Genomic DNA, 137,611 nt, shown 5'->3' with positions numbered 1-137,611 from the left:
TGAGGCAGGCCACCAAGCAGGCTAAGATCAAGGCATCCCATCCCAGATTTCTGCTCCTCCACAGTGAACTTCAGTGATCTCTGTTGAATGAGAAGCTTGAATTCTACTGGAAACAGGTGCCCTGACTGGCCTCTGCTGGAACTGTAGGGAAATTGTTCTGAGACAGGCTGGGACCTGGGACCCTTTGCTGCAGTGCTGCAGTGCTTGGACCTGGACACACCTCTCCTTGAGCAACAAAATACAAAGAAACTGTATGGGACTAAAAGTAACTGCATGCATGCCAAATTCTGGACCCAAAATATGCAAAGAGACCAAAAAACCCAACTGCTGCTTTTGAAGAGCCTGGAGCAAAAACAGGGTGTTGGGAGCAAAAGTAAGGTACTGTGCATGCCCCCTGCACACAACACCACCTAAGGGGTGGGCAAAACACCTAAGCCACCCCTCTGGCCTGACCCCTGGACACACCCCTACCCTCACCCCATATAAGAAACAAGCTTGCCTCACCCCTCCCCCAGGGAGCGGGCAAGCAAGGGAACCTGTTGTTTGTTCTCGCTCCCCCCTGCTGCAGCAGGGGCCCCACTAAAGCCTCGCCTGAATGTCTTGTCTGGCTTCTTATCAATTTCTATTGATTGGGGAAGGCCAAGAACCCTGGTTGGTAACAGTTCCATAGGTAACTCAAATTGTTTGGAAAAGAATGAGCTCTATTCGTTTTTTCTGGGGCCACTTGTCACATCCATATTGTGAGTTAAGAGGCTTCCAAGTGTTATTTGGGTATTTTATTTAAGCACGTCAATTTGGTGTTACTTATAAACCAACATAAAATTATATTGATAGTTTTCCTGCGTGGTGGAGGTCTCTCAAATGCAAAGAAACATGGACTGGCTGGCAAAGAAAGTGACAACTGAGCTATTTGGCCATTGTGTCTGTCCATAACTATGAGTAAGGAAGACAGAGAAAGGAAAGATGGAGTCCAGAGGGCTAAGGGGGAATAATCAGGCCCAGCTTCTGGAATCTGAACACTGCTGAAAATTTCCCTCTAATCTTACTGTGGAAACCAGAAGGGCATCAATTTAAGATACATGTCGATCACAGAGTTTGGTACCTGCTGAAGTTGCTTTACACAATCTGTACTTTCTATTGAGGGGCAGCTGTGTGCTGCAGAGGATGTAAAGGTGAATCTGATAGGATCTGGTCCTTAGGAAACATGTAGCTCAGTAGCAGAGAGAAGCCATCCGTGTAAATAACTATAACAAAAGTGATTAGGAGAGGGACTTCAGAGCAGAGATAGAAGCACACTTCTGAGCTAGATTAGAAGAGGATGTTAAGACCCCAAGCTCTTCCACCTCCACCTCCCTGATTCATTTGGGAAAAGAGGAAAGCATGGAGAGTCTGTGAGTGCTGTGTGCCACTTGCTTGCTGAATCCCCAACCATGGCTTTGATGGCTCACATGAACAAACAATTCAGAAGATGCCTTCAGGCATGGCTAGATCCAGGACTCAAATTTTCTCCCCAGGATACTGTCTCCTTTTATCTTAATTCTGCTTCCCCCTGAATTGCTTCCATTCTCAGTCAGGCTCATCCTCACAGCTAAGAAAAAGAATTCCTCTTTCACACTTTTTCATGGTGGCTAGAAGGATGAGCAATTGACTAGGCCTTGGATACAAGACAACCCCTAAAGCTACAATGGTTTGGGTCATAACCCCCCTCCCTGGACTAACTGAGAAAGATAATTAAGGTGTTGTTACTTTAAAAAAAAAAAAAAGAGGCTGACTCTGGGCTGGTCAGAGATGTCTTCCACTAAGAGGACTGACTAAGTTCCTCTAAGAATTGCAGTGGTCAGCCCACAGCAAACATTACTGCAACATGCATCAGACAGGAGTGGCTCATGGAGTGAGAGCAGAAGGCTTCAACTGGCATCCCAGCCCAGTCTGGGCTCAACTATCTGGGCTCTGTGTCTTGATAATTTGTCTAGGCCAGGACTTTTCAATGGAGGATGGTTCTCATCCCCATGCCACCTGGGACATTTGCCACTGTCTGGAGACATTTTTAGTTGTCATAGGTTGGGGGGAGGGGATGTCCTACTGGCATCTAGTCGGTAGAGGCCACAGATGCTGCTAAACATTCTAGAGTGCACAGGACAGTTCCTACCACAAAAAATTATCTGGCCCCCCAAATGTTAATAGTGCCACACTTTAAAAACCCTGGTCTGGGCAATCAGAAAAGAGTGTATTTCTTCTGTTTCGCCAAAAAAGGAAAAACTATAAACCTGAATTACCGAATTATTTATTTATTTATTTTTGCTCATTACTGGATGCAAATTGAGTTGGTAAATTACCCCATAGTATGTTGAGGGCAAATAAGAGGCTTAATTCTTGCTGGAAAGACCCCTCTACTTTTCCCTTTTCTTTAAAAATTTCTTGCTTTGTATGTAAATCCTTTTAATGGTTAGATAAGCCTCTTCTTGGTCTCACAACTCGGGAGTATTTCCCAAGAACCTGGGAGCCATAGCTAAGAAAGTTGCATCAAGGAAGACATCACCCCATCTCCCACTTTCCCAGGAGGAGATGGGCCTAACGTCAACTGTCCCCGACTGCAAATTGCAAACCCAACCTAACGCCATGGGCTGCATCCTCTCTGCTGTGAGTGTGAGGTAACTTTCGGTCTCCACCATCTCTTAGCAGATGGCCCAACATGTGAATCGCATTCCTGTTGATACTTATTCAATAATAACAATTGTTTTCTTTCTTTTCTTTGTAGATGGATTTTCTGGGCTGTGAAGCGATTTTGTTTTTAATTATATTTTCCCAATAAATGCCAATTGATTAGTGAGATTAAAGGGCAAACTCTTTAGAACTCAGACATGTGGATGTACACATTTCTCCGTGGTTTTCTAATAAGGATATTTCACACCAATTCATTGTGATTTTCTTTTCATGTTGATTCAATTCAAGATTAAGTTCTCTGTTGTTTAAATGTTCTTATAAGCTGTCCTTAACCGAATTATAATGTTAATATTGTTTTCAAATAACTTATATGTGGTCTTACAATCACCTTTGTTTCAAAAGGAAGTTTTACTGTTTCATATTCCTTTCCAAGAAATCATTCTATTCATTTCTTTTAAAATTTTCTCCTTTCTTTTATTAATAGGAACTATACTTAATAAAAATAATTCCCATAGCTGAGCTCTAGAAAGAAGTAGTGATTAGCTGGCGTATTTTTTTGCAAAATAAATAAATAAATAAATAAAGTTAAATGACCTCTAGTTTCAGATTTGGGAGGCAAGTGTTGAACCTCTGCATAGACTGCAAAATCCCAGAGGAAATGACTTTACCTTCTACTACTAATGTAACCATCCAAAGAGTGAGGAGTGCTGAATATGCAGTAAATGCTTAAAAAAAACAATGTCAAGTCTGGGTAGAAGGTAAAACAAAACCAAAACAAAACAACAACAAAAAACCAGCAAACAAAAGTGATCTAGAGGACATTGCCTATCTTACATGGTTGATCATTTATTTTTGTTTTTATTTATTTATTTATTTTTTAAATTTTGCTATTATTATTATTATTTTTTTGGCTGCATCACAAAGCATGTGGGATCTTAGTTCCCTGACCAGGGATCGAACCCATGCCCCCTACAGTGGAATCACAGAGTCTTAACCACTGGCCCACCAGGGAAGTCCCAATCACTTAGTTTTGTTTTTTAAATAATATTTATTGTGGAGAAAATAGCTTTTTAAAATTATAATACTAGTATTCATTGCTGAAATTTTAGAAAATAAAGCCCAAAAAAGGAAATTTAAAAATGGTCTCATCCAGAAATAACTCATGCTGGTATGTATTCTTTTCTTTTTCCCTTGCAAGCATCTACATTTTAACACTGTTAATGAATGTGCTGCCTATTAGTCCTGTGTAAGGGAGAGAGGTGTCACTGTGGACATCTGTGGTTCAGACATGGTCCAGCCCATCATCAAAAAATCTACAAACAATAAATGCTGGAGAGGGTGTGGAGAAAAGGGAACCCTCTTGCACTGTTGGTGGGAATGTAAATTGATACAGCCACTATGGAGAACAGTATGGAGTTTCCTTAAAAAACTAAAACTAGAACTACGATACGACCCAGCAATCCCACTACTGGGCATATACCCTGAGAAAACCATAATTCAAAAAGAGTCATGTACCACAATGTTCATTGCAGCTCTATTTACAATAGCCAGGACATGGAAGCAACCTAAGTGTCCATCTACAGATGAATGGATAAAGAAGATATGGCACGTATATACAATGGAATATTATTCAGCCATAAAAAGAAACAAAATTGAGTTATCTGTAGTGAGGTGGATGGACCTAGAGTCTGTCATACAGAGTGAAGTAAGTCAGAAAGAGAAAAGCAAATACCGTATGCTAACACATATATGGAATCTAAAAGAAAAAGAAAAAAAATGTTTCTGAAGAACCTAGGGGCAGGACAGGAATAAAGACGCAGACGTAGAGAATGGACTTGAGGACATGGGGAGGGGGAAGGGTAAGCTGGGACGAAGTGAGAGAGTGGCATGGACTTATGTATACTACCAAATGTAAAATAGATAGCTAGTGGGAAGCAGCCGCATAGCACAGGGAGGTCAGCTCAGTAGAGGGGTGGGATAGGGAGGGTGGGAGGGAGACGCAAGAGGGAGGAGATATGGGGATATACGTATATGTATAGCTGACTCACTTTGTTATAAAGTAGAAACTAATGCACCATTGTAAAGCAATTATACTCCAATAAAGATGTTAAAAAAAACAGACATGATCTAGCAGTTGCTAGAAGCTGATGAGAGTAATAATGATCACACTTATTTTGGCGGAATCATCCATCCTTGTTAAGATAATATGCTGGGATGTTTGCATTTATACATATTCAAGCCACACAGTCACAAATGAAAAAATAGCTCTTTTCCAAAGCCTTTATAGGGAAGGAAAAAGTTTTTTTCACTACCTTCTTATGTTTAGTGCCTGGGGCTTGTGAATTAAACTGACAAACGATTAACAGGAGAAAAAAGGTTTATTGGTATACACACAGAAGCCAATAAAAGAAGCAGCTGGCTAGTTAAGTGGTTAAAGTTAGAGGCTTGTATATCTAACATCTTCTATGGAAAGAACAAATATATTTCTTTAGGACAGACAAGTGGACTTTTAGGAGAAAAATGAGAGATAAGAAAGTTTGTGCTAATGTTTGTTTATGCAGCCAAAGAGAGATTTTAGGGCAGCCTCATTTCTCAGAAGTTTCTACTTTTAGTCAGATAAGGGGAAGCTTGGAGAAGGCTTCTTTCTACATCTGTTGAATCTCAAATGTCTTCAGCCTAAAATAATCTTTAGAACAATTCTGAGCATTCTGAGTGGGTCCCCACACCTTCAGAAATGGAAAAGCAGCTAAAGGATGTACGCCAACACTTTCTGAATCATGGCACTGGGCTGGCTTCTTTACTCACAGACGTTCTACCGGGTTGGATTTGATTAATCCCATTTTACATAATAGCAAACTAGAGGCTAAGAGAAGTTAAGTAATGGGCCCAATGATCTGAGCCAAACTGTAATATTTGAGGGTCTTAGAAACATTCTTCTTCTATTCAACAAACATTTGGTGAGTGAATCCTATGTGGCAGGTTTCATACTGGCGCTGAGGATGCAAATAATAAATTCTTCCTGCGTTCAAGGCATTGCAGTGTAAGAGGAAATCAAAGCAGAGTGAAGATTAGTGTACAGTGTACCAGGTGCTGTGCTAGAGACGGGCACCCTGCACACACAGGCAGGTGCTGTAGTAACACGGAGAAGGAACACCTGTACCTGTCAGCTGGCTGACAGCCTTCTGGCTGAATGTGGCCCTCATGTGCATCTTATTTGACCTATACAGTTGTTATGGGTTGAATTGTGTCCTCCAAAAAGATATGCTAAAGTCCTAACCGCAGTACCTCAGAATGTGACCTCATCTGGAAATAGGTTATTGCAGAAGTAACTAGTTAAGACGAGGTCATAGTGGAGAAGGCTGGGCCCTAAGTCCAGTATCACTGATGTCCTCATAAGAAGACGATGTGAAGACACAGGGGGAGAACTCTGTGACGGAGGCAGAGATTGGAGTGATGCATCTGAAATCCAAGGATTGCCCTGCTACACCTTGAGTTCTGACTTCTAGCCTCCAGAATTGTGAGAGAATACATTTCTGTTGGTTTAAGCCATGAAGTCTGGGGTATTTAGTTACAGCAGCCCTAGGAAACGAATACAACAGTGTAACATTTAAAAAAATAATAGTTTGGGGATTCCCTGGGGGTCCAGCAGTTAGGGCTCGGTGCTTTCAATGCCACACTGGGGTTCAATCCCTGATCAGGGAATTAAAATCCCGCAAACCGCCTGGCGAGGCCAATAATAATAATAATAATAATAATAAATAACAGTTTGATGACGTTGGTGTTGGTGCTTCTTCCTCACACCTGGCCTCCTCTTCCCGTGGAAGGAGGGAGCACTGAATTCTAACACTCCTGAATACTCCTGCCCTCTCCACCCCTCACTCACTCTTTCCCCTGCTGAGTTTGGCATAAGGAACAGGGCTGGGCTCCCACGTCTGTCTTCTCTTCGCTTCCTCTTTGGCATGATCCTGCCCTCAGGGAGCCCCCATCCTGTTCAGCTCTTGCAGGCTGTGAATGGTATCGGGCTGACCTCCCTTTGGAGGTGGGTCTTTTGTTGGGTTCTCCAGAAGCAGAACCTCAGTTGCGAATTCACGTTCAATTGCTTTATGGGGGAGCGCTCTCAGGAGAAGCAGAGTGAGGGGAGCCGGGCAGGAGAGGGGAATAAAGCGAGGCAAGCATGTGGTCTCCACTGGAGCCTAGCTCAGTCTAATCCCACAGAGCAGCTCGGGAGCACAGATGGCAACACAGAATTCGTCGTTTTGAGGCCGTTTGTACCCTCCTTCATCAGCCAGTCACTGGATAGCTCAGGGGCCGGTGAGAGGGTAGCAGAGCTCCTGGGAAGGCTGAGGCAGCCCTATGTGGCCGAGGGCAATGCTCTGGCGAAGGCAGCAAGTGTGGGGTGTTATCGGCCGCCACTGCCAGCCAGCGGGGGTCGGGCGCACCTGATGGCAAAGCGGATCTGGGTCCGGCAGCCATCTCCACCACAGGGAGCCTTTTGCAGTCCGGGCAGCTTCTGTCTGAGTGAGCAAATGTGTGTAACTGGGGGAAATAAAATGGAAGAACCAGAACCAGGAGCAGCCCCTTCCTCCTGCGCGTCCTTCCCGTGCCTTCTCTTGACAAAGCCTAACAATGCGCACTCTGCAAACGAGAAGTGATGCAAGGGTCTAGCCCATTATCACAGAGCAGATAACTGTAGCTTTCGAGCTGATGGGCAGTAAATTGATAACTCACACACACACTAAGATCACATTTGGACACTAAACCTTCCTTGGCTTTTCTTCTTTTTCTCCATCCCTTTTCTTTTCAAATTTATTTATTTATTTATTTATTTATTTTTGACTGCATTGCGTCTTTGTTGCTGCACGCAGGCTTTCTTTAGTTGCGGCGAGCAGGGGATACTCTTCGTTGTGTTGCACGGGCTCTAGAGCACAGGCTCAGTAGTTGTGGCGCACGGGCTTAGTTGCTCTGCGGCATGTGGGATCTTCCCGGACCAGGGCTCGAACCCTTGTCCCCTGCATTGGCAGGCGGATTCTTAACCACTGCACCACCAGGGAAGTCCTCTCTGTTCTTTCTGAGTGTTTATAATATTTACCCTCAAATTCACAAAAGAGCCTGCGTTACCTCGCCCTTTTGCTCAGGCCTGCAGTGCTGGCAGGATGGGCCAGTGTTGCCGTCTTCCCACTGCCAGGAAGCTCTGAGCCACCCACAGGAGCAGAAGTGGCACGGTAAACAGTACAAGAAAACCATCTGGCACAGCCCTGAAAGCCAGACCCTTTGGAGGTGCTGGGAAAAGTAGGGTTGAAGCCAAACAGCCAAATTCTACCAGACCTAACAGTGATGGCTGCTTGAACTGTATTGAGGAAAACGAAGAAGTTAGGTTGCTGTGTTTGGTCTCAGAGGTCGCCATGTTGATGGCTTTCCTGGAGTCTGTTTTAAGGCTGTCAATGTAGCCAATGTCTCTTTTGGCCTTAAACAAAGCCCAAAGATAGTAAATTTTGATGATGCAAACATGGGAGTAATACATTCTTGTAAAAATATATTTATATTTTATATTAAAATAGGTTTGAAAATAGATTTTCAAAAACTAGCAAAAGAAAATAGAATAACACTATATTCTCCAAATAATGTCTTTTTCATAGTGATAAAGAGAAACCAGTGTCATTATTATCCCCAGAAGATATAGAGGAGACAATGCGAAGCACCAGAGAAGGTTTTTTTTAACATCCTCTTGCTTGTCTGTGTTGATTGACCTCCAAAGTCAATTGCAAATACTGTGCTCAGTCTTTAACTTATGACTTTAGAGCTGAGTGAACCTGTCAGGCTCGGCACTCATTTGTATTCCTGAACCTTGCAAAAAAAATCCAAACTGCTCACTGGTATTACATACTTCCTATTTCTAGATATTAAGAGATAGATTTACATTACCTGTATAGCTGGCTTTTTAAAATGTTTTCATTGTGCACTTACATGTATCAGAAAAGCTATTCATTTTTTTCCAGGGACCAGTAGAAACATGTACTGAAAATCAGCAAATGGAGTGATTTTAGAAATTATTATTATTATATTCTTCCATTTCTGGGAACATTACTATTTAGGAGATTAATGGTAATTAGTGAAAACCATAATACAGTATATTTAATGAAAGATGTCGCTGATGTTATTCTATTATTTCTGTCTACTTTTGTGAATGAAACAAATGCTTTAAAATGTCCATTTAAAAAGAATATGTAAATATACATGTATAACTGAACCACTTTGCTGTACACTGGAAACATTGTAAACCACCTGTACTTCAATTTAAAAAACGTTTGTTGATCTGATGATATAGATAAGTCTGGTGAGTAAACTAGGGAACATTGAGGAGTCTTTGGACACCAGTGACGTCTCTGCAGCTGCGTTCAATGGCCTGTTCTCAGTCCTCATTCTGTTTGACCTCTTTGAAATGCCTGATTCTGTCAAGCAGTCCCATGGTCTTATTTATTTATTCTCAGGCTTTGTAAAGACGCCGATTCTTTTCTCTGCGCACTACTCCATACCTTCTGTTTGTGCCTCTTTACCCTCTGAGCTGGTGCACACCAGATAGACCTCACTCTCCCCCTCTTCACTATAATTGTAGGATTACAATGCCTCTTGCTGGTCCTAAGTTCCAAATTCCTACCCCCAAATTACCTTTGCCCAAAGGTCTCCAATGAAACTCTCCTATCTATCTACAAGCCTGCAGCCAGGGCTCTTAGACAGCTGGGCCACGAATCAGAAAACCTGGACTCAAACCTCAGATTCACTCACTCCTTGTGTGAGTTCGAGGGTGTCACCTTGCCCCTCTGAAACTCAGTTTCCAAATCTGTGAAATGGGGATTTCTACCCTGCCTTGTATGAAGGTCATGTGAGATTGCATACATAAAAGCACTTTGTGAAAAAACAACTGTTCTTCATCAAGCCCTTACCAAAATGTAGGTATTTTTGAGGCTATTTTACACTTATTGTTTCATTTGATCTAACAACAACTCTGTAAGATACATATTCTTATTTTACAAAATGAGAGAAATTGGGGCTTAGAATGCTTAAGTGTCTTGCTCAAGGCTGCAAAGCTAGTACCAGGGCTGAGATGAAAACTTGTGCTTTGTTCCAAAGCCCACCCCCAAGAAACAGTCAGGGTTCTTGGTTGCAGGTGACAGAAACTGACACTGACTATTATAACAGAAGGATAGTGGGGGGTTACGATGTTGGCTTGAGGCCTGAGGACCAGACTTGGAAAATTAGCTGGAACCAAGGCAGCTCTGGGGAACACAAAAGGAAGTATATAAAGTCATCTTTTAGCCACGACAGTTGGGAGAGACACTGTGACACCAGACACTGCTGCCACCTCAGCAGAACATCACTGCAGTTGCAAACAACAGCTGCGTGTTCCAGATTCAAAGTCCCAGGTCAGCATCAGATGGAGGGAGCCTGGAACATATGACCTGGCCCTGGTTGCAAAGGGGTGGGAGAGAGGTATCCTCCCATTTCCGCTGCCCCTGTCTGAAGGAGGGCACTGTGACATGTCAGGCAGGGACTCCCTCAGTTTCTGCACATGCCTCCTGCCCAACACACACACACACGTACACGCATGTACACGCACACTCCCTTTCCTCTCCTCCCTCCTCAAAGAGGGTGAAGTATTTTCTCTCTTGTCCACTGTCTCCATCTCTCCTCTGATTTCAACCTCTCCACTCCGCTTGTTTTCAATCCCCACACAAAAGAATTCAAAGCTCTGCAGTCCCCACTGAAGAGATGCACACGATGGAGTTGCTGGTTTCCACTGTAAATTCATGATCACCAACCTCAAATGGGCTCAGCCCTGCCCAGAAATCACACTGCATTTCTCTGATCAACTCCCTCTTGCACTCAACAGAACGGCTATTTCAAGCCTCCGTACCCATCAGATCTCTGAAGGTTGTAAGGATGCATCGCCCTCCAGGACAAAGGGAAAAAAATCAATCCTACCTGTCTCAGATGCCAAGAGCAAATGGTTCCACCAACCCCAGCAGCTAGCAGTGAAGCGAGGTGGAGTCTGGACCCCGGGGGGCAGCAGAGGAGACCAGAGCAAGGAAGGAAGTAGGGCCACTTGCAAATGACCATCCTCAGCTGCCTCCAGACAGACCGAGGGACGTGCCGACTGAAAACATAAAGAAGTATTCTGCCATTCGTTCTGGTGAAGGTTTGAACCTATATACAGGTCTTGGGTGCAAAACAACAGAGTTACATAAAAATACAACTTTATTTATTATTTATTTTACTATTCATTTGTTATTATTATTTATTTAGTTATTATTACTCAAATGAGTAAAGGAAGGCGTATTCAGAAGGTGATGGTGGAATAATTAGTTCAATATTTAGAGGAATAACAACTAAGTTCTCACTTGAATAAGCTCAAGATACTTTAAAGTTATATAAATAAACGGAACAAAAATAAGAAACTGTAATTGAAGAATTGGAGGAAAGATGGGCATATTTGACTACATAAAATTTTTTATCCCTTACATGGAAGAATAAAATTAGATTTGGAAAAAAATGTATTTGGTATGAAAAATGCTGAGAGCAAAATAGTTTAGTTGGCAAAGGATTTGTTACGGACTGAATTGTGTCCCGCTGAACTCAGATGTTGAAGCCCTAACTCCTCCTCAGAATATGACTGTATTTGGAGATAGAGTCTTTAAGGAGTTAATTAAGGTAAAATGAGGCCATTAGGATGGCCCTTGATCCAATATGAATGGTGTTTTTATAAGAAGAGGAGATTAGGACACAGACATGCAAAGGGAAGACCACCTGAAGGCACAGGGAGAAGACAGCCAGCGGTCTACAAGCCAAGGAGAGAGGCCTCAATAGAAACCACCACTGTCAATACCTTGATCTTGGGCTTCTAGCCTCCAGCATAGTGAGAAAATATATGTCTGTTGTTTAAACCACCCAGTCTGTTGTACTTTGTTACAACAGCCCTAGCAAACTAACGCATACATGTACAGATATTTTACAGAAAAGAATACAATTAATAAAAGTACGCAAAGCCAGAATGGAAATCCTCACAAAAGAGATGACTTTTGACTTTGGTTCTCAAAAATAAAGGGGAATTGTTGACACCCAATGAGCTTGTCATCATTATTCAGAGTTGGTCTGCTTGTTTTTAAAGAAAAACACTTCATATTTTGCCAAAAAAATGAGTAAATCTGAAACACCAAACTTAAGGCTGTAATTTTGTATCAATGAAATAAACACAAGCAACACACTAATTTAAGCCTTATTCAAACAGGAATGCACGTCAGATACAATCTAGAAGCTGTCTGTATTGCTCTGCTAGGGTTTTGTGGTGAGCTAATCTTAGGGTAACAGATGACAAAGAGATTAGGTGCATTGAATCTATTTGCACTGAATTACTGTTGCTGCAGCATTTTTACCATGTTCAGCCCTGGGTCTGCAGCTGCCTCACAGGGATGGATGTCGTGGACATCCACGCAGCATAGCCTGACTCCCTTGTAGTGTGATCGTGAAAGCTCCAGAGGTAGGAAAACAAAAACCACGCTTTGCTTCCCAGACTTCTTTGCAACTAGGGTCCTAGACATGAAAGAGGTTACACCATAAAATGCATGCCCACCTCTCCTGCTACTACTACCTGCGTGACCTGGAGATGCTTACTCTCTCTGCCTCAGCTTCCTTGTCTGTAAAATAGAAATAACAGCATCTACCTCTAGGTTCGTTATGAGAACTAGTGAATTAAATCCTATAAACTGCTTAGTCTGGCACATAGTATCAATAAATGTTAGCTCTATTATCATCTTTGTTGTGGTGGTTATTTTGAAGGTGGAAGTGCAGTGCAGGCCACCTTCCTGCTATGTAGCTGACCTTCTCTGCCAAGTACTGCCCTGGGGTTTTCTACAGCCTGGGTCTGGTGTCCATCATTAGCTTCCTAGGTGTCCTGAGGCAGTTGGTCATGGATCAAGGCAGGGGAACTGTGTCCTTGAAGTCAATGGGTCCTGCTTCAGCCTCTGATTCCCTGGTGGGCCAATTCTGAAACATGGTTTTGAGACTCATTGCAGAGGCCCAGCCTAGAGTCCTCTCTTATAGCCCCTGCAGCAATTTTGTAAATGCTTAATTCCCTTTTTAGAAATCCCTTTCTGCGTAGTATACATGGAGTGGTGTCTGTTTCCCACAACTGAATCTTGAGTGACCTACCCATGTGAGCACCTTTCTCAGTCTCCCTTTGTCCATGTACAGTTGTGAAAATGAACAGGAAAACTGGCTTAGGAGAAGGTGTCACAGAACTGTGTTAGTTTTGGTAAAGCCCAGCCTGAAACCCGGTGTCCTGCTCAATGCTTTTCTGCTAGATCAGACTCCAGGGATGGTTGACGCTGATCCAAGGTGGGTTGCTGATCACGCCCCACCTCCCCGTGGAGCCGACAGCAGAGAAGGGGAAGGAAGGGAACTTATGTTTATTGCCAGTCCCTCTGTGTCGGACACACCTCTAGAAGCAAAAGATCATTCTTATTCATCTTGTATCCCCAATATTGGCACAATCTATTATATGCTCATCAAATGTCTGTTAAAGATCTGAACTGAGCTGTTGAACAGGGTGTATTACAGAATTCACACATCTCCTCTGAAAAGTAAAAGTTTCTGAGAAAATCAAGGGAAAATGACAATGTGCTTATTTCCATGCATGTTTTAGGTTGGCATTTTAGGTTGAACTTACTGTGCACTTTATTTGCTTTAAGCTGAGAATGGAAATCCTAACACAGTAGAACCTAATTAAACTGTTGAAACCGTGACACCTCTTTCATTTAAGATTGCATTAACCAAATAAGTTAATTTTACAATGATATTCAGATTCTGTGACTACTCTTTAGTAAGTAACTTTTCTTTCTTTCTTTCTTTCTTTCTTTCTTTCTTTCTTTCTTTCTTTATTTTTGGCTGCGTTGGGTCTTGGTTGCGGTGAGCAGGGGCTACTCTTCATTGTGGTGCACGGGTTTCTCATTGCAGTGGCTTCTCGTGTTGCGGAGCATGGGCTCTAGAGCACAGGCTCAGTAGCTGTGGTGCACGGGCTTAGTTGCTCCGCGGCATGTGGGATCTTCTGGCACCAGGGCTCGAACCCGTGTTGCCTGCATTGGCAGACGGACTCTTAACCACTGTGCCACCAGGGAAGTCCCAGTAAGTGGCCTTTATTTCTTAGTCAAAGTTCTTTGGGTTACAAGTAAGAGAAACCCAAGCAGAGTAAGGTAGTGTGAATGGGGGGGGGGATTTATTATAAAATGCAGGGTGAATTTACAGACTCCAAGGACAGGATGTGCCCTCACGTTCATAAGGGACGGAACCAGGAGCTAGAAAGCTATCAGACAGCTGCTCTGTGTCTCTCCCATGCTGCCTAGTGCATATCTATCTTTGCTTTGCTCAGCACTTCTGCATCTCTCTCTCACTCTCTCTCTCTTACTCTGCAGACAGTCCTTGGTCTCTACAGATGTGTGGTGCAGGATGGTTGCCGCACAGCCATAGCTTCAGAACCTCGTTCATGGGACCTCTCGTCTGCAGACCAGTAGACACTTTCCTGGCTCTCTAAGTCTTAATTTCCCAAAATGACCACGTTTAGTTTGCATTCCCATCCTTGGTCAGTCAACTGTGGCGGGAAACAGTGGCCATCACACAGGACAAATTTACTGCACAGAATCAACGCTGTGGATGGGTGGGAGGAGCAGCTCTTGGAGGATGGAGAGCAGGTAAACACACTGTCGTTTGTATGTGACAATGTCCCGGGGAACAAGGACTTTGTAGCTTTAATGTGGAATTGATGTAACTCTTAAACTGCCCGCATATAGGAATATCATGCTTCACATTTAAAAAATGATACTCTTTGCATATGAATGTGTATTCACATACGGCAACTTAAAATAACCCACATTAGCTCTGTTGCTTTAATATTTCTCTTATCCAAGCAGTGTGGTATGGCTACTCTGAGAATAGTTATCAAGGTAACTAGAAAGTTAACTAATGAGATAAATAGAAACAGAATCCTAGATGTTGCTGGGTGGCTAAATCATGCTCAGGATGCAAATTAAGCCATGTGGAAGGGGCCTCCATTTATTCAGGCCACCAGGGCACCATTTGAGGAATTATTATTCTGAGAAGTGAGGGTAAATAGGACCTTAGTGACTGAAAAATTTGAGGCTGCTTCCAAAAGCTCTAATTTGCACTGAGGGAGTACAAAGAAAAATCTGGGTGGAATAAATAGCTAGATAAATAATGCAAAAGCAGAGAGTCTGGGCCAAGGTGGAAGTCATATTTGAGAGTTCGGGTACTGATAGAAAGATTTAAAGTGTGTTTTGTGGGAGGGTGACCATAACAAATTGATTGATACGAGGCTTTGATATTGGGGTGTCATCTAGCACATATACCTTCATAGATACATGTTTGAGCTTAGGGCTAAGCCCCCAGAATGGCAAGTCTGAGATCTGGGTAGAAGGAGCAGGCTCTTATTCTCACCGTGTTCCTGGCATCCCCGCTTTATACAGCCTGTTCTCCTCACCACTCACCTAAAGCAAGTTTCCTCCACTGCGGCAATATATATTGTCAACACATTTTTTTTTAAATGTCCTCATGGGTAGTTTCTGTGCACAGAAAGGTATTTTCATTTCAAAAATTAGAATCTCATTTATTTAAAACCTGATTATTTCCTAAGCTTTTAAGAAGTCACAGTTCGTTTTTAGAATTTTATTTTTTTATACAGCAGGTTCTTATTAGTTATCCACTTTATACATATTAGCTTATATGTCAATCCCAATCTCCCGATTCACCACACAAGAAGTCATAGTTTTTTTAAAACATATAATTCTCTTTATATTTCTAGACAGTTTTAACACTCACCTTAAAGATGGATTTTTAAAGGGAGTAGATTCCCTTAAATATTTCCAACTATATTTATACTTTTAACATATTTGATTTACATTTCACGTACTCTTTAAACAAACAAAACCTTCCTATGTTCTTAGGTGAGTTAAAATCTATAAATTAAATTTATATGACACCTCAACTTAAAATCAGGAGCTAAATCAGTTGCTCAGTTATACATTTAACTGGGAGTTACAAAGCTAAAATATTAAGAAAAGAGGCCAAATTCCCTTAAACACTTAAGTATCAAATATGTACAATTTCTTTAACTCAAAGATATTCATGTATAGGTGTGATTTTCCTAAACTCCTATACTTAATGCTTTCTGAGCCTGAGAGATGCTTACCCACCAAGGAAAAGATGATGTCATTCCACACTCTTAGGGAATTATCTTCTCAGACACTTGAGAGGGTGCAGAACAACCAGAAGTTGCAACCTGACCAGCTTTTCTTATAATCCCAGCCTAGGCTGAGTTCCCATCTGTAATCACTGTGGTGTTTTATGCCATAATTTGAGGAAGGGGCGATGAACAACAGGGCTGACTTATCCATTAAGCTGAGTGGCACAGTGTCCAGGACCTACAATACTTTTAGGTGCCCACAAATATATTCTAATTTTAATATCTTTTAAAATCAGAAGAAAAATATTAGTATAACAGTAATGAATATATAATATCAAGTTAAGCGTGGATTGTATTCATCTTTATTCAAATGCAGTAGTAAAATACAAATTTTAATATCTTTTTTCCATAAAGGCAGAAGTGCCCAGAGTCTATGAAGTCATAATGGCACTCTAGTCACTTAGCCCACTTCCCTGGGTGTGAGGTCTATCAGGACCTAATTCTTAAATCAATCTACAGAACTCTGACATCCCACCTAGATGGGCCCCTCATGCCAAATGCATTTTGCATTTCCTTGGCTCTTCAGATATATGTGTCTGAATTCTCAGAATTCTGTGTTCTTTTCAAACTTTTACTACCTTGAAGGGCATACAACCCTTACATATATTAAAATGCTATACAGTTAACAAACTTTTGGGCAATCATTTCATAAAGGAAGCTATTCAAATGGCAAATAAGCACATAAATAACATCATTAGTCATCAGAGAAATGAAAATTGAAACCACAGTGAGATAGGATTATATGCCCTATACGGGCATATAATGAGTACAGTTTTTTATATGCCCTGTATGGGCATATAATGGGTACAGTTTTTTAAAGTGATAACACTAAATGTTGGTGAGTCTTTGTGCTGGGTCTTAGTTGTGGCATGCATGCGGGATCTAGATCCCTGACCCCGGGCCCCCTGCATTGGGAGTACAGAGTCTTACCCACTGAACCACCAGGGAAGTCCCATCACTCTTGTTTCATCCATACCCAAACCCACTTCCCTCCTCCTGCTGAGTTTATTTTGAAGCAAATCCCAAACATCTTATCACTGTACCCATAAACACCTTCAGTGTATATCTCTAAAACATAAAGATTCTTGAAAAACAGCCACAATGCCATTATCCCACCTTAAAAAAAAATTAGCAATAACTTGTCTTGTAACATTAAATATCCAGTCTGTGTTCCCCTAATTGCCTCATAAATTTTTTAAAACAAAGTTTATTTGTTTGAGTTGGAATCGGAATAAGGTTATTTCTAGGATTTTTTGAATAGAGTCTTTAATATAAATTTTTCCTTCAGAATTGAATGCACACTTGGCCTGAGTATGTCTGAAGAGCTTCAGATTGAGGATAAAAATTTGTTTCTAGGTGCAGCCCCTGTGGAACACAGTGTGGGGATTCCTCAGAAAACTAGAAATAGAATTACAATATGATCCAGCAATTCCACTCCTGGGCGTATATCCAGACAAAACTATAATTCAAAAAGATACATGCACCCCTATGTTCATAGCAGCATTATTCACAATAGCCAAGACATGGAAACAACTTAAATGTCCATCAACAGATGCATGGATAAAGAAGATGTGGTACATATACACAATGGAACACTGCTCAGCCATAAAAAAGAGCCATGGCCACTGAGCCTGCGCGTCTGGAGCCTGCGCTCCGCAGCGGGAGAGGCCACAACAGTGAGAGGCCCACGTACCGCAAAAAAACAAAAACAAAAACAAAAAAAACCAAAATAATACCATTTGTAGCAACATGGATGCAACTAGAGATTATCATGCTAAGTGAAGTAAGTCAGAAAGAGAAAGACAAATACCATATAATATCACTCATATGTGGAATCTAAAATATGACAGAAATGAACATTTATATGAAACAGAAACAGAATTGCGGACATAGGGAACAGACTGGTGGTTGCCAAAGGGGAGGGGGTTGGGGGAGGGATGGAGTAGGAGGGTGGGGTTAGCAGATGTAAGCTTTTATATACAGAATGGATAAATAACAAGGTCCTACTGTATAGCACAGAGAACTATATCCAATATCCTATGATAAACCATAATGGAAAAGAATATATTAAAAAAAAGAAAGTATATAAATATATATGCATTACTGAATCATTTTGTTGTACATCAGTAATTAACACAACATTGTAAATCAACTATACTTCAATTTAAAAAATGCAAAAAAAAAAAAAAAGATTTGTCTCTATCAGCACACCTAACGATTTCCCACCTGGTTTGCAAATGAAGTAAGTTAATGAGATGCATGCTTCTCAGCAATAGTATTTTCCATTTTCTATTCTTTTTGTGAAATAATGACAAAATCTAATGCAATATTCCAATAATTGCACAATCATGCCCAAACCAACTATTCAATGGAAGTTGTAGAAACCATTGCCCGCCCAGCTCATGGAGCATTCCAACATGCACTTTGGCCACAATCTGGACGCAAACAGTAGCCATTACAATGCCTAAGTCACCAGCACTAAATCAGTTCCATCACAAGGACAGTTTCCTACACAGGCCACCTTACTTATTAACTGTTTATCTGGAGTCAACAAAGCAGGAAATACTTTCACCCCACTTCATAGCACTTATTTCTTGAGAGGGCCCCAAACTACCTGATGCCTGGATCCAAGTCAAGAACATAGTAGAGAGTCTATCCTACATAGAGTATGGGGATAGGACACCTCCTCCCTATCTCCCAACCACTTATTTATTTCCAATGCATTTGCTGGAAATTCCCTTCTTTGACCATGTTGGTATTGTTTATACTGTTTATAGGACCCGGAGATAATAATAAATAATGTCCACTTAACTCACTTTATTGTGCTTTTTTTGGCATAAGTATAATTAACAGGGTCTTCCAGGGCCTTCACCATCCCAGAGACAGGTGACCAAAATTGGGCTGTCAGCTTTCCTCTGGGGATCTTTGAATAATCCTTCAGCCTACACCGCAGTAACCTACCTGGTTACTGTGTGTGACCACTGGGACTTATAAGTCCTTATTCTAGGGACACTTCCTGCTTTCTCTGACACCCCCAGGCTCACTTCCTGGCCCCAAGTACCTACTTTCCTACAGACACAGAGTGAAATACGTATTTATAAGGTATACATAGACATAAACTTAATAGAAAAAAACTGGGAACCCAGTCTAGAGCTATAGAGAAATGCACATCCATGTTCTATGAACAGACATCCACACAAGAGAGGAAACAGAACATCTATAGTTTACTTTTTAAAATATAAATCTGGGACTTCCCTGGTGGTGCAGTGGTTGGGAATTCACCTGCCAGTGCAGGGGACATGGGTTCAAGCCCTGGTCCGGGAAGATCCCACATGCTACGGAGCAACTAAGCCTGTGCACCACAACTACTGAACCCGCGCGCCTAGAGGCCATGCTCCGCAACAAGAGAAGCCACTGCGATGAAAAGCCCGCGCACCGCAACGAAGAGTGACCCCCACTCACCGCAACTAGAGAAAGCCCGCACGTAGCAACGAAGACCCAACGTGGCCAAAAAAATTTTTTTAATAAAAAAATAAAATGAAATATAAATCTGATCATATCACATCCCCTCTCTGCCTGCTGAAAGCTTGAAGCCCTTCCAGTGCTTCAACCCCATTGCTGCAAGGATACTGCAAGACCCTGCAATGCCAGTCCCCTCGTTCTCTCTGTCCAGCTCCCCTAGACTTCTCTTAGCCTCTTCCTTCCTGGCTCCCTCACCCTGGCACATGCCATCCCCTTGGCCTTGAATGCTTCCCAGCCCCCAACTTTGCCAAGTTGTTTACTCATCTTTCAGCTCTCGACTTGTTTTATTTCCATTGGAACTCTCCCACCCACACAAATTCAAATCTTCCAACATACGCATGTAAACCACCATGATCATCTTTGAAACATCTGTCACACTTGCAATTTCACTTCTGTGTGATTTTTATGTTTTAATACCATCTGCCTCCCCAGGGAGACTGAGAGCTGCTGAGTGCAGGGACCCCTCCTGCTTGCTACTTCCTGCTGCCCAGCCCACTCCTTGACACATGATAGGCACCCAATACATTTTTGAATGATCAGATGAATAAACAAATATGTGAAAGCACCTTGAAGAGTAACATATGCTTAGTGCATGTTAACTTCCTTCTTTCCAGTCTCTAGCATATATTTGCTTTTAGTTTCCCCTTGTTTTAGAGTACAGTTTGATCGTCGAAAAATTAAAACTTTAGTAAGTCTTAACCCAATAACTGAAAACAACATATTATCTGTGTACTATTTACACAGTCTGGAGGGAGCCACAAATGCCTGAGAGATTGCCATCACTAAGGGACTTCTACATTAGGAAAATCTTAATTTTCTCAACAGACAAGTGAAAAGATTATTTTCTGAAGACGCCCTGCAGTCAGCCGTTGTCTTACAAGTGTTGGTAGTCGTTGACCTGGTAAACTTTCTGTGAGTCACTTTTAGGCTTTTAGCCCAATGTCACTACTGAAAGTCAATCCAAGGCCACATGGAAATGATGTTACATCATAATTATTAAATGATTCACATGCAGTGGTCATAGTTCATTTAAAGGTTTTTATTTCTAAATCATCTTCGTCACATAATTTGTGAGTCACTAAATCTGGGAGATAATAGTGGAAAACCTCTGGACCTAGAATCAGAAAGCTGGGTCCAAATCTACTTTACAAGATTATTGTGAAGATTAAATGAATAATAATAATAACTCATCTGTTGAACATGTACTTCATACTGCATATGGAGCTAGATGTGTTACATATATTAGGTTAAATGAGTCTTAAAGGAAGCACTGTGAAATATGTATTATTACACCCAGTTTCCAAATGAGGAAGCTGAGGCTCTGGGAAATTGAAAAACTGGCCCAAGCTTCCACACCCTTCCAAGCTGCAGGCCTAAGATGCATGTAAAAGGGCTCTAGCTAGGATGTGTGTAAGCTGGACTTGCCATAAAAATATAAGGTATCTAATTATAAAGTCTCTCTGAAATGACAAGTTCTTTTAATATTACCACAGAGCCCCCCTTCTACGTGCCTGTATATTCTTATCTGGTACAGTGAATCAAAGCAGCTTAGATCCAGGAACTGGGAACTCATCTGATCTCAGCCATCATTTATGCAAATCGCTTTTCTTCACTTCCTCATTTATGTTTTCCCAGTTTCCATATTAGTAACTCACATGTGGACCGCACTGACCCACATCTCACCACGTCACAGGATTTACTATTTAGAAAACTTGCCATGATCAGTTTTTGAAATCGCCCAAATATTCCAAAGAAATTGGTGTGATTTGCCCCATGACAACAGGGGTATGGGTGGAGTGGGGTAGGTTGTATGAACAAAAGCAGAAAAGGAGCCCAGGCATCTACTTTTGCATCTTCATGTCTGTGGCCATATGATCCCCTGGTAGCTTGGTGTTTATATATGAATTTTTTTCTTATGTATAATTGTAGGATAGAAACCTGATTCAGATTGCACAATTGCTAAGTAATGGATACATACACACAAAATCTCCAAACTGTAACCTTCCTCAATTAGCTATACATTTAACTTTTAATGGGAATTCTCTGGAGGTCCAGTGGTTAGGACTCAGCACTTTTACTGCCGGGACCAGGGTTCGATCTCTAGTCAGGGACTTTGGGGGACCTAAGATCCCACAAGCCATGCAGCACGAGGGAAAATCTTTTAAATTGCTTAAGAATAGACAGATCTATGAAAATTAGACATAAATTTCAAAACAATCCATTTTTATTTATTACTTTATTGGTGGTACAATCTAAGCAGAAAAATCTAAGGGTTTTGGTGTCATTTGCTTACTCAACATTGATTGGATGCCTACTAAGTGCCAAGCACGGCACTGTGAGCTTCGATGAATGCAGTAGACAAGACAAACCCCATCTTTGCTTTCATGGAGTTTATAATCCAGCAGGTGAGGCCAATGTGGAGCAGTACAATACTAACAAATGTGGTAAGTTCTAGCAAGTTCAGGATGCTGTAAGAGTGTGTCATGGGGGGAATTCAGCTGCCTGGAGATTCAGGCGAAGTGTCTTTGAGGAAGTTACGTTTCAGCTGAGACAGACTGCCATCTGCTCCGGGTTGTGTAAGTGCATTCCCATCCCGATTCTGACCCTTGGACATGTTAATGTCTCAGAGCTTGGGTCCTCACCTGTAAAATGAAGATAATGCCCACTTGTCAGTGCTGTGGGAGTGAAAGAGAATACAAGGTAAAGCACCTCCTGCTGTACCAGGCATGTAGTAAGCCCGAAGTGCATGGCGCTTGGTGTAATTACATACCAATGTAGGCATCAAAGGGAAACTGAAGAAAAGTTTGGCCAACAGCTAAAGGTAAATGTATGGAGGGGAAACTTGGCAAAGTCTCCAAATTCAAGGGACAGTCATTACCCCACACTTGTATGGAGGCTGTATGTCCCGAGTTTCAGATATTGGAACACCTAATACTTTAAGGCTCTGCTAAATACTGTTTTCATGAGAAATTGATAAGAAATATTTGGAGTTAACCTCTTTCTAGGTGTAGGTTAGCCAATGCTCAGATTTTTTTCCTGGCAAAAGTAAGATGCCTGGGAAACAGCGCTTCCACCAGAGGACACGTAGTTAATAAGATTTTGGCAAACTCAAGGGACAGGCAAGTGTTCAGAAGCCAGATGAGGAGGGAAGCGATAAATGCTCTCTGGAGGCTTTAGTTGAGGTCAGAAGGCCAGGCGCCACAGGCGAGGACCTGGAAGAGGGCACCACTGGCGTTCTCACCAGCGCTCACCGGACATTATGCTTCAGGAAGCCGGTCCGGGATGCCCAGCGCTCCTCCCCGGGAGCTCCCTCCCCAGGCCTCCCGGGCGTTGGATCCTAGCCACGTCCTCACCCTTCAAATGGGTGTGGGTGGTTTCTTAAGTGGACGTGACCACCGCCGAGGGGAAAGCGTGCAAGGAGGTGGGAGCGAGCGGGGAGGCGGGGCGGGTGGAGACGGAGCAGTGGGAGGGGTGAGGAGTGAGAGGGCGGCGGAAAGGAGAGAAGGACGCTGTGGCCGGGCAGGAGGAAGTGCGCCGGGTCTCGACGGTCGCTGCGCACCCCTGACGGGTGGGGCCGCCAGGTGAGCCCGAGATGCTGCTGCGCTGGAAGCCCGGGCTGCCGCTGCGGCTGCTGCTGCTCCTGGGGCCGCTGTGTCCCTGCTCCCCCGGCGCCCTGGCGGAACCCGCGCCAGCTGAGGCTGAGGACGTCGTGGTGCTGGTTTTCTCCACCGAGCGGCCAGTGCATCTGGTGAGTCCCGCGTTCCTGTCCTTCACCATCGACGCCAATCTGGCCACGGACCCGCGGTTCCTCACCTTCCTGGGGTAAGTGCGGGCCTGCGGGTCCTTGTCCTCTCTCCTGCCCTGCTGACATCACGCCCGCCCTACCGGCCGCTGTCTGCCCTATACTCCGGAACCTTCTCACCTCTCTCTCTCTGTTTCTCTCTCTGTCTCTCTCTCTCTCTCTTTTTCTCCCCAGCCCACCCACTGCAGGTCCCCCAAACCCTTCTTTCCCGCCTTCATTCACTCAGCAAGTGTTGCCTGAGCGCCAACTAAAGGCCAGGTATTAGGGGAAATTGCGGAAAGAAACTTCCCATCCGCCCCAGAAACTCGTCGGAAGGAGGGGGCCCGGCAAGTGCACCTGGAGGGCTTTGAGCATTTGAATTTGCTGCACCTTGTAGGACAAGTAACACTGTGCGCCAGGCTTCAGTCTCTTAAACTCTGTTAGTAAGGTTAAAGGAAAAAAACAACTTTTTCCTTGGGCGGGGGGTTAAGGAAAAGGCCACAAAGGAGAATAAGCTTACTTACTCTATAATAAGACTTTTAAAGAGCAGTTTTACGTTCACAGCAAAATTGAGCACATGGTACACAGATTTCCCATACTACACTCTTTAAAAAATTTTTTTAATATCACATCAGTGAGACCTGGAAGACTATTTCAGTGACTTACAGAACCTTAATAAAAAGCTCTCTCTCCAAGCTGAGACTGCAAAATGTGGCACTGCTTTACTAGCTGTAATTTTTTTTCTCACTTGAGAAAGACTGAGCCTAGTGCAGGTTCCCTGGTCCCTGCCCGTGAGTGCAGGCTGATTCCAAGATAGGGCGCTGCAGGGACAGACCCAGGTCATCTAGGCCACTCATCTAGGTCATGAGAGCCTCCAGAGATGACCACACCTCAACCAGCGCAAACAACTCGAATCCTGCCTTGCCAAACACCTACAGGCTGGCCCTTCTGTGCCCACACCTGCAGCTGCTACTGCTAATTTCAGTCACTTACTTTGCAAATAAAAGCAGGTAGCCTAAGGCTGCGAGATTGGCAGTGAGACCAGCCTGGATTCCCAGCTCTGCCCAAACCGGTGGCTTGGTTTTTACAGGTTGCTTGGCAACTCCAAGCCTTGATTTCTTCAACTGTAGAATGGAACTTCTAAAACCTTCCTGTAGGATTGCTATGAGCATTGGATGAGATAATAAATAAGCACTTAGTGTTTGACAGTGCTCAAAATTTGTTAATTGCTTCTTCCTGGGAATTGGTGAGTATTTGCTAACCATTCATCAGTTCTCTGTGCATTTCTTTCAGTGGTAGTTAACCTCTATCTTTCCCCATGTGGCAAGAAAGGAAGAATTTCCTGGTGGAAAGGAGTTCCCACTTTTTCCCCTTTCCCTTATGGAAAGTTAGCTCATATCAGGCAGCAGCTGGCTGGGAGACAGAAAGATTATTCTGGTGAAACACTGAACTAGAGGGCTCCATATCTGAGGACCCCAGGCCTAGCTTGGGATGGGGGGGGGTGGTGATAGGGGAAGAGAGAGTGTGAGGTGCCTTACTGCAAACAGAAAGATTAAGCAAATGACCATTTATTGAAATGTGAGAACGTAAGCCCTTTTCTGCTGCTGCAGCCAGCATATACCCTACCCCTCCCCAAGGAGGAGCATTTGGGTATCCCTTCCTGGAGACACAAGTCCAAAAGAAAAAACCTACAGTACGACTTTTGGGGTCCAGTCAATCTAACCAACTTGCTAGCAATGCTCCCCACCCCCAAACACACACAGAACTTCCATTCGTCTTAAACACATCTCTTAATTTCCCATAGCACTCTTTCTTCCCCCCGGTCTCCATCGTTTTGTTAAAGGCTGGAGGATAACGAAACCAAAAAAGCATAGCATGCAATCAATAAGACTGTTTGTTTACAAAGCACAATGTATTCCTGTTCATATGGGCTTCTCTCCAGGGCTGGCTCCTGACCCCTCCAGGTCCCTTCCCTGAGCAGAAGCTGTTTTCCATGCCTACTCCCCAGAGGCATCCACACAATTCTCATCTGAGCCTTAAAGACTGCAGCTCAAAGAGGAATGAGCTCCCTCCCCTTCTCACCTAAGACGGAGCTTCTGAATTAGGGTCTGAGGGTCCATCTCCCCAGGATGGCTGACACAGTGCCCAGAGTGACCTGGCCATCTCAGAAGACAGAATATTTAGCTTCCATCTCAAAAGACAACATAGGGCTTATCATCTATCACAGGAGCGGCGAGTCAGATGGGCATTGTTGTATTTCAGTTCCTCAAGAGTGAAGCTGCTTGGGTGAAGAGGCAAGAGCTGAGCAGATGAAAGCTGAAGTACTAAGAAGGGGAGGATTATAAAAATAGCTGGCACTAATTGAACCGTCGTCATAGGCCAGGCCCTGTTCTAAGCACCTCCGAGGCATTAATTCGTTTAGTCCTTGCTACAAAACTGTGAGGTTAGTACTATTATCATCCCCATTTTTAAAATGAAGGGATTGAGGCCTAGGGAGATTCAACAACTTGCCCATGGTCAGCCAACTATGACATGAAGGAACAGAATTTGAAGCCAGATGCTAATTGTAGACACACGAGTACACAAAAAGAAAATAAAGCAGTTCATATTTTTTAAAGGCAGCAGAGGAGGGATGGTAGAAAAAGATTGTCTGGAAATAAATTGAGAACACTGATGTAATGAAAAGAAGCACTGTCTTGAGAACAGGAGAATCATGGCCCATATCGCTACGGTACTTCAAAAGAGGCCTAAGCAAATTCGTCTGATGGCACGGTTCTGGTTTCCCACGGTGGCAAACAGATGTGTTTTGGGTTGGTTTTATTTTTCCCCACATTTGCAGTTAAAGAACATGGAGTACACAGAACTTAAATGCCAATGGTAGAACAATCTAGAATCAGAAAGGAGCATCTTTTCAGTTTGCCCTCTTCCTGGAGGTAACTCATCAACAACCCAGTCAAAAACTTCCTAAGCCCAACTACGTGCAAAGCTCCCAAGAGGCCCTGGCCCTCAAAGATTGGAGGACAGAGACCGGTAGGGCTAAACAGAAATAGAACGTGGGCCTCATGAGTAAGCCACATAATGTAATTTAAAGTTTTCTAGTAGCCATATTCAAAAAGGGAAAAAAGAAACAGGTAAAATTAATTTCAATAATATATTTTACTGAAGTTTTCTAGTAGCCATATTCAAAAAGGGAAAAAAGAAACTGGTAAAATTAATTTTAATAATATATTTTACTAAACACAAAATATCCAAATTATTATCATTCAACATGTAATCAATACAAAATATTAATCAGATATTTTACATTCTTTTTCAAACCAAGTCTTCAAAGTCTGGTGTATGTTTTATACTCCCAGCACATCTCAGTTCAGACTAGCCACATTTCAAGCTGCATGTGGTTACTGCCTTGGCAGTGCAGCCACATTTCAATACAAGCACAGTTCACTAATTCAAGGTAAAAATTAGAGCACTGAGTCAGTGGTAGAAATCACAGAGCAAAAACGTGGTGCTACACAGCGATTGCAGTGAAAATGCAGCTGTGCTTACATTTCATAAGGATTTGCTTATTTTATTTCAGCAAAGTTCATCCCTTTTTGCCAATTTGATAAATATTTATTATTAATAACTTCCAATAATCAGATTCCTGCATCTTCATGGACAAAGTTGCTTTCCATATTAGAAAAGCACTTATTAGTAATGTCAAATGCATGTTTTGATAACCAATGTTGGAAATAACCTCAGGCCCTCTTTGTGCCTGTTGCTGAGAGAAAGAACCACAGCCAGAGAAACAGAAAACTGAGAACAATCAACAAGCCATAGGCTCATAGTTTCTGACCCCTGAGACTCTGCACTTCCCCCTGGTTGAGCAGCGCTCACTGTTCCCTTCCTCCACAAAGTCTTTCACTGTGCAGCCTAGAGCCCTTTGCATGGTAACCCTACTCCGTTTTCCCTGGAGAATATTCCGGCCTCCTCTTTGCCGTAGCTAAACCTTGGCTCTTCTTTTGAAGACCCAAGTGGAGAAGTAGACGCAGCTACTTCTCTGAAGTAGCCCTTTGGAGTAGAAGCTGTGCATTCTCCCACACTGCAGCCCTCCCCCATTCCCCAGTGTAGCTTCTAGATAATTGCCCCCTGGTTTGAACTCCAGACTGCTGTGGTTCAAATCCCCATTGGCTTGTTACCTCGGGCAAATTACCTAGCCTGATTTTGTTCAGGTTCCTTGTCTGTAAAATGAGGGTAATAATGACACCTACCTCTTTGGGTTGTTTGGCCATTAAGTGAAATAATCTATGCAAAGTGTGTAAAACACTCAGTTTGGATAACTTGATGCCTGCTAGAGATGACTGTCCCGATCCAGTGTGAGGTTTGCTCTCTCCGCGGCTGGCTCTCCTCCTGTGCTCCTTGCGACCCAACTCTGCTCCCCTCTGACTCACTCCTCATTATTGACTGAAGATCCACATCGATCTCACAGTTTCCTCTGCACTCCCACGTCCCACCATCATCCTAGATGACTTCAAGTCCACTTGAATACTGTCTCTCAGTTTCTTCACACCCACATTTTCTAATAATCTTCACTCAGTGTTTTACTGGAGCCAGTTTCCACCAGCTGGTGAAATGTGTGCATTGCTTCCCAACTCCACATTCAGTGACATCAACACCATTATCTTGAAATCAGCCTTGATGGGAATACTTACACCATGGAAATTGGCAAATGCAAAAAACAGGGCACTTTTCTGGGGGCAGGGGGCAGCTTCCTAGAACACACCATTTCACTCCATTTCAACCACCTGATGCCATGGCTATGCCTTGGCTCTTCCCATCACTAAGAACCTTTCAACATCTGAAATCTTAAATTAAAATCTCCCATTCTTGGACAGTACTCCTTACCCTCTTAGCGTTTTTTTACTTTGTGGATCCCACCACAACTATTTTTTAAGTACCTCCACTGAATAGCCTCTTCCTTTTACTTCTTCCATATCTGATTTGGGCTTCTTGATTTATCACATGAATCATTTTTATGATAATGGTTCCCAAACTCCTGCCCCATTTTTCTTCTTGCTAAAACCCAAACCTAGCTTAGTCTAACTATATTTTCCCTCTTTGGAATCTATAAGGTGGCCATAAAGTCTGGAAATGGAAAATATTATCTAATCATGTACTGTCATGCATATTAATAAACCACTTATAGGTATTTGCCTCTGCTTCCAGTCTTAGTGGCCACCCTGCATAGCAGGGCTATTACACTCTTGGGGGCAGAGGGGACTCTCTCAGTGACATGGATTGATGTTGTGCTGTAAATTCCTGGCCTCCAGACTTACTTGGCCTTTAATGCTACTCCTTAACACTCCTTTTCTGGGCTCTCTCATTCTCCACTTCCTTCAAAACTCTGATCCCACTTCCACTTCATCACTCTTAGTCTATGACCGCATTTCTCTTCCTCAAAGAAAATGAAGTCGCTAGATAGGAACTTCCTTTTCTTCCTGCAGTCGAACCTGCAGTCAGCATGGCTACCTCTAGCTTTCTTCCTTTCTCTCTTCTCAGCCCAGTTCTTCTAGCTCTGCTGTGGATCCTGCCCCCTCCCCAAGGACTTTGCTCTAGCAATCATCTCTTCTCTCTCCTGTATCTTTAACCTCTCCCTTTTTGTTGAATCCTTCTTCTCAGCGTAGAAACATGCTCAAGTCTTTCCCATCTCAAACACCTCCCAGCACGTGTGTCTCTGCATTCACCACCCTCTTTCTCCTCCCCTTTGCAGACTTTCTTACTAACCATGCCTTCCTTGGTCCACCCTCATGATGTCCCCATCATCGTGTCATAAAATCAATCTCTCCCACATCATCAGTGACCTTTTATTGCGAAATCCAATGACTACCTTTCAATCCTTATCTTATTTGTCTCTATTATGGGTTGAATGTCTGGGTGTCCCCTCCAAATTCATATGCTGAAGTCCTAACCCCTGGTACCTCAGTCTGTGACCTTATTTGGAAATAGTGTCATTGCAGACATAACTAGTTAAGAATTGGTCAGAATGGAATGGAGTGGACCCCAATCCAATATGACTGATGAGCTTATAAAAAGGGGAAATTTGGAGACAGACATACACAAACAGAGAACCCCCTGTGCAGATTGGAGTTATACTGCTACAAGGAGCTACCCGATGTTGGGAAAAAGGCCTGGAGCAGATCTTCCCCCAGCACCTGCAGAGGGAGTATGGCCTTGCCAACACCTTGATTTCAGACTTCTAGCCTCCAGAACTATAAGACAATAAATTTCCACTGTTTAAGCCACTCAGTTGGTGGTACTTTGTTACTACAGCCCTAGCAAACCAATACAGTCTCCCAGAAGCATTTGACAAGGTTGACAATGGAAACACTCATCCCTGTGTCACTTCCATTTCTGGCGATTTCCCCCATCTCTCTAACAGTTCTTCTCCACCTCTTCTTCTAGCTTATCTTCAGTGTTGATGTTCCTCAGACTTCTGACCTAGGCCTTCTTTTTTACTTCACATAATCTCCTGAGTGGTTTCACCCACTTCCATGGCTTGAATTACTGTTCATGCAGTGGTATGCCAGAAAATGTTTCACAACTGGCTCTCTGGGAGGAGAGGAGACTGATTTAAGTTTTTTTCCGAGTTCTGTAGTATAAATATCCCCACCATGGCTGACTTCAAACTGCCAACAGTTTAACAGCTGGTTCTCAGAACAAAACAGTTGGCTCTCACAAGCTGGTACAAGTCAGTGCAGGGTGGCTCCTACTCATCTCTGCTTTTGTGTCAGAGATAAGCAACTTATTTTTACACATAAGGTAAAATAAAAATACCTGCAGACGTTTCTTTCCCCTAACAAACTGTTCCAGAAATGGAATATCTGCAGCTGCTTTTATGTGTTCTTTTGTTATTTCCATGTCGTTGTGGTGGTAGTGCTGATGCCGGTGGATTTTTCCCCCCTTTCTTTTTACTGTATATGATAGAAATACTGTACCTTTGATCAATTTTGTTTTTATGACAAGTTTGCAGCTGTTTTAAATCTGTTTTTTGTCAGAGGGCATCAAAATTGTATCTCAAAACAAGAAAATATTCCATTACAAAGGAGACGAACAAAAAGGTCCTTCATACCAATACTTCGAAACATGTGATTTCCTTTACTTGGCAGGAGCCGTAGCACTGGGTTTTAATTTTGTTCAGAAGACAGTCTTTGTCTGGACCCATTTGCCCTTCCATCAGGCTGGACTTAACTGTTCATTCACTTGACGAATATTTATTAAGCACCAGCTGTGGGCCAGGTACTTATCTAGGTGCTGAGGAGATTCTGATGAGCCATACAGAGTCCCTGCTTTCACAGAGCTTAGCTCAGGGGCGGGGATAGATAGTAAACCAAATCAACAAAAAAGGAAGCTAATTTCAGAGAGTGGTGAACGCTGTGAAGAACATAAAGGCAGGGTAATGTGGTCGAGAGTGACCCGAGGTGGTACAGTCACGTCTTCTGGGAATCAGGCTCTGATCCTCAGGCATCTGAGCAAGGCCGTGCACAGACGCACATCTTGTGATACCACAGCTCCTTCCTGCTGCTCACTTACCCTTCCTTTCCCAGACAGCACCAGTCTCTCCTGTCTCAATTACTTACAGATACCAGTTACACAAATCTAAATGAGCTTCCTCTATCATCAAACACAATCAAAATCAAAATCGAGGACCAGAATTGGTGCCTGGACAAAAGCAGTGGAACAGGGCCAGCCCAGAGTGGCTCTGAGAAAAGTTCCTTGTATCAGTTTTAGGGCCACATCTCTGCACTTGTGGGCTAGGGATTCACTAGTCACTGACTTCTAGACTGAGGACTCTCCGTTCTACACCTCGCCTTTACGTGTCTTCTGAGCTCCAGGCACACATGGCCAAGGGCCTAATGGCAATGTTTCTTGGTTTTCACTGGCATCTCAAATTCTACAGCACTGTGCCCTGCCCCCACCTTCGTCCCCATCTCCAGTCTATCACCTACTCTTCATCTCAGCAAATGATATTACCATCTTCCAGATGCTTCCCAGGGGTGATCTTGGACTCTTCTCCAATATCCAGTTAAACACCAAATCTAGTACTTCTGTCTCCATATGTATCTTGAATTTATCCCTCTCTTCATCCCCACTGTTTTTACCTTACCTCAGCCCATCACTTTCTGTCTACATTAATGTGACCACAGTCTTAGTCCTTCTATTCAGTTATTTACACTGCAGCCTGAGATTCTTTTCTAAAATAAAAGTCTAGTGTGGACACCCCACTGCTTTAAATCCTTCCATGGCTCCCCACTGCCTTGATATAAAATTGGAACTCCTGGACATGGTGGCTTACAAACCCTCCATGATATACGGTCCTGCTTGCCTCTCCAGTCTATCTTCTCCCAGCACCTCGCTGTCCCCAATCTCTAGGCTCTCGCCACACCTATCAGCTCTTTGGTGGTGCCATATTCCCTTCTTCTACCTCTGGTGTTTGTACAGACTTTTCCCTACACCTGGAACACTTTCTTCAATCCCACCTCACTATCTTGGATATGGATAAGATTTTTTCCTTTTGAACATCTAACAGTGAAGACACTTGCCCCTGGAAAACCTCTAACCACCTCCTGCCTCTAGGGCAAAGTCTGGGTTAAGATCCCCTTTGTATGTTCTGATAGCATTGTTTTGGAATTGCCTATTTACTTGTCTCTCTCTCTATATATATCACTGTACTATAAATTATATGAGAACAGCAGCTACCTCTGGCTTGTTTGCCATTGTAGCCCCAGCAACTAACATAATGCCTGACACAGAGTGTGCCTACAATGAATATTTATTGAATAAATTAATGGATGACTATGTCTCCTTTAAGTAACTCTTGTTTTTTTCACCTATTCTTAAAAAGACAGAAACACACACACACACACACGGAGTCACCTTGTATGAATTAAAATATTATGTGCTTATTGGGCTTCCCTGGTGGCACAGTGGTTGAGAGTCCACCTGCCAATGCAGGGGACACGAGTTTGTGCCCCGGTCCGGGAGGATCCCCCTGCCGTGGAGCAGCTGGGACCGTGGGCCATGGCCACTGAGCCTGTGCGTCCGGAGTCTGCAACGGGAGAGGCCACAACAGTGAGAGGCCCGTGTACCGCAAAAAAAAAAAAAAAAAAAAAATATATATATATATATATATATATATATATATTATGTGCTTATTATAGAAAATGTGAAAAATACATAAAAGCAATAGGAAAGAGTCTACCGTCCATTTACCACATAATTATGACTCCTGTTATCTCCTTCTATATATATATATTATTTTCATTGTTGAAATCACACTATGTCTACAGGTTGTTCCTTTAATAGTAAAAGTTGTGGTTATTTAAAGTGCAGAGCTCCCTGGCATTAAGTGTATTCACATTGTTGTGCAGCCATCTTGGAACTTTTTCATCTTCCCAAACTGAAACTCTGTACCCATTAAACAATAATGTACTATTCCCCCTTCCTACAGCTTATTTTTTTTTATTTTTTGGCCATGCCTCGAGGCATATGGGATATTAGTTCCCCGACCAGGGATTGAACCCATGCCCCCTGCATTGGAATCTTAACCACTGAATCACCAGGGAAGTCCCAAGAGTTTAGTTTTATTTGGGTTCATAGCATAGTGGAAATGGCTTTCTTCTGAATCCTTACTCAGTTCAAGTGAACATTCCCATATATCTTCAAGCGGTTCTGAGGATTTCCTGGCAGATGCCATCCTTCCCAGAGTTCTTTGGTGCTGTCAGGTATTTCAGTCAATTCCATGTTGATAACATCCCTGAAGTCTCACTTTGTGCTACATCTCCTCATGCCAGGACCCACAATAGGTTCAGGGGCCTTCGAAAATATTTCAAGTTCTTTTAAGATCCAAAGAAAATGAACTTTTAGGTCAAAGAAAATGTTTTAATATATAATGTTAACATATTTGTCTTTACATGAATATCATCACAAAATACAATTTAAAAAAATGTTTTATGGTGGAAGAGGTGCATGAAGGCAAAAGTGCCTAGGTAGTACTGTAAATGCTTTCATGTTACAAACAAAAAAAAAATGGTGAGGAGGAATCGCTGAAGTTTTTAACGCAAGACACTTATCCTTTGGTCAATTTCCACCTTTTAATTTCTCTTTCCTAAGCAAAAATAAAGAAATCTTAACAGAAATTTTACATAGCACTATATATAGTTAAAGCAGGAGCATGCATTGAAATTTTAAATTTTAGGTCCTGTCTTCAGTTCCTAGGATGTCAAGAAATACTGGCAATTAGATAGTCCGCCTGGCATGATTTTCCAATTTGAAATAAACCCAAATGTAAACTAATTAACTGGGCCATTTTGAGAACACACAGCATTGGTTCCATGTGTTTTAAGAGCTTTCCAGAGAGCACTGAAGCCAGGATCACATATGTGAGGCTTCAGAAATACATGGCAAGTGTCCCTGTTACCTGGGTCTTCTGTTTTTTTTTAGTTTTGTTCACTTAAATATTCATGACATCTTCATCTCTCTGAGAGAAGGAATTATAAGTCATTCTAATTCCATTCTATAGCATTCTGTACCATTCTGAGTGCATAATAGGCACCTATCAGGAGTGTTTTGGGCTTGATGACATGTGCATTTAGAATTGCTTGGATTGGAAGTGTCCTAGGTGGGTAGGAATTAGAATCTTACATCGTTCTAAGTCATTTGACTTAAATTTAAAAGGAAGGTTTTCCTTGGGGTGGAGGTGGGGCTTGGTTAGGGAGATGAGGAGGACTCCCAATCATTTATGAACTTCTCTGGGAACATAAATTTTTGAAGACAATCTATTTTTCAAAGAAACAGAGTCATCTTTCCACTCTCTCACCTCTTTTCCTCCATGAATCACAAAAGGTTATGAATTTTTTGAAAGTACTAAACATTATCCTGCTTGTCAAGTTGAAATATAAGCTCTTGCCCGAGTCAGAGCTCCAAGTTTTCTCAGGTGCCTAGAAGAGCAGCCTTGCAATTAGGAAGATTCCGATTGAGACGATGTCCCTGTTAGAGGGATATTTCTCCCTCCAGGGCCTGTACAGGTATTAGGAAATGGGTTCACCAAGAGAGAAGGGCGTAAATGTGTTTGCACTGTCTTGGAAAAAATAATTTTAATTTCTTGCTTGTCTTCATAACAGTTCTTCAAAGCTTCGTACTTTGGCCAGAGGTTTGTCTCCCGCATACCTGAGATTTGGTGGCACGAAGACGGACTTTCTCATTTTTGATCCCAAGAAGGAACCAACCTTTGAAGAGAGAAGTTACTGGCAATCTCAAGTCAACCAGGGTGAAACTTTAAAGATTAACCATATATCTAAGTTAACTTGATAACTTGAGTCAGTCATGGGCATTCTCAGAGGAGAGCTATTGCTCACATCTAACAATTAATAAGAGATGAAGGGCTCCCAGCAGACCCGTGGAGGCACCTATACAAAAGGAGGAAGCAGTGGGCAGGTTTCCTCCTCCTGATGTTCTCATGAATGTGAGACATTGGGGCAGGGGGTTTGGTGTGCTGGACACAAAACATTGGGGCAGGGGAGAGTTAATTGTGGTGTAAACAGAACAATGATTGTAGCTAAAAGGACAGAGCTGCCTAGAGGGGCCTGTGGGTAGAAATGCACCAAAACAAAAAGAGTATTTCCTGCTCAAGACACAGCACTGATCGAAACCCATTTATTCCAAAAAATGTGGATGAAAGGTATAATAAGGGGACATGGAGATATGCTCTGCTTCTAAGAATGGATTTCAAGCCTTGATTTGTTGGGCAGTGGTTCTCAAACTTTATTGACTAGACATAATCACCTGGGGTGAGTTTGAATATTTGGATTCTTGGGCTCCAACCTTAGGTTACAAGTTTAGCATGCTCCTCAGGTGATTCTGATATTGGGAGTCTGTGGGCTTCATCTGAGAAACACCCTGAGGTGCCACGAGGATTTGCCCTGTGTCTTTCGTAAGTGCTATACAGACATCAAATGGAAGCCAAATCATTATCTTAACAGTTATTAAAAAACCATATACATCATTGAATTACAATAATGAATTATGATATATATAAATGAACAATATTTTATTACTTTATATATTACATATTTCCTTCTGTTTATTTTCTGCAGTTAGGAAGTGTTTAGAACCGTTAATAACTGTGCCAATTGATAGAATAGTAATTAGAAAAAATGAAAAAAGCAGGAGAGTTTTCTTAGTATAACACATTGGAATATGTTTAGACCTGGCCCTTTCTCACCAGTCATATGCGTTCAAAAGGTCTCATAAATTTAGATAGGAAACTGTCCTTTGCTCATCAATTTTCTTCATCCTATGGGGAGGGGGGATCACTGGGGTTATCCAAGTGCTTCAGAAACATCCTTTGTGAGCACAGGGGTGGATGAGGCACCCGCTGTCAGAGAGCCAGAATGTGCAGCTTCCCAGAAAGGAAGTCACTGGGGGGTCAGCCAGTCCTGACAGCCGCCCCCGGCAGCCCTGCTGCCTTGTGATGAGGAAGCACAGTCTGCCTGATAGGATAGTGGTGGATTTTCCAAGTACACATGTTGTGGTCTCAGGAGCTTTGATGATACCAAATTTGAAGGAATAAAAGTCAACATTCCCTATCCTACCATTTGGCAAGAGGAAATCACCACAAAGCAGATATAGTCCATGTAAAACAAATTTCTATGTATGTTGAAAGTGAACCTTAAGAGAACTGAACTATGTCTTTTTCCGGTGGGTTCTCTAGTAATTTCAGGTTTCTGAGGAGCCTTCTGAATTGTTAAATAACTTGAAGTTATGTCCAATGTATCTATGTCCAGTATATGTCCAGTGTTTCTTCAGAAACCTGCCCTTTGGCTGTTTTTTTGTGGTAATTGATTAGCCAGCAAATTTGACATGTATAGCGGAATATATCCTTCTCTGATGTTACACTTGACAATCAGAAACTCAATTATCCTGCTTTAGTCTCATAAATAGCTAACTAAGTAAGTGTATAGGATTTCAACCGTATCATGTGAAAATAGATTCTCTAAATTTTTTACTCCATTTGCAGATATTTGCGAATCTGGATCCGTCCCTTCTGATGTGGAGAGGAGATTGAAGTTGGAGTGGCCCTTCCAGGAGCAATTGCTACTCAGAGAACAGTATCAGAAAAAGTTCAAGAACAGTACCTACTCAAGTAAGAAATGAAAGGTACCCTTCAAGTGTCCCAGCCCCCAAAATATTTGGATGGCTTGAACTTGGGCTTAAATCTAATAAGCCCTATAGCAGTTGTGTAAAGCTGCATAATCCTCAAATGTTAGCAAGAGTTAATGGGCAATCTTCAACCCCAAACTTCTGTTTTTTACTTTTCTTCTCCTGACTTTGCCTACTAGCCACGGAGTGAAATATAGAATCATTCATTCACAAGCTAATAATGACCTTTACTGCTCTGAAGAACTAGGAAGTCAAGGAAGACATGGATATATTCCTTGTGTAAAAGTAAAATACAAAAGTGTGAAGAGTAAAATGTGAAACCATTCACACCTCACTGTCCATTCTGTTTCCCCTCCAAGAAGCAGCCACTGCCCTGCCACTGATGTGTTGTGTATCACTGGCAGGGCAGCTTTCTCATTTTCTTTCCTCTGTGGGTTTGAAAACACAGGACTAGCTCAACTAACCAGGAATTTATTTCCATTCATGGAAACACTTTTCCAGTGTTTAAATGGGATGATGTCATGCAGGGCTTTACCACAAACAACTGAAACAAGCGATCCTTATCTAACTATGAAATATATTTTTATCTGAATGTTGATGTTTTATACCCAACTAAGGGATGATGTTGCCCCAGATCTCAGTTAAGAAAATAACCTGCTTAGATACGCTACCACTGTCTTCTTTTGACTTTCGAAAAATAAATGATCTTGAAGTTAGTTTGGGTTAGTCAACATTTCTAAGAGTACATATTGACAATAAATTATTTCTTTGTAAGATTTTACTATACACTACCTAGATTCCAGTGTGTACAATGGATTTTTTATTTTTATATTTTTTATTTATAAGGTAAGGGAAAAAGTAACACATAAGAAATCAGAAAATAGGTTATATGCTAATAGAAAATGTGGTCCTCTAAATTATTTTTTGCATTTTAAAGCAGAGGGCAGGTGAGGTGGGGAGCTATGCTAACGGTTTAATAACATGATCTATGGTTGAACAGAATTTGGCAGGACAGGGCCTTCTCAGATCCCGTTAAAGGGATGACAGAAGTCCAAGAGACCCACAGCAGGAAGGCCTTATTTGTAATTAATCATCTGATACAGGCCTGCTAGGAGAAGACCCTATGGTATTAGGTAATCTATAGCTTTATACGTTTTTTCTTGGTCATCTTAAACATATGCCAATTTACCTTAATTTTTTTTTTTCTTTTTTTTTGGCTGTGTTGGATCTTTGTTGCTGCACGTGGGCTTTCTCCAGTTGCAGCGAGCCAGGCTACTCTTCGTTGCAGTGGCAGTCTTCTCTTTGTGGTGGCTTCTCTTGTCGCGGAGCACGGGCTCTAGGCACGTGGGCTTCAGTAGTTGTGGCGCACGGGCTTAGTTGCTCCGTGGCATGTGGGATCTTCCCAGACCAGGGTTTGAACCCATGTCTCCCACATTGGCAGGCGGATTCTTAACCACTGCACCACCAGGGAAGTCCTAAATTTTTCTTTAAAAATGTTTGCTACCTCACATGATCTTTTTGGAACCAAGATGGTAGGTTTTCAACATCTTTTTCCTGCCTTTGGGACTGGGGCCTTCATAGTTTCTGCACCAGGGGAAAGCCCTTCTTTTACTAACTATGTAGCTGGGTCAGTATAATTCCAGCCACCCTATTGGCAATGCTAAAATGTATAACAAATACAGATAGTTTATTTGTATTTGGAAATATTTGACTTCTGATTTGAAATTTTCTATTTTAATCTGCATGTATTAAAACATATAGATAGAAATCTATGGGACTTCCCTGGCGGTCCAGTGGTTAAGACTTCACCTTCCAGTGCAGTGGGTATGGGTTTGACCCCTGGTTGGGGAGCTAAGATCCCACATGCCTCATGGCCAAAAAACCAAAACGTAAAACAGAAGCAATATTGTAACAAATTCAATAAAGACTTTAAAAGTGGTCCACATCAAAAAAATCTTAAAAAAACGAAATCTACTGCGTTTGGTCTGGGCACCAGCTCATTATAGGGTTAGGTATCTGAGAAGCCAATAGGTGTCTCTACACATGGCTCTGCATCCGTGGCTAAGGTTGGTAATGTCTGAGTAACATCGTATGATGCGGCATCATACGATGGAAGAAATAGAAAAAGTCTATTGTGTTAATTGCTTGGTGGCCTGCACCTTTAAAACAGGTGTCCTAGAAGATATAGGTGAGTTTTCTAATTACAGGACCCATTGGATGGTGTGTTTCACTTAAGTAGAAAATGACAAAAACATTTGTCATGAGAATATAGATTCACACTGTAAACCTGTCGGGGCAGGAAAAGGAAGCAATGTTACAGGTATAATGTTGAGTGCAACTACAGAAAGGAGGACTCCCTTATTAAAATAATAATATTTAATGAGCTAATTCTTTTTTCTCCTTCTTCTCCACCTTTCTTCCTCATCATCCCACTCCCACACTGGATGCTGGACACATTTATGTAAACAAAAATGGTATAATAGTCAGTGCCAGTGTATAATGTGTCATTTAGATTGTCTTCATTCCAGGGATCTTTCCACCCTTTCATACAGTAAGAGATAAGAGATTGGATAATGACTGGGAATTGGATAATTATCTGTGAGTTTTCTTATTTTGAGGAGGGAATAGGCTGGGTGGGTTTTATTTTTAAGAGTGGGTTTTAACTCAGTAATATACAGCCCTTATTCTAGGAGATGTTACTGTTACAGAGGGCATATAATAGAATTTCAAGCTACTTAAATTCAAAGTGTTTTTGGAAAAATGAGGAAATAGAGGAAGAGTAAGGAATGAGCTGAATAAATACTAAAAAATGCAAACATTCTATGTTTTTTGAAAATGCCATAATCCTTGTAGAAGGTCTAGGCAACAATAGTGCTTTATATCTGTAAGAGTTTTTTATGGCTTACAAAGGGTTTTCACATGTGCTATTTCAATTTGGTTTTGTGAGATAGATGGATGATGGTACTAGTTCCAGGATTGTAGATCTGTAGCCAGGGCTCATGCAGGTAAAGGGGTCACTCCTGATCATTCAGTCTATAAGTGGGATAGTGGGGCTGGGAGCTCAGATCTATGATTCCTGATTTAGGACACTTTCTACAACATGATTAGCAGTATATGTCTAAAAGATAACTGTGACTAAGACAGTCACAGGGCCTTTATTACAGGCTCTGTTACTGTGGCACTGTCACCAAATAGCTATGTGATATTGGGCAAAGCACTTTATTTCTTTGGGTGTCAGTTTCCTCATAGAAAAATGAGGGTGGAGGTTTGGGGAGGACTCCATAATCCCAAAGTCCCACGCTGTCCCCCACTGTGGCCCTAAGATCCCAGAAATGGGCTAGGACTCAGAGAGCTTTTCAGACCCCAATGTCTGTAACATCTTAATGACAGGCAGCAGTTTTGTGGAAGTGGGTGACACAGCAAATATCAAAAACACCTAAAATAGCTTGCTAGTGTTGTTACCGCCCCTCAGCCGTTATGGGCAGTATTAAACCTAGGGTTTCACTGCTCTGGTAATCCAAGTAGTTCAGGCTGAAGACTTAGAAACAGAGCCACTTTGAAGGAGAAAGGGTGTAAGTTTGCCAGATAGATAGAGATTTTTTTTTTTAAACTAGAGAAGTGAATTTCTGTTTAATAGATAACTCTAAATATACATTAAGATCACCAGATCTATGCAGATAATAACTGATTTAAACACTCAAAAATATATTGCTGCCACTCTCAAGAAGAGATTATAGGCTAGCTAATGGTTAAAAAGCTGAGTTCAAAAGTTCCAAAGCTTTAATAACTCCTTAGTGACTCAATTTTTTTCACAGCACATCTAGCCCAAAAGAAATACCTGAGAGTTTCAATTAAGCTGTTAGGTCTGAACAACCTAATAGTAACAGTTCTCATCATGTCCAACAGATGTTGATGCATTCCCTTGCAAATTTAAAAGATCCTGCAGTGCCCCTGTGAGTAAGGTTACCTGGTCAAATTTTAATTTCAAATAAACAATCATTTATTTGCCCTATTTCTCAAATAATGCACATGACATACACTAAAAATTATTACTTATCTGCAGTTCAAATTTAGCTAGATGTCTTGTATTTTTATTTGCTAAACCGTACCAGTGAATTCACTCCCCAGAGTGCCTTGGCGCAGCGTTTGGAAACCACAGCCCTAGGGCCCTAGGCCAGTTTTTTAATGTAAAATTCCATTTATTTTGAATTAATAAATTATAAGCATGAATTTTTCAAAAACTTAAAAAAATGTAATCAAAGTTACCAAGTTATTTTGTGACTGAGTTTTTGAGTGGAGATATTTAGATTATGAAGAGTGGGGTTTGTGTTGACTAATGAAAATCTGGCCTGCACATGTTGAGCCCTGAGCCATACACTGCAGTTTCCCCAGTTCACCTGAAGTCACTTGAACAAAACCCAAGTGCCAGACCAAAGTCTCTGGTACCTTCCATAGGACTTGATTCAACAGCTGAAGCAAATAAAGTAATATATATATATTTTTTAATTTGCCAGTCCAATTTTGTTGATGCATTCATAATTATAAGCACTCATTGGAATTCCTTCCACTTAACAACAGAAATAGCAATTCATTATGAGGAGCAAATCTGGAGGCCTTCATCACTTCGGCACTCTGGTGCTGACCTAACCACGAAATGGCAACATTTTTCTTTTAGGAAGCTCAGTGGATATGCTGTATACTTTTGCCAGTTGCTCAGGACTGGACCTGATCTTTGGTCTAAATGCATTACTACGAACTGCAGATTTGCACTGGAACAGTTCCAACGCTCAGTTACTCCTGGACTACTGCTCTTCCAAGAGTTATAACATTTCTTGGGAACTAGGCAATGGTAAGTGCTCCCCTGCCCCTGCCCGGGGGACATTTCAATAATAAGGAGATTCCCCTTTGGCATTATTTGTTCCTATCTATGGCCTTCTTTTTTTTTTTTTTTTTTTGCTTTATAACAAATTTAATCAGTTATACATATACATATGTTCCCATATCCCCTCCCTTTTGCGTCTCCCTCCCACCCTCCCTATCCCACCCCTCCAGGCGGTCACAAAGCACCGAGTTGATCTCCCTGTGCTATGCGGCTGCTTCCCACTAGCTATCTACCTTACTTTTGGTAGTGTATATATGTCCATGTATGGCCTTCTTTTTAATAATACCAAACATGCTTTTTGCCTTGGAATATTTGTGTAAGTGCTCAGTGGTGTGAGTTTGGAATTACTTGTGGCAGAAAACTCCTTATGTATCCCAGCACCTATCGTAAATCCCAATTTACGTTACATTTGAGCACTTCCACAGCTCCCTGGTTCCCTTGAGACCTTCAGGGTCACTTAGACCTCTTATGCTTGGCAGGTTGGACTCAAGCAGTTTGCTTTTACCTTTCCATTCCTTCCTCTGTTCTCAAGTTGTCAATCTCAGCAACCCCATCCCAACACTCATAATGGGTTCAAGCTAGAAGTTCCGGAACAGAGTCTTTCCTGGGTCAAGCTCTTGATTTTCTCTTTTGTCACTCTCTTATTGTAAGGAACTTATAAATTGTAACTAAAGTGCTAGTGATTAGCCACATTCATTCAAACATATTTACAATATGTTCAATATATTTACAATATGTTTACAATATGTGTTTGTTCACACATCAGCTAATGGAACTAAAGATAAAATGGGAAGTGAGATGTAGTAATATAATGAGCACATACTATATTCCAGGCACTGTTCTGAGCATTTCATAAGTATTAGCTTAGTTTATCTTTATAATTGCCCCGAGGTGAACACAATTATGACATTCATTGCATAGAGGACAAAAGAGGCACAAAAAGGTTAGCTAAATAGCTGTGTGATGCTGGGCAATTATCAGTGAGAGGAATCTTAGAGGAGTTAGGATTTGAACCCGGGCAGTCTGGCTCTAGTAGGAGGTCCCTGCTCTCTTGAGACTTCTGTTCTAGAGGTAGGGAGGCAGACCAACCAGAGAGCAAGCAAAGAAGTGATACATGTCTATAGTGGCAGGTATTATGATAAAGTCCAACAGCAGATTTTGGGATTGGGTTGCTGAGGCTTACTGGCAAGTTGAAGCACTGAAAACAGAATAAAAGGAAGGGTCAAGGTAACCATATCTTAGTAAGATGCTGAACAACTTTACTGCAGCAACTATGTGAATAATAGGTCATCTGAGCCCATCCTTACCCATCTCTGTACATCTCACCTTCCCTACTTTTCTACCCTACCCATCCCCAGCTCTTGCTCTTCAGAGTAAGATAAAAGAGTGTCATCATGTGCCCTTCTTCCCCAGGCCCCATTTTGCAAAGGGAAGGTCTGGTTTCTGGGTTGAAGGAGAAGAGTAAGATAATTTGGGAAGTAGATTGGACACTTTCCATGCCTCCCTCCCCTCCCTTCAGCTTTGCTACTTCCAGACTCACATGCACATATAATTTGCACTTATAATTCTCAGTAAGACTTTTTTTTAAAATAAATTTATTTATTTTATTTATTTACTTTTGGCTGTGTTAGGTCTTCATTGCTCTGCACGGGCTTTCTCTAGTTGCGGCGAGCAGGGGTTACTCTTCTTTGCGGTGTGCGGGCTTCTCATTGTGGTGGTTTCTTTTGTTGCAGAGTACAGGCTCTAGGCGTGCAGGCTTCAGTAGTTGTGGCTCAGGGGCTCTAGAGCGCAGGCTCAGTAGTTGTGGCGCATGGGCTTAGTTGCTCCACGGCATGTAGGATCTTCCTGGACCAGGGCTCGAACCCTTGTCCCTGCATTGGCAGGTGTATTGTTTTTTTTTGTTTTTTTTTTGGCGGTACGCAGGCCTCTCACTGTTGTGGCCTCTCCCGTTGCGGAGCACAGGCTCCGGACGTGCAGGCTCGGCAGCCATGGCTCATGGGCCCAGCCGCTGCACGGCATGTGGGATCTTCCTGGACCAGGGCACGAACCCGTGCCCCCTGCATCGGCAGGCAGACTCTCAACCACTGCACCACCAGAGAAGCCCGGTAGGTGTATTCTTAACCACTGCGCCACTAGGGAAGCCCCTCAGGAAGACTTTTAATTACATTGTAGAAATAGGTTTTTAAATGTCTTCTCGCACACAATTTTTAAAAAAGTAAATTAGGTTATTAAATACTGAATACAGACTATTTCCTGAATATCCACTAGTTTAATATCCCAATTATTAATTTCCAAGTGTTTTATTACCCCCAATATTTCAGTTATATAACTTATATTTTTATTTTCCTGGAATATCTTCTTTATAACTGGAGATTTTACTTTCCTTGACTTTGGCTTCTAAGTTTTTGTAATATGAAAAATACTCTGTTGCTTTCATATGCTGCTTTTATGTTTGCTTTTAATTAAAAAATTTTCTAGGTAAGCAATTATTTTGCGAATTGCTGTCTTTCAGAACCTAACAGTTTCCGGAAGAAGGCTGGTATTTTTATTGATGGATTGCAGTTAGGAGAAGATTTTATCGAGTTGCATAAACTTCTAAGAAAATCTGCTTTCAAAAATGCAAAACTCTATGGTCCTGATGTTGGCCAGCCTCGAGGAAAGACTGTTAAGATGCTGAAGAGGTAAGAGCTAGAGGAAGCAGAACCACTTTTCTTAAATATAATATTTTTCTTTGGTGGAGAATCCTCAATAAGCCACCTGTTATTAAACAATTTGTTGCCTGACTAGAAGGTTTACCAAAAGAGGAAACATTGACTGGCTCAGAATACCAAAGATTTGGGGGCAGATGGCACCTGTGATAAAATTTGTATCAGAATTAGGAAGTTTGTGTTGCTTTATCCTAAAGTAGTAACCAGCCTATTTCTAGGGAAGACAACTCTTGTGCATTTATTGTTCATATAAGGATTAAGTGATAACATAATAGATTTTTTTTTCTAGTTTCCTGAAGGCTGGGGGAGAAGTGATTAATTCAGTTACATGGCATCAGTAAGTATGTCTCCTACTGTTAATACTGAGAAAGTAAAGCTAGCTTTACTTACTATCTAGTTTTCAAAAAATTGTTTTCATTTAATTGCTAATTGACTTTATAGTTCCCGATAAGAAACTGTCTCAGGATCTTAATATTAATAAAACAAAAATCTAAACTTGTTTTAAGTAACATGGTAGTTTCTACAAGATCAAGGCCCACTATCGTTTAAGTCATGGAATAGATGTAGCTAATAGTAGCTAAAACTAATATGCTTGCCAAAGAATGGGTAACCCACAAATACCTGCATGTGTGACTATGTTTTCTCAAGACAGAATAAGTGGTCCCCTTCCATCTTGTTCTCTCCTTAGTAGAACTTCTGCTTTTTTTTTTTTTTTTTTAATAGCACAGGGGTGGGAAGAAGTAGAAAGGAGGGCAAGGGCAGCCAGTTACCTTAAAAGCAGAAAGTAAAGTTTGTTACATTTTCCTGAATATTTTCTGAATCATTTAGCTACTACTTGAATGGGCGAATTGCTACCAAAGAAGATTTTCTAAACCCTGATGTACTGGACACTTTTATTTCATCTGTGCAAAAAATTTTCCAGGTAATAGTCTTTTTATTCTTTTTAATGTAAAACCAGAGTCCTTATTTTGTAGTCTAGCTAGTCCTAAATTCTACAGGTATATAAATTTACATGTTTTTCCAATTTTAGAGAGCAGGCTCTAGGTCTTATTCACCTTCAGTTCCCCTTAGTATCGGGTCTTACCCATGTATGTTGATTGGAAATTAAAAATACTTCCAATGGCCTTTTGGTAGAGTGAACTCTCAGAGTCCATAAGAAAAGAATGGGATTATTTACATTCCTTCCACACCTAGTATTCCAATAAAAGTTAATTGCCCAAGACCTAAATGACCACAAAAATATTTTGTAACTGTATTGAACGGATGGATCTGGGAATGCAAGGTTTTGAATATTGAATAATCTTCAGCACCATATTTGGTCAGCTTGTTTGCAATTACCGTGGAGACTTTCCTGTTCCATACATAGGCTGTTGAGGAGACCAGACCCCACAAGAAGGTTTGGTTAGGAGAGACCAGCTCTGCGTATGGGGGTGGAGCGCCCTTGCTGTCCAACACCTTTGCTGCTGGCTTTATGTGAGTGAACTTGCACTTGTCTCAGGGACCAGATAGCATTCTCCTGTTCTTCTATTCAGTTGAAATAACTCGTCAGACAAAAATCTGGTCAAAGACAGTTTCTGTGGCTGAGCTCCAAAGTTTGTGCCAGATTTTGCAAGAAAATGATTTACTAAAGTTGGTTGGACATCTTTAACATGTGCCCAAATTAATCATTGTATGAATGAACTGCTTTAGAAGTTTTGTTCCTTAATTATGGCCCATAAATATGTCAAGCATTCCTTTCTCTAAAGAAATACATTGTAAAAGAGTGCATCAAGAGCCTTGACTCTGAGAAGGATTCTGAGTACATGTAGCTCTATTCATAGGTTCCCAAGAAGTTTAGAGCCTGGAAATACGAGGTCACACCCGAGGGGCTACCAATGAATTTAAAGATTTACTAAATCACCCCCTTATCCAAGCACCACAAACTTGATTGCTTTAAAACCAACTGGTTTACTTACATTTCATAACTCAGTTAACACTCTTAGTCTATAGTTCTACATGCTCATATTCAGCTTTATTCTCTTTCCTCTCCTACCCTCATTCTTATAAACCCCAAGTAGAGCACACATCCCTTATGCTTGTGGAGGCATGAGGAGGAGAGGAAAGAAAGGAGATGTGTGTTTTGCCACTGACTGAACATGGGGGGAGGAAGTGTCCATAAAAGCTTAGGGGTGATTCTACTTATTTCACATTTTAGTGCTGCTGGCCACCAGCAATCCTTTCTTCAGACCTCACATGGTAATGCGCGTGGAGAGGCGGCGGGTGGAGGTGGGAAGGGCGGGTGTGGATCCCACAGGATGGAGAATAATTGTCTATAAGGGTGGGCCTTTGTCTACTCCGCTTTGCAGATGTTGTCCTACCCTGATAGGGACTCCTATAGCATATTAATAGTCTTCTAGGATTTGTTATCATGCAGAAGTGTGGGAACATGTGAAGTGAAGGATAGTCTCTATTTCATCTGAATGCCTTATTGATAATTAATACTACTTCTCTGCCTTCCTGTCAATTCCTCCCACACGGAGGAATAAATCAGAATAGTGTATAGTTAAAACTGAGTTATTTTATTTTCCAAATCTGAAGAAAGCTTGGCATCACTGTGTTCCAGGTGGCTGGATAAATTGGGCCTGTCGGCCAGAATGGGCATAGAAGTGGTGATGAGGCAAGTGTTCTTCGGAGCTGGAAACTACCACTTAGTGGATGAAAATTTTGAACCTTTACCTGTAAGTGACCATTATTTTCCTATTATCATGAGTAGGTTAGAGTATACTAAGGGCCCCCTATATTAACCTTTTATAAATAGTCAATTCTCTCAATAAATTCAATGCTCTCAATAAGTAGCCAAACCATGGAAAGATGAATTAGAAGAAACCTTAGAGATCACTCATTCTAACTTTTTTGTGTCTCAAGAAATTGAGACCCAGAAATAATGTTTTTAATGTGGGTTATTTGGGACATGGTGTGGGTTTTTTTAAAAAAGGAGTAATTTGAAATTTTATGACTTCAATTTTATAAGATAAACTTGAATCAAATGTTTTGCCAAGTAAATCAAAGTTAAAATTGCCTGTAGTATGCAAAGTTTCAAAATTTTTTGTCATGAAATCATAATTTATTTAACTTTAAGATAAGCTAGTACCATGTATTTGTTCAAAAATATCACCATACGATTGGCTATTTTGTTAATAATCTTCAAGATATTTATGAGTAAAGTCTCATTTCCACCCTACCTCCAACTACATCTGGTACTAAATCAGGAAATATAGGCTTCTATCTAAAAAGCCACCTGGAAGATATATATATCTAAAAATTGGTATAGCATAGGTATAGCCTGAGAAGTATGACCTTGATTTTTATAGTCTAAAATAGCATTTGAGAATATCTATTTTCTAAGAATAATTCCTAAGGGAATTGCTTGAATATTGTAGGAAAGCTAAGAAGGTCTGCAAAAAGCACATGCCAAAATATAAGCTAGGCTTTTGTGGTTTGTAGATAGATTTCCCCCCAAAATTGCTTTTAGTCTATAGTGGTCCAAGTTCATGGAGTACACTGTTCATAACTTAAAAAAAATTTTTAGCAAAATGTCTTTGCACATAATGGAATCTGTCTCCCCCAAGTATATTATGAGTCATTTATAAAATGACTTAAACCAAATGTGATCATTTCATTAGACAAATATCCAAAATCTACTACTGGCCCCTTCTTAAGTGGACCTTGAACAAGGAAGAGAAATAAACAGTTTCTTCACAAGTTGCTTTGAGTCCGATGCCTAGAAATTAGACAGCTTATCCTGTCACTCTTTGTAAATAGTACCAGCTATTTGTGATGTTATCTAAAGCTTCTCAGCCAAACATAAACTTTTGGCTTAAGAATTCTTTGTATATGTGCTAAATATACTTCCTCCTCAAGGTTCACAAGTCAGCTAGGAAAACTTGCAAGAGTAAATGGTATCTTTGACATCTGCAGAATCCCAGGGAATTCGCAAAACAGTCCTGGAAGGTGGCAAGGAAGGTATCTTAGATCCATTTTTCAAATGAGGAAGTTCAAATTGAGATGAGCTTGTGTGATTTGCTGGAGGTCACACAGCTGTCTCATTGTTACTCTAAAGAATCCTGTACAAATCCTGGCTCTGAGCCTGCTTGCTTTCTACCCCCAAGTCACGGAACCATGCTACGTCTCCTTTGAAAACATTTAATTGATTCTCTTCTTGTCTCCAGTAAAAATTTTGAAGTTAAGCAGAGAAACAAAAGCTGTTTGCCTGTTGAGTCTACCTTACCCAAGCTCAAGAAGGAAGGGTTGGGGTATATATATATTGAGTGCATTAAAAAAAAAAAAACTTTTTATTATGAAAAATTTCAAAGTAGAGAGAAAAGTATATGAAGCCCTAATGTTGTTTAATCCATAATTGTACCCACTCTTTCCCTCCCACCTACTGGATTACTTCTAAGCAAATCTCAGGTATACCACTTTATCCATAAGTACTTCAGTATGTATCTCCTTTGTAAAAACATAAAAAAATATAATTATCAGACTTTAAAATATGAACAATAATTTCTCAGTATCATTAAATATTTAGTCAGTGTTTCACATTTTCCTTATTGTCACAAATGTTTTTTTTGTTTTTTTTGCTTATTAGTCATCCATTTTATACACGTCAGTATATACATGTCAATCCCAATCTCCCAATTCATCACACCACCACCCCACCTCCCAGTCACAAAAGTTTTTAATTGTTGGTTTATTCACATCAGAATCCAAACAAGGTCCATATATTGTATTTATTATATCTCTTAAGTCTGTTAATCTTTAAGTTCTCTCTCCCTCTCTTTTTTTTGTCCCTTGGAATTTATTAAAGAAACCAGGTAATGTTATATAGTGTTTCCCACATTCTGGATTTTGCTAAATTTATTTCTGTGGTATCATTTAGCATGTTACTCTGTCCCCTGTATTTCCTGTAAACTGATAGTTAGACCCAGAGGCTTGATTTTTGTGGGGTTTTTTGTTTTGCAAGAATTCTTCATAGGTGATATTGTGTGCTTCCATCAAGAGACACATAATGTCTGATTGTCTCTTTTCTTGACCTTGATAGCTAGTGATGGTCACTGCCTAATGCACTGCTTTATTGGGCAGGGGTTGAGGGTTTATAAGGTTTCAGAGGAAATTGTTTTAGTCTCTTAAACAGAAGTTTTATTTTTAAAACTTGGCTTTGTGTGTGTGGGGTGTGTGTGTGTATATGAGTGTGTGTATGTGTCTATATCTAAAAGTTTTGCTTTGAGCTTTGAATTCTTGGATGATAGACAACAAAGAATATTTAAACTGTCTCTGAGCAATGAGTTGCATCCTTGAGATTTATTTCCTAGCACGTATAGCCCTCTGAATTGTGGAAGTGTAGTCCTCCAGTGATAAAAAGCAGCAAACAAGATATTGCCCTCAGATTCGTGGTGGTAATGCAGACCAAAAGATGAATCCTTTTAAAATAGCTCTAGGATAACAGTCACACTCTTTGTAGGATAACTACTTGCTTGACACTGTTTTTGTTAAAGAGTAAGTAAAGATCTATTTTTGTCCCTCCCCTCCCCAATCACTACAACTAGGATTATTGGCTGTCTCTTCTGTTCAAGAAACTGGTGGGCACCAACGTGTTAAAGGCAAGTGTGAAAGGTCCAGACAGAAACAAACTTCGAGTATATCTTCATTGCACAAACATCAACCAGTAAGTGTGTAAGACGCCCTTTACCAATCAGCAAGTTTTAATTAGTAAGCACACAGCTTCCTACTCTAACACCCTGTTGTCTTCTATCTATACAGTGGGTCTAAGGTGTGTCATTGTTCTTTATTTCTTTTCATTCTCATAATGATATAGTGCCAGAGTCTAGCTAAAAAAAAAAAAAAAAAAAAAAAAGGTTAAACATAGGCATTTGCAGTCCAGCAAAGATTTGTACAATGATTTAATTATCACAATCCATAATGAAAATATATCCTGAATTTAAATAAATAATGATACAAATGAAGCACATAAAACCAATTTTGTATGAATGATTAATCAATTGAATGACTATGAATGAATAAATATGAATATGAACTCATATGAATGCATAATTACATGAATTTACTTATCCCTTTGCATCATATCTGATTAATAAAGAAGCAGAATTAAAATGAGACCAATAACAACAATAACACTCATGTTTTCAAAAGTTTCAACCCAGTTTCTGGAGTTGAGAGGCCATAGAGATTTTTGTAGTCCAGTACTCTGGCCTTAGGTAGGAAAAATGTTCCTAAGTCTGAGATTTTTCTCTTTTTAGTTTCAGTCTGTCTTTCCTAATAGAATAATATTAAAATGCTAATTCTAGCTACAAAAGCTACACACTGTTTCCAGTTTCAGTGAGTGGGAACTCTGTTTCTGGTGAGTGGGCCCCATTAGGAATAAGAGTGGGGGAATGGTTTAGGTGGAAAAATTCTGGAAGTGTCAGTAGATTTAATTTTCTTATTTGTTTCAGTCTTTTCATAAGGTTAGGAAAAGCCTGGGTTTATATGGTTTATATCAGGAATTCACATGAACCCTGAAAATTTCCATTTTACCATTTAACTTCCCTACGTTTGAACGTATATGGGCTGACTGGCTTCCTCACAATGCAGCCTAGCAAAGCAGCAAAGATCTCAAAGTGCTAAAGCCCAGAAAATGGAAGTGTGAAGAGCAATATTTTTATCATGTTTTCAAAATAAGACCACATCAGTAGCCTAATATTATCATAAATGGAAGGATACAAAGAGGGCCCATCATCACTATAGATACTAATACTTAGTATTATCCATGACTATATTTTTAATCAACTATTCAATTGCTTAAATTAGATAAATATTTTTATTGAGTTAATCCATTTGCTTTCAGCCCAAGGTATAAAGAAGGAGATTTAACTCTGTATGCCTTAAACCTCCATAATGTCACCAAGCGCTTGTGGTTACCACATCACTTATTTGACAAGCAAGTGGACAGATACCTCATAAAACCTTCAGGACCCAATGGCTTATTTTCCAAGTGAGTAATTTTCTTGGTTCATTTCTAACTTTCACCAAAAGTGAATTTTATTGGTGTTTGTCAGAATACCATGTGTTGACAGGGAGCAAAAAAAAAAAAAAAAAAAAAGTCAACTATTTCAAGTCCTAACAATTCTTAATATTCAGGAAGTTATATATGAATACATACTAATACAAGTGTGATTCATTCAGAGAGTCCAAAGTGGAAGGATGGGACCACAAACTAGCAGTTATCTTAGGGAAATGTTTTCATTTCAGAGCAACTTGATATATCAAGATCCACTCAATGCATTTAGATTATTTGCTCCAAAAAGACATAATTCTTGGTAACACAGTCACTAAAACAAAAATACCTATATGTAATTGCTATATAAAGGCATAGGAGTTGTTGTAAAATATTATATGGTGCGAGCTGGGTGTGAGTCTCTTATGGTATCAGAGTAGTTTTTTTATTGGTTAGAGTCAGAAAAAAGTGGTCAGAAATGTGCCTTTTAGGTGAATTATTTAAAGTTGGTTCTAATGCATTTTAGTTATAAAAGCGTGTCATTGAATATGTCTTACAAAAGCCTGTAATCCAACAGAATACCCAAGAATGACCGTAAGCCTTGAAGAGTTAGGCACACAAACATTGTAAGACTTCTGTCTAATATGTATTGGAAGGAGACTTCTCCAGTGGTCCAGTGGTTAAGACTCTGTGCTCCCAAATCAGGGAGTATGGGTTCAATCCCTACTCAGGGAACTAAAAATCCCACAAGCTGTGTGATGCAGCCAAACAAATTAATTAATTAAAATCAAAAGTCATTGTGTGTTGGAAGGGGCTCTTTCCATCATGGCTATTCTCACATTAAAGCATAAAAAATTGAGATTACAAAATTCTTACTACCTCCTCCCATCTTTGCAAATGCTATCTGAGTGATGTTTTCAGTGACAGCATCAGACCCTGAAAAAGTACCATAAACATGCTTTCTCCAAAGTCCTATCCCCCATAGACAAGCATTATTAACACTGGGTACCATTGCTTTAGTTTTTCCCTATCCTTTATTTTACTATAACTGTAATCATACAACCTCTAATAGGAAAAAGTGAAGGGGAACCCACAAGTTTCCCAAGGTATCTTTCCATATATAACCTTTGTAGACTTCTAAATGGGCTGCATGTTTTATAAAATGCCATGGTTTACTTCTTTTCCTACTGTTTAAACCTTTTATTTTCCCTATTGTAAATGCATATTTGGATAACAGATACTTTTCTCTATTTGGGTTTTCACCCTTTTTGAATTGGCTATTTTTATCATATTTCTTATCAGCCTCAGGCTGATAAGAGAAAAGCTTTTCTGAAGTCGTTGAATAATAGTTGAAGAATTAGAGGTGTCTTAAGAGATCATTTTAGATGGGTATCTAAGGCCATTCAGTTCTGTTTGATTCCTCCTCTGTTGGATCTCGCAGCCTCTGCTGGCGACTGCTCTCTGTGGCAAGGATAAAGTGAGCCTCTAAGCCTTTCATTTGCTGCTCTTAGTTCTATTCTCTAGAACAGAGGATGGAAACTATACCTCATGCCTGTGGACAAGTGGGTTTAGAGGATTTTTTTTTCCTCTTTTTCTGGTAGGGGAGGTTGGCATACATTCTGTGTTAATTTTTATTTTTAATTAGTTGTCAATGTTGTAAAAATTGACAACTACTAAAGTATCTGGATTTCTAGCTTTTCTTTGAAAATGGGTGCTCTGGCAGCTCTGGGATGTTTTCCCAGTTCGATGGGGTTGAACTGGGGTTGTTTACTTTAGACAGGTCATTCAACTTTCTGTGCTCCTTAGTCCCTACGTGACCCTGCTGTCTTAGGCCTGTCCTACTGCACTGGCACACGTAACTTCCTTGGCCCTTGAGGACATTTGAGTTTGCTACTGTTAATCTGGAACAATGCTGAATACCTCCTTTTCTCCAGAATAGCTCTCAAATATTTGAAGGACAATTGGACTGTCCTCTCTCCAGGCTAAATATGCCCAGTTTCTTCAATGATTCTTCTCTTTGCTATATTTATCAGAACTTGTTGCATTCTTATCACACGTTTCATGCTTTATACTTGGAAAATTGGTGAAATTGTGCATAATGTTTTATTACCCTAAGTTCTCTTTGATGAGTATATGTTACTTATATTTTTCTCTCTTTAAAATGTTGCAAAAGCGTCGCAGATAAGTTTGATGAGTGCACAGTCTGCACACTTGCTCACGCTAATGACCTCAGAGTGTTAAATAATAATCACCTTTAAAAAATTATTTTTTACTTGAATAACTTGTATAGTTCCCATAGAAGGTCCTGCATAGTAAGTTTTTAATAAATATTTGAAGTGAATATATGTTAACATAAAAACAGTATTTTATAGTTATCTCAGATAAATTTTGCCCAGCATCACCAATTTTGCCAAATCTGTTGCTTGCTAATTCCTTCTAGCTCTATTTATCTGAAATGTGACAAACATGTCTTCTATTTCTTGTCATCATGTTACTGACTTACAAATATAAAACAAGATACTACCCTCAAAAAAACCCTACCCTCATGCCCAGCCTGATGAGGAAATATTCTGCATGCTTTAAGCTTACACTCAGTATATTGATAGCATCCTTTAGCTATATTTATAGGTGATTAAACAGTATAACCAGATGGATTATCTTGCCCATGTTTCATCATCTTAACCCAGAGCAGTGTTAATTTACAATGATCAGACTTACCTTTAAACTCTGTGGCCTCTCCTAAAGCATTTCTGAGACTTTTTTGTGTACCCTTGTAATGGTCTTCAATTTCACGGAGAAGAGGTCTTACTACCACCATTTAGAGATGTTTTCAAGGCCTATTTTTGTCTGTGGTTTCCTGATGATGGTCATGGTGTTTCCTCCCACACCCCATCCAGGAACTGCTGTGATATAGGTACTAAGACAAAGCTTGGGTGCATGTGGGCTGAGTGTAACAGCTATGCAGGCTTATTAGCCTCCAGCACAGTCATGGTTATCTTATTACATCTTTAGGCACAGAGCCCAGAGCTGGGCATTTAACCAAGGTTAAATGGAAACCAGTTTTTCTGCTGACTGATACTTAGGATAGAGTGTGAGAGATCTTTAAAAATGAAAACTTTAGGGGCTTCCCTGGTGGCGCAGTGGTTGAGAGTCTGCCTGCTGATGCAGGGGACACAGGTTTGTGCCCCGGTCCGGGAAGATCCCACATGTCACGGAGTGGCTGGGCCCGTGAGCCATGGCCGCTGGGCCTGCACATCCGGAGCCTGTGCTCCGCAACGGGAGAGGCCACAACAGTGAGAGGCCCGCGTACTGCAAAAAAAAAAAAAAAAAAAAAAACAAGAAAAAGAAAACTTTATAATAATGTTAAATTGGAAACAATCAAATGTCTAACATTAGACAATTAAGTAAATAAACTAATACGCTTATACAACTGAATCTTGTGCAGCCATTAAAATGATGTAGTGGATGAATGTTTAATGGTGTGAACAAATGTTAGGATGTGTTACAGGAAAAAGAATCAACTTTTAAGAGACTATATACTGTATGCTCATTTTTGTCTAAATGAAAACATGTATGTACATACATACATAGAAAAGAGATGAAGAAATATACATCAAAATCTTAAAAATGGTTATGATGAGTTAACAGGTTGCTTTTGTTATATTTATCTGAGTAATAATGATGATGATAGGTAATACTTTTACAGTGCTTACTATATACAAGGTACTGTTACATGTATTATATACATGACATAGATAAACTCTGACAGTAATCTAAATTTTCAACAATAAAAAACTTTTTTTCATATATAAAAATTTCATAATGTAAAAAGCATTTAAGAAGAAGATTATAGAGATAAAAGCATCATTTGGAATTATGGAAGTAACTATCAGCAGAACTAAAAGCAGACTAAAGCTTTTCTTCATAAGCTCTTGTTTATATGAGATTTATTGCTGTAAGCATGTATTAATTTGACTTAAATAATAATAAATATGCATAAGAAATAACACTTGTCCTTAATTTTTTTCCATTTTTTGACTCAGTTTTGATTTTAAATTCCAACAGATGTAAAGAACACATAATTTTTTTGGAATCTGTGGTTTAGCTAAACAAAATCATTTTTGCTTCACCACAGCAATATACATTCTACCAAAATAGCTTAACAATTTAAGAAAATGAATGCATACCTCCTGGGAAAAGGGGAGTAAGAGGGTTTATGGACATAGTTACAAGTGGGAAATTGACTGTCATTTTGTATTTTAAATTCATGAAATTCACATTCCATTCTATATATTGCTTTATATAAAAATATTTTCAATTTCTTACCATCCAAAAAAATGCTGCAGATCCAGAAGTATGTCATCTTCGTTCTTTTTATAACTCCATCATCTTGCCTAGTATGGATTACATGTGTTCCATTTTCTGTAAAGGGCCAGATAGTAAATATTTGGGGCTTTGCAGGCCATATGGTTTCTGTCACAACTGCTCAACTCTACCAGTGCAGCTTAAAGACCATCTAGGTCAAATACTTAACGGACATAGTGTTCAAATACAAATTATATAATATAAACTGCCACAGAAAAATTTTTTGGTCTTAAAAAGATCTCTCACGACTTTTATAGAGTAGGTGGAAGACACACAACTTGGCTAACTTGGACGTATCTTTCCCCTTTGCAGATCTGTCCAGCTCAATGGTCAAACTCTGAAGATGGTGGATGACCAAACCCTGCCAGCTTTGACAGAAAAACCTCTCCGCCCAGGAAGTTCACTGGGCCTGCCAGCTCTCTCATATGGATTTTTTGTGATAAGAAATGCCAAAGTTGCTGCTTGCATCTGAAAATGAAAGACATATACTAGCCCAGAGACTGACTTTTTCAAGTGCATTGATAAGAAGAAAGCAAAACTCAGGCTGTAGGAAGGGGAGCAGATGCATTACAGATCAACTGGTGACTGCTTTAGGGCCACTAGGACACTCTCAGTGCTAGATTAGCACAGTATTTTGTTCTAAGTAGACCACTGTTAATAGTAATACCTAGTTCCAAACACTATGTCTGTATTCTGCATGTACTATTTTTATTTAAGATTATTAAAAATGTATATAAATACTCCCAATACAGCCAGGGGGCAAGTAAGTGAAGGATATATTATTAGTTTTAAGAAAGTGTTTAGTTGTTTTTATTTAAAACAAAAACAAAAACAGGGGCTTCCCTGGTGGCGCAGTGGTTGAGAGTCCGCCTTCCGATGCAGGGGACATGGGTTCGTGCCCCAGTCCGGGAAGATCCCACATGCCGCGGAGCGGCTGGGCCCGTGAGCCATGGCCGCTGAGCCTGCGCGTCCGGAGCCTGTGCTCCGCAACGGGAGAGGCCACAGCAGTGAGAGGCCCGCGTACCGCAAAAACAAACAAAAAAACCGTTATTAGAAGATTGTCAGATTCTTTCCTCCCTATGCTTTCCTCCCATAGGGCTGCTGTCAGAAAAAGTTTACTACCCCAACCTTCAAATCATCTATAAAAGAGAGCCAATCTCTTTGCAGCTTAACAGAGGGCTAAATTCAGCTGCTGTTTCACTTCCCTCTGTTCTGTGTGTCTCTGTCAGCAGTACTGTGTGAGAGGACAGATGGTTAGACGTGAGAGCACACACACACACACAAGATTAATGGCAGTTTGGAGGGAAGGGATTATGTAAACTTCAAATGAAATAAAAAATGACCATAAGTGAAATTGATTTACCAAGAGGAGAAAATTGAATTCAATACATTGTAACCATCTGTTAATGGTTACCTTTAATCTACCTTAAATTCTTGTTTTAGTTGGCTGCAAGTAGCAGAAAACCCTGATTCCAATGGCTTAAACCACCACACATTTATAATCCCACATAACAAGAAGTTCAAGTAGGGTGAGCTCCACTGCTCAGTATGTCATCAAGGAATCGGTTTCATTCCTTCTCTCTGCTCTGCCACCTTTAGTACTGGCTTCATTCTCAAGCGGCTTTCACGATGGCTGTAGCTATTCCATGGGCCCATTCAGACCTGGCAGCAGCCAGAGAAAGAAGGTGAGCAATTTTTTCTGTCTCCTTCATAGACTTTTGAAGGACCCTTTCTCAGAGGTTCTCTCAGCAAAACTCTCCTCATGTCTCCTCGTGTCATGGTCGCCTGGCCATTCCCCCCAATCATTGCCACCATCAGTGAGATTCCTCCAATTGTCTCCTAATAATCTTTTGGAATGGGGAGGGTGTTGGGAAGTCTATAACACTGACCACTACTGTTCTGTGCTTTTATCAGTAACGGAATGTATTATTTTCTCCTGTGTCTTAATTCTTAGAAATATAATTCTCCTTCTATTTATGCCTGCTATGAATATTGGCTCAATTAAGTACATTTATAAGGAACTAAAGCTGAAACTTAAAGTTTGGATGCTTTAATATCCTTAAATTTTATATGTAAGTGATTTTATATTTTCACATTTGAAATAAAGTAACTTTTATAACATCAATATTGCATGATTATTCTTTCTTTTTTAATTTAATGTATTTACTTATTTTTGGCTGTGTTGGGTCTTCGTTGCTGCGCATTGGCTTTCTCTAGTTGTGGCTAGCAGGGGCCACTCTTCGTTGCGGCACGTGGGCCTCTCACCGCGGCGGCTTCTCTTGTTGTGGAGCACGGGCTCTAGGTGCGCAGGCTTCAGTAGTTGTGGCTCGTGGGCTCTAGAGCGCAGGCTCAGTTGTAGCGCACGGGCTTAGTTGCTCTGCAGCATGTGGGGTCTTCCCGGACCAGGGATCGAGCCTGTGTCCCCTGCATTGATAGGCGGATTCTTAACCACTGTGCCACCAGGGAAGTCCTTGATTATTCTTTCAATAAAGCTTAAGCCTACAGATCCCTTGTTTCCTTCACCACTTTGTTTACACCTCCTACCTTTATTTGTCCTTTCAGCCTCCCCCATACTGACTTGACCTTGAAGAAAAAGACCATCAAGCACAAACACGATTTCCTCCCTCATTATGTAGATTCAATCATGATCAGTGTTCGGTCCTGTCTATTTTTCTTTTCCCTAACCCCTCTGCCACTTAATAAATTCAAGGCCCATTTTTTCACTTGTCTTATTGTAATAATTACCTAATTGTTCTTCCTGACTTTGCTTAAAATTCTTAAATTTTGCTTAAGGTTTGCTTAAAAATTAAAATGGCTCTCCATTTCCCATAGCATATAAGGTCCTCCATAACCTGGCACCTGCTGTTTTCTTCAGCCTCAATTCTTGCTACTTTCCCCATGAATTCTGCTTTCCCACCCACACATCGGTTGAGCATTCCGGACACACAGCCTCTTTTACCTTTTGCTCCTGTAACTTTGGTACTGCTCTTTCTGCTCTGCACCTGGACTCTTCTACCTCTCCTCTCTATGTGGCAAACTTTTATGTTTATTAAGACCCAGCTCAAACAGCAGTTTCAATGCCTCCCCTATCATTCAAGTAGCTTTAGTCATATTCTTTGCTCCTATAGCAGTTTGGACATTTACTGCGGCACTTATGATACATCTAAATTGTGGCCATATATCTTTCTAACTTGACTCTAAGCTTATAAGAAAGAAGTTCAATATCTTGATCATCTTTGTATTCCCTATGCTTAGCATATTGTCTGGCACACAGTAGCCAGATGTTTCCTTAATGACAGAGAAGAACATTCAAATTTGAAACTAGCTTAGGTGGTTTGATTTTGAGTATACAGAAAAACTGAGTGATGTTTCAAACCTCAAAAAGTATTGCCTGATAACTTCAAAAAAAATTTTTTTAATTATCACTAGAAAGCTTTTACTGTGGTGGGTGGTTATATGAAAAAAAGGGGCATAGTTATGTGAAGAAAGGAATGCTCTCAGTTGTATATTAATGAATATTAAATGCATTATTAATAAATAGGGTTTTTTTAAACTTTTTTAGAGGAAGCTTCTTGCCTGTCACATTAGTGAGACTTTTTGAGCCCATATGATTTCATTAATTTATTTAATCAATGAAATATATTTATTTTCTGCAACTTATTATATTGGCTCAAAATTATGTCTGTCTTTTAGTTTGGCCCTTTTGATTCACTACATGATAATGGGAATTACCAAGTCCTGCTGTGAAACTTGTATGTTCAGAGCTTGTCAGTTCTGTAATTGTACCCATTTTCTTTTTTAAAACTTCTGATGTGTCTCATCAACCTATTGAAACACCTCATGGTTGATAAGTCTTTTAATTATCCTTCTAACCAGAGTTTTGATGACCAACCAAACTAACATAAATACCCATCTATTTTATCTGATAATGCAATACAAAATCAAAGCAGTAGTATTCAAAATTAAATGGTAGTAGAACAAACAATTAGTTTCAACTGTAGAAGAAAATGTTACCAATGATGTGCAGACCAATTTACGTACTGTGTGCCTTAGAAAAATATAGTGTGAACATTCCTGTACTCACTCCATCCCTGGGTCACAGATTTGTGGTTTTTTCAAGGATAAGGTACTCCTGTCTTCTCCTTTTCCAATTTTATACCATTCTCAATTCTACAGACTTATGGGTTAGAAAGCTCTAGAGCAAGTTAGATACTTAAATATTTAACAGTATTTTTAAAAAGTCTTCCCTATCATTGTCATTAAACGCTGTAAGTTTCTTTTTTTATATAAATTTATTTATTTATTATTTATTTTTGACTGAATTGGGTCTTCGTTGCACATGGGCTTTCTCTAGTTGCAGTGAGCAGGGGCTGCTCTTCGTTGCGGTGTGCAGGCTTCTCATAGCAGTGGTTTCTCTTCTTGCGGAGCACGGGCTATAGGCGTGCGGGCTTCAGTAGCTGTGGAGCGTGGGCTCAGTAGTTGTGGCACACAGGCTTAGTTGCTCCGCAGCATGTGGGATATTCCTGGACCAGGGCTCAAACCCATGTCCCCTGCAGTGGCAGGCAGATTCTTAACCACTGCACCACCAGGGAAGTCCAAACACTGTAAGTTTTTATAACACCTTTGATTTAAGTTAAATTTGTTCCTTACTTTTATAAATTTGCTGATAGTCACTAGTTTTTAAATTGGTTCTTAGGTTACTTTATTAAATGCAACTTACATATTTATTTCAATTCCCATAGACCTTTCAAAGGACAATAATAAGGCTAGTTTATCTGATTCTGTAGCACTCCAAAATTAATAAGGCAAATTTTCATAACATATTCTTCCTAACCATATTTTTAAAAAATTCTTATAAATCACACACAAATTTAGTAGATCAAGTTCCCTAAGCATTTCAACATCTTAAAAAACAAACAACAAACCTATATAAATACAAGTTGTAGGGCTTCCCTGGTGGTGCAGTGGTTAAGAATCCACCTACCAATGCAGGGGACACGGGTTCAATCCCTGTTCCGGGAAGATGCCATATGCCGTGGAAAACTAAGCCCGTGCACCACAACCACTGAGCCTGCACTCTAGAGCCCACGAGCCACAACTACTGAGTCCGTGCACCACAACTACTGAAGTCTGCGTGCCCTAAAGCCCGTGCTCCACAACAAGAGAAGCCGCGGTAATGAGGAGCCCGAACACCACAACGAAGAGTAGCCCCCACTTGCTGCAAATAGAGCAAGCCGGCATGCAGCGACGAAGACCCAACACAGACCAAAATAAATAAATAAAATAAATTTATTTAAAAAATACAATTTGTACAAAAATGTCATTTTCTCATGCCAAAGTTACAAATTTACTCCTCTAGCCAGAGTTAATAGAATTACCAATTCAGGTCCTCTACACCAAGTACGGTAACAATTAGCTTTTGATTAGAGAGTCTAGAGACAGGATATAGAACCACTAGTGTGTTGGGTTCAACCCCTTCCTATGCTTAAGTAACAGATGTTGGGGGTCATCTAAAGCAAAGGCTGAGACAAGGACTTGGGGTCCAGTAGTTTATTTGGGAGGTGATCTCAGGAAGCAGGTGTGAGAGATCAGGGAGAGTGAGATGGAGGAGAAGGAAAAGCCAATACTGAGGTTTGTTGTTGAATTTGCTGCAGTAGGCAATGAGTACTCAGTTCCACCAGTACCATTGAGAAACATGGATGCTTTTCATAATTCTTCTCTTATTATTCTCATATTTCTTAGCAGCTATCATTTTATAGTAATTTTCATAAAGAACACCAACTTCACATAAAATAGTTTTAAGGCCTGAAGCATTATAGTTATTGATTCTAAGTATTTAAGCTCCAAAGGTACTTTTACAAATTTATTTTTATTATTTTTTATTTTATAAAATAAATTTTACTGGAGTATAATTGCTTTACAATGTTATGTTAGTTTCTGCTGTACAATGAAGTGAATCAGCTGTATGTATACATATATCTCCTCCTTCTTGTACCTCTCTCCCACCCCTCCCATCCAACCCATCTAGGTCTTCACAGAGCACTGAGCTGAGCTTCCTGTGCTTTATAGCAGGTTCCCACTAGCTATTTATTTTAAACATGGTAGTGTATATATGTCAATCCTAACGTCCCAATTTGTCCCACCTCTCCTTCCCCACCATGTCCACATGTCCATTCTCTACATCTGCATCTCTATTTCTGCCCTGCAAATAGGTTCATCTGTACCATTTTTCTAGATTCCACATACATGTTTTTTTTTTTTTTTTTTTTTTTTTTTTTTTTTTTTTTGCGATACGCGGGCCTCTTACTGTTGTGGCCTCTCCCGTTGCGGAGCACAGGCTCCGGACGCGCAGACTCAGTGGCCATGGCTCACGGGCCCAGCCGCTCCGTGGCATGTGGGATCTTCCCGGACCGGGGCATGAACCCATGTCCCCTGCATCGGCAGGCGGACTCTCAACCACTGCGCCACCAGGGAAGCCCCACATACATGTTTTAATATATGATATTTGTTTTTCTCTTTCTGACTTACTTCGCTCTGTATGACAGTCTCCAGATCCATCCACGTCTCAACAAATGACCCAATTTCATTCCTTTTTATGGCTCAGTAATATTCCATCATATATATGTACCACATCTTCTTTACCCATTCGTCTGTTGATGGGGATTTAGGTTGCTTCCATGACCTGGCTATTGTATATAGTGATGCAATGAACATGGGGGTGCATGTGTCTTTTAGAATTATGTTTTTCTCTGGGTATATGCCCAGTAGTGGGATTGCTGGATCATATGGTAATTCTATTTTTAGTTTTTTAAGGAACCTCCATACTGTTCTCCATAGTGGCTGTTTCAATTCACATTCCCACCAACAGTGCAAGAGGGTTCCCTTTTCTCCACACCCTCTCCAGCATTTGTTGTTTGTAGATTTTCTGATGATGCCCACTCTAACTGGTGTGAGGTGATACCTCATTGTAGTATTCATTTGAATTTCCCTAATAACTAGTGATGTTGAGCAACTTTTCATGTGCTTCTTGGCCATCTGTATATCTTCTTTGGAGAAATGTCTATAGAGGTCTTCTGCCCATTTTTGGATTGGGTTGTTTGTTTCTTTAATATTGTGCTGCATGAGCTGTTTATATATTTTGGAGACTAATCCTTTGTCCGTTGATTCGTTTGCAAGTGTTTTCTCCCATTCTGAGGATTGTCTTTTGGTCTTCTTTATGCTTTCCTATGCTGTGCAAAAGCTTTCAAATTTCATTAGGTCCCATTTGTTTATTTTTGTTTTTATTTCCATTAGTCTAGGAGGTGGATCAAAAAAGATCTTGCGGTCAGTTATGTCAAACAGTGTTCTTCCTATGTTTTCCTCTAAGAGTTTTATAGTGTCAGGTCTTAAATTTAGGTCTCGAATCCATTTTGAGTTTCTTTTTGTATATGGTGTTAGGGAGTGTTCCAATTTCATTCTTTTACATGTAGCTGTTCAGTTTTCCCAGCACCACTTATTGAAGACACTGCGTATTTTCCATTGTATATCCTTGCCTCCTTTGTCATAGATTAGTTGACTGTAGGTGTGTGGGTTTATCTCTAGGCTTTCTATCTTATTCCATTGATCTATGTTTCTGTTTTTGTGCTAGTACCATACTGTCTTGATTACTGTAGCTTTGTAGTATAGTCTGAAGTCAGGGAGTCTGATTCCTCCTTCTCCGTTTTTGTCCCTCAAGACTGCTTTGGCTATTCGGGATCTTTTGTATCTCCATACAAATTTTAAGATTTTTTGTTCTAGTTCCGTAAAAAATGCCATTGGTAATTTGATAGGGATTGCATTGAAACTGTAGGTTGCTTTGGGTAGTATAGTAATTTTCACAATACTGATTCTTCCAATCCAAGAACATGGTATATCTCTCCATCTGTTGGTATCATCTTTAATTTCCTTCATCAGTGTCTTACAGTTTTCTCCATACAGGTCTTTTCTCTCCATAGGTAGGTTTATTCCTAGGTATTTTATTCTTTTTGTTGCAGTGGTAAATGGGAGTATTTCATTAATTTCTCTTTCAGATTTTTCATCATTAGTGTATAGGAATGCAAGAGATTTCTGTGCATTAATTTTCTATCCTGCAACTTTACCAAATTCATTGATTAGCTCTAGTAGTTTTCTGGTGGCATTTTTAGGATTCTCATGTATAGTATCATGTCATCTGCAAACAGTGACAGTTTTACTTCTTCTTTTCCAATGTGTATTCCTTTTATTTCTTTTTCTTCTCTGATTGCCGTGTCTAGGACTTCCACAACTATGTTGAATAATACTGGTGAGAGTGGACATCCTTGTCTTGCTCCTGATCTTACAGGAAATGCTTTCAGTTTTTCACCATTGAGAATGATGTTTGCTGCAGGTTTGTTGTATATGGCCTTTACTATGTTGAGGTAGGCTCACTCTTTGCCCACTTTCTGGAGAGTTTTTATCATAAATGGGTGTTGAATTTTGTCAAAAGCTTTTTCTGCATCTACTGAGATGATCATATGGCTTTTTTTCTTCATTTTGTTAATATGGTGTATCACATTGGTTGATTTGCATATATTGAAGAATCCTTGCATCCGTGGGATAAATCTCACTTGATCATGGTGTATGATCCTTTTAATGTGTAGTTGGATTCTGTTTGCTAGCATTTTGTTGAGGATTTTTGCATCTATATTCATCAGTGATATTGGTCTGTAATTTTCTTTTTTTGTAGTATACTTTTCTGGTTTTGGTATCAGGGTGATGGTGACCTCATAGGATGAGTTTGGGAGTGTTCCTTCCTCTGCAAATTTTTGGAAGAGTTTGAGAAGGATGGGTGTTAGCTCTTCTCTCAGTGTTTGATAGAATTCACCTGTGAAGCCATCTGGTCCTGGACTTTTGTTTGTTGGAAGATTTTTTTTTTTTTTTTTTTTTTTTTTTGCGGTACACGTTCCTCTCACTGTTGTGGCCCCTCCCATTGTGGAACACAGGCTCCGGACGCACAGGCTCAGCGGCCATGGCTCACAGGCCCAGCTGCTCCGCGGCATGTGGGATCCTCCCGGACCGGGGCACAAACCCGCGTCCCCTGCATCGGCAGGCAGACTCTCAACCACTGCGCCACCATGGAAGACCTGTTGGAAGATTTTTAATCAGAGTTTCAATTTCATGACTTGTGATTGGTCTGTTCATATTTTCTAGTTCTTCCTGGTTCAGTCTTGGAAGGTTATACCTTTCTAAGAATTTCTCCATTTCTTCCAGGTGGTCCATTTTATTGGCATAGAGTTGCTTGTAGTAGTCTCGTAGGATGCTTTGTATTTCTGCGGTGTCTGTTGTAACTTCTCCTTTTTCATTTCTAATTTTATTGATTTGAGTCCTCTCCCTCTTTTTCTTGATGAGTCTGGCTAATGGTTTATCAATTTTGTTTATCTTCTCAAACAACCAGCTTTCAGTTTTATTGATCTTTGCTGTTGTTTTCTTTGTTTCTATTTCATTTATTTCTGCTCTGATCTTTATGACTTCTTTCATTCTGCTAACTTTGGGTTTTGTTTGTTCTTCTTTCTCTAGGTCCTTTAGGTGTAAGGTTAGATGGTTTATTTGAGATTTTTCTTGTTTCTTGAGGTAGGCTTGTATAGCTATAAAGTTCCCTCTTAAAACTACTTTTGCTGCATCCCATAGGTTTTGGATTGTTTTATTTTCATTGTCATTTGTCCCTAAGTATTTTTCGATTTACTCTTTGATTTCTTCAGTGATCTCTTGGTTATTTAGTAACATATTGTTTAGTCTCCAGGTGTTTGTGTTTTTTACGTTTTTTTTCCCTGTAATTCATTTCTAATCTCATAGCATTGCGGTCACAAAAGAGGCTTGATATGATTTCACTTTTCCTAACTTTACTGAGGCTTGATTTGTGACCCAAGATGTGATCTATCCTGGAGAATGTTCTGTGCATACTGGAGAAGAAAGTGTGATCTGCTGTTTTTGGATGGAATGTCCTATAAATATCACTTAAATCTATCTGGTCTATTGTGTCATTTAAAGCTTCTGTTTCCTTATTTATTTTCATTTTGGATGATCTGTCCATTGGTGTAAGTGAGGTGTTAAAGTCCCCCACTATTACTGTGTCACTGTCGATTTCCTCTTTTATAGCTGTTAGCAGTTGCCTTATGTATTGAGGTGCTCCTATTTTGGGTGCATATATATTTATAATTGTTATATCTTCTCCTTGGATTGATCCCTTGATCATTATGTAGTGCCCTTCCTTGTATCTTGTAACATTCTTTATTTTAAAGTCTATTTTATCTGATATGAGTATTGCTACTCCAGCTTTCTTTTGATTTCCATTTGCATGGAATATCTTTTTCCATCTCCTCACTTTCAGTCTGTATGTGTCCCTGCGTCTGAAGTGGGTCTCTTGTAGACAGCATATATATGGGTCTTGTTTTTGTACTCATTCAGCGAGTCTGTGTCTTTTGGTTGGAGCATTTAATCCATTCACGTCTAAGGTAATTATTGATATGTATGTTCCTATGACCATTTTCTTAATTGTTTTGGGTTTGCGTTTGTAGGTCCTTTTCTTCTCTTGTGATTCCCACTTAAAGAAATTCCTTTAGCATTTGTTGTAGAGCTGGTTTGGTGGTGCTGAATTCTCTTAGATTTTGCTTGTCTGTAAAGCTTTTGATTTCTCCATCAAATCTGAATGAGATCCTTGCCGGGTACAGTAATCTTGGTTGTAGGTTCTTCCCTTTCATCACTTTAAGTATATCATGGCACTCTCTTCTGGCTTGTAGAGTTTCTGCTGAGAAATCAGCTGTTAACCTTATGTGAGTTCCCTTGTATGTTATTTGTTGTTTTTCCCTTGCTGCTTTCAATAATTTTTCTTTGTCTTTAATGTTTGCCAATTTGATTACTATGTGTCTCGGCATGTTTCTCCTTGGGTTTATCCTGTATGGGACTCGCTGTGTTTCCTGGACTTGGGTGGATATTTCCTTTCCCATGTTAGGGAAGTTTTCATCTATAATCTCTTCAAATATTTTCTCTGGTCCTTTTTCTCTCTCTTCTCCTTCTGGGACCCTTGTAAGCGAATTTTGTTGCATTTAATGTTATCCCAGAGGTCTCTCACGCTGTCTTCATTTCTTTTCATTCTTTTTTCTTTATTATGTTCCACAGCAGTGAATTCCACCATTCTGTCTTCCAGGTCACATTTCCGTTTTTGCCTCAGTTATTCTGCTATTGATTCCTTCTAGTGCAGTTTTCATTTCAGTTATTGTATTGTTCATCTCTGTTTGCTTGTTCTTTAATTCTTCTAGGTCTTTGTTAAACATTTCTTGCATCTTCTCGATCTTTGCCCCCATTCTTTTTCTGAGGTCCTTGATCATCTTCACTATCATTATTCTGAATTCTTTTTCTGGAAGGTTGCCTATCTCCACTTCATTTAGTTGTTTTTCTGGGGTTTTATCTTGTTCCTTCATCTGGTACATAGCCCTCTGCCTTTTCATCTTGTCTATCTTTCTGTGAATGTGGTTTTTGTTCTACAGGCCGCAGGATTGTAGTTCTTCTTGCTTCTGCTGTGTGCCCTCTGGTGTATGAGGCTATCTACGAGGCTTGTGCAAGTTTCCTGATGGAAGGGACTGGTGGTGGGTAGAGCTGACTGTTGCTCTGGTGGGCAGAGCTCAGTAAAATTTTAATCTTCTTGACTGCTGATGTGTGGGGCTGGGTTCGCTCCCTGTTGGTTGTTTGGCCTGAGGCAACCCAACACTGGAGTCTACCTGGGCTCTTTGGTGGGGCTAATGACAGACTCTGGGAGGGCTCATGCCAAGGAGTACTTCACAGAACTTCTGCTGCCAGTGTCCTTGTCCCCACGGTGAGCCACAGCCACCCACTGCCTCTGCAGGAGACCCTCCAACACTGGCAGGTAGGTCTGGTTCAGTCTCCCCTGGGGTCACTGCTCCTTCCTCTGGGTCACCATGCGCACACTATTTTGTGTGTGCCTTCCAAGAGTGGAGTCTCTCTTTCCCCCAGTCCTGTTGAAGTCCTGCAATCAAATCCCACTAGCCTTCAAAGTTTGATTCTCTAGGAATTCCTCTTCCCGTTGCCAGACCCCCAGTTTGGGAAGCCTGATGTGGGGCTCAGAACCTTCACTCCATTGGGTGGACTTCTGTGGTATAAGTGCTGTCCAGTCTGTGAGTCACCCACCCAGCAGTTATGGGATTTGATTTTACTGTGATTGCACCCCTCCTACCATTTCATTGTGGCTTCTCCTTTGTCTTAGGATATGGGTATCTTTTTTGGTGAGTTCAAGTGTCTTCCTGTTGATGACTGTCCAGCAGGTAGTTGTGATTCTGGTGTTCTCGCAAGAGGGAGTGAGAGCACGTCCTTCTAATCCACCATCCTGAACCAACCTCAAGCCTTGATAAACTCTTGAACAAGATTCAGAGCATTTCCGAGTTGTTGAACATATTGATATGCCAGGCGAATGGTATACTTTTACTCCATAGGGACAGATGTTCCTGTGCTTGGGACACTTTTGAACCTTGCCCTATATACCTCTTCGACTGATTGTTCATTTGCATCTTTTATAATAAATTGCAACCATAAGTGTAGTTCCTTCTTGAGTTCCATGAATCATTCTAGAGAATTATCAAACTTGAGAGAGGGTCATAGGAACCCCTGAATTTGTGATCAGTCAGGCAAAGTGCAGTTAACCTGGGGACCCCATTTGAGGCTGTTATGTGAAGTAGGGGCAGGCTAATGGGACTGAATACTTAACTTATGGGGTCTGTGCTAGCTCTACCCAGTTAGTATCAGAAATGAATTGAATTTTAAGACACCCAGTTGGTATCAGAGGATTGGAGAACTGGGAATTGTTGTTGGGGAAACAACACAGAGCTTAACCTAGCGGTCTAGTTTGGGGTATTACCATTTGTCCTCTACAGGGAGACAAGAGAAATTTTATTATCCTTTCGGATCAGAGCAATTCATTGGACAAATGGTTACAGATCTGCTCCTCGTGGTATGTGAAAAGCAAAGTATTTCTAGGGAAAGCGAACGCCAACATTCTTTGTCTTTATACCATATATATCTCTGTATCTCAGCGGACAAGGGCTTTTTACAGGAGCACTGAGAAATCCAGGAAGATTTATTTCCCTACACCTCAGAACTTTGTATGTGTACTTCGATTAGTACATCCTGCCTCCATCCCTTCTCCCACTATCCTGTCTTGACCTGGTTAATTTGAGCCAAAACTTCAGATCTCAGATTACACATCACTTCTTCTGGAAAGCTTTCTTGACCTTCCCACTCCAAGTTTGACAAGAATGCTCCTCCTGAGTGCTCGCATAGGGTCCTGGACCTATATAGCACAGCACGGTCATATAGTATCAATTTCTGTCTGCTGTCCCTCTAGTCTGTGTATCCCTTGAAAATAGGATATTTTCTCCTTAATATACCCTGTGCTAAGCAGAGTGCTTTCATAAAATAAGAATTCAACAAATACTTTGTTAAATTAGTTAGTCTCAGACTTTAAGGAGTTTACAATCAAAATGACAAAAACATACAAATTAGTATAATACAAAGGAAAACTATGTAAATTCTGTAAAACAAATAAAGCTGTATTTGTGTTTATGGAGGGAGAAAAATCTTACATAGCTGAAGTGATAGGGAGAGGAAAGGGACAAAGTAGGTGATTAAACAGTTAATCCCACTAGGGGATCATAAGTAGAAAAAATATGGGACACCCCTGTAAGTTAATGATTACTCAAGAAAGCAGGATTGGAACTTCCCTGGTGGCGCAGTGGTTAAGAATCCTCCTGCGGAGCAGAACCAAGAAGAACTACAATCCCACAGCCTTTGTGAAAAAAACCACATTCACAGAAAGATAGACAAGATGAAAAGGCAGAGGGCTATGTACCAGATGAAGAAAAAGAGATAAAACCCCAGAAAAACAACAGAATGAAGTGGAGATAGGCAACCTTCCAGAAAAAGGATTCAAAATAATGTTACTGAAGATGATCCAGGACCTCAGAAAAAGAATGGAGGCAAAGATCGAGAAGATGCAAGAAATGTTTAACAAAGACCTAGAAGAATTAAAGAACAAACACCTAGAAGATTAAAGGACAAACAAACAGAGATGAACAATACAATAACTGAAATGAAAAATACACTAGAAGGAATCAATAGCAGAATAACTGAGGCAGAAAACGGATAAGTGACCTAGAAGACAGAATGGTGGAATTCACTGCCATGGAACAGAATAAAGAAAAAAGAATGAAAAGAAATGAAGACAGCCTAACAGACCTCTGAGACAACAGTAAACACAACATTCGCACCTAGGGACACATACAGACTGAAAGCGAGGGGATGGAAAAGGACATTCCATGCAAATGGAAATCAAAAGAAAGCTGGAATAACCATATTCATATCAGATAAAATAGACTTTAAAATAAAGAATGTTACAAGAGACAAGGAAGGACACTACATAACGATCAAGGGATCAATCCAAGAAGAAGATATAACGATTATAAATATATACACACCCAACATAGGACTACCTCAATACATAAGGCAACTGCTAACAGCTATAAAAGAGGAAGTCGACAGTAACACAGTAATAGTGGGGGACTTTAACACCTCACTTACACCAATGGACAGATCATCCAAACAGAAAATTAATAAGGAAACAGAAGCTTTAAATGACACAATAGACCAGATAGATTTAATTGACATTTATAGGACATTCCATCCAAAAACAGCAGATTACACTTTCTTCTCAAGTGCGCATGGAATATTCTCCAGGATAGATCACATCTTGGGTCACAAATCAAGCCTCAGTAAACTTAAGAAAATAGAAATCATATCAAGCATCTTTTGTGACCACAACGCTATAAGATTAGAAATCAATTACAGGGAAAAAACGGTAAAAAAAACCCACAAACACATGGAAGCTGAACAATGCATTACTAAATAACCAAGACACCACTGGAGAAATCAAAGAGGAAATCAAAAAATACCCAGAGAGAAATTACAACGAAAACATGACGATCCAAAACCTATCAGATGCAGCAAAAGGAGTTGTAATACGAAGTTTATAGCAATACAAGCCTACCTCAAGACACAATAAAAATCTCAAATAAACAGTCTAACCTTATACCTAAAGGAACTAGAGAAAGAAGAACAAACAAAACCCAAAGTTGGAAGAATGAAAGAAATCATAAGGATCAGAGCAGAAATAAATGAAATAGAAACAAAGAAAACAATAGCAAAGGTCAATAAAACTAGAGCTGGTTCTTTGAGAAGATAAACAAAATTGATAAACCATTAGCCAGACTCATCAAGAAAAAGAGGGAGAGGACTCAAATCAATAAAATTAGACATGAAAAAGGAGAAGTTACAATAGACACCACAGAAAAACAAAGCATCCTAAGAGACTACTACAAGCAACTCTATGCCAATAAAATGGACCACGTGAAAGAAATGGACAAATTCTTGAAAGGTATAACCTTCCAAGACTGAACCAGGAAGAAATAGAAAATATGAACAGACCAATCACAAGTCATGAAATTGACACTGTGATTAAAAATCTTCCAACAAACAAAAGCCCAGGACCAGATGGCTTCACAGGCGAATTCTATTAAACATTTAGAGAAGAGATAACACCTATCCTTCTCAAACTCTTCCAAAATATAGCAGAGGGAGGAGCACTCCCAAACTCATTCTACGAGGCCACCATCACCTTGATACCAAAACCAGGCAAGGAGGTCACAAAGAAAGAAAACTACAGGCCAATATCACTGATGAACATAGATGCAAAAATCCTCAACAAAATACTAGCAAACAGAATCCAACAGCCCATTAAAAGGATCATACACCATGATCAAGTGGGGTTTATTCCAGGAATGCAAGGATTCTTCAATATACACAAATCAATCAATGTGATACACCATATTAACAAATTGAAGGAGAAAAACCATATGATCATCTCAATAGATGCAGAGAAAGCTTTTGACAAAATTCAACACCCATTTATGATAAAAACCCTGCAGAAAGTAGGCATAGAGGGAACTTTCCTCAACATAATCAAGGCCATATATGACAAACCCACAGCCAACATCGTCTTCAATGGTGAAAAACTGAAACCATTTCCACTAAGATCAGGAACAAGACAAGGCTGCCCACTCTCACCACTCTTATCCAACTTAGTTTTGGAAGTTTTAGCCACAGCAATCAGAGAAGAAAAGGAAATAAAAGGAATCCAAATAGGAAAAGAAGAAGTAAAGCTGTCACTGTTTGCAGATGACATGATACTATACATAGAGAATCCTAAAGATGCTACCAGAAAACTACTAGAGCTAATCAATGAATTTGGTAAAGTAGCAGGATACAAAATGAATGCACAGAAATCTCTGGCATTCCTGTACACTAATGATGACACATCTGAAAATGAAATCAAGAAAACACTCCCATTTACCATTGCAACAAGAAGAATAAAATATCTAGGAATAAACCTACCTAAGGAGACAAAAGACCTGTATGCAGAAAATTATAAGACACCGATGAAAGAAATTAAAGACGATACAAATAGATGGAGAGATATACCATGCTCCTGGATTGGAAGAATCAATATTGTGAAAATGACTCTACTACCCAAAGCAATCTACAGATTCAATGCAATCCCTATCAAACTACCAATGGCATTTTTCACAGAACTAGAACAAAAAATTTCAAAATTTGTTTGGAAAAACAAAAGACCCGAATAGCCAAAGCAATCTTGAGAACGAAAAGTGGAGCTGGAGGAATCAGGCTCCCTGACTTCAGACTATACTACAAAGCTACAGTAATCAAGACAGTGTGGTACTGGCACAAAAACAGAAAGATAGATCAATGGAACAGGATAGAAAGCCCAGAGATAAACTCACGCACATATGGTCACCTTATCTTCGATAAAGGAGGCAGGAATGTACAGTGGAGAAAGGACAGCCTCTTCAATAAATGGTGCTGGGGAAACCGGACAGGGACATGTAAAAGTATGAGATTAGATCATTCCCTAACACCATACACAAAAATAAGCTCAAAATGGATTAAAGACCTAAATGTAAGGCCAGAAACTATCAAACTCTTAGAGGAAAACATAGGCAAAACACTCTATGACATAAATCACAACAAGATCCTTTTGGACCCACCTCCTAGAGAAATGGAAATAAAAACAAAGATAAACAAATAGGACCTAATGAAACTTCAAAGCCTTTGCACAGCAAAGAAAACCATAAACAAGACCAAAAGACAACCCTCAGAATGGGAGAAAATATTTGCAAATGAAGCAACTGACAAAGGATTAATCTCCAAAATTTATAAGCAGCTCATGCAGCTCAATAGCAAAAAAACAAACAACCCAATCCAAAAATGGGCAGAAGACTTAAATAGGCATTTCTCCAAAGAAGATATACAGACTGCCAACAAACACCTGAAAGAATGCTCAACATCATTAATCATTAGAGAAATGCAAATCAAAACTACAATGAGATATCATCTCACACCAGTCAGAATGGCCATCATCAAGAAATCTAGAAACAATAAATGCTGGAGAGGGTGTGGAGAAAAGGGAACACTCTTGCACTGCTGGTGGGAATGTGAATTGGTACAGCCACTATGGAGAACAGTATGGAGGTTCCTTAAAATCTAAAAATAGAACTACCATATGACCCAGCAATCCCACTACTAGGCATATACCCTGAGAAAACCATAATTGAAAAAGAGACATGTACCAAAATGTTCATTGCAGCTCTATTCACAATAGCCCAGAGGTGGAAACAACCTAAGTGTCCATCATCGGATGAATGGATAAAGAAGATGTGGCACATATATACAATGGAATATTACTCAGCCATAAAAAGAAACGAAACTGAGCTATTTGTAATGAGGTGGATAGACCTAGAGTCTGTCATACAGAGTGAAGTAAGTCAGAAAGAGAAAGACAAATACCATATGCTAACACATATATATGGAATTTGAGAAAAAAAATGTCATGAAGAACCTAGGGGTAAAACAGGAATAAAGACACAGATCTGCTTGAGAATGGACTTGAGGATATGGGGAGAGGGAAGGGTAAGCTGTGACGAAGCGAAAGAGAGGCATGGACATATATACACTACCAAACGTAAGGTAGATAGATAGTGGGATGCAGCCTCATAGCACAGGGGGATCAGCTCGGGGCTTTGTGACCGCCTGGAGGGGTGGTATAGGGAGAGTGGGAGGGAGGGAGACGCAAGAGGGAAGGGATGGGGGAACCGAAAGAAAAAAGGAAAAAAAAAGAAAAAAAATTGCAGAGGAAAGAACACTCCCAAACTCATTCTATGAGGCCACCATCACCCTGATACCAAAACCAGACAAGGATACTACAAATAAAGAAAATTATAGACCAATATCACTGATGAATATAGATGCAAAAATCCTCAACAAAATACTAGCAAACAGAATCCAACAACACATTAAAAGGATCATACACCATGATCAAATGAGATTTTTCCCAGGGATGCAAGGATTCTTCAATATACGCAAATCAATCAATGTGATACGCCATATTAACAAAATGAAGAAGAAAAACCATGTGATCATCTCAATAGATGCAGAAAAAAAGCTTTTGACAAAATTCAACACCCATTTATGATAAAAATTCTCCGGAACGTGGGCATAGAGGGAACCTACCTCAACATAATAAAGGCCATATACAACAAAACCACAGAAAACATCATTTTCACTGGTGAAAAACTGAAAGCATTTCCTGTAAGATCAGTAATGAGACAAGGATGTCTACTCTTGCCACTGTTACTCAACAGAGTTTTGGAAGTCCTAGGCACGGCATTCAGAGAACAAAATGAAATAAAGGAATACAAATTGGAAAAGAAGAAGTAAAACTGTCACTGTTTGCAGATGACATGATACTATACATAGAGAATCCTAAAGATGCCACCAGAAAACTACTAGAGCTAATCAATGAATTTTTGTAAAGTTGCGGGATACAAAGTTAATGCACAGAAATCTTTTGCATTCCTACATACTAATGATGAAAAACCTGAAAGAGAAATTATTGAAACACTCCCATTTACCATTGCAACAAAAAGAAGAAATTATCTACGAATAAACCTACCTATGGAGAGAAAAGACCTGTATGCAGAAAACTATAAGACACTGATGAAAGAAATTAAAGATGATACCAACAGATGGAGAGATATACCATGTGCTTGTAATGGAAGAATCAATATTGTGAAAATGACTATAATACCCAAAGCAATCTTCAGATTCAATGCAATCCCTATCAAACTACCAATGGCCTTTTTTACAGAATTAGAACAAAAAATCTTAAAATTTGTATGGAGACACAAACGATTCTGAATAGCCAAAGCAGTCTCGAGGGACAAAACAGTGCTGGAGGAATCAGACTTCTTGACTTCAGACTATACTACAAAGCTACAGTAATCAAGACAACATGATACTGGCACAAAAACAGATATATAGATCAATGGAACAGGATAGAAAGCCAAGAGATAAACCCACACACCTATGGTCAACTAATCTATGACAAAGGAGGCAAGGGTATACAATGGAGAAAAGACAGTCTCTTCAAGAAGTGGTGCTGGGAAAACTGGACAGCTACATGTAAAAGAATGAGATTAGAACACTCCTTAACACCATACACAACAATAAACTCAAAATGGATTCGAGACCTAAATGTAAGACTGTACCCTCTAAAACTCTTAGAGGAAACATAGGCACAACACTCTTTGACATAAATTACAGCAAGATCTTTTTTGATCCACCTCTTAGAATAACTGAAATAAAAACAAAAATAAACAAATGGGACCTAATGAAACTTAAAAGTTTTTGCAAAGCAAAGGAAACTACAAACAGGACCAAAAGACAACCTCTGCATGGGAGAAAATATTTGCAAATGAATCAATGGACAAAGGATTAATCTCCAAAGTATATAAACAGCTCATGCAGCACAATATTAAAGAAACAAACAACCCAATCCAAAAATGGCCAGAAGACCTAAATAGACATTTCTCCAAAGAAGACATACAGATGGCCAAGAAGCACATGAAAAGTTGCTCAACATCACATTATTAGAGAAATGCAAATGAAAAGGACAATGAGGTATCACCTCACACCAGTTAGAATGGGCATCATCAGAAAATCTACAAACAACAAATACTGGAGAGGGTGTGGAGAAAAGGGAACCCTCTTGCACTGTTGGTGGGAATGTGAATTGAAACAGCCACTATGGAGAACAGTATGGAGGTTCCTTAAAAAACTAAGCATAGAATTACCATATGATCCAGCAATCCCACTACTGGGCATATACCTAGACAAAACCATAATTCAAAAAGACACATGCACCCAGTGTTCATTGCAGCACTATTTACAATAGCCATGTCATGGAAGCAACCTAAATTCCCAGCGTCAGACGAATGGATAAAGAAATTGTGGTACATATGTACAGTGGAATATTACTCAGCCATAAAAAGGAATGAAATTGAGTCATTTGCAGAGACGTGGATGGATCCAGAGACTGTCATACAGAGTGAAGTAAGTCAGAAAGAGAAAAACAAATATCATATATTGACGCATATATGTGGAACCTAGAAAGATGGTACAGATGAACAGGTTTACAGGGCAGAAATAGAGACACAGACGTAGAGAACAAACATATGGACACCAAGTGGGGAAACTGGTGGGGGGGGGCAGTGGTGGGATGAATTGGGAGATTGGGGTTGACATATATACACTAATATGTATAAAATGGATAGCTAATAAGAACATGCTGTATAAAAAAATAAACAAAATAAAATTGAAAAATAAAAAATAAGCAATAAAAATAATAAAATTAAGAAAAAGAATCCGCCTGCCAATGCAGGGGACACGGGTTTGAGCCCTGCTCTGGGAAGATCCCACATGCCCCAGAGCAACTAACCCCATGTGCCACAACTACTAAGCCTGGTCTCTAGAGCCCACGAGGCACAACTACTGAGCCCGCATGCCCCAGCTACTGAAGCCTGCACACCTAGAGCCTCTGCTCCACAACTAGAGAAGCCACTGCAATGAGAAGCCCGCACACCACAATGAAGAGTAGCCCCCACTCGCCCACGCGTAGCAACAAAGACCCAATGCAGCCATAAATAAATAAATAAATAAATTTAAAAACAACAACAACAAAAAAGAAAGCAGGTTTGTTTAACCACAAAACCAAGCAGGCTTGCTTAGCAACAAAACCAGGCAACAGAAGCATGAGACATGCCCTGAAACAATAAAACAATGGTGGAATGAGACCCACATCCTGCCCAGTGAGCTCAGTAAGTTAATGATCCTAGGACATGCTCTCTGCACACGTAAAAAACAATAACTTACAGAAAGGTGCTCATTGTACAGAGACCTGAAATACTTTTTTACAGTCGTGGCTTGACGATGTAGGGACAGTAAAACTCCCCTGCCCAGTCCGGAGGAGGAGCTGATGATGGAAGCATGACGTCTACTCAAAAATGAAGAAGAAAGTGGTCTTTTCCCTCTCCTCACTTTTCCTTTGATTATAAAACTGCAGCCCACTAAATTCTCGGGGTGTGGCACCCTCTCACTCGCCCACTTGTAAGCCTCACAAGCATCCTATTCTAATAAATCACTTCTTATCTCTCACTTTGCCTCTTGCTGAATTCTTTCTGTGCTGAGACATCAAGGACTGGGCAGTTCAGAGCCCCTCCGGAAACAATACCTATTGGTTTCAGATGGCAACCGAGGCAGGACAGTGGTAAGATAAGAAGGTCTAGGGTCAGGTCCTAGAAGAGTCATGGGACGCCACGAGCCAGGAATATTGGGGAGGACACTCCGCCGATGACTGCCCGTTTTAGATGGGTTGATCAACCCTAAATACTATGGGGCTCTGATCAGGCACCTAGGTACAGGCCAGGGGACAGGGAACTGGAGGAACTGTGGCAATCAACATGGATTGCCATAGAAAGGTGGTATGGATGTTTACAGATGTGGAAGGGATCAGGTGACAAGGGAAATGGTATATAAAAAGGAAGAAATTTTACTGTTTGGGTTGCTTCTGACAGGATTTGGCAATCTATACTTTTCTTCTTAATTCTGAGACTTTTCTTGTACGTTCTATATCTATCCCTGATTAAAACTCAAGTTTATGTGTTTCTCCCAAGGCCTCTCGCCTTTGCAGCTGGCCCACACTCTGTCTGTGGAATGTGTTTCTCTCTAAATAAATCCACTTCTCACCTATCACTTTGTCTCTCACTGAACTCTTTCTGTAATGAGACATCAAGAACCTGAGCTTCATTAGGTCCTAAAGCCAGGTGTGTGATCTCAGTTAAAAGACCGTGGGTTCAAGTCCCAACCTGGGTTTTAGCCAGGTTCGAGTCCTTGCTGCCTGGATTCAAGTCACAATCTGAGTTACACAGTGTTACTACTAGATGAGAAAACTTAAGATAGATGAACAAAAGCTGTAAATTAAACAGTCGGGGCTATGGGAAATCCATGATGGCCACTTGGCTCTTCCCGGCTCCCTGGCAAACTCCATTTTTTATTTAATGGGTTAAAGCCCTTCTTGACTACAAGGCTGATGCCCTCACAATACAAAAAAAAAAAAGGTTAAAAATGTGTTTTTCACTTGGGGTATACTTTTTACAATTTTTAGTAATCAGGGTAACCATTTTATTGAACAAATTATACAAACCTATGTGATCAATTATCCAGACTTATTTTACAAACAAATTAATTTTAATTTGGCTATATTTGGTAAAAATAAGGGTCATTTTAAAGAAAAAAAATATGTTTTAATAGATATAAAATTTTAGTTTTGCTATTTAAGTTCCGTATCTACTGTCTAAAACTCACTTTTCAAATAGCTCTTTGTTGCTATGTTATATTATTGTAAAGCTTAACTGAGTTATTAAGAAGGTATTTTAAGCTTGTTTCTAAAGCTGATCATTGTAGTCTATTTTTGGATGAAGACTAGATGCCCATAATCTATAACCAGGGAATTATACATACTAAAAAAAAAAAAAGAAAAAAAATGTAAAGGACTGTGTCCAACCTAGATAAAAGGCCTCTTATCAGGTACTCTTAAGTACATCATGCCTAAGACAACTGAAGGGGATCAACTTCCAAGACTGAAGGTACTTTTCCCCTAATTACTAGAAGTGCCCAATGGAGGACTTCCTGAGCCCTGATGTCAGTCTTCCCCTCCCTTCAGCGCTTACAAGTGCTGACCCTTTATTCCAATTTGCAGCCAGACCAGTTCTTGCTCACTGTCAACAGCACTGGGGACACCTTCTGTACTCTTCCTTTGCGACAATCTCTCGGGCATTAACACCTGGTTGGGAGACTACTTTGGAAGGGATAACATCTAAAGTTGTAAGTACAAATCTTAATTAAACTGCATGGTGGATTTTGACACGGGAAGAAAACCTTTGGATGGCTAACTATTGCTCTGGTGAAAGCTGCTATATCCATGGAGATGGCTGCTCCAACAAGGGCTATCTCACAGGTGGGAGCCATTGCTCCAGCTGAGGCTATTATCCCAGGGGAAAATGCACCCAAGGGTGAGGAGAGACCTCCTTTTATCCTAAGCTACCCAGCGGGCCCATTTTCAGCCTAGTTAGCACCTGCAGCAGCATAAGTTACCAACCAACTGCCCCTACGGTTCTGTCTCCAAGAGAAATTTCTGATAAAAATCAAGGAACAATAAGAGTTCATGTGCTTTTTTCAATGTCCTATCTATCTAAGTCTGGCAGAGGATAAGTTGGAAAATTTTTCTGAGGATTCTGAACTTTGCACAAAGGAGTTTACTGGGTTAATGAGATCTTTTGATCTCACATGGGGGGATTTACAGATCTTATCCAACTGCTACACCCCTGAGAAAGAGCAGCACGTAATACTGGCAGCCAGAGCCCATGCTGAACAAGTGGCAGCCCAAGCCCAAGAGGGCCATACAGTACACCAGGTGGGAAACAACACTGTCCCTGAAGCAGATCCACAATGGAATGGCCAGATAAATTTTTTGATAGGGATAGATGGGACCATATGATTAATTGTTTAAGAGGGTATGAGAAAGCTTACAGTGAAACCCGTCAATTATGAAAAAGTGAAAGAAGACCAACAGGGACCCAATGAAAATCCTACAGTTTTTCAAGGGAGATTAGTGGAAGCTTTTAAAAAGTATACAGATGTGGATCCCTCCTCCCCTGAGGGACAGGACTTTTGGCTATGCATTTCATAGCCCAGTCTGCCCCAGACATCAGGTACAAAACTCAAAAAACAACTGCCGGTCCTCAGACCCCTATGAATGATTTGCTCCAATTGGCTTATTCGGTTTTCAATAATAGGGATGTGGCCAAAAAGACTGGACGCACCCAGAGAGATAAACGAAAAGCCCAAATGATGACAATGGCTTTGTCCACTCAGAGACCACCAAAGGGGAGGCCAGGCTATCTAGGCCAGTTTGGTCATAGCACACCACAAGGCCCATGGGTACCCAGACAAAATCAGTGTGCCCTGTGTGGACAGAAGGGACACTATAGGAAAGATTGTGATGGATGTGCCCTTTGCAAACAGCCAGGAAATTGGAAGAGGGAATGCCCCAGATGCCAGAGAGCGACGGGGGCCCCTCATCCTTTGATGGTTTCACAATCAAAGGACTGAGGGGGTCCAAGGCCCAAGATAGCCCTGCCTAAAATTACCATCTACATAACTAATGCTGAACCTCAGGTGGTCATAGAAGTGGTGGGCCACTTGATAAAATTTCTTACAAACACTGGTGCAACCTTCTCAGTCTAACACAAAAGATTGGAAGCCTTAACAACCATAAGAACTACAGAAGGGAGTATCAGGAAAGAGACAGGGACACACTTTCCTGGGACACCTTTTGTGCAACATCAATGGCTGGTCATTTCTATATTCCTTTCTGTTCATGCCTGATTATCCTATTTTTTTAATGGAAGAGACATATTAACTAAGTTAGGGTCCGCTCTGTTTCTCAAGGGACAAGGAAGGCACCCTTATCACCAAATGATAATAACAAAAAATAAAGAACAGATTAAATCTATAACTGAGATAAAAGACTCAGTAGACCCTAAAATATGAAACACTGACGTTCTAGACCTAGCCAAAAACAAACAGATTGAGGCCGTAAGTGACCCGCTTCCAGATTTAGAAACTGTTTGGGAAAAAATGGTTTGGATCTTCAAAATCATGGTTATAATCTCTTTTAATGACTCCTTTAATGCTTAATTTCTTTTAATTTATATCTTTTCATAGACTCAACTTCTGACCCTTAACATCCAAGAGGGCTTAAAGGATGATGCTAAACAAAGTGACATTCATTTACAGTTCTCCCAACAGAGAAGGGACTGTCAGCCAGGTGTTTTACTCCTTCCCCAGGCAGGCCTACTTCCCGTCTCAGCAGGAAGCAGTTAATGATCAGTTGTCAGCCCTTACTCCCTTTTTTTTTTTTTTTTTTTTTTTTTTTTTTTTGCGGTACGCGGGCCTCTCACTGTTGTGGCCTCTCCCGCTGCGGAGCACAGGCTCCGGACGCGCAGACTCAGCGGCCATGGCTCACGGGCCCAGCCGCTCCGCGGCATGTGGGGTCCTCTAGGACCGGGGCACGAACCCGTGTCCCCTGCATCGCCAGGCGGACTCCCAACCACTGCGCCACCAGGGAAGCCCCCTTACTCCCTTTTAAGCATAAAATGGTAAACACCTGGAGGGGGGAATGACAGGGACAGAGTAAAGGGACAAAGCAGATGATTAAATAATCAATCCCACTAGGGTATTGTAAGTAGAAAAATATGCGAGACCCCTGTAAGTTAATGATTACTCAAGAAAGCAGGTTTCCACCAGCAGTGCAAGAGTGTTCCCTTTTCTCCACACCCTCTCCAGCATTTATTGTTTCTAGATTTTTTGACGATGGCCATTCTGACTGGTGTGAGATGATATCTCATTGTAGTTTTGATTTGCATTTCTCTAATGATTAATGATGTTGAGCATTCTTTCATGTGTTTGTTGGCAGTCTGTATATCTTCTTTGGAGATATGTCTACTTAGGGGTATATACCCTGAGAAAACCATAATTCAAAAAGAGTCATGTACCAAAATGTTCATTGCAGCTCTATTTACAATAGCCTGGAGATGGAAACAACCTAAGTGTCCATCATCGGATGAATGGATAAAGAAGGTGTGGCATGTATATACAATGGAATATCACTCAGCCATAAAAAGAAACGAAATTGAGCTATTTGTAATGAGGTGGATGGACCTAGAGTCTGTCATACAGAGTGAAGTAAGTCAGAAAGAGAAAGACAAATAGTGTATGCTGACATATATATGGAGTTTAAGAAAAGAAAATGTCATGAAGAACCTAGGGGTAAGACAGGAATAAAGACACAGACCTACTAGAGAATGGACTTGAGGATCTGGGGAGGGGGAAGGGTAAGCTGTGACAAAGCGAGAGAGTGGCATGGACATATATACACTACCAAACGTAAAATAGATAGCTAGTGGGAAGCAGCCGCATAGCACAGGGAGATCAGCTAGGTGTTTTGTGACCACCTAGAGGGGTGGGATAGGGAGGGTGGGAGGGAGGGAGACGCAATAGGGAAGAGATATGGGAACATATGTACATGTATAACTGATTCACTTTGTTATAAAGCAGAAACTAACACACCATTGTAAAGCAATTATACTCCAATAAAGATGTAAAAAAAAAAAAAAAAAAGAAAGCAGGTTTGCTTAACCACAAAACCAAGCAGGCTTGCTTAGCAACAAAACCAGGCAATAGAATCATGAGACATGCCCCGAAACAAAAAAACAGTGGTGGAATGAGACCCACATCCTGCCCAGTGAGCTCAGTAAGTTAATGATCCCTAGGACATGCTCTCTGCACACATAAAAAACAATAATTTATAGAAAGGTGCTTATTGTACAGAGATCTGAAATACTTTTTTACAGTCCTGGTTGACGATGTAGGGACAAAAAAACTCCCCTGCCCAACCTGGAGGAGGAGCTGATGATGGAAGCATGACGTCTACTCAAAAATGAAGAAGAGGGCTTCCCTGGTGGCGCAGTGGTTGAGAGTCCGCCTACCGATTCAGGGGACACGGGTTCGTGCCCCGGTCCGGGAAGATCCCACATGCCGCAGAGCGGCTGGGCCTGTGAGCCATGGCCACTGAGCCTGCGCGTCTGGAGCCTGTGCTCCGCAATGGGAGAGGCCACAGCAGTGAGGGGCCCGTGTACCGCAAAAACAAAACAAAACAAAACAAAACAAAACAATGAAGAAGAAAGTGGTCTTTTCCCCCTCCCCACTTTTCCTTTGATATAAAACTGCAGCCCACTAAGTTCTCGGGGTGTGGCACCCTCTCGCCCGCCCGCTTGTAAGCCTCACAAGCATCCTGTTCTAATAAATCACTTCTTATCTCTCACTTTGCCTCTTGCTGAATTCTTTCTGCACTGAGACATCAAGAACTAGGCTCTTCAGAGCCCCCTGATACCACATCTATCAGTTTCAGGAGGACTGTCTACAGTTCTAAAAGTCATGGCATTGGTTATGGGCAGATGCTATTCTCATTTAAGTTTCAGGGTAGAGAGTATGCTCAAACAAAATAACAGACTCAGAAACTCAGCTGTCATCTGCATCTCCCCACAAAATCCAGCTCCAAGGCTCTTTTCCCCACCAAGTACAAAAAGCACTCTGATGGCAAGTCTGATGATTGCTCTACAGTAATGAGCCCACCAAGGGAGCTAGAAGAGGCCCAGCTCCAGAGGCCCAGCTCCCAGCTAGAAGAGGAACTCCCATTGAGGGTGACAATGGCAGGACAAGGTCTAGGACTAGTACTTCTGCATCAAGCTGCAGAGGAAGGTCTGGCTACCCTGGAAGTTCACATTTTCTCTGTGTCTCCCTTGAGTTCCATTCGTCAGAGATAGGACCACATACACTATTCTTATTCCTCATTTAAATCTCCTTAAAATGATGAAAAGCTAAGGAAAAGGTGGGATATTTCCCTCAAATCTACAGAAATACACAATGACAGGCTTCTAAGAAGTATAACTAAGAATCACATCACATAGATAATTTCTACTTTGGGGACAATTTAAGTGCTTGTTATGCCTACAGAAACACATTGTTCCAAAGGCCAAGGCAATGTCTACTGAATTTGAGTCTGAGATGTCTTTGTTGAGTTTGAGAATCCAGATGAAAAGACATCGAAACTGGTAAAAGGTAAACTGAGGCATATTAACATTTTTAAGAGTTTATTTGAACATTTATCTATTCAAACGGTAGAACCAAACTGGAAGTGGTTAGGAACACACCTCGGACAGGAGTCAGGGAAAAGATACATGAAGAAAGTGTGAAGCAAAGTAAAAGAAATTATTTGATTGGCTACAGCTTAAAGCCTAGTTGGCTATTTGTGACTAGTTAGCCCTAGCATTCTGATTTCCTAACCTTGAGGCAGTTACAAACTTAGATTTGAGTTTGCTTATTTAGGCTGCCACAGCATAGAATCACATCAGTCTAACGTCCTCCTCATTTAATTAATTTAACAAACATATGGAGGAGGATGGCTGTGTGATCAGGAGGCCCCCTCCAACAATGCTGACCCTTGGCCTAAACCTCTTACCTGTCCCCCAGCCACACAAGACACCCCATGAAGACCCATATCCCCAAAAAGTGCTCTTATCCTGGGGCCAATGCAGCCTCAGGAGCTCTTTATAGTCCTCCCTTGAATCAGGGTTGCAAGAACTCCTGCCTCTCTGTAGCAGATCCCAACCAGAAAAATACTGTAATGTTTATAACTGGGGGAGGATAGGCAGGAAAAGTCCATGCCAGAAGGTTGGATCAGCAAGGGCTGCCACTTTGGAACTTTCCTCATCCCCAGAGGCAGGCATACAAATCTTTAGCTGAAGTGCTTACCTGATGTGAGTCCATTTGTTTTGGCTGCGGAAGAGTGGTGTCTCTGGGTTACTGTTTATCACTGCCCTCCAGTTACGTGTCCTTAAAAGGGAGCTCATCTGTTTCCAACTTCTGAAAGAGTAAGTTGCAAAGTCAGCTGGAACAAGTAAGCTTCAGGATGCTACTGCTCTGTCTCGTCCTTGGAGCATGTCTTTTATTTTCACATAAAATATCCTAAGCTGAGTCTAGGGACCTGATTGAAAACATCTGCCTGATAGTCTGTCTGTTACTTTAAGAAAGGAAGAAGTTTATGCAGGTTAAGTTTCCATTAGGACTAGAATTGCTATACCTTTAAGTCCCCTTCTGACTCCTATATACATATACATATGTATGTATATATAACATTTATATGTGGAATATATATTTATGAATATTTGTATATTTATATAATATTGCCATATAAGAAAAATGTTGAGTTTTTGTCTCTAGTTCCTGGCACAAAGTTCCTAAAATCCTTAGAATTTCCTGAGTGATGTCTTTTCGCATTCATAAGGAGCCCCCTTTGAGCGCACCAGAGTTTATACTAATGAGGGGACTTTTGTAAAGTCCCAAAGGATGGCGGCTGGTTGCCAGAGGAACCAACCATCTGATTAGTGGGTTGGAACTTGTAGCCCCACTCAGATCTCCAGGGAGGGGAGAAGGACTAGAGATTGAGTTCAATCACCAATGGCCAGTGATTTCATCCATCATGCCTATGTAATGAGGCCTCCATAAAACCCCGGAAGGACAGGGTTCAGAGAGCTTCAGGGTTGGGAATAAGTGGAGGTGAGGGGAGAGTGGTGCATGTATAGAAAAGGCACGGAAGCTCTGTGCTCTTTCCCACATACCTTGCCCTACTTATCTGCTCAATCTGGCTGTTCCTGAGATATGTCCTTTTATAAAAAACTGATATATGTCCTTTTATAAAAAACTGATAATTTCCTAAGTTCTGTGAGTCACACTGGCAAATCAATCAAGCCCAAGGAAGGGGTCTTGGGAACCTCTGATCTATAGCCAGTGTAGGGAAGCAAAAATTTGTCACCCCAAAATGTGTCTCTTTGACATGGAGATTTTTTTAGGCTGGTTGTTTTTAAGAAACAAATGCCTCAGGAAGAGCTTTTACCTTCTCCCCTCTCCAACTGCCTAAAAGACTTTAGAAAGAGGATCTGCTCCAGGAAGGAAGCTATCACCAATAGATATCTACAGTATAATGTGAGCTAGGTGTGGTAGATAGGGAGGAACCTAGCAAAATCTGTTCGTTAAAATTCTGAGTCCTATTATTTCTGTATGGTCCAGCAAACATTTGTTTACCAAACATTTGCTCTTTTCATTCTTTCATTTCTTTCTTTTCCTTTGAAGTCCCAGGCCCCTACCCCTGCTCCTTAGTCCAGGAGACCATATATACCTCATTTTACCTGACTGTCTTTGGAGGCTCTGCTGTTAGGATTCCCCATATATATGTAATTAAATTTGACTTTCTCCTGTTAATCTGTCTCATGTCAATTAATTCTGAGACCAGCTGGAAGAACCTAGAAAGGTAGAGGAAAACTTTTTTCCTTCCCAACAATGGTAGGTCAGAAGCCCAGGTAACAACCTGGACTTTTTTTTTTTTTTTTTTTTTTTTTACTTATTTATTTTTGGCCGCATTGGGTCTTCTCTGCTGAGCGCGGGCTTTCTCTAGTTGTGGTGAGCAGGGGCTATTCTTCGTTGCGGTACGTGGGCTTCTCATTATGGTGGCTTCTCTTGTTGTGGAGCACAGGCTCTAGGCGCATGGGCTTCAGTAGTTGCAGCATGCAGGCTCAGTAGTTGTGGCTCGCGGGCTCTAGAGCACAGGCTCAGTAGTCGTGGCGCACGGGCTTAGTTGCTCCACAGCACATGGGATCTTCCCAGACCAGGGCTCGAACCTGTGTCCCCTGCATTGGCAGGAGGATTCCTAACCACTGCGCCACCAGGGAAGCCCCGATAACGTGGACCTGTGATGGGCTTCTGAAGTGGGGGTCAGCGAGCTTACAGAACTGAGCCTGCAACCTGTGGGCTCTGATGCAAACTCCAGATAGATAGTGACAGAACTGAGTAAAGTTATAGGACACTCAGGGGTCGCAGAGTTGCTTGATGTGTGGAAAATCCACACGTCTGGTGTGACAAGCCAAGTAGTGTTGTAGTAGAATACTGAGAGCAAACGCAGATAGGAAGAAGTGTGTGTTTTCCTTTACAAATATAAAACGAAATTTCCCAGGGCCTTGATCCCTCTGTCTACAACTAAACAGGCTGTGAGCTACTTTTGTAAATTTATTAAGGACCACCCCGTTGCCACCACCACTGGAGACAAGATATCACAGAATCACTGTTGAGGTTTTAAAGCAAGGTGCTGAAAGACTAACCCAATTCCCTAGAATACTAAAATTCAAATAAGAGACTTGCCCATAGTCAGTCAGTAAGTGATTAAATGGGATAATACATGTAAAGTGCCTGTAACCGTGCCTGGCACAGAGCGCTATCCAGAAGTTGGCTATGATTAACCCCTTCGAGCAGATATTCTAGCTGCAGGCTCATAGCATCCCACACACTCGCTGCCTCTGGATTATACGAACTGCTTTGAATTGATAATCAAGTTTAAGGTTTTCACTTGTGTAATGCATGTCTGTTAACTCTGAGTACGATTTTAATGTACATTCTCGAATTTGGCCGCTTGGTGCCCTTTTAGCTTTAAAAAGGAAACACCGCAAATCAGTATTTTGGGTTCAGTAAGTTTTTCTCGGTGTTTTTTTGTTTGTTTGTTTGTTTTTTCCTGTTACAACTGCTACGTATTTTGATAATAGGAACTCCTTTACCTGAAGGACTCCCGCGATCCTTCCGGTTTCACGTTACTCGAAAAGCTCCGACCACCCGGTCATCCTGCTGACGTCACTGCGCATGCCTGCCTGTGAACGGACGCTCGGGAATGACGTCAGGCCCCTGCGTGTCCGTGCTCTCCGGAGCGCCATGCTGGGCGCGGCAGGAGCGGGGCTAGTGCGGAGCCTGCGGGCAGGGACGCAAGTGTGGCTGTGGGGCTCGCGTGGCCGCTCCCTCATCTTGCCGCACGCGGCCCGTGGGCTCCACGCGGGAGACTGGCGGCCCTCAGCCGGGCGGGGGCCGCTCCGGCGGCGGCCGAGCCTGCCTGCGGCGGCGATCGTGAACTCGGCGCCCCGCCCTCTGCAGCCCTACCTGCGCCTCATGCGGTTGGACAAGCCCATAGGTGAGTGTGGACGGACGCGGCGGTCCGGGGGCTGCGGGCGCAGTGGAAGTGAAGCCCGAAAGCCGGGGCTCGGCCGCCAGGCGCCGAATACGTCAAGACATCCGAACAGGGCTATCTCCGAAGTAACTGGCCGGCTGTCAAGCCTCTCTGAATCCTGAGCACGTGAGCCGGGCAAAAAAATTCCCTCATTCCACAGTCTGTGTTTAAGTAGTGAATCGAGCAGAAATTCCGTACCCGTATCTCTGCATTTGAGCAGATTTACAGTGTGGAAGCACTTCTACGTTCATTATGTTTCATCCTTCCCATAATCCCAGAGCAAATAATTGAGACGATAAAGACGCTGAGGAAATTAAGGCTCTTTGGCAGAGCTAGACCAGATGATGCTGCGTTTTTTTAGCTCTTTGCCCTGCACCATCCATCACACAAAGATTTAATTCATTTGGATGCTGCAGGTACAGCACTTATGGACTACTTATCAGCTCACAGTCGCCTCCTAAGGGAAGATTTTGCTCAACTTCCTATTTAAATTCACCTTTCTCCTCAGTCTCTCTTTACCCCCCATTTTTCTTCATAGCATTCGCCACTAGCCTTATGCATTTATTGGTTGATACACTTCTCCAGTACAGTATAAGCTCCACTTACATGAGACTTTTATATCTAGTGTCTAGAACAGCCTAGCAGTAGTATTAAATGAATCAAGTCCTACAGCACTGCGTAGCCTTAGGGCTAGAAAGAGCTATGGAAACTTGTACTTTCAAAGAAGTCCCAGTCTAGTTTAAAAAGACAGAGTATTGTGTGAGTTAGAGAAGATTGGGTTAATAGTATTATGTATGTTAAGAAGATACAAGCCTGCTTGCTTGGGTTCTAAATAAAGTGACTGTAGGATTTTTCAGACAACTTATGAATAGTACTATTAGAATTCATTCAGCAAACATTTTTTGAGCCCTTACTGTATGCCAGGAACAATAAATTGACAGTAGTAGAATTCCAGGTTTGATACTTCTTTACTTAAATTCTTCTTTTGTGGGGTAATTTTATGTTTATTGTTTTATTTTGTTGAATTTTGATCTTGTTAAAAAGTGGGTTTCGGGGCTTCCCTGGTGGCGCAGTAGTTGAGAGTCCGCCTGCTGGTGCAGGTTCGTGCCCCGGTCCGGGAAGATCCCACATGCCACGGAGCGGCTGGGCCCGTGAGCCATGGCCGCTGAGCCTGCACGTCCGGAGCCTGTGCTCCGCAACGGGAGGGGCCACAGCAGTGAGAGGCCCGCGTACCGCAAAAAAAAAAAAAAAAAAAAATGTGGGTTTCGTTGTTTTTCAGAAAGGATTACAACTTCCTACAACCATGTCACAAACTACATTATTTCAGGAGGTTTCAGCAGGTAGCACTCTTTCCACTAAATTGGTGGTATAACTGGTTTTACCACGTTTATGGCTGAAACTGCATTTATGTTTTCTTGAAGACAATGTGTAATTAGTGAATGAATCTTAGACTCAGTTTACACAAGCTCTTTGGTCTGCCCATCACCTCTCAGAATGCTTACTTTATAATCTCCCAGAGTTTTTACTTTTTCTATAATAAATATATCTTTCTGAAACCTATTGTATCCTCCCACCTCTGCATCTTTCTTCATGGGAGAGAACAGAATGAAAGTGTCATAGGGGAAACCAAAAAATGTTGCTGAGAATCAGGAGGGCAAAAGAACAATAAGAACTCATGGGTATTTAGAGCTTTAGGTATCCAGAGTGATAGCCTGGAGCCAAACTGCTTGGGTTTGAATTCCAGCTCTGCCATTTTTTTGCCTGTGTGGCCTTGGGCAAATTACTGTCTCTATGCTTCAATTTCTGTGTTTGTTAAATGGGTATAATAGAAGTTGTGCCTATCTCATAGGTTTGTTGTGAGAATCAAAACTATTGTAGGACAGCACCTGGCACGGAGTAAGCACTATGACTTTGTTATTGTTTTCATTATCACCATTATTAATATTGTCTTATAACAACTCTAAGAGGTAGATGATGTTCTTTCCCCTCTTTTGAAGATGAGGAGCACTGAGGCTTCAAGTTTAATATACTTTAGTGCCTAGTGTCACTTACTAGGAGCAGACATTGAACCTTCACTGCAGGAACCCTCCTCATCTGTAGGGGTGCCCTGCAGATTCCTATCAGTGAATATGGTACCTAAAATGCAGACTTACAGCCAAGGACATTTTGACACTGACACAAAATGCTATAGGTGGTTACACATCTTTCTCTTTATAATTCTTTTTTAAATGGAACCTTCATTTCTACTTGTACCAGGAAAATGCCTGTGAAGTAGGGTTCTTTTTTTTCTATCAGGGCAGCATCAGCTAGCTACTCCTGTGTCCCTCTGAGCTATACTGATAGGTCCAGGGAAAAGGAAGTGGTTAAACCCATTGTGTTTTAACCTCTTCGTGCATCTGTTTCCTCATCTGTAAAATAGGAATAATAACAGTGCCTACTTTACAAGGGTGTCTTTGAGGATTAAATGATTTTGTATATATAAAGCGTTTAGAACACTGCTTGACATTTCACAAACATTTAGAAAATGGCATTGTTGTTATTGTTTTAGATGGGACACACTGAATATGAGTCTGTCCAGGACAACCTGAATTCAGGTCTAGACTGGTCATTTCTGATTTTTAGCCTCTCCTTGCCTTGCCTTTTCTGTGTATTTAAGCCCCTTTTGGAAAAGCCTTCCTGAGTTTTTCCTACTCCATCCCCCGTTAACTTGGGTAGCACTGTTTTATGCCTTTATAGCATCCTGTACTTTCCCTGTTGTTGAATTGATCTATGTCAGTGTTATTTATTTAACTGTGTTTCTTCCTTTTGCTTTATAAGCTGTGTGAAGGCAGAAATCAGCCCTCACTTAGTCACCATTGTATTCCCAGTTCCTGGAACAGCTCTGGTACAAAGTATGTGCTTTATAAATATTTGCAAATGAATAAAGCTTAAATTTAATGAAGCTTAAACATGATCATAAGGACTTTGTCATTTGACCATTTTTGTACAGGATCTGATTTTTCTTTAGCCACATGTCCTATTTATTCCACCTTTTGAGGAGGAAGAAATTATCCTCTACACTTCTAAGTTAAGTCTAAGAATTAAGTTGACATGAGACAGATTAATAGGAGAAAATCAAACAAAAATTTAATAGCGTGTGTGGGTGAGAGAGACCCAGGAAGACTGAGTAACTCACCAAAATGGCCAAAATACCCTCACCTTAAATATCTTCAGCTAAAGACACAGCAGGATATTGGGGGTGGTGGTTTGGGACTTAAAAGGGGAGGAAGGTAATTCACTGGAGATAGAAAAGTAAATGTTTGGTAAACGGTCGTCTCTGGTCTCTAGGCCGTATCAAGTTTCCCCACCACACCTAGCCTATATTTTTGGCAGATATCTGATGATAGCTCTACTCTTGAAAATGTTCTTGAATCTTCTGTTTCTTAAAAATAATCGGGGCTTCCCTGGTGGCGCAGTGGTTGAGAGTCCGCCTGCCGATGCAGGGGGCATGGGTTCGTGCCCCGGCCCGGGAAGATCCCACATGCCGCGGAGCGGCTAGGCCCGTGAGCCATGGCCGCTGAGCTTGCGCGTCCGGAGCCTGTGCTCTGCAACGGGAGAGGCCACAGCAGTGAGAGGCCCGCGTACCGCAAAAAAAAATAATAATAACCGGCCTAAATTAATCCTCATGTGAAAGGGACACATTTGTGGAGTGGCACTCTTATATTGCTAATACACACTCTTATATTACTAATAGGAAAGAAAAGCTCAGAATTTATCTAATAGGTACAATATCCAAACATCTGTTGAAAGAATTTCTTTTGAAAATAGGATATCTACTACAGGTCATGTGTGAAGGCTCCTATCCGTACAATTTATTTGGTGTTAGCTTCATTTCATCTAGTTTATGGGCTGAGTACCAAGAACTAATCCCATTTGTGCATGTAGTAGCAAAATATTAAAAAAACAGTAGGTTAATCCTTCTTTCCCCCAAAACCATTTTATTATATTGTATTAACAACAATAAAGAAAGTTTTATTAAAGTTTTTGAGCAGGTAATACATGCAGATGATACAAAATTTTAAAAGGTGTACGGGTATAGAGTGAAAACTAAGTCTTCCACCCCTTTTTCCCAACCAACCAGTTTTCTTCCCCAAAGGCAACTCTCAGTATCAGTTTCTAATGTTTCCTTCCTGACATAGTTTATGAACATACATTCAAATGTATGTATTTGTTTTATATGTGTATGCATTTGCGTATATACACATATACACACACATGTATAGGAAAACTCTTCAGCTTGCCCTCCATAGGAACTGGAACATTTGCAACCTCATCAGACATATATGACTATCCAGCTCCCCAGAGTATGTTGTCAGCCTTTGGGTTGTGCCAGTCTGCTAGGTAGAAAAAGTTATCTCAATGTAATTTTCATGTGTATTTATCAAAGTTGAGTATCTTCATTGGTATAAGAGCCATTTCTATTTTCTATTAGGTTTTTTGTCCATTTTTCGATCGGGCTTTTGATCTCTCTTCAGTTTCTGGGAACCCTGTATATTAGGGAGAATAGTCCTCTGTTATATGAGTTGCAAGCTTATTTTCCCAGTTTTGTCATGACTTTGTGTTCCTTGCTTCTTTTGGATACAGGATTTCAAACAAATGAAAACAGCTAACTTAATTTGTACCTTTTTGTCTTTTTATTTTGCTTAGGAACCTGGCTACTGTATCTGCCATGTACTTGGAGCATTGGTCTGGCAGCTGAACCAGGTTGTTTTCCAGATTGGTACATGTTATCCCTCTTTGGCACTGGAGCTGTTCTGATGCGTGGAGCAGGCTGTACTATTAATGACATGTGGGACCAGGACTACGATAAAAAGGTAGATTCGTCCCAGAAAGGAACAGAGAGGCTCCTCTCAATTCTGCAGAGTAAGATGGTGGCATCACTTTTGAATGCCACATAAAGCAACAGGATCATTTAGTGTCCTCGCTGAAATCCAGCATAAGAAGTGCCAGTATCAGTTGAATAGCTGGTGTTGCAAAGTGCAGTGTGCTTCCTTTCTCAACAGAGGAGCGGCCATGGGGGCAAGGTGTGTACATCATTTTTACAAAATGAATTAGAATTTGGAAGGCCAGAGAAAGGATGTTGGGAGTGAAGGTGAAAATTCCATCCTGAACCTTTGGGTGTCTAAAAGAACTGTCATCCCTTCCTTTGAGATATATGTTCGAGCCATAACTATTCATATGTAAGTCAGATCTTAATTTAAATGAATCAAGGCAGCCCTATTAACATTTGCTATAATTATTTCTTTTAAAAACATAATTTTATTTTTTTCTCCTTAGAAAAATAATACATGTTTATTCTGAAAATTTCAGACAGTACAAAAATAGAAAGGATAGGAAATGCAAGTCTTCCTTATCACCTCCCCCAAGCCCCCAGAAAAAACTTCATTTAAAGTTTGATACATTATATTTCTCTAGATTATTTTCTATGCATGTTCTAATGCATGCGTGTAATTATTTCTTTGTTCTTCAATAGACCGTTTTTTTCTCAAGGGAATGGTCCGTCTTGTTTGCCTTTTATTCCAGCAGCCATACTATAACAAGTATAAAATCATTAAATGCTTGAGTAAATAATCAAGTAAACTTTCAATTTATAAGAAATCCAGGGTGAATTATGTGAAGTAAATAATCATGTGACACTCACATAAAGTGAATAATCTTCCCTGGTTTGCCTTTCATATAAATCTTAGTTTTCCTTAAGCAAAGCACACCTATAATGATTTTTAGCTTATAGAACAGTGTCACATTAATAATTTTTAAATTCAAAAACATTTATTGAATACCTACTGTCTATGAGACACAGTGACAGGTTCTAGGATTGTGTGGATGAAAGACAAGATTGCTGACTTCAGTTTAGTAGCTATCAAGAGATAGTGTTCACAAGGGCACTTACTGCAGACCACCTACCTTACCTTAGCATAATGCAGGGGGTTAGAGAGAAGTTTTGATGGGGTGAGGTGGGGTAAGGTGACTTTGGAACTATGACAGACTAAGACGGCAAAAAAAGCCTGGACAGGAGGGTGAAGGTCACTCTAGGCAGAGGGAACAGCAGACACAGAGGCATGGCTGTGAGATAAAGTATATTATGCTTGACAACTGCAACTATGTGGTTTGTGTGTGGCTGGAGGATAGGATAGTCGCAAAGTGGCAGGTGATGCATGGTAAAGGCATCTTTATGTCTCGCTGACCATTGGGATGCTTTGATCTATGCCAGGAGATGCGTACTTTCTTGTTTTGGGGGTTTGCACATCCTGGTCAGTTTGTCATCTGCATAACCATATGAATGAGGCTTCTGGCCAGTATCACTTCAAAATAATTATTGAACACATTTAGAGCAGCCTAATGTCAAAATCCTGGTTGGTGATACTGTACTGTAAAGTTTTGCAAGATGTTACCCTTGGAGAAAACTAGATAAAGGATACATAGGATCTCTATATTTCTTATAATACAGAGATTTTTTTTTTAAAAAAATTGCATGTGAATCTACAATTATCTCAAAAGAAGTTTAATTAAAAAATAACATAATCAAACCAACATTTTCTACTTTTTTTTTTTTTTTTTTTGCGGTACGCAGGCCTCTCCCGCTGCAGAGCACAGGCTCCGGACGTGCAGGCTCAGCGGCCATGGCTCACGGGCCCAGCCGCTCCGCGGCATGTGGGATCCTCCCAGACTGGGGCACGAACCCATGTCCCCTGCATCGGCAGGCGGACTCTCAACCACTGCGCCACCAGGGAAGCCCTCTACTTTTTAAATTAACGAAATAGAGCCATTTTAGTTTTGTCTTAAGTGATTTTTATTCTCACTAGATAAAAGGGAACTGATTAGATATCTTACATCTCCCCCGTGCCATTTTTCTCTGATTAGAGGAATCCAGAGTCTATGTTGACACACAACAAAGCGCTTAAATGAGTATTTTATAGCTATGGTTTTGCTAACATGAATTTTTAAATGTTATGAGCATCTCTTTTACAGAACGGGTTAAAAAGCTTGGTCAAATTGTAATGCTTACCTTACATTTTCTTAAAGACAGTATGTTTATGGCTGAGGGTTTTGTTTAATATGTTAGATGACTAAGTAAATTGCTAATACATTAAATGGTAAGTGAATTGCTATTAGATTATTTGGGTTAAATGTGTTTTGTTGATGATGTGTGTAATCTGCTAGTCATGCGATAAACATTAGGTCCAATAAACATTGAAATAATATCAATGCACAGGAGTTAATGATTTGGTGTTGTAAGCTGTGAGCATTCTAGTTTCATAGAAACCACATAGAATATGTTTTTTGATCATCATATCGCCTCATTTTTATTCTTTTGGTGGAGTGCTTGTTTTTCACCTCTCGAGTTTAGCCAGGCAATTACCATTGTACTGAAGGGGCAGTGTAATTTTGTGGTTAGTACTATGGTTGGTGGGACTGGACTGACTGTGCTACCTTAGTATCTGTGACCTTGGAAAGTTACTGAGCCTCTCTGCTTCAGTTTCCTAAAACTTAGAAATGGCAAGAACTTGTGAGTGGCTAAAAGAGAGTTGTTACAAGGATTCAGTGATGTGATGCATATATAGCTCTTAGATTATTAACATTCAAATACTGGCAGGAATAATCATAATATCCTAAATCAAATATAAGAACATAAATATTATTCCCACTTGAAACTACAGGGACCAAGTCAAGGATGAGATATCCAGTTCTGGCACTAAGCATGATAAGTTTTTGACAAACTGTTTTATTGCACAGTGAAGCATGCTGTGAATTGGGTCAGCAAATTTCTTCTGTAAAGGACCAGATAGTAAATATTTTAGGCTCTGTGGGCCACACAGTCTTTGTTGCAACTACTGCACTCTGTTACAGTGTGAAAGCAGCCACATACGATATGTAAAAAAATGGGTGTGTCTCTGTTTCAATAAAATTTTATTTGTGGACACTGAAATTTGAATTTCATATTTTCATGTGGCATAATACATTACTCTTTCTTTGTTTATTTTCAACCACCAAAAAAAGTAAAAACCATTGTTAGTTCATGGTTCCATACAAAAACAGACAGAAAGCTGGATTTGGCTCACAGGCCATAGTTTGCTAAACCCTTGCTATAAATCATACAAAAATATGTTATATTAATTATAGTTAACATTTATTGCATCAGGCATTGCATTCACTCTGTGAGGTAGGTGCTATTATTACCTCTCCCTCTCTTTCTGTTTTTCCTTAAATAGGTAAATAACCTAAGCCTGAGGGAGGTCAAGTAACTTGCCAGAATTCACACAGCCAATAATTGATGGAATTGAATTCAAATGCTAGGCTCTCTAATCCCAGATCCTGAGTTCTTAACTTCCAGCAATGCTGAAAATTTTGGTTATGCTCTTTATTTGTGGTTGAATTTAGAATAATCACATTTCATGATCTCTTGGAAGGAAAAGAACAATATATATTATTTGTTCACATAATTGCTCTACCTGTTCATATTCTTACAGTGAGTTTGCCCTTTATATATGGGTGCAGTTAATATAAGATTACAGCCCCATTCCTACATAGACTGGCAAAAGCACTCCCACTTTCAAACTCAGATGATCTGTCTTCTTTCTTCATGTCTGATATCTGATTGCAGTGCTTCCCATACTCAAAGCATTTACATGATATCAGCCTTATCTAACATGCTCTGCACTTTCCTCTTTCCTGAGAATTCGTATTATTTTTGTCCCTCTTTGCTCCATGGAAATTGAACATATACTTCCTAAGCTGGGCAGGTAAATAGTTAGATTACGAAGTTGCTTTGTTTTGTTTGTTTGGAGATGGGGATGGGAGATGGAAAGAAAGAGGAATGAATGGTGGGAATTTTGAGTTCTTTTCAAAGCTATTTTAAATAGAAGTTTTGATTCATGGTAGTACTTCCAATGTTCACCTTTTATTCATATTTCTGCCTTAGTACGTACCATGGGCCAGTCTCCTGAGTAAATGTTGAAGTAAATGATTAAGCTATTCCCCGACGCTAAGGTATCTGTTTTTATGTTGTTAAGGTTACAAGAACAGCAAGTCGCCCAATAGCTGCTGGAGACATTTCAACTTTTCAGTCCTTTGTTTTTCTTGGGGGACAGCTGACCTTGGCACTGGGTGTTCTTCTGTGTCTGAATTACTACAGGTACAGTATATGTGTTTTTCATAATCATGTAAAAAATCTTTCCCTTGACATAGAAGTACATATAAAATAAAATAGAAATATTTGTATTACGAAGTTGTTTATTACCTAATCAAGCATCTGTAAAGTTAGCAATGTAAGTCACCACACACTGTGAAGTCAAGAATGCTTTCAGCCAAAGGAATGAAGAGATCAGCGTTTCGTTTATTCTGCACCACTTCCAGTACTTGCACTATGTGTTCCCTAAAGGACTCAAGACACTTTTCCTAGGTTTTCTAGGTGCATGCGTGGGAGTGTGTGTATATACCCATTTGTATAATTTTATTTATCCTGGTAGTGTCTCTGAAGCGTTAGAGGCAGAAGTGATTATGCTCACTTTGCAAAAAGAGGAACTGGGTCTTTTCCACAGTCGTATTACTAATCAATGACAGAAGAAAAAAGAACTCATTCTTATACTTCTTAAACAGAGACAAAATTAGACTTTTGTGCACCAGATGGCTGCTTACATAGTGCTTCAATAAGACAAAAAAGAGGAGTTCAGCAAATAAGCATATTTTATAGAGACTAGACTTAATTGTGTATCTTGTTCTGATAGCTTCAGTCAAGTGAAAACACTTTGAAAGGTTATTCCTGGAGGGGTAGTGTTAAGTGAGCTGTGAGCTTCCTAAAAACATCTTATCTGACTGTCATCCTTTCATAGGTACTTTGTGACCTTATCCTCTTCTAGAGAAGTAACCCCTTGTGCATATAGGGAGGGATATCTTGACTCTAATTCTCTGTTAGGACATCTCAGTTTACTAGCTATCTTAATGTTTGAAAGCAAAATTTAGGCAGTAGCACATGGGGAGTATTATGTTGGATATTGGGGCCAGATGCCTTAGGTTTGCTTCCTGGCCCTGCTACTGACTAGCTGTGTAACAATTGGCAAATTACTTTCTCTCTTTGACTTTAGTTGTTTCATCTGCAAAAAAACAAGTAGAATAAAACTACCTGCCTCGTAAGGTTGTGGTGAAGGTTATAATGAGTTAACATATGTAGAGCAGTTAAAACAGTCCTAATACATGAAAGCAATATATGTGTTAGCTATTCTTATTTTGTTTCATTGTTTGTAACACTTAAGATATTTTCTAATCACCCTTTATGTTAATTAAAGTCCAGGAATCAAGTTCTAGGAAGAGAATTTTACATAACAAAAAATACAATTTAGATAAATCATTTCCTCATCAGTGTTGCTATTGTTGTCTTATTTACCGATTTTTAAGAGATGGTGATATTAATCTTTTTCATGTTTTTTCTTGATTTCAGTATAGCTCTTGGAGCAGCATCCCTACTTCTTGTCATCACCTACCCGCTAATGAAGAGAATTACATACTGGCCTCAATTAGCCTTGGGTGAGCTGAAATAACTATAAGTGTTTCCTTCAATACCCTCAAGCTATACTTTTATATATAATATCAATGCGTGTGTGTGGTGTGTATGTGGTATGTGTGTGTGTGTAATGTGGCAGAGATAAAATGTTAAGTCAGTCATGAAATTTTCCAAACCAAGAATAGATTTTCATGTTTTAATGGAGGGCAATTAGCCATTTTTATTGGCTAAAAAATCTTGGACATCTGCTAAGATTATCATCATTATTATTTTCTGAAATGCTCTTAAAAATCTAGGTATGTCATGAAGAAAGAAAATTAGCCGCCTTGACTTTACCGCTCTCTTTAGGTAGTTGATCTAGATGCCCTGAAGATTTTGGGGATTGGAATAGAAAGCACTCTGAGGCAGGAGAACAAGAGTTGAAGTGTGTGATAGCTTAGCTCCCTTTCTGGGAAGCCTTCCTTAGACTTACCAGAAGAAAGTTAGCCAGTCTCTCCTGGGCTCCCATAGCACTCTAATGTGACACTTCCTCATTTCAACAGCACTAATTCAACAGGAAGATATTGAGAACCTACCCTCTCTTCCCATTAATAAATTGTAAACACCTAGAAGATAAAGCATTCTTTATATATGGATGGTGCAGCATCTAACATGGCGCTTGGCACATCACAGGTATTCAATAAATATTTGTTGGCAGATAGAGGAAGATAGGTAGGTAAGTCAAAACCTATTGCAAAAATATCTACTCCTAGACTTTTCTGTTCTATTCCTGGAATAGTCTAGAGTATTAAGAAAATTAGTATTTTTACTTTAAATATTTATTGAAACCCTGACTTTTACTTTGTGCCAGGAATCACACCAGGTACTAGGAAAATAAACATGACTGAAACACATTCACCCTCTTGAAGGAGCAAGTCCCTCAGGTACCTCAAAGTCAGTGGATCCCAAGCATCTTCTCAGAAACCCTTTTTCTCCTCCACATTGCCTGTTTCCACTTAGAATCCCTCCTCCTCAGTTGATGAAGCACCTCTCCTCTGTGGTCCCACAGAGCATGCATGTCAGTGTACCTGAGGGACTTGCAGGTGGAGATGTCTAGCAGGCAATTCAGTATCTAGTCTGAAGCTGAGGGAAGTGATTAGGCTTACACATAGATATTTAGGAGTTGTCACCATGTGGAGTTTGTTTACAGTCCTCAGAGAGGGTGGGCTTGAAGAACAAGTGTTCCTGTCTAACTCTTGTTTCTGTAACTTAAAGGGGAAATAGAGCAATAATGGAAAAAACACAGGAGTTTGACTCAGATAGGTCTAAGTTCAAACCCTAGCATCTAATACTATTTATCATTGGTACCAGTCGTCATACTAGGTAGGATTAATGTTGTTCTCATGAAACCTCCTATTTATCAGGGGAATATTATTCTTTCTGTTAGCTATGTTATTTTAATTGTTAATTAACCTTCCTGGTTCTGTTTTCCTTTTTTGTAAAATGTAGCTAATAACTACCACATGAGAGACTTGAGAAAATTTAAGGAAGAAACGTATATGAGAAAACAGCATACACAGAGCCTAATACATAGAAGCATTTAATACATGCTGATGCCTCTCTCCTTCCCTTTGGAATTCTAAAATACATTTAGACTTTTCTCCTCTTTCTGTTTCACTAATTATAGGGTTGACTTTTAATTGGGGAGCATTACTTGGATGGTCTGCTGTCAAGGGCTCCTGTGATCCATCTGTTTGCCTTCCTCTTTATTTTTCTGGAATTATGTGGACTCTAATATACGATACTATCTATGCTCATCAGGTAAAGAAATATTCTTTTTCGTAACTTTGGCTTAACTGTTATCATTTTTTAAGAATGTTAAAATAAGAACTAAATTAAAGGGAAAGGTTTTTTTCTTTAGGCTTTTTTAAAAAATTGAGGTAACATATGTGTCACGTGTACAACATTATATTTCGATTTCTGTATACACTACAGCATACTCAGCATCAAAAGTTTAGTTTCCATCCATCACCATACCATTGACCCTCTTTACCCATTTTGCCCTCCCCCTTCCCCTTTCCCCTCTGGTTACCACTAATCTATTCTGTGTATCTATGTGTTTAGTTTTATTTTGGTTGTTCGTTTATTTCTCTCTTTCTTTTAATATTCCACACATGAGTGAAATCATAGTGGTATTTGTCTTTTTCTGTCCGACTTACTTTACTTAGCACAATACCCTCAAGATCCATCTACGTTGTTGCAATTGGTAAGATTTTATCTTCTTATGGCTGAGTAGTATTCGACTGTATGTATATACCACATGTTTATCCATCCATCTGTTGATGGGCACTCACACTGTTTCCATATCTTGGTTTGTAAATAACACTGCGATGAACATTGGGGTACATATATATCTTTTTGAATTAGTGTCTTTGTTTTCTTCAGGTAAATATCCAGAAGTGGAATAGCTGGATCATATGGTAGTTCTATTCTTAACTTTTTGAGGAATCTCCTTACTGTTTTTCCGTATTTATATTCCCACCAACAGTGCACAAGCGCTCCCCTTTCTCCACATCCTTGTCAACACTAGTTATTTCCTGTCTTTTAGATAGCCATTCTAACAAGCATGAGGTGATATCTCATTGTGATTTTGGTTCGCATTTCCCTATTAATTAGTGATGCTGAACATCTTTTCACATGCCTATTGGCCATCTGTATGTCTTCCTTAGAAAATTTCTTCAGGGCAATGTCTATTCATATCCTCTGTCCATTTTTTAATTGGGTTATTTGTTTTTTTGTTGTTGAGTTCTTTATATATTTTGGATATTAACACCTTACCAGATATATGATTTGCCAATGTCTTCTCCCATGTGGTAGATTATCTTTTCATTTTGTTGATGGTTTCCTTTGCTGTGCAGAAGCTTTTTAGTTTGATGTAGGTTCATTTATTTATTTCTGCTTTTGTTTCCCTTACCTGCGGAGACATATCCAGAAAGATATTGCTAAGACTGATATCAGGGAGTGTACTGCCTATGTTTTCTTCTGGGAATTTTGTGGTTTCAAGTCTTACATTCAAGTCTTTAATCCATTTTGAGTTAATTTTTATGTATGGTATAAGATAGTGGTCTAGTTTCACTTTTTGCATGTGGCTGTCCAGTTTTCCCAACGCCATTTGTTGAAGAGACTGTCCTTTTTCCATTTTATGTTCTTTACTCCTTTGCTGTAAATTAATTGTTCATATATGGGTGGGCTTATTTCTGGGCTCTCAATTCTGTTTCCAATGATCTGTGTGTGTCTGTTTTTCTGCCAATACCATGCTGTTTTGATAATGATAGCTTTGTAGTATAATTTGAAATCAGGAAGTATGATACCTCCAGCTTTATTGTTTTTTGTTTTTTGTTTTTTGTTTTTGTGGTACGCGGGCCTCTCACTGTTGTGGCCTCTCCCGTTGCGGAGCACAGGCTCCGGAGACGTGCAGGCTCAGCGGCCATGGCTTACGGGGCCCAGCCACTCTGCGGCATGTGGGACCTTCCCGGACTGGGGCATGAACCCGTGTCCCCTGCATCGGCAGGCGGACTCTCAACCACTGCGCCACCAGGGAAGCCCCAGCTTTGTTGTTTTTTCTCAAGATTGCTTTGGCTTTTCAGGGTCTTTTGTGGTTCCATACAAATTTTAGGATTTTTTTGTTCTATTCCTGTGAAAAATGTTGTTGGTATTTTGATAGGGATTGTATTGAATCTGTAGATTGCTTTAGGCAGTATGGATATTTTAATAATTTTAATTCTTCAAGTCCATGAGCATGGAATATCTTTCCATTTCTGTGTGTCTTCTTCATTTCTTTTAACAGTGTCTCATAGTTTTCAGAGTACAGGTCTTTCACCTCCATGGTTAAATTTATTCCTAGGTATTTTGCTGTTGTTGCAATTGTAAATGAGATTATTTTCTTAATTTCTCTCTCTTTGAGCTCACTGTTAGTATATAGAAACACAACAGATTTTTGTATATTGATCTTGTACCCTACAGCTTTACTGTATGTGTTTATAATTTCTAATAGGGTTTTGGTGGCAACTTTAGGGTTTTCTATATATAAAACCATGTCACCTGCAAATAGTGATTGTTTTTCTTCTTCCTTTCCAATTTGGGTGTCTTTTATTTCTTTTTCTTGCCTAATTGTTCTAGCTGGGAATTCCAGTACTATGTTGAATGAAAGTGGCAAGAGTGGGCATCCTCATCTTGTTCCTGATCTTAGAGGAAATGCTTTCAGTTTTTCACCATTGAGTATGTTTGCTTTGGGTTTGTCATATATGGCCTTTATTATGTTGAGGTACATTCCCTCTTTACCCACTTTGCATGCAGCCTCTGATGTCATGACTGTGACATGACTGTGATTACAACACTATATGGAAATGCTTACAAATAAAGTTGCTGGAGGAGACCAGTCAGCCAGATGTGAGTGTATCATCAAGACCTAGCTGTACTTAAACAGGAAGGATTTGATGGGAGAGGCAAGGAATAAACTGAGCCAGAAGTGAAATCTGAATGGATGTGGTTAGGTGGCAAGTGAGCATTTTTCCACATGTGTGATTTTAGCAAGATTGAAACTAAAATGTGTAGGAAATTATTGAGATTTGAAAACTCTGAAGTAAAGAAGAGCTATGTGAAGAATTAGAGTTGAGTTTGACTTCTAATTTATTAGTAAAAGTATAGTTGAAAGTCACTATAGGGTCATAAAAGTACGATTATATGTAGAAATAGGTCTGGAAGATAATTTTAGCAGTAACATTTAACTTTGATTTGGCCTGCACATTCATTTTTGATCAACTGTTTCTAAGTTACTGTCATGTTCTTTAAAAGACAGTTTCTCCTGGAATTAGATGGTAGTGATGATTGCACAACCTTGCGAATGTACTAAAACCACTGAATTACATACTTCAAGATGGTGAACTTTATGATATGTGAATTAAATCTCAGTAAAATCCAGGCAATTTCTTACTACTTTCTAATGTTAGGACAAGAGAGATGATGCTCTGATCGGGCTTAAGTCCACGGCACTGCTGTTCCGCGAAGATACCAAGCAGTGGCTCAGTGGCTTCACTGTGGCGATGCTGGGGGCACTGAGCCTGGTGGGAGTGAACATTGGTCAAACTGTGCCCTACTACACTGCTCTGGCTGCTGTAGGAGCCCATCTGGCTCACCAGGTTTGATCTTTTCCTTATCTTTCCCTCTTTTTTCTTTGGTGTAAATTATAAAAATTATTTAAACAAAATGCCCTGTGTGTTTACCAAGCAAGTTACTTCCTTAAACAACTACTTGGCTTGTACTGCCTTGAACTGCCCCTTCCCTGCCCCATTATGTCATATAAGAAAGCTAGCTGTATTATTTTAGAGAAATAATGTAAACCTAAACCTAGATTTTTTTTCCTTCTAATTTTCCTAAAATTTTTTCTGATGTGTGTCTAGAAAAATTTGAGCAATGTCTTAAGTTTGTGGGTTGAGTTGAATTACTCTGAAAGCAAACTGATCAACACAACTGTATTGTTTAATTGTGGGCATCTATTGATGGTTAGCAAACTAATCATTCATATGTTTGAGTCACACTGGCACAGGGACCAAGGCAAGATAAGACACAAAATGCGAAGATGTCAGAGTTCTGCCTACACAGTAGGAAACTGCCAGGATGTTCACCCAGCACCTCAGCCCCACTTGTTTATATGGCAGGTCTACATCACTGACTTCTGTAAAATGAATGAACTAAGTAGAATTTAATTAAATAGGTTGCTTGTAAATGGACTGTATATTTGCATCAGTATTACTGTTATTTTCTTTGAACAGAATGGAAAAGATGTTAGTAAGCCTGTATTTAGATGATCTATTTTATACAGATTGGTGCATGTGTAAGCAGGACTTGCATAACATGGTATGAAGGAAACTAAAATCTGATGTCCATAAAGTAAACCACATACTATATCACCTTCATTGTTTTCCTCACCAGGAAAGCTAAAAGGTATGAATTAGTGATTCTCCACATTTCACCATTTTCCTCTTCAGAATTTCTCAGCATCTCCTTTTGGTCATTACTCAGCTCCATGGGAGTTGTTATCATCAGTTGATTGTCTGGTTAGGATAATGGATGTTTAGCAATATTTAAGCACCTGGATATTAGCAGAGGAAGGCAAAAATTATGGGGATAATCACAAATATAGGAAATATTTGGAACCCACTTTATATTCTGAATTGCCTTTGTGGTCCTCTGCCTAGTCCTTGACACAGTACTTTAAGACGGGCATAGTCTTCTAGTATTTGGAGAAAGGAAATCATGATGATTTTAAGTCTGCAGGTCACATAATAAAGAATAGTTGAGGCCTTCGGATGCTTAAGTCCAGGGTAGCGTAAAATAGGGACATGAGACTTTCTCAGTATATTTGCAGGACAACTGTGGAGAAAAGAGAGTATGTTTGGTCGCTACCTGCAGATCTAGGATTTTAGGTGCCCTTCTCTATGTGGGGATGGGAGGGAGATTTTAACATGTATGGGGGTATTTTGGGGTATCATAAATAGACTGGGAAGGGACCACTACAGGCATTTAGTGAGTGAGGGCCAGGTACATTAAATATCTCTTGATGCAGTAGACAGCCCTGCACAGTAGAGAGTTGCCCTGCCCAAATGTAACTTGTTCCTCTGTTGAGAAACATTGCTCCAAAGAATAAAGCTAAACTGGAGGGTAGGAGTTGTAGAGAGCAGATTTTAGATCAATCAGTTTAAGGAAGAACTTTCTAAATAGAATTAAAAATAGCATGTGTTGCCTCTCAGAGTGTTCCTGCACCCGTCAAGTGCAAGTTTTTAGCTTAGATGATATCCATTGAGAGATATGGTAGATTTTTTCTACATTGGAAAACAATCTGGGGTACATTAAAGGCTTCCCATTGCTTAAAATTCTATAACAAAGTGCTGTTATCTTCTTCATATTGATGTGTTTATTTGTGACGCCTAGAAGTCCATACTGAGTTCTAACATGGCATGTATTCTTTTCTTATAGATTTACACTCTGGACATCCACAGACCTGAGGATTGTTGGGATAAATTCACCTCCAACCGAACAATAGGACTAATAATTTTTTTAGGAATTGTCCTTGGGAATTTGTGGAAAGACAAGGAGACGGATAAAACAAAGAAAAATATAGATAATAGAATAGAAAATTAGCAAATTAAGTTTATCTGGGGATTTTTAAAACAAACTTCTACAAAATACTCTCAGGTCTTATTACCACATAACTAGATTTGAATAACAGTCTTATAATATGTTAATGAATTACAAACCAGTAGATGAAATTGTAGAGCATTTTTGCCTGGATTTTAGTTCAACTATGTACTAGTCAAATTCTTCCCCATCACAGAAACCAGGAACTCTTCAGGATTTGCGATCACTTGGAGTAATTAAGTTATAATTCTCATCTGCAGTTACAGGAATTATATGAGTTTTGGCACTTTAGAAAAAAACTTGATGTGTGTCTCATCTAAATGACTGTCTCTGTAGGAAAATGGACTCTCTTTTTAGGGCAAAATAAAGGCTGCTACAGGAAGTTGAGGCTTATTGTTCTTTGCATTGACCTTTACTTACTGCCAAAAGGTGTAATTCAGGAAACCATTCTGTTTTTTATATTTTAGGAGAGTTTAAATCAGTAAATAAAATTTTTTACCTGTTGTACCTGTACATACTGCTGTTTGTTACCAACCATGACATTTATTTGAGAGGTCTCTGTATACAACCATAGTGACCAGAATGGGCAGGCCGTCACTAATGATGATTTTAATTTCTATTTATTTTTTATCTCAGGTGTTTGTAATTGATAGGACAGTGGTATATTGGTTAGGTGTAGTAACTCTTTCTTTCCTTACCCCCTTCAGAATATTCTCAACACAGCAGCCACAATGATTTTCTTAAAACCTCTATAAGGTCATGTCATTCTTCTTCTCAGAACCCTCCAGGATCTTCCCAGGTCACTCAGTACAAACTAAAGGTCTTGTCACCTGCTAGGCCCACCATGATCTGGCCTTGTCTGTGGCTCCTCCACTCACACCTCTTTGCAGCCCTGCTGGCCTCCGCACTGCACCTCACAGGCTGGACAGACTCGACCGAGGGCCTTTACATGTACAATTTCCTTTGCCTACAGTGCTCTCCTTGAATTATGTCTTAGTCCTTCACTGCAGGTCTTTTCCTAAGTGTCACCTTTTCAAAGAGGCTTTTCTTAGCCGTTGTTACTAAAATTTCATTTACAGGGGCTTCCCTGGTGGTGCAGTGGTTAAGAATCTGCCTGCCAATGCAGGGGACACGGGTTCCAGCCCTGGTCCGGGAAGAACCCACATGCTGCGGAGCAACTAAGCCCGTGGGCCATGACCTCTGAGCCTGCGCTCTAGAGCCCGCGAGGCACAACTACTGAAGCCCACGTGCCTAGAGCCCATGCTCTGCAACAAGAGAAGCCACTGAAATGAGAAGCCTGTGCACCGTCACGAAGAGTAGCTCCCGCTCACCGCAACTAGAGAAAGCCCACGCGTAGCAGTGAAGACCCAGTGCAGCCAAAAATAAATAAATTTTTAAAAATAAATAAAATATATTAAAAAATTCATTTACAGATACTACCTACACTACCTATATTATTGGGTTTTTTTTCTCTTCACAACCACTCTCAACCTAAAATATGTTTTACTTGATTTAAGTGGCTGTCATGAACAGTGGGGTGTAGTGCGTTTACTGCTGCCCACAATGGAGCTGGGTTATGGGCAGCAGTAAACGCAAAATTGTTTAATGATGATAGTGAGGATGATGTGATGCAGCTGACACAGAGCACTTACACATGCCAGGCACGGATAAATGAGCATAGGAAAATGTAACTGCTTATCCGGCAAACACTAAACCACTGAGTGTGAGTGTTTAGACTTCAGACAGTAGTAGCAGCTGTAATTGTACTCTGCTATAGCAGCAATGAGTTGAAGAGAAGAAATAGAAACTTTGTACCCTATTTTTAGGGAAATACAGTTGGTTACTATTTTATCTAATCCTGACACTACCAGGATAGATAAAATTTAAATCTTTGTTGATGTCTGTTTTCTTACAAATATCATCCAACCCCACCCCACCCCCGAAAAGATTTACTTCGCAAAATATACACAATTCTTCAACAATGAATGAAGTGAGAACCAGGAAAAAAACTTGGTTTTAGAAAAGGGTTATGCCTCTTAAAAATATACCACTTCTCATAGCAGGAAAGTGTTGATCTCTAAATGCCTTTTTTGCAGGTGTAAGCTCTGGAAGAAAGTTGGCCAGGATAAGTGGCCGAGGAGCAGAGCCAAAAGGAACCTGTTTTTCCCTTAAACAGCAGAAAGCAACACAACACTGTAAAGCAATTATACTCCAATAAAGATACAAAAAAAAAAAAAAAAGAAACAGATCAATGGAATAAGATAGAAAGCCTAGAGATAAACCCACAACACCTACAGTCAACTAATCTATGACAAAGGAGGCAAGGATATACAATGGAAAATATACAGTGTCTTCAATAAGTGGTGCTGGGAAAACTGGACAGGGACATGTAAAAGTATGAGATTAGATCATTCCCTAACACCACACAGAAAAATAAGCTCGAAATGGATTAAAGACCTAAATGTAAGGCCAGACACTATCAAACTCTTAGAGGAAAACATAGGCAGAACACTCTATGGTATAAATCACAGCAAGATCCTTTTGGACCCACCTCCTAGAGAAATGGAAATAAAGACAAAAACACATGGGACCTAGTGAAACTTCAAAGCTTTTGCACAGCAAAGAAACCATAAACAAGACCAAAAGACAACCCTTAGAATGGGAGAAAATATTCGCAAATGAAGCAACTGACAAAGGATTAATCTCCAAAATTGATAAGCAGCTCATGCAGCTCAATAACAAAAAAACAACCCAATCCAAAAATGGGCAGAAGACCTAAATAGACATTTCTCCACAGAAGATATACAGACTGCCAACAAACTCATGAAAGGATGCTCAACATCTTTAATCATTAGAGAAATGCAAATCAGAACTACAATGAGATATCATCTCACACCAGTCAGAATGGCCATCATCAAAAAATCTAGAAACAATAAATGCTGGAGAGGGTGTGGAAAAAAGGGAACACTCTTGCACTGCTGGTGGGAATGTGAATTGGTACAGCCACTATGGAGAACAGTATGGAGGTTCCTTAAAAAACTACAAATAGAACTACCATATGACCCAGCAATCCCACTACTAGGCATATACCCTGAGAAAACCATAATTCAAAAAGAGTCATGTACCAAAATGTACATAGCAGCCCTATTTACAATAGCCTGGAGATGGAAACAACCTAAGTGTCCATCATCGGATGAATGGATAAAGAAGATGTGGCACATATATACAATGGAATATTACTCAGCCATAAAAAGAAATGAAGTTGAGCTATTTGTAATGAGGTGGATAGAACGAGTCTGTCATACAGAGTGAAGTAAGTCAGAAAGAGAAAGACAAATACTGTCTGCTGACACATATATATGGAATTTAAGGGAAAAAATGTCATGAAGAACATAGGGGTAAGACAGGAATAAAGACACAGACCTACTAGAGAATGGACTTGAGGATATGGGGAGGGGGAAGGGTAAACTGTGACAAAGCGAGAGAGAGGCATGGACATATATACACTACCAAACGTAAGGTAGATAGATAGTGGGAAGCAGCCGCAGAGCACAGGGAGATCAGCTCGGTGCTTTGTGACCGCCTGGAGGGGTGGGATAGGGAGGGTGGAAGGGAGTCGCAAGCGGGAGGGGATATGGGAACATATGTATATTTATAACTGATTCATTTTGTTATAAAGCAGAAACTAACACACTATTGTTAAGCAATTATACTCCAATAAAGATGTAAAAAAAATAGAAGTTCTTCATTTTATGGAAGACCAATTTATTAATATTTATCCTTTCACTTATTGCTTTTTATTTATGATATAAGAAATATTTGACTACCCCCAATTTTCTTATTTTACCTTCTAGAAGTTTTATCATTTTGCCTGTTACAGTTAGTTCTACAATTGATCTGGAATAAAAGTTTGTGTGTTGTGTGAAAAAAAAAATTTCTCTTGCTCTCAAAAAGCTGCTTAAACTTAATTGAATTATTTTAGTTCCTTTACATTTCTCCCCCCAGGTAGAAAGGCTGAGAAAGTAATATAAATGGGTAAGGGGCAGTTAAGGGGGAAAAAATGAAATCGATTATTTGCTTCTAAAATGATAAACTTTAAGCAGTTCAGGGTTGGAAAGAAGTACATCCGTCATCGGTCTGGTATCAGGGTTGTCTATCTCCTGCGTAGCCTTGATGGGAATTATAACTTAAGATAAGTGAAACTATCAGTCTTGTTGGGAAATTTGATCAATAGAGAGCCCTTGCCCTAGTTTTCTGCTGTAGAGTCACCGTGAGGTTGTAAAGAGCAAGCATGTGAAAGAACTTTGTAAGCTGAACACTTACCTAATATAAGTTTATGGTGAGGGTGGAGGTGGGGTGGAAGCTCTAGGAAATTTGGCTTGCTATCTGAAAATTGCGTCACAAGTGCTGCCTCTCCTGCTTCCTGAACTTTGCTGAATTGCTTTATACCTCTTGCAGATTGTAAAGGCCTCCACAGTTAGGCCCTATCATTTTCCCCAAATCAAGATACACTCTCGCCCTTGGGCTGGTCTCTTCACTGTCAACACGTCTTCTGCCATCACAGCTAGCAGCTGGTAGGATGATATGGACCTGGCCTTCGGGGCAAACAGGCCTGTGTGTGAATTCTCCCTGTAATACTTGCCAGCGGGAGACCTCAGACCAGTGATGAACCTCCCTCACAGCCACCACCTCATCTGTCAAGCCTGAGCTGTTGTGAGCATTAAACAGAGTTGGTATATGTTAAAGCCTGTGACGGGCTGAATTGTATTGCCCTAAAATTCATATAGTGAAGTCCTAGCCCCCAGTAACTCAGAATGTAACCATATTTGGTGATAAGGTCTTTAAAGAGGTTATTAAGTTAAAATGAGGTCATTAGGGTAGGCCCTAAACCATTACATGTCCTTATAAGAGGAAATTTGGACACACAAAGAGACACTTGTACACAGAGAGATGACTGTGTGAATGCACAGGGAGAATATTGCCATCTACAAGTCAAGGAGAGAGGCTTCAGAAGAAACCAACCCTTCCAACACCTTGATCTCAGACTTCTGGCCTACAGAACTGTGAGAATATGAATGTGTTTTTTAATGACTCTCTGTGGTGTTTTGTTATGGCAGCCCAAGCAAACTTAATATGAAGCTGTAGTGTAGTACTGAACTGCACAGAAAAGATACTCTACCAATGCAGTTTACTAGAAAGGGCTCCCTTTTCCACCCCAACTCTGCTTTTTTGTCTCAAATCACAAGTTTTAGCCCTTACAGTGTTCATAACAGTGGTAGGCTGAATACAATCTTCCAAAGGTGTCCGTGTCCTAATGCCAGAGCCAGCAAATATATTTCCTTATATGGAAAGGGGCTTTGCAGATGTAATTGAGAAGGACCTTGAGGAAGGGAGATTATCCTGGTTTATCTGGGTGGGTGCAGTGTCATCACAAGGATCTTTACAAGAGGGAGGAAAGAAGGTCAAAGTCAGTAGTAGCAGCTGTGATGACAGAAGCAAGAGGTTAGAGTGAGGCAAGAAAGGGTTTGCAAGCCAAGAAATGCAGGTGGCCTTTCGAAGCTGAAAAAGACAAGGACATAGATTCTCCCCTCTGAGCCCCTAGAGGGAACCAACCCTGCTGACACATTGACTTTAGCCCAGTGAGACTGAGTTTGGACTTCTGACCTCCAGAATTGCAAGATCATAAATTTGTGCGGTTTTAAGCCACTAAATTTGTGGTAATTTGTTGCAGCATCAACAAGTAAACAAATACAACAACGATTTGAGCTCTTTTGAGCTGTCCTCTGAACTGCCAGAGCTCTTCGTTGGCACCAGTAGAGCAGTGGCTAAGAATGCAAGTCCAGGTGGCAGCTTGCCTGGGTTTGAATCTCTCTTTTAACACCTGCCAGTTACCTGTTCTCCCTGTGGTTCTGTTTCTCAAATGGGGCTAATAAGAGTACCCTTCTCGTGGATTTAAAAACCATCTGTCTCCCTCTGCTAGAAAGCAGATTCCATAATAACTGGGACTTTGGCTTATTCCCTAAAATAGCACCAATACAGCACACTGTAGGTATTCAATAAACATCTGTAATTTATCATACATCAGTGAGTGAGCTGACAGTTGAGCGCTTGCCAGACCCAGGGTTAGGTGCCACCATTGGAAATTATGAATGGTGCTCAGCAACATAGTAAACAATTCCCAATGTGAGACACCATCATAAAAATGAAGATTTCCATGTACACATGATTAAAATATACGTAAATATATATATATATATATATATATATATATATATATATATATATATATAAAATGAAGACGAAAGAAACAAACAAAAAGTATGTCATGGGTAATAGGTTATTATAATACTGCTTTATAATAGCACTAGATGGGCACTGGTCCTAAATTTCATATTTCAAACTAATATATGGATGTAACCTTTAGTTCTTCCCATGTTATTTTTACTTTTTAATATCTGCATTTAAAAAATAGACCTCAAGATCACCTATATTTAGCCCCTACAAAACAAAAGAAAGAAGGTTATTATTATCGTAATACGTTCTTTCCAAAATAAAGCATAGGATTGAGTAGTAAAGGAAGGCCTGTAACTGCAGCCTCGGACTTCCATGTCTTCTTTCAAGCAATAATCTGTATAAGAATTCTAGTTCTGAGCAAGCAAGCAAACCCCAACAGAGCACCAAAGTGGAGACAACCCTTTGGCTACACTGTAAACCAGGCATATCCCCATGTCACTGTGGAGCCAACATAGTTCTTAACCAATGATGTCCAAAGGCCTCGTAACGTTGGGCAGTGAGCTGCCACCCCTTGCTCATTATTAGAAATAGAAGACTGGGAAGAGTAATGCCACCTTGCTTGTCCCCAGGACTAATTGATAAGGAGCAGGAAATTAAAAGTTGCCCATAGATTTCTTCTGTCTTTTTAAAATAATATTTACTGCATTCTTTTTTTAAAAGATTTTTTTCTTTATTGAGGTACAATTGACATACAACATTATATTTTTTCTTTTTTTTTTTTTCGACCACACCACGTGGCATGTGGGATCTTAGTTCCCCAACCAGAGATTGAACCTGCACCCCCTGCATTGGAAGCGCACAGTCTTACTCATGGGACTGCCAGGGAAGTCCCTGTAATCTTTTTCTAACGTAAAAGTAGCATATGTACATTGTCGGAAGTGTAGAAATACAAAAAAGCACAAAGGGGAAAATAAAATTCATTTCTAATATCATTATTTAAAGATATGCACTATGAGCAGAGTGATAGTCTTCTAGACTTTCAGTAGGCATATAAGCATATTTTTAATAAAATTGGAGGGACTTCCCTGGTGGCGCAGGGGTTAAGAGTCTGCTTGCCATTGCAGGGGACATGGGTTGGAGCCCTGGTCCGGGAAGATCCCACATGCCGCAGAGCAACTAGGCCTGGGAGCCACAACTACTGAGCCTGCACTCTAGAGCCTGCGAGCCACAACTACTGAGCCCGTGTGGCACAACCACTGAAGCCCGCGCGCCTAGAGCCAGTGCACTGCAACAAGAGAAGTCACTGCAACGAGAAGCTCGCGCATCACAGGGAAGAGTAGCCCCCGCTCGCTGCAACTAGAGAAAGCCTGCACGCAGCAACGAAGACCCAATGCAGCCAAAAATAAATAAATAAAATTTTAAAGTAAATAAATAAATAAAATAAAATTGGAGCCACACCATATTTCTTCAAAATCTACTTTCACTTAATATTTTCCCATGTCATTAAACCTTCCTTCAAAATAGGAGTGTTTATTGGTTGCATAGGTGTTTTAAAATCATTGTTTACTCTTATTTAATTAATCTTATTATTGAATACGTACATTTTTTACTTTTTTCCCTCCCTCACAAACACCAGTGCTGTGAATAGATTCTTATCTTTGGGCACAACTCTGATATTTCTGTAGGAAAATTCCTCGAGGCAGAATGTCTCTGCACATCTCCAGGGATTATAGGGTGAAGGTAGAGGGCTGGACGTCTTGGTATGCACATTTTTAAGGTTTTGGATACATTTTCTCTAATTACCTCCAGAAAGGTCTGTATTTTTACCTGCAGTGCATTGAGGGCCTCTTTCCTAAGACTCTAACCAACACTGAGACAATTTTTTTCATCCTTGCAAATTACATAGGCAAGAATAATACATTGTTCCACCTACATTTCTGTGATAACTAATGTAGTTGAATATTTTTCAAAATGTTTATAAGACATTTATATTTCTTCTAAGTGAATTCCCTGAGTGTCCTTCCTGTTTGGTTATTGGTGTTGTTAATACATGCTGCTTTGTTCTTAAAGGCTTAAACATAAGACATGACACCATAAAACTCCTAGAAGGGAGCATAGGCAAAACATTCTCTGACATAAATTGTACCGATGTTTTCTTAGGTCAGTCTCCCAAGGTAATAGAAATAAAAACAAAACTAAACAAATGGCACCTAATTGAACTTACAAGCTTTTGCACAGCAAAGGAAACCATAAAAAATTTAAAAAAGAAGAAAAGAAAAGACAGCCTATGGAATGGGAGAAAATATTTGCCAAAGATGGGACAGACAAGGGCTTAATCTCCAAATATACAAACAGCTCATACAGCTCAACAATAAAAAAATAAACAACCCAATCAGAAAATGGGCAAAACACCTTAATAGACATGGGTAGAAGACCTTAACAGGCAAAGAAGACATACAGATGGCCAGTAGGCACATGAAAATATGCTCAACGCCACTAATTATTAGAGAAATGCAAATCAAAACTGCAATGAGGTACCACCTCACACTGGTCAGAACGGCCATCATTAAAAAGTACACAAATAACAAATGCTGGAGAGGGTGTGGAGAAAGGGAACCCTCCTACATTGTTGGTGGGAATGTTAGTTGGTATAGCCACTATGGAAAACAGTATGGAGGTTCCTCAGAAACCTAAAAATAGAATTACCATATGATCCAGCAATCCCACTCCTGGGAATGTACCCAGACAAAACTATAATTCAAAAAGATACATGCACCCCTATGTTCATAGCAGCACTGTCCACAATAGCCAAAACATGGAAACAACCTAAATATCCACCGACAGATGAATGGACAAAAAAGATGTAGTACATATATACAATGGAATACTACTCAGCCATAAAAAAACAAAATAATGCCATATGCAGCAACATGGATGCAACTAGAGATTATCATACTAAGCGAAGTCAGAAACAGGAAGACAAATACCATATGATATCACTTATATATGGAATCTAAAATATGGCACAAATGAACCTATCTACGAAACAGAAACAGACTCATAGACATAGAGAACAAGCTTGTGGTTGCCAAGGGGGAGAGAGGGAGAGAGAGGGATAGACTGGGAGTTTGGGGTTGGTAGATGCAAACTATTACATTTAGAATGGATAAACAACAAGGTCCTAATGTATAGCACAGTGAACTATATTCAGTATCCTGTGATAAACCATAATGAAAAAGAATATTAAAACAAGAATGTCTATATGTGTGTAACTGACTCACTTTGCTGTACAGCAGAGATGGGCACAACACTGTCAATCAACTATACTACAATTTAAGAAAAAAAAGAAATATATGCTGCCTTGTTGATTGTACCCCCAAAATGTGATATTTGACATACTTAGACTGTGTTCTTATTTTACAAGATCATTATTATGTTAATAGTTATGGGATTTTTTATTTCATGCTTTAGACAGTCCTATCTCTTCCATGGAGAAGGTAATATGTTTAACATATTTGTAGTTGTTCTTATTATTGTGTACTATTCAGTCAGTCATCAAACATTTATTGAGCACCTTCTATATCCCAGGCACGGACTAGTTGCTGCAGACACACAGATGGATTACATAGATAGTTCCTATGGTCAAAAAGCTCACAATATGCTTTATAGAGCTGTGCTGTCCAACATGTAGCCACTGGCCACATGAGATGATTAAGCATCTGAAATGGCTTGTCTGAATTGAGATGTCCTGTGAGTGTAAGATACACACCTGATTCCATAGACCTAGTATGAAAAATGCAAAATATCTCATTAGTAATTTATTGATTTCAAGCTGAAATCATATTTTTGTATATTGACTCAAATACAATATATTATTATTTATTTATTTATTTATTTATTTATTTATTTATTTATTTATTTATTTTTAATTAGTTTCTGCTTTATAACAAAGTGAATCAGTCATACATATACCTCTGTTCCCACATCCCTTCCCTCATGCATCTCCCTCCCTCCCACCCTCCCCATCCCACCCCTCCAGGCGGTCACAAAGCACCGAGCTGATCTCCCTGTGCTCTGCGGCTGCTTCCCACTATCTATCTACCTTACATTTGGTAGTGTATATATGTCCATGCCTCTCTTTCGCTTTGTCACAGCTTACCCTTCCCCCTCCCCATATCCTCAAGTCCATTCTCAAGCAGGTCTGTGTCTTTATTCCCGTTTTACCCCTAGGTTCTTCATGACTTTTTTTTTTTTTAAATACAATATATTATTACAATTAATTTTACCTTTTTCTTTTTACTTTTTTTTTAATGTGGCTACTAGAAAAAATTGTATTACATTAGTGGCTAACATTCTATTTCTGATATATAGCAACACCCTATATGGGATTATCCATATTCAAAAGGTTTGACCTATAAAAATTACATAAACTCAGAGCTCTAGTTTCCTTATCTGCTAAACATAGGGAATAAAATTTAACTTCACTTGGTTGGTGTGAGGCAAAACTGATAAATTTCCTGGCACATGATAAAAACTCAAAGAATCTTAGTTCCTTTCTCCCCCATTCCCTTGCTTTGAAAGGTAAGTTCCTATAGAAAAGGAAAAACATTGAAACAAATCAATATGTCAGCACTTTTAAAGTTCATGCTACCAACAGTATTATCTTTCTATCCGTCTGGATGCTGTTTCATGAATAAATTGAGAGAGATGATGATAAATAGATGATGAATAATGGATGGATGGATGGATGGAGAGATAAACAGGCCAATAGATACATAGGTATTCAGTTACATTCCTCATCTATTGACATTTTAATCAGAAAAATGGGGAAAAGTTCCTAGCTTTCCTTCCCTTGACACTGAGCTAGAATCATAACAGCAGTACACAGAGCCTAGAACAGTATGCACACATCCTAATTGCTTGTTGGCTGAATAAATGGAAATATTGGAATAGGTAAGGGCCATAGATACCACCTAGTGCAGTGAGTCTCTCTAACTTTTGTTAAATAGACAACAGAAAAACATTCTTCAAATAAAATCTTACATAAAGCCCTAATATATAAATTATAGATTAAAACAGAGACTTAGTCCTTTGACCTGTGAAGGTGCCTGAATCCTCCCTCAGAGCTCCCTTTCTTGTTCAATGGACTTCTGGGGAGACTTGGGATTCTCAAACAATCCATTTTGAAAACCGTTTATCCTCTAATTCTACGTGAAAGGAAACTAAGGCCTAGAGAAATAATTTACCTATAATCAGAACAAGTTATTGTCGGAAGAGAACTGAGATAAGAATGAACATTTCAGTCCATATGGTTATGGTTGAGTCTGACTAAGAGCCAAATAAACCTTTCCAGCTTCAGTTTCTTTGTATCTAAAATGGGGATTAAAATAATACCTACTTCAGGGTGGTGGTATAAGGATTGCACAAGAAAATGATCTCATCCAGTCTCGTGACTTTAAATGTCATCTGTGTATTGATTACTCCTAAATGTGTACCTGCAGCCTAAACTTTCCCCTTGAACTTGAACTGGACAGAATTGACTGCTGAACTGCCTGCTTGACATTTCTCCTTGCAAGCCAAATAGGCACCTCCAACTTAACATGTTCAAAGCTGAGCTTTCAATCTTGCCCCTCAAATCTTCTCCTCCCACCCTCTGTACCATCTCAGTAATGGCATCCACTCTTCCTGTTGCTCTGGCCAAAACCCTGGGATTGTCCATGATTCCTCTCTTTCTCTCACATTCCATATCCAAGACATTAGAAGAGTCTCTTGGCTCTACCTTCAAAATATGTGCAGAATCCCACAGCTACCATGCTGGTCCAAGTCACCATCCTTTTTCCCTGGATTAGTACTTCCTGACTGGTCTCCCTTCTTTTCCCTTGCCCCTCTCATTCCGTTCTCACCACAAGACCCTGGGTGATGCTATTAAAACACAAGCTGGCACCTGTCACGTCTTTCCTCAGAACTTCCCAGGGGCTTCCGAGTTATCTCACTGTAAAGCCAATGTCCTAAGCTTGGCCCTCAGGTCTTGTGTGATGTGGCTGCCTGTTACCTCCTGACTTCTCTACCACTCTCTCCTTTGCTACACTGCTCCAGCTCTACAGGACGCCTTGTATTTGCTGGAATGCCTCCCCCAGGTTCCATAGAGGCTGCTCCCTCACCTCCTTCAATCTTTGTCCAAACATCACCATGTCGGTGAAACCTAAATCTTTGTCTTCCCTTTCTCAAACTGCACACTCACAATACATGAACTTCCTTTCTCTTTTTCTGCTTTATTTTTCTCCATAGTAAAACGTGATATAATTTGATATACTTATTTCCTTTATTTTCTGTCCTCACCGTCTAGAATTTAAGTTCATGAGAACAAGGATGTTTCCTGTTTGGACCAGTACTTATCTCCAATGCCCGGAAGAGTGCTTAACAAAGAGTAAGCACTCAATAAATATTTGTTGCATGAATCATGTATGTAAAGCTTTTTATAGCAAAGAACATGCTTATTAAATATTGTGATTGTTTGCAGGCATTTTCAGCTTTCTTTTTCCTCTCCAAACTATCTCTCTTTATAGAAGCCATAGCTAAGTTTAAGGTTCTATTTTCGGAGAACGATTATTTTTTATTAGTTTCTGCTTTATAACAAAGTGAATCAGTCATACATATACATCTGTTCCCACATCCCTTCCCTCATGCATCTCCCTCCCTCCCACCCTCCCCATCCCACCCCTCCAGGCGGTCACAAGGCCCCGAGCTGATCACCCTGTGCTCTGCGACTGCTTCCCACTATCTATCTAGCTTACCTTTGGTAGTGTATATATGTCCATGCCTCTCTTTCGCTTTGTCACAGCTTACCCTTCCCCCTCCCCATATCCTCAAGTCCATTCTCAAGTAGGTCTGTGTCTTTATTCCCGTTTTACCCTAGGTTCTTCATGACATTTTTTTTAAAATTCCATATATATGTGTTAGCATACGGTATTTGTCTTTCTCTTTCTGACTTACTTCACTCTGTATGACAGACTCTAGGTCTATCCAACTCATTACAAATAGCTCAGTTTCGTTTCTTTTTATGGCTGAGCAATATTCCATTGTATATATGTGCCACATCTTCTTTATCCATTCATCCGATGATGGACACTTAGGTTGTTTCCATCTCCGGGCTATTGTGAATAGAGCTGCAATGAACATTTTGGTACATGACTCTTTTTGAATTATGGTTTTCTCAGGGTATATGCCTAGTAGTGGGATTGCTGGGTCATATGGTAGTTCTATTTTTAGTTTTTTAAGGAACCTCCATACTGTTCTCCATAGTGGCTCTACCAATTCACCATCCCACCAGCAGTGCAAGGAGTGTTCCCTTTTCTCCACACCCTCTCCAGCATTTATTGTTTCTAGATTTCTTGATGATGGCCATTCTGACTGGTGTGAGATGATATCTCATTGTAGTTTTGACTTGCATTTCTCTAATGATTAATGATGTTGAGCATTCTTTCAGGTGTTTGTTGGCAGTCTGTATATCTTCTTTGGAGAAATGCCTATTTAAGTCTTCTGCCCATTTTTGGGTTGGGTTGTTTGTTTTTTTGCTATTGAGCTGCATGAGCTGCTTATAAATTTTGGAGATTAATCCTTTGTCACTTGCTTCATTTGCAAATATCTTCTCCCATTCTGAGGGTTGTCTTTTGGTCTTGTTTATGGTTTCCTTTGCTGTTCAAAAGCTTTGGAGTTTCATTAGGTCCCATTTGTTTACCTTTGTTTTTATTTCCATTTCTCTAGGAGGTGGGTCCAAAAGGATCTTGCTGTGATTTATGTCATAGAGTGTTTTGCCTATGTTTTCCTCTAAGAGTTTGATAGTTTCTGGCCTTACATTTAGGTCTTTAATCCATTTTGAGCTTATTTTTGTGTATGGTGTTAGGGAATGATCTAATCTCATACTTTTACATGTCCCTGTCCAGTTTTCCCAGCACCACTTACTGAAGAGGCTGTCCTTTCTCCACTGTACATTCCTGCCTCCTTTATCAAAGATAAGTTGACCATATGTGTGTGGGTTTATCTCTGGGCTTTCTATCCTGTTCTACTGATCTATCTTTCTGTTTTTGTGCCAGTACCACACTGTCTTGCTTACTGTAGCTTTGTAGTATGGTCTGAAGTCAGGGAGTCTGATTCCTCCAGCTCCGTTTTTCGTTCTCAAGATTGCTTTGGCTATTCGGGGTCTTTTGTTTCTCCAAACAAATTTTGAAATTTTTTGTTCTAGTTCATTGGTAGTTTGATAGGGATTGCATTGAATCTGTAGATTGCTTTGGGTAGTAGAGTCATTTTCACAATATTGATTCTTCCAATCAAGGAACATGGTATATCTCTCCATCTATTTGTATCGTCTTTAATTTCTTTCATCAGTGTCTTATAATTTTCTGCATACAGGTCTTTTGTCTCCTTAGGTAGGTTTATTCCTAGATATTTTATTCTTCTTGTTGCAATGGTAAATGGGAGTGTTTTCTTGATTTCATTTTCAGATGTTTCATCATTAGTGTACAGGAATGCCAGAGATTTCTGTGCATTAATTTTGTATCCTGCTACTTTACCAAATTCATTGATTAGCTCTAGTAGTTTTCTGGTAGCATCTTTAGGATTCTCTATGTATAGTATCATGTCATCTGCAAACAGTGACAGCTTTACTTCTTCTTTTCCAATTTGGATTCCTTTTATTTCCTTTTCTTCTCTGATTGCTGTGGCTAAAACTTCCAAAACTAGGTTGAATAAGAGTGGTGAGAGTGGGCAGCCTTGTCTTGTTCCTGATCTTAGTGGAAATGGTTTCAGTTTTTCACCATTGAGGACAATGTTGGCTGTGGGTTTGTCATATATGGCCTTGATTATGTTGAGGAAAGTTCCCTCTATGCCTACTTTCCGCAGGGTTTTTGTCATAAATGGGTGTTGAATTTTGTCAAAAGCTTTCTCTGCATCTACTGAGATGATCATATGGTTTTTCTCCTTCAATTTGTTAATATGGTGTATCACACTGATTGATTTGTGCATATTGAAGAATCCTTGCATTTCTGGAATAAACCCCACTTGATCATGGTGTATGATCCTTTTAATGTGCTGTTGGATTCTGTTTGCTAGTATTTTGTTGAGGATTTTTGCATCTATGTTCATCAGTGATATTGGCCTGTAGTTTTCTTTCTTTGTGACATCCTTGCCTGGTTTTGGTATCAAGGTGATGTCGGCCTCGTAGAATGAGTTTGGGAGTGTTCCTCCCTCTGCTATATTTTGGAAGAGTTTGAGAAGGATAGGTGTTACGTCTTCTCTAAATATTTGATAGAATTCACCTGTGAAGCCATCTGGTCCTGGGCTTTTGTTTGTTGGAAGATTTTTAATCACAGTTTCAATTTCAGTACTTGTGATTGGTCTATTCATATTTTCTATTTCTTCCTGATTCAGTCTTGGCAGGTTGTGCATTTCTAAAAATTTGTCCATTTCTTGCAGGTTGTCCATTTTATTGGCATAGAGTTGCTTATAGTAATCTCTCATGATCTTTAGTATTTCTGCAGTGTCAGTTGTTACTTCTCCTTTTTCAGTTCTAATTCTATTGATGTGAGTCTTCTCCCTTTTTTTCTTGATGAGTCTGGCTAATGGTTTGTCAATTTTGTTTATCTTCTCAAAGAACCAGCTTTTAGTTTTACTGATCTTTGCTGATTGTTTCCTTCATTTCTTTTTCTTTTATTTCTGATCGGATCTTTATGATTTCTTTCCTTCTGCTAACTTTGGGGGTTTTTTGTTCTTCTTTCTCTAATTGCTTTAGGTGCAGGGTCAGGTTGTTTATTCGAGATGTTTCCTGTTTCTTAAGGTGGGATTGTATTGCTATAAACTTCCCCCTTAGAACTGCTTTTGCTGCGTCCCATAGGTTTTGGGTCATCGTGTCTCCATTGTCATTTGTTTCTAGGTAATTTTTTATTTCCTCTTTGATTTCTTCAGTGATCACTTCGTTATTGAGTAGTGTATTGTTTAGCCTCCATGGTTTGTATTTTTTACAGCTCTTTTCCTGTAATTGATGTCTAGTCTCATAGCATTGTGGTCGGAAAAGATACTTGATACAATTTCAATTTTCTTAAATTTACCAAGGCTTGATTTGTGACCCAAGATATGATCTACCCTGGAGAATGTTCCATGAGCACTTGAGAACAATGTGTATTCTGTTGTTTTTGGATGGAATGTCTTATAAATATCAATTAAGTCCATCTTGTTTACTGTATCATTTAAAGCTTGTGTTTCCTTATTTATTTTCATTTTGGATGATCTGTCCATTGGTGAAAGTGAGGTGTTAAAGTCCCCTACTATGAGTGTGTTACTGTCGATTTCCCCTTTTATGGCTGTTAGTATTTGCCTTATGTATTGAGGTGCTCCTATGTTGGGTACATAAATATTTACAATTGTTATATCTTCTTCTTGGATCGATCCCTTGATCATTATGTACTGTCCTTCTTTGTCTCTTCTAATAGTGTTTATTTTAAAGTCTATTTCGTCTGATATAAGAATTGCTACTCCAGCTTTCTTTTGATTTCCATTTGCATGGAATATCTTTTTCCATCCCCTTACTTTCAATCTGTATGTGTCTCTAGGTCTGAAGTGGGTCTCTTGTAGACAGCATATATATGGGTCTTGTTTTTGTATCCATTCAGCCAATCTGTGTCTTTTGGTGGGAGCATTTAGTCCAGTTACATTTAAGGTAATTATTACTATGTGTGTTCCTATTCCCATTTCCTTAACTGCTTTGGGTTCGTTATTGTAGGTATATTCCTTCTGTTGTGTTTCTTGCCTAGAGAAGTTCCTTTAGCATTTGTTGTAAAGCTGGTTTGGTGGTGCTGAACTCTCTCAGCTTTTGCTTGTCTGTAAACGTTTTAATTTCTCCATCAAATCTGAATGAGATCCTTTCTGGGTAGAGTAATCTTGGTTGCAGGTTTCTCTCCTTCATCACTTTAATTATGTCCTGCAACTCCCTTCTGGCTTGTAGAGTTTCTGCTGAGAGATCAGCTGTTAACCTGATGGGGATTCCCTTGTGTGTTATTTGTTGTTTTTCCCTTGCTGCTTTTAATATGATTTCTTTGTGTTTAATTTTTGACAGTTTGATTAATATGTGTCTTGGTGTATTTCTCCTTGGATTTATTCTGTATGGGACTCTCTGTGCCTCCTGGACTTGATTAACTATTTCCTTTCCCATATTAGGGAAGTTTTCAACTATAATCTCTTCAAATATTTTATCAGTCCCTTTCTTTTTCTCTTCTTCTTCTGGAACCCCTATAATTCGAATGTTGGTGCGTTTAATGTTGTCCCAGAGGTCTCTGAGACTGTCCTCTGTTCTTTTCATTCTTTTTTCTTTATTTTGCTCTGCAGCAGTTATTTCCACTATTTTATCTTCCACCTCACTTATCCGTTCTTCTGCCTCAGTTATTCTGCTATTGATCCCATCTAGAGTATTTTTCATTTCATTTGTTGTGTTTTTAATCGATGCTTGATTCATCTTTAGTTCTTCTAGGTCCTTGTTAACTGTTTCTTGCATTTTGTCTATTCTATTTCCAAGATTTTGGATCTTGGAAATAGAATCTTGGATCATCTTTACTATCATTATTCTGAATTCTTTTTCAGGTAGACTGCCTATTACCTCTTCATTTGTTAGGTCTGGTAGGTTTTTATCTTGCTCCTTCACCTGCTGTGTGTTTTTCTGTCTTCTCATTTTGCTTATCTTACTGCGTTTGGGGTCTCCTTTTTGCAGGCTGCAGATTCGTAGTTCCCATTGTTTTTGGTGTCTGTCCCCAGTGGCTAAGGTTGTTTCAGTAGGTTGTGTAGGCTTCCTGGTGGGGGGGACTAGTGCCTGTGTTCTGGTGAATGAGGCTTGATCTTGTCTTTCTGGTGGACAGGTTCACGTCTGGTGGTGTGTTTCGGCATGCCTGTGGCCTTATTATGTTTTTAGGCAGCCTCTCTGCTAATGGGTGGGGTTGTGTTCCTGTCTTCCTAGTTGCTTGGCATAGGGTGACCAGCACTGTAGCTTGCTCGTCGTTGACTGAAGCTGGGTGCTGGTGTTGAGATGGAGATCTCTGGGAGATTTTCGCCGCTTGATATTATGTGGAGCTGGGAGGTGTCTTGTGGACCCGTGTCCTGAAGTTGGCTCTCCCACTTCAGAGGCACAGCACTGACTCCTGGCTGCAGCACCAAGAGCCTTTCATCTACCCGGCTCAGAATAAAAGGGAGAAAAAGTAGAAAGAAAGAATTAGTAGAAGAAAGAAAGAGAGAGAGAAAGAAAGGAAGAAGGAAAGAAAGGAAGGAAGCAAGGAAGAAAGAAAGGAGGGAGGGAGGGAGGAAGCAAAGAAAAAGAAAGAGTGAAAGGAAGAAGGAAGGGAGGGAGGGAGGAAGGAAATAAAAAGAAAGAGTGAAAGGAAGAAGGGTGGGAGGGAGGAAGGAAAGAAAGAAAGAAAGAAAGAAAGAAAGAAAGAAAGACAGGAGGGAGGGAGGGAGGAAGGAAAGAAAAAGTTAGAGTGAAAGGAAGAAGGGAGCGAGGGAGGGAGGAAGGAAAGAAAGAGAGAAAGAAGGAAAGGAGGGGCGGAGGGAGGGAGGGAGGGAGGAAGGGAATGTAGGAAAAAAGAAAGAGCAGGTAAAGTAAAATAGAATAAAGTATAAAATATAGTAGTGTTATTAAAATTAAAAAGTAATTATTGAAAAAAAAACGGACAGATAGAACCCTGGGACATATGGTGGAAACAAAGCTATACAGAGAAAATCTCACACAGAAGCATACACATACACATTCACAAAAAGAGAGCAGGGGGGAAAATCAAAAATCTTGCTCTCAAAGTCCACCTCCTCAATTTGGGATAATTCGTTGTAAAAAGAGGAAAAGGGGCAAAAGTCTGAAATCTTGCTCTCAAAGTCCACCTCCTTAATTTGGGATAATTCGTTGTAGAAAGAGGAAAAGGGGGAAAAGCCTTAAATCTTGTCCTCAAAGTCCACCTCCTCAATTTGGGATGATTCGCTGTCCATTCATGCACTCCACAGACGCAGGACACATCAAGCGGACCGTGGAGCTTTAATCCGCTGCCTCCGAGGCTGCACAGAGAGATTTCCCTGTCTCTTCTCGGCTCTCACAGCTCCCGGGTCTCAGCCTTGAACCTGGCCCCGCTTCTGCGCGTAGGTCGCCGGAGGGCGTCCGTTCTTCGCTCAGACAGGATGGGTTTAAAGGAGCCGCTGATTCGGGGGCTCTGGCTCACTCAGGCAGAGGGGAGGGAGGGGCACGCAGTGTGGGGCGGGCCTGCGGCGGCAGAGGCCGGCGTGACGTTGCAGCAGCCCAAGGCGCTCTGTGCGCTTTCCCGGGAAAGCCGTCCCTGGGTCCCGGGACCCCGGCAGTGGCGGGGTGCACAGGCCCCCCGGAAGGCGGGGTGGGCAGTGACCTGCGCTCGCACACAGGCCCTGCGGCGGCGGCAGCAGCAGCCCCAGCGTCCCACGCCCGTCTCCGGGGTCCGCGCCTTTAGCCTCGGCTCGCGCCCGTCTCTGGTGCTTCTTTAAGCAGCTCTCTTAATGCCCTCTCCTCGCGCACTAGGAAACAAAAGGGAAGAAAAAGCCTCTTGCCTCTTCGGCAGCTCCAGACCCTTTCCCCGGACTCCCTCCGGGCTAGCCGTGGTGCACTAACCCCTTCAGGCTCTCTTCCTGCCACCAGCCCCAGTCCTCTCCCTGCGCTCCGACTGAAAGCCGATACCCGAGCCTCAGCTCCCAGCCCCGCCCGCCCCGGCGGCCGAGCAGACAAGCCTCTCGGGCTGGTGTGTGCCTGAGGGCACCGATCCTCTGTGCCGGAATCTCTCCGCTTTGCCCTCCACACCCGTGTTGCTGTGCTCTCCTCCGCTACTCCGAAGCTTTCCCCCTCCGCCACCTGCAGTCTCCGCCCGCGAAGGGGCTTCTAGTGTGTGGAAACCTTTCCTCCTTCACGGCTCCCTCCCACTGGTGCAGGTCCCGTCCCTATCCTATTGTCTCTGTTTATTCTTTTTTTCTTTTGCCCTACCCAGGTATGTGGGGAGTTTCTTGCCTTTTGGGGGGTCTAAGGTCTTCTGTCAGCGTTCAGTAGGTGTTCTGTAGGAGTTGTTCCACGTGTAGATGAATTTCTGATGTATCTGTGGGGAGGAAGGTGATCTCCGCGTCTTACTCTTCCGCCATCTTCCTCCGGGACCCCTTTTCCCGGGGATGTCCAAGAGACTGGCTTCCGTCTTACTTGTCTCAGAGCACTGACAGGACCTGTCATGCTCCAAACTCCTGGGGGAAGGTTCTCTTTTTTTTCACAGCTCTCCCAGGAATCATGAAGTCTGAGAAAGCCAATTCAACAGCCAGAGACACATAAGACAGAAGCTCCTGTCCTCATGGAGTTTGGGGACCTGCACAGTGGACAACGGCATGCAGAAGGGTTCTGGTTCCCCAACCCGGAAGCTCTTTTCCGGAGAACGATTTTAACATTCAGTTCCTAGCCCTGAGTTTCTTAAATGGTTTCAACTCATCAGGGGTGAGAGAATGTGGAACAGAAAATAGAGAACTTGTTAAAATTATGGATGAATTTTAAAGGAAATATTCTACCCACTAATAAAGTACAAGTTCAATGTAAAGAAATGGAAAGTAATTATGCAAATGCTAATTAGATTTCAGTTTGTTTACTTACCTGTTTAAAACTCTAAGAATCTTCTTTTAAAAATTAAAGTTATTATTGGTTATTACAAAATATTGGTTGTATAACTGTAGATGGAAAGTAACCTTTAAAACCATATATTAAAATTTTTAAATAAAATAAAATACAAAATTAAATTAAATTAAAATTATTATTTAATTTTTTCCTTAGGCAGCACTGAGCATTGTACCAAAAATAAATTATCATGACTCTTACTTCCTTTATGCTTAGGTAATAGAAATACTTGCACTATATCAGTGAAAATTACTGGGATCCCAGTTCAGGTCTTGTTTCAGGAATGCTTCATAAACACTAATTGCCTTCAGTTTACTTTATTTCCTTGAAGAGAGATAAGGACAACTTTAACACTTTAGCATCAAGAATGAGTTTACATCTCTGACATAACATAATAAATACTCAATGAATATTTTAAATAAATTCACTTGAAAACAAGAAAGTTTTTTTTTGGCTGTGCGGCTTGTTCTTAGTTCTCTGACCAGGGATTGAACCCAGGCCCTCGGCAGTGAAAGCACAGAGTCCTAACCACTGGACCGCCAGGGAATTCCTGAAAACAAGAAAGTTTTTAACACAAATTAATTAATTACTAACTGAAAATTGTTAAGATCTCAGGATGTGCAAAAGAACGTAGGAAAAAGGTATGCAGTTTCATAATTTCTCCCCATCCCTGCCTTCGGGTTTCTGAGTGCCTCGGTTTTGTTCCTGGCTGGTGTTTATTGTGTGTACAGGTAGGCCCTCCTCCAGAGTCAGATGTGAATGAAATTACAATAACAGGTGTGGATGTGCTCCAGCAGGAAGTAACAGCAAGTGTGAAGCCTGGAAATAGGGACAAACCAAGCAGATGCAAGGAACAACAAGGTCAGATTTCTTATTTATTTCCAGAACCATGCTGCATTTTAACACATGGTGGTGAGGTTGCTGCTAGAAGGTTCAAACGGTGTCACCACTTTTGAAAACAGTGTGGCAGTTTCTTACAGTTAACTCTGCCTTTACCACTTGACCCAGCAATCCCATACCTAGGCATTTACCCAAGAGAAAAGGGAGCATGTTCACACAAAAACCTGCACATGAATGTTTACAGTAGCTCAATTTATAATCACCCCAAACTGGAAAAAACCCAAATGTCCTTCAACTGGTAAAGGGTAAATAATCTGTGGCACATATATATGATGGAACACTACTCAGCAGTAAAAAGGAACAAATTACCGATCTAGGCAGCCACGTGCATGGGTCTCAAATGCATTATACCAAGTGAAAGAAACCAGACTCCAAAAGCAGTGTACTGTAGGATTCCATTTATATGATATCCTGGTAAAGGTAAAACTATGGGGATAGAAAACAGATCCGTTGTCGCTAGAAACCGGCGGTCAGGGGAGAGGTTGACTATAAAAAGGCACGAGGGAGTTTATAGGGATGCTGGAACTGTTCTGTATCTTGATTGCAATGATTTTACACAATTGTATACATTTGTCGAAATGCAGAGAAATGTACATACACACAAAGATGAATTTTACTGTATGTTAATTATACCACTCACACACAAAAACTGAATGGAAGTTTTTCATCAAGTTAAGGTGAAAACAGTCAAAATGCAATCACATTGTTGTTATGCTAATTAAGCTAGAAGCTAAGATTTTATCCGTCCTCATATAGATTTATGCTCCAGAAGAATCACCCTTTTTCCAACACCTAGAGTCATTCATTTAATCATTATTTATCAAATACCTACTATATGCTATGCACTGTTCTATGTTCTGAGGATACCTCAATGAACAAGATGTGTCCCTACCTTCCTAGAGCTTGCATTTTAATAACAAATAAATAAGTGAATAAATGCATAGGTAAATAAATACATATACTATTTAAAATAATATAATTTGACATAGTGATAAGTTGTAAAGAAAATAAAGCATGGTAAAGGGAAAGAGAGTTATGGGTCAAGGAGACTATTTTTTTTTCCTTTTGGCCACACAACATGGCATGTGGGATCATAGTCCCCCGATCAGGGATTGAACCTGCACCCTCTGCATTGGAAGCATGGAATCTTAACCACTGGACCACCAGGGAAGTTCCCAGGAAGGAGACTATTTTTGATAGAGCGCCAGGAAAGAAATTCTGAGTGGCAGTTGAACAGAGGCTTAAACGATGTGATGGAGGGACTGTGTAACAGCTGTGGCAAGACTGTTCCAGGAAGAGGGAACAGCACGAATATCAACCTTGAAACAAGGATGAATCAAGCAGATACAAGGAGCAACCAGATTGCCGGATTTCTGGTCTTGTTTCCATAGTCCACTATCATGCCACATTATGAATTCAGATCATTTTAATTTATACCTATCAAAAGTATAATATACTGGGGGAAGTTTAGTCTATTTATCCCAAAAGGATAACTGGAAGATACAGTCATGCACAACTACTGTCAAAAAGTGGGAAGCAAAACAAAACAAGTGTGTCAATTCTTAGTTGCAAACTAAGTTGCAAAATCTCGGCAGACAATTTATCAAGAGAACATCAGAAATCTCACAGAAATGAAGAACCGGTGTGCTAGTTATCAAGTTATTGCCTCTCAGGTCTAAATTCAACCCACATTATCTGCTTTACAATAATGGGGCTGGACCCTGTAAGCATTTCTCCTTGGCATTGAGCATGATATTAAACTTTGTCAGTAGAGGGTGCTGGAGGGGCATTGCAGGAGGAAGGGGCTCCCTTTCCGGATTCAGGTGCGTTTCTATTTGCTTCTTGTTTCTACATGTGGCTGTCAGCAGCTTGTGGTCAGGATTTCAGTAATGCTTCTCCCCAGCTACTATGAGCTGAATTGAGTTCCCCCAAAACTCATATGTTGAAGTCCTAAATCCCCAGAACCTTAGAAAGTGACTGTATTTGGAGATAGGGCCTTTAAAAAGGTAGTTAAGGTTAAATGAGGTCATTAGGAGGGACCCTAATCTGATATAACTGGTGTCCGTATAAGCGGAGATCACACAGAGGGCAAACCATGTGAAGACACTGGAGGAAGACCATCTACAAGCCAAGAAGAAAGGTCTCAGAAGAAATCAACCCTGGTGACAATTTTTTCTTGGACTTCTGGCCTCCAGAACTGTGAGGAAATAAATTTCTGTTGTTTAAGCCACCCAGTCTGTGGGACTTTGTTATGGCAGCCCTAGTAAATTAACACACCAACTGTGCACATAAAGGTAAGCTCTCAGTCCCTACACAGCTAGGCGACCACCTTGCTGCAGCCCTCCTGACATCAGGCCTCATGACTACCAGCTGGAAAATGGGTTCTTGTGCCCATAACCCCTGCACAGACCCATGTGCCAGCCCCTGTCCTTCTGTGCTCCAGAGTGTTTGCCATCCTTGCCCATGTGTACCCCAGAGGGTGTTTCCTCTTGCCAATTCTGACCCTGGCTTCCCGGCCAAGTTCAGCCCTCCTCCCCCCAGATGGGTGTTCCCTGCTTGTCTGGCGGCTATAGACCATCTGGCTGAGGGCCACCCAGCAGCTTGGCCATCATCCAGTGGGCTACAACCACTCCTTCTCGCACAGGTTTGAGTTCCAGCTTGAGGCCAGGGAGACATTCCAAGTTTGTTTCTTCCTTGGGTACTTTTCTCAGACCTAGGGTATTCTTCAGAGTTCTCTTTACCTCTCATAGTTATTACCCTGTTATAGTTAATAGTTCTTTATATTAAACTTTCCCTGTTCATATTATGCTTAGACTCTCACTGCTGCAGTCTGTTACAGAATCAGTACTGCGAGCAGCCCTAAGAGGTAGACCTGTAAAAATGGGACTGGGCAGTTTGTTTGCTGATGCCCTTGCATTTGAGCACAGTGTTGAGCTCCTTGCCAATGGGATATGGGAAGCTAGTAGTTCCTGGCATGCTGGGATATCACAATCAAACTATCACCTGTGTTTGACTGTAATGAATGCAAACTGAAGCAAATGTCTTGGCATCCCAAGTGGTGGCTGCACCTGCTATGACAGCAGTTAGTGATGACGATAAGGAATGTGGTGTGAGCTCAGTTTTCCTGAGTGCGCTTGAGTACCTACAGAAAGAACATGACAAACTCAAATCTTTGAACTCTCAGCTCAAGTCACAGTTGGAGAACCAGAAAGCTTCCATGACAGCCCTAAGAGAATCTTTTCCTTTTACCCAGAGAGCTGGTACTACTGAAAATTAAACATAAAATTTAATTGTTTGGATTGCTGAATGAAAACAACGGTGGAACTTATAGTTTCTAAGCCTCTCTTTCGTACGAGAGAAGCCTGCAAACTAAGTCCAAGCCAACTAGCCTTCCTTTGCTTAAATACCTGTGAAAACCTCATCTGAGGCAGATGTCTTGAAAGGGGTCTTTCATTCTCCTCAAGACCCAGCCCAGCTTTGTGACTAGATGCATAACTAAGGTTAAACCTCAGCATGTTCCCACAGGGCAGGTACACGTTACGACCCAGGAAGAAATAGTTTACCCCCTGAAAGAACTGCCACACTTTTCTAATATATCTCACATGTGGGAGTTTATTCTAAAGATGTTAAAACCAGAAGAGTGGAATATAACACTAGGTCAGGCCAAATGTATTGATATGAGTGCACTTACCGGAAAGCTTTCCTGGCATAATGTGGAGGAGGGAATGCAAAGGCTTAGGGAGATAAGAATGTTGGACCTGATTTATCACATGCACTCTGTACATCCACCTCCCAGTTATGTTCCAGGAAAAGACCCAGGAGACAAGTCCCTTCACTAAGGCACCTACATTCTTGGAAATCTCTGTCACTCTCTTTTATAGGCTAGGCGTGACTGTAGAGGGGTCACTATCGAGAGGAGCCCACTGATTTCAATGGGGATGACGGGACCCCAGAATAGCAGAGGCCAAGTGGCAGCATTTAACCATCAAAGACAAGGTGTGTCTACCGTAAAGGATGGCAATGACGTCAGAAATCAGAATGCTTTAGCTCACAAAGATCTCTGGCCAGGGCTAACTGATCAAAATGCATGGGCAGCCTGCCATATGGTTTGATTTCTATTACAGGGAAAACTCTAGGACTGGTAGCCAAAAACTTGGCTGGAGTTGTTCTAGTGGTGAGTCACTGCCTTTCACTTTGGATTTCTCGACCTAAGTGAATTTACAGACTCAGAAGTCTTTGAATGAAGAGTGTTGCTTATGACCCCTCCTAATCAGAGCCTCACAGGAAAAGGAATTCTGGGCCACCACCCCTAGCAAAGGGCAGATCAGGGATTTGAGTTCCAGCCCTACTCTTAATCATTATTATCTTTTATCCCCATACAATATACAAGGTAATAAAACCATCAACCTTGCTCTGCATAACATGTAAGTCCAGCTGAAGCTCACCATGCTGTGGGTGTTGAGAAGGGCACATGGCGTTCTAGATCCTAAGCGGCAAACCTGCAATTGAGAGGGGAATGATTATGGCTGCTTCTCCTCTTTTCTTCTTTGGGAAAAGAGGATCCTAGGAACTTGTAGATGGAGCACAGTTCCTGGTGCCTGATTGTTCATGGTGTTGCTGTACTCATAAACTCAGACCTTTTATGGCTGGCATGTAAGACCTCCTTACTCCCCAGCTAGGTTGACTAAATGTCCTGGTTTACCCAGAACTGAGGTGTTTCCAGTGACTTTGGACTTTCCATGCTACAACTAGGGAAATTCCGGGCAAACCAGAACTGGCATATTCCAGTAATCCAGCTACAATTCCAGCAGATGTATTGCCTAGGAGTACAAGAAAACAGAAAGGTGAATTGCTCAGATCTTATCTGATTTTGGCTCCATTTCATGATAGAATCAAGTGTGTTAATTTGTAGGTAATTTTCTGATAAAATATCCTCTAAATTTTATATGTCTTTTAGCCATTAGTAATGATTCCAATCAGAAAATGGTAAAATATTTACTATAAAACTCAATGGATGACTAATTCATGTAAAGCAGCCTCACAGCCCCAAATTACACAACCTGTCTTAGACAAATGACTTCAAAATAATTTCCTCAGCATTTTCAGAATATCTTTTTTTTCCACCTGTATACTTTATTTATTTATTTTTTAACATCTTTATTGGAGTATAATTGCTTTACAATGTTGTGTTAGTTTCTGCTGTATAACAAAGTGAATCAGCTATACGTATACATATATACCCATATCTCTTCCTGCTTGCATCTCCCTCCCACCCTCCCTATCCCACCCCTCTAGGTGGTCACAAAGCACCGAGCTGATCTCTCTGTGCTATGCGGCTGCTTCCCACTAGCTATCTATTTTACATTTGGTAGTGTATATATGTCCATGTCACTCTCTCACTTTGTCCCAGGTTACCCTTCCCCCTCCCCGTGTCCTCAAGTCCATTCTCTATGTCTGCGTCTTTATTCCTGTCCTGCCCCTAGGTTCTTCGGAGCCATTTTTATTTTTTAGATTCCATATAGATGTGTTAGCATACGGTATTTGTTTTTCTCTTTCTTTTTTTTTTTTTTTTTTTGCGGTACGCGGGCCTCTCAATGCCATGGCCTCTCCCATTGCGGAGCACAGGCTCCGGACGCGCAGGCCCAGTGGCCATGGCTCACGGGCCCAGCCGCTCCGCGGCATATGGGATCCTCCCAGACCGGGGCACGAACCCGTATCCCCTACATCGGCAGGCGGACTCCCAACCACCGCGCCACCAGGGAGGCCCGTTTTTCTCTTTCTGACTTACTTCACTCTGTACGACAGACTCCAGGTCCATCCACCTCACTACAAATAAGTCAATTTCATTTCTTTTTATGGCTGAGTAATATTCCATTGTATACCTGTGCCACATCTTCTTTATCCATTCGTCTGTTGACGGACACTTAAGTTGCTTCCACATCCTGGCTATTGTAAATAGAACTGCAATGAACATTGTGGTACATGACTCTTTTTGAATTATGGTTTTCTCAGGGTATATGCCCAGTAGTGGGATTGCTGGGTCGTATGGTAGTTCTGTTTTTAGTAAGGAAACTCCATACTGTTCTCCATAGTGGCTGTATCAATTTACATTCCCACCAACAGTGCAAGAGGATTCCCTTTTCTCCACACCCTCACCAACATTTATTGTTTGTAGATTTTTTGATGAAGGCCATTCTGACTGGTGTAAAGTGATACCTCATTGTAGTTTTGATTTGCATTTCTCTAACGATTAGTGATGTTGAGCATCCTTTCATGTGTTTGTTGGCAATCTGTGTATCTTCTTTGGAGAAAAGTCTATTTAGGTCTTCTGCCCATTTTTGGATTGGGATTTTTTTTTTTTGATATTGAGCTGCATGAGCTGCTTATAAATTTTGGAGATTAATCTTTTGTCAGTTGCTTCATTTGCAAATATTTTCTCCCATTCTGAGGGTTGTCTTTTCATCTTGTTTATGGTTTCCTTTGCTGTGCAAAAGCTTTTAAGTTTCATTAGATCCCATATGTTTATTTTTGTTTTTATTTCCATTTCTCTAGGAGGTGGGTTAAAAAGAATCGTACTGTGATTTATGTCATGTAGTGTTCTTCCTATGTTTTCCTCTAAGAGTTTTATAGTGTCTGGCCTTACATTTAGGTCTTTAATCCATTTTGAGTTTATTTTTGTGTATGGTGTTAGGGAGTGTTCTAATTTCATTCTTTTACATGTAGCTGTCCAGTTTTCCCAGCACCACTTATTGAAGAGGCTGTCTTTTCTCCATTGTATATCCTTGCCTCCTTTGTCAAAGATAAGGTGATCATATGTGCATGGGTTTATCTCTGGGCTTTCTATCCTTTTCCATTGATCTATATTTCTGTTTTTGTGTCAGTATCATACTGTCTTGGTTACTGTAGCTTTGTAGTATAGTCTGAAGTCTGGGAGCCTGATTCCTCCAGCTCCGTTTTTCTTTCTCACGGTTGCTTTGGCTATTCAGGGTCTTTTGTGTTTACATATACATTGTGAAATTTTTTGTTATAGTTCAGTGAAAAATGCTAGTGGTAGTTTGATAGGGACTGCATTGAATCTGTATATTGCTTTGGGTAGTGTAGTCATTTTCACAATATCTTTTTTTTACAAAATATTTTTATCAATTGGGTTCTGTCTCACTAATACTTTATTTTTTAATATTTATTTATTATTTAGGCTGTGCCAGGTCTTAGTTGAGGCACATGGGATCTCTGTTGCAGCATGCAGGATCTTTAGCTGCGGCATGTGGACTTCTTAGTTACAGCATGTGGACTCTTGGTTGCAGCATGCATGTGGTATCTACTTCCCCGACCAGGGATGAAACCCGGGCCCTGTGCACTGGGAGCATGGAGTCTTACCCACTGGACCACCAGGGAAGTCCCAGAATATCTTAACGCTGGTAAATGTCTATAACTATGGAGAGGAACATATAGTATGTAAGTAAATTCAGTGCACAAGTGATGTGAAAACTCTTTTTTAGGCTTTCTTTCAACAGCTGCCTACTGACTTTTTTCCTTTAAAAAATTATTTCAGTTCTCTTTTTTTCCCCTTTGTGCCTTCATATAGAAAGGTTGATAATCAGTTAAATGTCTAAAAGGCAGACAGCTGATAAAGGACATGAAAAAAGTAATTTTTTTCTATCCCAGAATCACAGTCTTAAGGATTTTAAATTTCAGAACAACCCCAGCAGTTGTCTGTCCCTGTACCCGCAGTTACCTAATGGAGAGATAGTGCGTTGTGACATGTTAAGAATGCTAGTTAAAATGTAAAAGTATTTGTTACTGGTTTACTTCTTCAAATAAAAAAATGATAATAAAGTGAAGAAGATTCAAAGTCTCCCAACCTACAGCTCTGTTGTGAGAAACTAATGATAATAACCAACACCTATCTGGTTCTTCTGTGTTCCAGGTATTGTTCTAAGCACTTTGCACCTATTAACTCATTTTATAGGCAGGAAAAAGAGGAAAAGAGAGGTTGAGTAATGAGTACAAGGTCACACAGGTGGTAACTGATGGAGCTGAGATACAGCCCCCCATGATCAGTCCAGAGTCCTTGCTTTAACCATCAGTCATATTGCCCTTTCACAGGCAATAACACAGTCACATGCAAAGGAATTGAAAAGGACTGTATCAGTGGTCCTGTACTTTGAGCTAGGACTGAAGCAAAAAAATAAGAACCATTTTAATTTATAATAAAGACCTAGAAACAGGAAGTGGACATACCCAAATGGTGTGAGATAAGGGTGGAACCCCATAAAAGGGACCAAGGTCATCCTGGAAATATTCCCCTGGCACAGAGGTTAGCTCTTATGGCTGTCCTTAGAGGAGGGAACCAGAAATTGACATGAGGACTTTTAGAATTGTGTAAAGTGCAGAATGGATTCAGTCATTTTTAAATACCTTTGTCTTCTTCAAAAGATCCTGAATTACAGAATCTCTCTGGGAAAAATTTTATGTTGATAACTGGACAGAATGAACCCTACATGATAATTATTATCTTTATTCTGTTTTTTTTAAATTTTATATTATTTATTTTTTTATACAGCAGGTTCTTATTAGCCATCAATTTTATACACATCAGTGTATACATGTCAATCCCAATCTCCCAATTCATCCCACCACCCACACTCCCCCACCGCTTTCCCCCCTTTCTGTCCATATGTTTGTTCTCTACATCTGTGTCTCAATTTCTGCCCTGCAAACCAGATCATCTGTACCATTTTTCTAGGTTCCGCATATATACGTTAATATACGATATTTGTTTTTCTCTTTCTTTTTTTTTTTTTCCATTTTTTTTTAAGTTTATTTATTTATTTTTTTAATTAGTTTCTGCTTTATAACAAAGTGAATCAGTCATACATATACATCTGTTCCCACATCCCTTCCCTCATGCATCTCCCTCCCTCCCACCCTCCCCATCCCACCCCTCCAGGCGGTCACAAAGCACCGAGCTGATCTCCCTGTGCTCTGCGGCCGCTTCCCACTATCTATCCACCCCACGTTTGGCAGTGTATACACGTCCATGCCTCTCCTTCGCCTTGTCACAGCCCACCCTTCCCCCTCCCCATATCCTCAAGTCCATTCTCAAGTAGGTCTGCGTCTTCATTCCCGTTTTGCCCCTAGGTTCTTCATGACATTTTTTTTTTTAATTCCGTATATATGTGTTAGCATACGGTATTTGTCTTTCTCTTTCTGACTAACTTCACTCTGTATGACAGACTCTAGGTCTATCCACCTCATTACAAATAGCTCAGTTTCGTTTCTTTTTATGGCTGAGTAATATTCCATTGTATATATGTGCCACATCTTCTTTATCCATTCATCCGATGATGGACACTTAGGTTGTTTCCAGCTCCGGGCTATTGTGAATAGAGCTGCAATGAACATTTTGGTACATGTCTCTTTTTGAATTATGGTTTTCTCAGGGTATATGCCCAGTAGTGGGATTGCTGGGTCATATGGTAGTTCTATTTGTAGTTTTTTAAGGAACCTCCATACCGTTCTCCATAGTGGCTGTACCAATTCACATTCCCACCAGCAGTGCAAGAGTGTTCCCTTTTCTCCACACCCTCTCCAGCATTTATTGTTTCTAGATTTCTTTTTTTTTTTAATTAGTTTCTGCTTTATAACAAAGTGAATCAGTCATACATATACATCTGTTCCCACATCCCTTCCCTCATGCATCTCCCTCCCTCCCACCCTCCCCATCCCACCCCTCCAGGCGGTCACAAAGCACCGAGCTGATCTCCCTGTGCTCTGCGGCTGCTTCCCACTATCTATCTACCTTACGTTTGGTAGTGTATATATGTCCATGCCTCTCTTTCGCTTTGTCACAGCTTACCCTTCCCCCTCCCCATATCCTCAAGTCCATTCTCAAGTAGGTCTGTGTCTTTATTCTCGTTTTGCCCCTAGGTTCTTCATGACATTTTTTTTTAAATTCCGTATATATGTGTTAGCATACGGTATTTGTCTTTCTCTTTCTGACTAACTTCACTCTGTATGACAGACTCTAGGTCTATCCACCTCATTACAAATATCTCAGTTTCGTTTCTTTTTATGGCTGAGTAATATTCCATTGTATATATGTGCCACATCTTCTTTATCCATTCATCCGATGATGGACACTTAGGTTGTTTCCAGCTCCGGGCTATTGTGAATAGAGCTGCAATGAACATTTTGGTACATGTCTCTTTTTGAATTATGGTTTTCTCAGGGTATATGCCCAGTAGTGGGATTGCTGGGTCATATGGTAGTTCTATTTGTAGTTTTTTAAGGAACCTCCATACCGTTCTCCATAGTGGCTGTACCAATTCACATTCCCACCAGCAGTGCAAGAGTGTTCCCTTTTCTCCACACCCTCTCC

The 137,611-nt window shown here is 40.4% G+C and overlaps 2 protein-coding genes and 1 long non-coding RNA gene across 3 annotated transcripts; 2 read left to right on the top strand and 1 right to left on the bottom strand.

Annotated features, from left to right (window-relative positions):
- The first annotated feature begins 23,010 nt into the window (after nucleotides 1–23,010).
- HPSE (heparanase) lies at nucleotides 23,011–57,583 on the top strand. Its single transcript, XM_081249022.1, has 12 exons — nucleotides 23,011–23,314; nucleotides 34,433–34,578; nucleotides 36,328–36,453; nucleotides 41,146–41,319; nucleotides 43,865–44,033; nucleotides 44,350–44,397; nucleotides 44,889–44,982; nucleotides 45,427–45,533; nucleotides 46,663–46,777; nucleotides 49,646–49,764; nucleotides 50,944–51,090; nucleotides 55,771–57,583. The coding sequence occupies exons 1-12, from the start codon at nucleotides 23,085–23,087 to the stop codon at nucleotides 55,928–55,930; spliced, it is 1,635 nt and encodes a 544-aa protein (XP_081105148.1). The 5' UTR covers nucleotides 23,011–23,084; the 3' UTR covers nucleotides 55,931–57,583.
- LOC308625112 lies at nucleotides 55,426–87,327 on the bottom strand. The gene is made up of 3 exons (XR_014017053.1): nucleotides 87,249–87,327; nucleotides 84,400–84,510; nucleotides 55,426–55,515 (listed from the first exon to the last, which is right to left on the bottom strand). It is a non-coding gene; the product is annotated as an uncharacterized lncRNA (long non-coding RNA).
- Nucleotides 87,328–105,914, top strand: COQ2 (coenzyme Q2, polyprenyltransferase). Its single transcript, XM_081249036.1, has 7 exons — nucleotides 87,328–87,652; nucleotides 92,375–92,541; nucleotides 96,739–96,860; nucleotides 98,163–98,248; nucleotides 99,892–100,025; nucleotides 103,214–103,402; nucleotides 105,240–105,914. The coding sequence occupies exons 1-7, from the start codon at nucleotides 87,331–87,333 to the stop codon at nucleotides 105,402–105,404; spliced, it is 1,185 nt and encodes a 394-aa protein (XP_081105162.1). The 5' UTR covers nucleotides 87,328–87,330; the 3' UTR covers nucleotides 105,405–105,914.
- Nucleotides 105,915–137,611: the final 31,697 nt, after the last annotated feature.

This window comes from Mesoplodon bidens (assembly GCF_964165515.1).
Source record: "Mesoplodon bidens genome assembly, chromosome: 1".
Lineage (NCBI taxonomy): Eukaryota > Metazoa > Chordata > Mammalia > Artiodactyla > Ziphiidae > Mesoplodon > Mesoplodon bidens.
The sequence above is the reverse complement of the archived record's forward strand: the minus strand, read 5'-3'. Positions and strand labels throughout refer to the sequence as shown.

Excerpts from the sequence above, each read along its gene's own strand:
- COQ2 (XM_081249036.1), top strand. The coding sequence starts at position 87,331 with ATGCCTGCCTGTGAACGGACGCTCGGGAATGACGTCAGGCCCCTGCGT. Across the intron at positions 92,542-96,738 it reads ACCAGGACTACGATAAAAAG|GTTACAAGAACAGCAAGTCG; the intron begins GTAGATTCGTCC and ends TATGTTGTTAAG. Across the intron at positions 96,861-98,162 it reads CTGTGTCTGAATTACTACAG|TATAGCTCTTGGAGCAGCAT; the intron begins GTACAGTATATG and ends TCTTGATTTCAG.
- HPSE (XM_081249022.1), top strand. The coding sequence starts at position 23,085 with ATGCTGCTGCGCTGGAAGCCCGGGCTGCCGCTGCGGCTGCTGCTGCTC. Across the intron at positions 41,320-43,864 it reads TTCTTGGGAACTAGGCAATG|AACCTAACAGTTTCCGGAAG; the intron begins GTAAGTGCTCCC and ends GCTGTCTTTCAG. Across the intron at positions 44,398-44,888 it reads AATTCAGTTACATGGCATCA|CTACTACTTGAATGGGCGAA; the intron begins GTAAGTATGTCT and ends TGAATCATTTAG.